The sequence below is a fragment of the Hyperolius riggenbachi genome, chromosome 2 (genome assembly GCF_040937935.1).
Source record: "Hyperolius riggenbachi isolate aHypRig1 chromosome 2, aHypRig1.pri, whole genome shotgun sequence".
Taxonomy (NCBI): domain Eukaryota; kingdom Metazoa; phylum Chordata; class Amphibia; order Anura; family Hyperoliidae; genus Hyperolius; species Hyperolius riggenbachi.
In genome coordinates, this window is record NC_090647.1 from 448,974,495 (window position 1) to 449,118,673 (window position 144,179).

Below are 144,179 nucleotides of genomic sequence, written 5' to 3' on the forward strand. Positions count from 1 at the left end.
CCACACTGGGTCATAAAACAGTACCAACAAATGAAGACAAATGAGTACATTGGGGTATATTTACTAAACAGAGGTAAAATTGCAGCGCCTATGAAGCACACAGCAATGTCACCATTACTTAAAGGGAACCAGAGAGGAACGGTAATTAAAAAAAAGAGCAAGCTTTTATACATACCTGGGGCTTCTTCCAGCCCCATAAGCCTGGATCGCTCCCACGCCACCATCCTCCGCTTCCTGGATCGCCGGTTCCGGGTCCCGTCACTTCCGGCGGACGCGTCCAATTGTCCGCATCGCAGGGGTTCCCTCCATATACGTACGCATGAGGCTGCGCAGTAAGCAGCCTCATGCGTACATATATGGAGGGAGCCCCGTGTGATGCGGACAATTGGCCGCGTCTGCCGGCCGACTCGCGGCAACGACGAGATCCGGTGCCGGCGATCCAGGCAGCAGAGGACGGCGGCGTGGGAGCGATCCGTGCGTATGGGGCTGGAGGAAGCCCCAGGTATGTATACCAGCTTCCCCCCAACGTCTCTGGTTCCCTTTAACCCATTTGCAGAGTGCATGTTACACTAGCAGCATGCACATTACTTAGATATCCCGGGCTGTGCTATTATGCAACTGGCAGAAGTAAAGCAGCCTGCACATGGCAATATTACTGCTATTTAGTGAATAGGCCCCATTGTGATGGCCCCTCTGGGAAGAACCCTCTGGCGGCTGCAGCACAATGACACAGAGGCATGTCATTGTGCACAGGACATGTCTCTGTGTCCTATTAAGATGAAAATGCCTCCTCGGGTTCTCTTTAAGGGAAAAAACCCAGGAATGCAAAGTGGTTAAAATAAAAAGCATATGAAAAAGTATTGTCAAAAGTATTCTTTTGCTTACCGGTTCTTTTAATAATATGGTTTGAAAATCTCTCACCTAGGAGAAAAACTTAACTGAGTAGGGGCTATAGTATCCATTACAGTGCCCATACATTATAACGTATACATTATACAACACGCACAGTGTTCCCTCAGCCTTAGAGGTACTACATAGGTTAAAAATAGAGAATGATTGTCCCAACTAAAGTTCAAAACATGTAATTTGCTTTATTATACATCATTAAATAAAATTCAGCCAGCAAATGATCTAAAAATATGACAATGCAACATAATTGCACAATTGGTCTTCAGAATTAACACGGACAATGTGATGCTTCAATGTATCACAAGCTGCTACAGATGTGTTTGCTTATACATGCTTATACACCAACACAGGGCAAAGTATCACATGCAGTGGCGTAGCAATATGGGTTGCAGAGGCCTCGACTGCATCGGGGCCCTTGGGCCAGAGGGTGCAGGGCAGGGGCTTAACAAGGTCCCACCGGGCCCCACTGCAGAAATACTGAGTGCCCCCCCCCCCCCTGGGGCCCGCTTGGGGCCGTTTTGGGGGGCTGGAGGGGTCACAGCATGATGGGAAAGCCATGCTGCACTTCGGGCGGGGTGTCTTCCATGCGCTCCAGCGTGGATGTTCCTCTCTCTAGCCTCTGACGCGACTTCCTGTGTATACAGGAAGTAGTGTCAGACACTAGAGGGAGAAACGTCCACGCTGGAGCGCACAGAAGGTATGTATCTGCCGCTGCCCGCCGCCTGCATACACAAACTATTCAACGCTGGAGGGCAGAGCCCAAGGTGAGGGGGGGGGGGCGTCCCCCCTCCACGCCAAAGTGCAGCATGGCTTTCCCCTCATGCTGCGACCCCTCCAGCCCCCCAGGGGGCAGGGGCTGAAGGCCCTATTGTTACGCCAGTGGTGTAGGGCCCTCCCTCAATTGCAGTATTTTCTCTTTATTGGTCCCGTGCTGGTAATGATCACTTCTATTTATGCTTTGAATAGTAGTAATCATTACCCAACTGTTTCCGATCCCCTTCTTGCACCTCTGACACTGTAGTTGCCATTGGCAGGTTTTGGTGCCCTATATCAATTGTTATGTATAGAATGCTTGGGGGGCCCAATGCAAAACTTGCATTGGGGCCCATGGCTCCTTAGCTATGCCACTGACCACATGCTAAGATTGGTTTTAAGCAACCCATATTTTGGTCATACATGGAACAATCTAAATAAATGATTGATCTGAACCATCTATTAATACATTAACCACTTCCCCACCGAGGGGATTTACCCCTGAAACACCAGAGCAATTTTAACCTTTCAGCACTCCTTCCATTCATTTGTCTATAACTTTATTTTTACTTATCACAATGAAATGAACTATATCTTGTTTTTTTCACCACCAATTAGGCTTTCTTTAGGTGGGACATTATGCCAAGAATTATTGTATTCAATGTGTGCTTTAATGGGAAAGTAGGAAAAAAATGTGGGAAAAAAATCATTATTTTTCAGTTTTCGGCCATTATAGTTTTTAAATAATGCATGCTACTGCAATTAAAACCCATGAAATGTATTTGCCCATTTGTCCCGGTTATAAAACCGTTTAGATGATGTCCCTATCACAATGTTTGGTGCCAAATTTTATTTGGAAATAAAGGAGCAATTTTTTCAGTTTTGCATTCATCCCTAATTTGAAGCCCATAGTTTATAAAGTAACAGTGTTATACCCTCTTGACATAAATATTTAAAAAGTTCAGTCCCTAAGGTAACTATTTATGTTGTTTTTTTATTGTATTTTTTTTTTCATTATTACAAAAAAAAATAATTTGGGGAGTGTGGGAGATAATGAGTTGATTTTATTGTGTAAAACTAATGTATTTGTATATGTAAAATGCTTTAGGGTGTAGTTTTACTATTTGGCCACAAGATGGCCACAGTGAGTCTTTGTTCATGCGACCTGTAAGCGTCCGGAAGGACGCTTACAGGAAGCACTATGAGGCTGGGAAAATCACAATGATCGCGCTGTTTCTCATAGAAGCAGCAGATCATTGCGGGGGCTTAGATTAATGAACGGGAATGGATTTTCCCGTTCATTGATCTCCGGGCGAGCGGGCAGCTGCGTGCATGAGCGGCGGGAGCACGCGCACTAGCGGCGGGAGCGTGGACAGCGGCGGTAGCACGGGAGGTACGGATTTCTCCATCCCTTGGTTTTATAAGGATGGAAAAAGGGACGGAGAAATCCGTACCGTGGGGGGGGGGGGGGGTAAAGTGGTTAAATCTTCACAAATGAATACATTATCACATTTGTATGAAACAAAATTACAGTTTTAACTTAAAATAATTCATTTCAAGCTTTCAGGCTAGTTCACAGTGCTCAGTTGTGGAGCAGAATAATTCCTCATGTCAACTCACTGCCCACACAGTTCTATGGGCCTGTTCACAGTACTGCGATGTAACAGATCGCATTATTCTAACTCGCTGCATGTAGGATTTGTATTAAAGTCTATGTCCAGTCTTCATAGCAGCACTCATTATAATATGTGCGATATGCAACTGACCACTGTGAACCTAGCCTCAAGTGATCTTTTCATTGGGCTATGGACTATGATTAAGGACCAAGTGTCCGAAACATGTTAGTCAAGTGCTTTTCTTTTTGTATCTGGATATGTCCTGAATAAATTTATAAATTTATCGATTTATCGATTGTGGAGACATTGGTGCGGACCCTCCTTCCTGTCTTGATCTTTTCATCGATTGGCCATCCTAGAAGAATTAGATTGAATCTGTGATGACTGATAGGTTGGCATGGTGCTACTTATTCACTTTGTGCTGATTCCATCTGTTTAAAGGCAAGCCAAACTTTTCTTGAAAAATTGATATAAAGCAGCTTAGATGAGGCCTCTTTTACATGGACAACTGAACTGCTCATTTGCTAGCCACAAGCGTCAATCTGCTGCAATTTCATAAGCTGAATAACAACTTTCGGTAACACTTAATGCGTTACTTTTGACATGCAGTGGAAAAGCCATCTCATGTTGCATCTGAGTATTGCAACCGCCATGCTCAGATACAACTATGGGGGGCGGAGGGGCTGTCGATTACAGATAGCCATGAACAATGCGTGTTCGCGTATGTTCGCGAGAATATGGCGTGTTTGACCCGTCCCCCTATACATTATAATGGAGCCAAGAATTGACCCCTCACCCAATCAGCTATTCCTCCCACCTGGACCACCCATCCCAACCTATCAGAAAGCCATTTTACACTCTGCCTGTGGCTGCTGTGAAGGAGACTAGGGAAAGAGCTGTACTGCTATTAGGGAAAGCGTTAGTTAGGCCTGTGTTCTGTGTCCCCAGTGGAATTTTTTGCTGCTACAGTACCAAATCACCATCTACGTAATCCCAAGCGCCTTTCTAAAGGCTGTGTTTTGAAATTGTGATATTGCTGTTTAGTGTGTCCACACAGTGCACTTTAGCTGTTGCAGACAGGTACAGGCATGGTTTAGTGCTACAGTAGTTCACCCTTCTAAGGGCTGTTTTTCTTGTTCTTGCTATTGTTATATTGCAGTTGTGTGTTAAGTGCACCCATTAGCTGTTGCAGACAGGTCTGCTGGTTCTAGTAGTGCACCAACCATAACCCAATAATCCTTCACCACCACTACTGGAATCTAGTATCCACTACTGCCCCCTGTATAAGTCATCAGTGCAGAATAAGTGTTTTTTTTTAGTCACTTAGAAACTCCAGGAAAAATAATGCAATAAAAAAGTGCTTCATTTTTACAATAATTATGTATAATTATGTATAAATGATTTAGTCAGTGTTTGCATATTGTAAAATCTTTTAAATCCCTGATTAACATTTTGACAATTATCACATGGTGACATTTTTACTGCTGGCAGGTGATGTAGCTGCTGCATGCTTTTTTGGCAGTTGGAAACAGCTGTAAACAGCTATTTCCCACAATGCAACAATGTTCACAGACAGGAAACTGCCAGGAGTACCACGGTCATCAGAGTTTCTTGTGGGAGGGGTTTCACCATAATATCAGTCATACAGTGCCCCCTGATGGTCTGTTTGTGAAAAGGAATAGATTTCTCATGTAAACGGGGGCATCAGCTACTGATTGGGATAAAGTTCAATTCTTGGTCGGAGTTTCTCTTTAACTGTCATTTAACTACCTTAGCCTGACCATAGGGAAACTGTGATCGCCTGCACTCTTGCAAATGTGCGCACAAGCTCGGTGGCCACTGCACACCACTACACAGATTGCCTCTGAGAGGACTAACATTTATGTCCTAGAGGTGTCAACTAGTAAAAACAATGATTTGTTCACTTGACCTTATTACTAAAGCTCTTTGTGGTTGTTTGCGGTGAGTTAAACACGTTTTGTCTGTCAGTGTGAACCGGGCTAACCCTTACACTACCTTATCACCATGTACACACGCTGGATGTTTTAAAGCACTAAATTCCACAAATTTAGGAATGTACCGTGATTTCTGCCCTTTAGAGATTAAAACACAACTCTTCGTAAACTACGTAATTTTTGGTGGGACGGTGCAATGTTACCGTCCCTTTCGGCATCAACCCCAATGCACAAACTAATCTGTGAGAATTTAAACACAAAGGTATTTTTTTTCTGACAGGTTCCCTGTAAACAGCATTTAGTTTCTTACCCAAGCATCAGTAGTCAGGATTGTGCTCAGCGTGGTTGCCTTAGGCAGCAACTGAAATCTCCCCTTTTAGCTGATGTACAGGTAAAGGCATGCATTTACACCTATGTAGTTTGCTCAGTAAAAAGGCAGGTGTTTTTACTTTCATCATAGTTCAGTCTCTCTACTAGGGAGTCAGAAATTAGCATTCTGAATGAATTGACAATGTTTTCCCTGCCTGGTTGCTCAAGTGAGTGCTTCAGGGAAAACTGGCACATTTGACTTCTTCACAGGAATTCCCAGCAGAAAAACGCAACTTATATTTCCTTTCTGCTTGCTTACCAGAGTCTTTGAAGTGAAGGAGCAGCAGTGTAGTTAGCACAGATCCTTGCTATCAGTGCGAAGGAACGTGCTCCACTTTGGGTGGAAACTGAATCCACCTTGGTTCAACCCTATAATCTAAGAGTTGAATGAGATGCAAATAATGCAAATCATTCCAAGTTCATGGAGGATTATGATGATGATGCAAATGTATGCAGCTTTAAGGCCCCTTTCACACATGGTGCTTTGTGTCATGGTACGCTCCCCCGTCATGCCCCTGTCACAGTGACCATTAGTTTCTATGAGACTGGGCACACTGCTTGCGGTGCAATGCGATGGCCTTTAAGTGGACCTTTCCAAAGTGAAAAGGATCCAGACTGCCACTTACTATGACTGTTTGCCCTCTTTTTTTTACCCAACACAGCAATGGTTGACTACTTCATTAACCACTTGAGGACTGCAGTGGTAAACCCCCCTAAAGACCAGGGCAATTTTAACTAAATGGGCCACTGCAGCTTTAAGGCATAGGCACACAAGTGATTCCCCCCCCCCTTTTCTCCCCACCAACAGAGCTCTCTGTTGGTGGGGTCTGATCACCCCCCCCCCCCCCTTGTTTGTTTGTTTTTTAATATAAATATTTGTGTTTGTTTTTTAATAAAATATGCTTTTTTTTCTGTGCTGTCCCCTCACTCCCTCCCTCCCCCCGCCAGCCAATCAGTGTGATCAGCTGTCATAGGCTTCAGCCTATGACAGCCGATCACTGTGCAGCCTCAGGAGGGGACACGGCTGTCCCCAGTACAGTGCTGCTGCCGATCACAGAGCTGTACAAGTAAATAGACGGCGATCACGCTGTCTAACAGTCTCACGAGCGGCTATTCCCGCTCGGAGACTGCAGAGGGGGCGGAGACCGCCCTCCAAGCATGAGATGCGTGCGCAGCGTGCGCGCGATCTCATGCAAATTAGAGCCCCAGGACTTGACGCCAATTGGCATTAGGCAGTCTTGGGGCTGCCGCCGCGATCACTCCCATTGGCGTGGGGCGGTCTTTAGGTAGTTAAGCTGCAGGAAGCACTGTGGCAGCTCTGGAATGCAACATACTGTGGCTGGCACTGCACTGCTCCTCTCTGGGATAGGCTGGCTCAGTGGCACAGGTAAAAGCAGAGTATCCCTCAGGCCACACAATGGCTCCTCCCTCCCACAGATTACACAATCTCTTAGCAGTCTTTGCAATAACTGAAAACTGCCATGGCAGTTTTGCAGGAATCGGACATCGGTGAACATCAAAACCTGGATCTTATAACTCAAGTGGTAAATTTTTAGACATTTTTTCCTTCTTCTCTGTTATAACTTTTGCTGTCTGGGCTGATAAGATGGGGTTTATTTTTACAGGTCCACTTTATTTAGTCTCCAAATTTTACTTTAGTTTTCAAAAATTTCTATTTCAAATCCTAAATACCTCGATTCCTAAAGACCCACCCATAATTCTCTTATGAAAAAAAGCTAGATCAGGTACAAAGGTATTTTGTTCTATTGGTGGTTCCCTGTTGAATTGGAACACAATATTTGAATACTTATGCTGTGAGTTTTATTAAGTTTTCTTGAGTACAGATTTCATTTACCAGCAAAACATACACATTTGGCTTATTGTCATGTTTTCCTACACTATCCCTAGCAGCATCCACCCGTGTGATTCAACAAGCAGTTATAACTTGCCCAATCCCATGAAGCACTTTTCCAGATGTGAGCATTACTTGCCGTTTGGGTCTCCCCTAGAATATGAAAATGGGAATGCATGCATGCATGTCATAATGCAAATTACTATAATTAAAGACTGGTGTGACAGTAGACTCAACCAAGGGAGGGTCAGGAGGCTGTGGGGGCCAACTCCTCCTCCCCAAGTGCAGCAGAGCAGTGTATATTTACCTGCTCCAGCGCTGAAATGGGTCTCCTCTTAAAGGGAACCAAAAAAATTAAGAGTACCTGGGGCTTCTACCAGCCCCCTACAGCCATGCTCATCCTCGATCATGCTCCAGCCTCCGGGAACAAAATCTGGTACTGCACATTCACAGGATGATCCCAGCAGTGGGAGCGTGATCCTGGACGCGCCGCCAGGGCCATGCAGGCGCAGTGGCCATCAACTGGCCCAGTCGCCAAGATCGAAACTGAGGGGCTGCGGGGGGAAGGTTTTGTGATGGTGCGGGCACAGGGCGGCTGCAGGGAGTTGGTAGAAGCCCCAGGTAAGTTAAACTCTTTTTTTTTTACCTTTGGTTTAGGTTCCCTTTAAACATGAACCAGAATAATAACATTGATTGATTGAGTAGATTCTGATTCTGATTCTGATAATAACATCCAATATTAACTAACCATAAACGTTATTCCTGGTGCTTGGTCAGATAGATTCCAGCAACCACAATAAGTTACCATCATAAAATCCACCATGATGCTTCTGTACTCCCACCTTAGTTGAAGACTCTACCCCTAAATTTGTACATGCTTGTCATGACAAAGCATCATGAAAGAAAAATGCAGAAGTGTGTGGATTTTTTTTGGTGTGTGTGGGGGGTGGGGTTGAGCTGACCAGAATCATGTGGGAGAATAATAAATTAGCTTTAAAGAGACTGAAGCCATTACATTTATTTATTTCCCAGTCCTGTTCAGCATTAAGATCAAAGATAATTTGCTGCATCCCTGCAGCAGAACGAGCTATCTATCCCCCAGAAATCCATGGGGCAAAATTCTATGACTTTCCAAGTCGCAGATTTTGTTGCCCAGGGGAGGCAGAGCTTTACACAGTAGCTCTGCCTCCAGTTCAGTCAATCTCTGCCGATCTCCGCTTCTCCCTGCCCCTCTCAGTGAAAGAAGATAGAGAGGGGTGGGGAGAGGCAGAGACCGTCGGAGATTGACTTGACTGGAGGCAGAGCTACTGCGCTCAGCTCTGCCTTTTCCAGAAAGTAACGCAGAATTTTGCCCCGGGGATTTCGGGGGGGATAAATAAATTGTTCTGTCGCTGGGATGCGGCAAATCCTCTTTGATCTTAATGCTGAGGAAGACTGGGAAATATAAAGAGTTAACATTAATGGCTTCAGACTCTTTTTAAACAAATCCTGTTTGGTGGAGCAGTTTTGCAGGGAAAATTAATCACAGGTAGCCACCACTTCTCAGCTTCCACAGTAGCTCTCCATGTAGTATCTCCCAGCAGCAGCCCTCTTTGGTCTCCTGGTAGGCGAGGGCAACATTCCACCTGAAATACAAAGACATAGAGCAAGAAAACAGCCCAAGCATTCCCCACATGTAATGCCCCCCCATAGAACAGATGCCAAGCAGTGTGTCTGGACACTGACCATTCCCACAAGATTTTTATATAGGTGAAATTCTCTGAAAATGTGTGCACAACTTTACAACTTTATAGCTCTCAGAAAAATTTGAGAAGGAGATGGAAGTATATTTTGGCCAGAAGTCTAAAGATGGATAGAGGTTTCAGTGCTCGGATCAGTTGGTTGCACACTGCACAGCCCATCAGCTATTACAGATGCTCACCACAGACCATAATGTAAAGTTTCGGCCGTATGCGCACAGGAGCTTGAGTTAGGTGTTGGCACTTGGCTATTGGGATTGACTATTGGAATTGACTATTATATAGCTGATCAGTTATTACAATACAATTGTATGGCCTATCAGCTGCGCCCCGGTATTAATTGCTATTGTAAAGCCGATCAGATGTTACTATTAACCACTTCACCACTGAGGGGTTTTACCCCTTGAGCACCAGAGCAATTTTCACCTTTTAGCACTCCTTCCATTCATTCGTCTATAACTTTATCATTACTTATCACAATAAATAGAACTATATCTTGTTTTTTCCGCCACCAATTAGGCTTTCTTTAGGTGGGACATTATGCCAAGAATTATTTTAATCTAAATATGTTTTAATGGGAAAATAGGAAAAATGTGGGAAAAAAATCATTATTTTTCAGTTTTCGGCCATTATAGTTTTTAAATAATGCATGCTACTGTAATTAAAACCCATGAAATGTATTTGCCCATTTGTCCCAGTTATAAAACCGTTTAAATTATGTCCCTATCACAATGTTTAGCGCCAATATTTTATTTGGAAATAAAGGTGCATTTTTTTCAGTTTTGCGTCCATCCCTAATTACAAGCCCATAGTTTATAAAGTAACAGTGTTGTACTCTCCTGACATAAAAATTTAAAAAGTTCAGTCCCTAAGGTAACTATTTATGTATTTTTTTTAATTGTAAATTTTTTAATTTTTCCTTAATTACAAAAAAAAAAAAAAAATGGGGCGTGTGGGAGGTAATGAGTTAATTTTTTGTGTATAAGTAATGAATTTGTATGTGAAAAATGCTTTAGGGTGTAAGTAAGATGGCAACAGTAACTTTTTGTTTAATGCGACCTCCAAGCGTCCTTCCGGACGCTTTGAGGAAGTACTAGGAAGCTGGGAAAGTTTTTTTTCTCACAATGATCGCGCTGCTTATCGGAGAAGCAGCGGATCATTGCGGGGCTTAGATCAACGAACAGGAATGGATTTTCCCATTCATTGATCTCCGGGCGAGCGGTGGGCGGCGTTTACGAGCGGGAGTGCGCGCTAGAGCGAGCGGGAGCGCGGGCAGTGGCGGGTCCGTGGAAAGTACGGATTTCTCCGTTCCTGGGGGTGAAAGGATGGAAAAAGGGACAGAGAAATTCATACGGGTGGGGGTAAAGTGGTTAAAGGGACCCTGAGCAGTGCCCTTAAAAGAAATTTGGAATTACCTGGAGCTTCCTACAGCCCCCCATAGGCCGCTAGGTCCCCGGGCATCCTCTTCTTCCTTTCCACGGTCCCGCTGGCGGCTCCGGTAATCCGGTGACTTTGGCTGAAGTCGCGCGAGCTCGCCCCCGCTGCGCATCCATTGCATCATCATGCCGGTCACCTTAAGCGTCCTGCTCAGTCTTTAGAGAGTAAGTGAGGTGGGTGGGTGAGGAAGTTGGTGTTCATCGTTGTGGTGAGGAAGTTAGTGTTCGGTGTCAGGGTGAGAAATTTAGTGTTAAGAGTCAAGTTATGAAAGTTAGTGTTAGGAATCAGGGTGAGGAAGTTAGTGTTAGGCGTTAGGGTGAGAAAGTGAGTGTTAGGAGTCAGGGTGAGCAAGTGAGTGTAAAGCTATGACCACACGCATAATTAAAGTCATCTGAGATAGCCGATAACTACCGCCTCAGCCGATAATCAGGCATGTGTACAGTAGTCCCCTACCGCCACCATGCAAATCGGTGTTAGGGGTCAGGGTGAGGAAGTACTGCAAAGGTTTGGCATTACGGAGAGGAAGTTAGTGGTAGGCATGAAGGTGGGAAAGTTAATGTTAGGTGTTAGGGTAACAATATGCTTCGGGAGGTGGTTAGTGTTGGGCATTAAGAAAGGTGTATGCTTTGGGTGATGGGTTAGTGTTAATCTGATAGTATTAGGTGCTAGGATAGCTGCATGGGCGTAGCTCCCAATCACGTGACCCTCATGGGGTTCAGGGACCAAGGGGGCCATATAATATCATTTTTGCGGGGGGGGGGGGGGGGGGGCTATTACGTCTAGTTACGCCCCTGGATAGCTGATAGTAGGATACTAGTAATATTATATTACAGACATTCTAACTCTCTTCTCTCACCCAGTGCCCAACTCAACAACCGCCGAGATAATAAGTACTCCTCAGGGCCCCTTGTTCTCAGTCAAATATCTATAGTCAGCATGTGTATTTCTCAGCTGCAGTCCTCACATATTCTTACCAGGCCATGTTTTCCTAATTAACCTCAACCTGCATATGTTATTTTGCTAACCCAGTAATAACAATACAATATTTCAATTCAAGAAAACTTTGAAAACATGATCATGGAGTATTTGAGGGCTGGAGTTGGAAAACACTAAATGGAAGGCCTGTGCCCATGAGAAAGTGTATGATAGAAGCACATGTACACTCACATAGCACTTTGCTAACGGCTGAAATAGGGCCCTTCCCTTCATCATCGTTTGCCCTGCATAATGGGAAGTAAATGGCTGGGGAAGGCAATCAGTGCATTTGGAAATGATCATCTCTGTTAACAGTATGAGAATTACTTTTATTACTCGTCTGTAACAAGGACTGCATGTTCTTACAAGGTGCAACCACACCCTCTTTGTGGTGTGAATCCATTCTGTTCTGCTTGGAGCACTCCTATTTTGCCTCTCCTTTTACACATTCACGTGCATACATGGAACATCAACAGAGAGCTACAGAGAATGGAAACACAACACGTCTGCTTCTGAAATGATCACTATGGTGTTTCTAAGTTTTTGTTTGTTTGTTTTTGTGTGTGGATACTTCAGCTCAGGTATAAGGAAAACCTGAAGACTTTTCTTGAATCCCATAGTTTTATTTCATGTTTTAAGATTGAAATTTGGGTTTAAAGATTTTATTATCTTGTGAATTATGTGTTATGGTGAATGACAGCTTTTTTTTAATTGTTATTGAGCTTCAATAAAGACAAATCTGAACTACTGAACTTTTTATCTGTTTACTGCACTCAGACCTGCCACACAGAGTTTTACAACCTGTATTCCAATCTTTAATTAGTTATCAATGAGAATTATGCTACTGTCCAGTGGCGTACCTAAGGAGCTTGGGGCCCCTGTGTGAAATTTACATGGGTCCCCAAGCACTCTATTGATAAGGAGCCCCACAATAAGTTGCAGTATCGAAGAGGTGCATTAAGGCTGCTTACACACCAAGACGTTACAGGCGCACGTTAGTGCGCCTGTAACGCTCCCCCAACGCACAGCAATGTAACACAAGTGGGCTGTTCACACAGCCCACGTTGCGTTACATGTAACGCTGCACGTTCTGTGCAAAGTGCAGCATGCTACGGCGTTGGAGCGGCTATAGCCGCGTTAACTGTTTGCACATGCGCAGTGGGGGGCGGAGAGGAGGCGGGGAGAGCCAGCTACAGTAGCCGCGCACATGGCTACTTAATATTCACTGCACTGGCGGGCGCTGATTGGCCGGCGGGACCACGTGATGCGGAGTGTCTCGCTCCGCATCACGTGGTCCCGCTGGCCAATCAGCGCCACTCTGGGAGACATTATAGGACTCGAGCTGCCTAACGCGGCTCACTCTACCGTCGGCTCTTGCAGCACCATACGTTGTGTTAGGTGCACGTCATGCGACCTTAACGTGCCACCTAATGCAACGTCTTGGTGTGCAAGAAGCCTTAGAGTAAGTGAACAGTTTTTTTTAAGGGGTACCACTATGCAATGCACATATAAAGGTGTTCAGCACCTGCATAGCACCAATGATAAGCTAATAAGATGGATGAAATAGTGAGCCCCTCAAGTCCAGGGGTCCCGCTGCGGTCGCAACATCTGCACCATCTATTGCTATGCCACTGCTACCGTCCTACTGCAGTTTGACTGTACAGAAACTGTAATTTACTGGCCTGGTCTTTTCTAAGCCCCTACAGTGAGGGCCGAAGGAAAAAGAAAAAAGGAACACAGCCTAGTTCTACGTTTATCGCACCATGCAACAATCTAAAGTCCTGTGTATTTGTTACATGACTGGTCCACACATGACAGGTGGGGGGCTGCATCAAGAGAGTTAGGGAATTAATGAGGTGGGGTAGGCCTTCTCGAAGAGGCGAGTTTCAAGCACCTGTTTAAAGGTGCTGAAAGAGGGGGCAAGCCTAACGAGCAGTGGAAGAGAGTTCCACAGCATGGAGGCGGCTCCAGTATTGTCCTGCAGTCGTGCATGGGAGTGCGAGAGGAGATCCCGGGACACTGCAGTAGAGGCGAGGGACAGATAAGTTCCCGGGGGCTGAAGGAAGCCCCAGGTAAGTAGTAGTTGTTTTATTTTCTTCTCACACCTGTCCTTTTAGGATGGAGATATTGAAGCAGCCTTTAGCATGTAGGAAAAACTGTAAGTGGCATTCTACCTGATCCATTCCATCCAGTAGGTTTGGTTAATAGGGGTGGATCGGTATTAATCTCTCTACATCAATTCAGGTGCCCTTTAAATGGTAGCGGCCCTGTGTTTATTGTTGTCCTCCTTACCCCTCTTGCCACAAGCCGTTCTATTATTTGCTGAACCATCACCCCTCCTTCCATCCTCATAGAGTCCATACCTGTAACTGTGCTATAGCAGAGTGAGGTTTCTGTACATTGCTCAGCCCCTGAACTGTCAACCAAGGGATCAAGTCCCAATCCTTGTGGGAGACAACCATTGTGAAAGTGTAAGTTTACCCCTAAATCAACCACTGATAGGGAAGATGATGAATAGTTGACCTCACTCAGGCATAGCGTCTCTATAGGGGAAGTACTGTAGATCACTCTGCAAAAAAACAAAACAAAATGAAAACACAAATTATGTGACTAATAATAATGCATGGGGCTAATTTTTATGTTTTTAAATCTCTTATTAATCATTATATGGAGATTTCTTATTTATTATTAAATGACACCTCCTGTGTGTATCTACTTTCTGGGCTTCTAATGGGTCTGTCTGCCACTGCTACTCCTCAAACTTCTGACCATAATAGATGCCCCTGGTTGTGTCATTATATCCTTGATGCTATAATTAGAGCTATTGTTGTTACTATTTTGGGATTTCTGCTTACAGGCTTTTAATCCTGAAAGAGGTTACATAGCACTCCTCTCCCCTGCCAGTGGGGGTCCCACCCTGAAACCAACCCACACTCTATTGTGATAGGCAGCTATACCTAGATATAAGTTACTTTTGTCACTTTTCTGTGAATTTGGCTTCCTGTTAATTTCACCTGGAAATCTTGTGGAAAAAAATCTATATAAGAATTTCATTTGTTGATTTATGAATTATTTAGGAAGTTAAAGTTAATTAAAAGCACTTTATATTTCTGTCAACAGTGTTGTTGTGGTCTTTTTGAGCCTATGGTTACCTGAAGTATTATAAAGTATAATTAAAATATTGCGTATAGTAAAGAGGAACTATTATGAAAATAACATAATGCATAAAATAGCTTATTGTTTGCATGATTCATTGATAGGTTATTTTGTCAGTGTTGCCCATTGTAAAATCTTTCCTCTCTTTGATTTACATTCTGAAATGTATCACTGCAGGTGACATCTTTAGTTTAAAGAGAACTCGAGGTGTTTTTTGGGGGGACAGATGGGACACAGGGGCATGTTATCTGCCTCATGACATGCCTCTGTGTCCCAACACCTCCGATCTCTGCGCCCCCCCCCCCCCCACACACACACACACATACTCACACACTGCCACGCTATAGGCCCGAGATTAGCAACAATATTTGTAAACAAGTGGGAGAGGAGTTCCCTGTTTAAAATGCCCTCCAGGGGGCGATGCTGCAGGGTTTCCAGAGCTGCCATCGGGCAGCTTATCTCCCTAGCCATGCCCCCTGATGCTCCACCGCCTCCTTGCACGCTGTGAATGAGAGAATAAAAGTGAAAGTGGGCACTCGCAGCCCACAGGAGCGGTGGTTTTGGAGACTACCTGATCAGCTCAACCGCAATGCCATGAGCCCACCTCGGGATCTCTTTAAGTGTAGATCTACTGTACATTTTTAAAAAATGTTTGTTTTGTGGTCATATCTCGCAACGGCCATTTACATTTCATGTAATGACAATGTCAGAAAAAAAAACACCACGGTGCATGTGCACTGGCAATCAGTAGACCAAGGAGAATGGATAAGTTGCACCATTTTACATTCATTGTCTGTGGTGTGTTTTTAGATGTCAATTCACTTGCACATTTATGCTGGCCAGAAAAGTGATGGAAAAGATGTTTCAAGGGGTCTAACACCTGGAGGGGGGCATGGCGGAGTGGGATACACACCAAAACTCCCGGGGAAAAATCAGGATTTGACGCACAGCAGTGTTTTAAGGGCAGAAATCACATTGCATGCTAAATTGGAGACCTAAAGTGCTTTAAAACATCTTGAATGTGTATACATCAATCAGGTAGTGTAATTAGTGTACTGCTTCACACTGACAGACCAAACTCGCTGTGTAACGCACCGCAAACAGCTGTTTGTGTAGTGACGGCCGTGCTGGACTGGTGCGCACCAGGCCGTGGCGGTTTTCAAGCCCAGATGGTCGCCGGGCTGAGATAGCTCAATGACAGAACAACAGTGACTGTCCAGCTAATCGAATTTGGTCTGTCCACAATGAAGCAACACCCTTATTATCTTGGGTGTGCCCCCCACCCCCGCCACACTCATATAGCCGACGCTGGCGTAACAATAGGCCCTGCAGCCCCTGCCCTTGCGGGGGGCCCGGCCCCCGGGGCCTGCTTGGGACCGTTTTGGGGGGCTGGAGGGGTCGCAGCATGAGGGGAAAGCCATGCTGCACTTCGACGGGGAGGGGGGACGGCCCCCCCTCCCTCACCTCGGGCTCTCCCCTCTGTGCTCCCCTCTAGCATCACTACCATTGTGTGAGCATAGGCGGGCAGCGGCAGCTACATACATTCCGTGCGCTCCAGCGAGGACGTTTCTCTCTCTAGTGTCTGACGCGATTTCCTGTTTATACAGGAAGTCGCGTCAGAGGCTAGAGAGAGAGGAACGTCCTCGCTGGAGCGCACGGAAGGTATGTAGCTGCCGCTGCCCGCCGCTGCTCACACAATGGATTGATGCTGGAGGGGAGCGCAGAGGGGAGAGTTCGAGGTGAGGGAGGGGGGGACCGTCCCCCCTCCCCGCCGAAGGGCAGCATGGCTTTCCCCTCATGCTGCGACCACTCCAGCCCCCCAAAACGGCCCGGAGCGTGGGGCCCGCTCAGAATTTCTGCAGGGGGGCCTGGGGGGACCTAGTTACACCCCTGGCCAACGGTCATTGCTTCATTGTGATACGCAAGCCCCTTCACCGCGGCAAGGTCATGATCACGAAGGGGAATTGACACAAGTACATGCCTTTTATTTTGTTGCTGCAGCTGCAGTGTAGCCAGAAAAATTAGGCAGGCATTTACACACACCAGAAAAAATTGTTATCGGTTTTGTTTAAAAATTCAGGAATCCGCCTGGAGTTCTGGACCCTGTTGGTGGTGGCAGAGGAGGCAGTAAAGTGGCCTGCAGGCAGAGATGCTGTGTGGGGGCCAACTTAGTCTTGGGGCAGGCAGTCACATGGCGTGCAGGCAGAGATGCTGTGTGTGGGGACTGACAGTCTTCAGGCGGGCAGTAGCCCTCCGGGATCCATGCCTCGTTTATTTTGAAAAAAGGCGAGGTACTTGTAACAATCGGTGTAACACAGAGAGAGTCTGATTACCGGTGAACTGCAGTATCACCGAGAATACAGAATATACCCGATTATTGGTGATCTGCAGTATCACCGATAATCAGATATATCTACTAACCTCTGGACACCTGATAGAACGAGTGAGTGTTTAAATGCAACAATATACTTTGAGTACTTCTCCAGAAGTATGTTCCTTCCTCTGGCCTAGACTCTCCAGGGGGGAGGAGCTAGGCTGAGGGGAGGAAGGACAGAGCGAGAGTGACACCCGTGGTAGAGGGTGTCACTAACAGGTCTGTGAACTGCCTCTAACAGTAAGGCCAGTTCTCGGGGTCGGCAAGCCAGGTCGTTAACACACAGATAGATAAGGTACAGATTCAGGAGGCAGATACGGAATCCAATAAACAGACAGGGTTTGGCAACGGAGTATCAGAATAACACAGTACAGAATCAGGAGGCCAAGACAGAGTCCAGGACCGAGCAGAGATTGGCAACAGGGTAACAGAAATAGCGAGGTACAGAATCAGAGTTCAGAAGAATGGTCAGACAGGCAGAAGGTCATAACAAATTATACAGTTCAATATTCCTAATGCTAAGGTGTGAGTTCCGTGATCGTCAACACCTTTGGAAACTATGCTAGAACACAGATACAGACAAGGTCTGAGTGCTACCACGTAGTGATCGCAACGGCAGACAACCAGAGAATGACCAGCACCCAGTATATATAGCAAAGCGCTCTCCAGCGCCTCCCCTAAGTGCTGGACCAATGGCAGGTGGTGAAAATGTCAGCTGACCCGCCTGGTCAGCTGACCTTTTTCTGGCTGTCATATAAGCTCTGCCTCTCAGCGCGCGCGCGCGTCCTTCTGAACCTGTGTGGACTAGCAGTCCCAGCCACACCAGACATGTCTTGCAATTTGACCACTGATTCAGGCGCGGGGACCGCCGCCCCGCTCTCTAAGCGAGCGGCGGTTTCCCCGCGTCCAGCCGCAATGCCATCTGCTTTGCCATGCGTACAATCCGCCGCATCCAACGCGGACTCCACCGCTCTGCCCATGCGGCCTGCGGCGGTTTCTTCGCGTTGTGCCGCCATGTTAGACGCGGAAACAGCCGCCTCACTCTGAGCCCTTGCGGCGGCTTTTCCGCATTTCCTCACAGTACTGAACACTTTTTTGACCTAGGCGACTTCTCTTCTCAGTGACAATGCCTCTAGCTGCGCTGAAGGTCCTTTCTGACAGGACGCTTGAGGCAGGGCAAGATAGCAGTTGGATGGCAAATTGTGACAGCTCTGGCCACAGGTCAAGCCTGCGCACCCAGTAGTCCAGGGGTTCATCACTGTTGTCTACATCCGCAGTTAAGGCCAGGTAGTCGGCTACCTGCCGGTCGAGGAGTTGGTGGAGGGTGGATCCGGAAGGGCTAAGGCGAGGCATTGGACTAAAGAATGTCTGCATGTCCGACATCACCATGAGATCGCTGGAGCATCCTGTCCTTGCCTGCGTGGACATGGGAGAAGGATTACTGGCAGTGGCACCTTTATTCCATTGTGCTGTGACATCACCCTTAAATGCACTGTAAAGCATACTTGCCAGCTTGTTGTGCATCCTTTCTACCTTCTGGTCAGTTGGTAGCATCTCCGCCACTTTGTGCTTATACCGAGGGTCTAGTAGCGTTGCCACCCAGTACAGGTCATTCCCCTTCAGTTTTTGTATATGGGGGTCCCTCAACAGGCTGGACAGCATGAAAGCCCCCATCTGCACAAATTTGGATGCAGACGTACTATCCATCTCCTCTTGCTCTTCCTCAGTGATGTCAGGTAAGTTCTCCTCCTCCCCCCAGCCACGAACAATGCCATGGGAAAGTTGAGCAGCACAAGCCCCCTGCGACGCCTGCTGCGGTTGTTCTTCCACCTCCTCCTCAAAAAAACCACCTTCCTCATCTGACTCCTCTTCCCCACAGGACTCTTCCTCATCCTCCTCCTCCCCCCTCCTCTGTGCTGCTGCCTCACTCTGAGCCCTTGCGGTGGCTTTTCCACGTTTCCTCATAGTACCCCCCCCCCTGAGGAGTGGACTCCGGACAGCTCCTACCAGGCTTCTCAGGATGCAACGCGTGGAACTCCCTTCTTAATTTGTCAGCATGCATACAACATTCAGGTACCCAAGATCTCTCCTCAACACCATACCCTTTCCAATGAACCAGATATTGTACTGAGTTCTGAACTATGCGAGAGTCTAAAATCTTCTCTACTTCGTACTCAGGTTGGTCATCTATCATCACAGGAGGAGGAGGAGTGGGACCTACATGAACTGCTAGCTTAAGCAGGGACACGTGAAAGGATTTTACGCCGCGCATACTGGCAGGGAGGTCAATGGCATAAGTGACATTGTTGATCTTTCTGGTTACTGGGAATGGACCCACATACCTGGGCCCCAACTTAGCCGAGGGCTGTTTCAAGGTCAAGTGACGTGTGGACACCCAGACTAAATCTCCTGGCAAAAACCTCCACTCTAAGGAACGTCTCTTGTCAGCTTGACCTTTTTGACTTTGAAACACCTTCTCCAAATTATTTTTCACAATCCACCATATATCTTTAAATGACCTTTGCCAGGCCTCCAGAGCTGGAAACGGAGTGGAGGCCACTGGCAATGGGGAGAATTTAGGCAACTTCCCGGTCACTACCTGGAATGGACAAAATCCAGAAGAGGAACTTTTCAAATTATTGTGCGCGAATTCTGCGAAGGGTAAAAACTTGACCCAATCATTTTGCGCTTCTGCAACGTAACACCTCAAAAACTGTTCCAATGATTGGTTGACTCTTTCCGTCTGGCCATTGGTCTGTGGGTGGTAGCCCGACGAAAATGACAGTTCCATGTCCATTTGGTGACAGAATGCTCTCCAAAATCTGGAAACAAATTGGACTCCCCTATCTGACACGATGTTTTCCGGAATGCCATGCAATCGGTAAACGTGGATGATGAATAAATCGGCTAATTCCTGGGCCGAGGAGAGTCCTCTCAAGGGCACAAAATTGGCCATTTTACTAAAGCGGTCGACTACCACCCAAATGACCGACATGCCCTCAGACCTGGGGAGCTCACCCACAAAATACATGGATAAATGGGTCCATGGTTCACTCGGGGTGGGCAAGGACTGCAATCTTCCCACAGGTGCCAGTCGGGAGGGCTTACTCCTCGCACACACCGCACACTCCCTAACAAACTCTTTACAATCGGCTGCCAGAGACGGCCACCAAGCGCATCTGGCTACAAGGTCCTGTGTTCCGGAGGCCCCAGGGTGTCCCGCATTCCTGTGTAAATGGAACATCTGCAAAATCTGAAGGCGAAATGGCAGTGGAATAAACATAACCCCTTTGGGCTTCCCCTCCGGGATGTCCTGCTGAAAAGGACCTAAAGTCTCTGTCCAATCTTCCCAAGTCTCAGTTGTAGCTAATACCAGTCTCTGTGGGACAATGGTCTCTGGGAGGGAGGGCTGTGCTGTCTCCTGCTCAAAGCATCTAGACAGGGCATCTGCCTTAATGTTCTTGCTCCCTGGGGTGTACGTAATTATAAATCTGAATTTCGAGAAAAATAATGACCATCGAGCCTGCCGGGGGCTTAATCTCTTGGCTCCCTTGATATATTCTAAATTTTTGTGGTCAGTGTAAACTGTAATCGTATGTTCTGCTCCTTCCAAACAATGACGCCATTCTTCAAAGACCAATTTGATGGCCAGGAGCTCTCTGTTGCCTATATCGTAGTTTCTCTCTGCCGGAGAGAACCTACGAGAAAAATAGGCACATGGGTGCAATCTACCCTGCAACCCTGACCGCTGGGACAGCACAGCCCCTACCCCGACCTCTGAGGCGTCCACCTCAACAATAAAGGGATAGGAGGTGCCAATGTGTTTAGGATGGGTGCAGAGCAAAACAAATCTTTCAGAGTGGAGAATGCATGCAGAGCCTCTGGAGAGCAGTGGGTAGTATCTGCCCCTTTCTTAGTGAGACTGGTGAGGGGTGCAATGACAGTGGAGTACCCCTTTATGAACCTTCTATAGTAATTGGCAAAGCCTAAAAATCTCTGAAGAGATTTTAACCCCACTGGATGAGGCCATTCCAACACAGCAGAGACCTTGGCAGGATCCATAGACAGGCCCGAGGTGGAAATTATGTACCCTAAAAAGGTGACAGATGTCACCTCGAAGATGCATTTCTCCAATTTAGCGTAAAGCATGTTTTGTCTTAGTTTATCCAATACAAACTTGACATGTGTCCTGTGCTCAGAGAGGTTGTTGGAAAAAATAAGTATATCATCTAGGTAAACCAGCACGAACCTGCCCAATACCTCCCTGAATACCTCATTGATCAGTTCCTGAAAGACGGCCGGGGCGTTACACAGCCCGAAGGGCATCACCAAGTACTGGCGTGTTAAAGGCCGTCTTCCATTCATCGACCTTTCTGATCCGCACCAGGTTGTATGCACCCCGTAAATCCAATTTTGAAAAGATCTTAGCGTCGGTTATCTGTGTAAACAAGTCATCTATCAAGGGCAACGGGTAGCGATTCTTTACTGTGATTTTATTCAGACCCCGGTAATCAATGCAAGGCCGCAGGCCTCCGTCTTTTTTCTTAACAAAAAAGAAACCTGCGCCAGCAGGTGACCGGGAAGGGCGAATGAACCCCTTGGCTAAATTTTCACGAATGTATTCCTGCATGGCTACTTTCTCTGGACCAGACAAATTGTAAAGATGGCCCCTAGGGGGCATACAACCTGATCGGAGATCAATGGGACAATCAAAGGGGCGATGTGGAGGTAACTTGTCTGCAGCCTTGGGACAGAACACATCAGAATACTCGGAATATTGTACTGGTACCCCCTCCAACTGGATCCTGGTCTCGCACAGTGTCACTCTCCTTAAACACTGCTGAAAACAGTGGGTTGACCAGCTAATTAGCTGACCGGTAGCCCAATTAATCTGAGGAGAGTGTAAGTGTAGCCATGGCATGCCAAGGATGACTGTGGAGATGGTCATGTGTAACACAAAAAACTGTAGTCTCTCTTTATGTAACACCCCTATAGTGACTTCCACCTCTGGTGTCTGGGACAGCGGATGATTACTTTGCAGAGGGGAATCATCTACTGCCATAACCTGAATGGGTGGTTTTACTGGGGTGAACGGAATACCCAATTTCTTTGCGAATTCAAAATCCATAAAATTAGCTGCAGAGCCTGAATCAACAAAAGCCTCAGTAACCTCGGTTTTATCTTCCCATGTGACTGTACAGGGAAGAAGTAACCGTTTATCTTCTAGGGGTAAAAGCTGCGTGCCTAGGGTGCTACCCCCTACAACTCCTAGGCGATAGCGTTTCCCGGCTTGTTAGGACAATTACCTACTCTATGACCCCCCTCTGCGCAGTAAAGACAAAGCCGCTCAGACATCCTGCGTCTTCGCTCTACTTGGGATAGCTTCGACCGACCAATTTGCATTGGTTCGGGTGGAGGCGAGACAGGAGGAGGTGGAGTTACTGGAGGTGCAGCGTAGGACACCATTCTTACATGACTACTACCCTGGGTCTGTTTTTGATAGCGCAGTCTGCGATCGACTCGAATGGCTGATGAAATGGCCTCATCAAGTGTCTTAGGTTCAGGCAGACTTAACATGAGATCTGAAACCTCATCCAAAAACCCTGATAAGAAGCAATCTAATAGGGCATAGGTGTCCCACCTGGCTGAAACTGACCATCTCCTAAATTCGGCTGCGTAATCTTCGACCGGACCCTTGCCTTGACGCAAGAGCTTGAGCTTCCGCTCAGAAGTCGCGGCAAGGTCTGGGTCGTCGTAATTTACTGCCATGGCTTTAAAAAATTCATCCACTGAAGAGAGGGCCAAATCCCCGGTGGGCAAACTGTACGCCCACGTCTGAGAATCGCCTGATAACAAAGTCTTAATGAATGTGACCCTTTGGGCCATAGTTCCTGAAGATCGGGGTTTCAACTGAAAGTAAGATAACACTCTACTTCTAAAATTTCGGAAGTCTGATCTGTGACCAGAAAATTTCTCAGGTACAGGCAATCGCATGTCAGAGCTAGGAGGGGATCGCACCTCATCCACTGCTGTCTGGAGGGTATGTAAAGAATCAGACAAGGCTTCAATCATAGTCTTGTGACTACCCAGCACTTGATTGATGTTGTCCACTGAAGTGGCAAGTGCGCCCAGACGATCAGTGTGTGCGTCCATTGGTATTTTTGGTCTGCCATTCTGTAACGATCGGTGTAACACAGAGAGAGTCTGATTACTGGTGAACTTCAGTATCACCGAGAATACAGAATATACCCGATTATTGGTGATCTGCAGTATCACCGATAATCAGATATATCTACTAACCTCTGGACACCTGATAGAACGAGTGAGTGTTTAAATGCAACAGTATACTTTGAGTACTTCTACAGAAGTATGTTCCTTCCTCTGGCCTAGACTCTCCAGGGGGGAGGAGCTAGGCTGAGGGGAGGAAGGACAGAGCGAGAGTGACACCCGTGGGAGAGGGTGTCACTAACAGGTCTGTGAACTGCCTCTAACAGTAAGGCCAGTTCTCGGGGTCGGCAAGCCAGGTCGTTAACACACAGATAGATAAGGTACAGATTCAGGAGGCAGATACGGAATCCAATAAACAGACAGGGTTTGGCAACGGAGTATCAGAATAGCACAGTACAGAATCAGGAGGCCAAGACAGAGTCCAGGACCGAGCAGAGATTGGCAACAGGGTAAAAGAAATAGCGAGGTACAGAATCAGAGTTCAGAGGAATGGTCAGACAGGCAGAAGGTCATAACAAATAATACGGTTCAATATTCCTAATGCTAAGGTGTAAGTTCAGTGATCGTCAACACCTTTGGAAACTATGCTAGAACACAGATACAGACAAGGTCTGAGTGCTACCACGTAGTGATCACAACGGCAGACAACCAGAGAATGACCAGCACCCAGTATATATAGCAAAGCGCTCTCCAGCGCCTCCCCTAAGTGCTGGACCAATGGCAGGTGGTGAAAATGTCAGCTGACCCGCCTGGTCAGCTGACCTTTTTCTGGCTGTCATATAAGCTCTGCCTCTCAGCGCGCGCGCGCGCGTCCTTCTGAATCTGTGTGGACTAGCAGTCCCAGCCACACCAGACATGTCTTGTAATGTGACCACTGATTCAGGTGCGGGGACCGCCGCCCCGCTCTCTAAGCGAGCGGCGGTTTCCCCGCGTCCAGCCGCAATGCCATCTGCTTTGCCATGCGTACAATCCGCCACATCCAACACGGACTCCACCGCTCTGCCCATGCGGCCTGCGGCGGTTTCTTCGCGTTGTGCCGCCATGTTAGACGCGGAAACAGCCGCCTCACTCTGAGCCCTTGCGGCGGCTTTTCCGCGTTTCCTCACAGTACTGAACACTTTTTTGACCTAGGCGACTTTTCTTCTCAGTGACAATGCCTCTAGCTGCGCTGAAGGTCCTTTCTGACAGGACGCTTGAGGCAGGGCAAGATAGCAGTTGGGTGGCAAATTGTGACAGCTCTGGCAACAGGTCAAGCCTGCGCACCCAGTAGTCCAGGGGTTCATCGCTGTTGTCTACATCCGCAGTTTAGGCCAGGTAGTCGGCTACCTGCCGGTCGAGGAGTTGGTGGAGGGTGGATCCGGAAGGGCTAAGGCAAGGCATTTGACTGAAGAATGTCTGCATGTCCGACATCACCATGAGATCGCTGGAGCGTCCTGTCCTTGCCTGCGTGGACATGGGAGAAAGATTACTGGCAGTGGCACCTTTATTCCATTATGCTGTGACATCACCCTTAAATGCACTGTAAAGCATACTTGCCAGCTTGTTGTGCATCCTTTCTACCTTCTGGTCAGTTGGTAGCATCTCCGCCACTTTCTGCTTATACCGAGGGTCTAGTAGCGTTGCCACCCAGTACAGGTCATTCCCCTTCAGTTTTTGTATATAGGGGTCCCTCAACAGGCTGGACAGCATGAAAGCCCCCATCTGCACAAATTTGGATGCAGACGTACTATCCATCTCCTCTTGCTCTTCCTCAGTGATGTCAGGTAAGTTCTCCTCCTCCCCCCAGCCACGAACAATGCCATGGGAAAGTTGAGCAGCACAAGCCCCCTGCGACGCCTGCTGCAGTTGTTCTTCCACCTCCTCCTCAAAAAAACCACCTTCCTCATCTGACTCCTCTTCCCCACAGGACTCTTCCTCATCCTCCTCCTGCCCCCTCCTCTGTGCTGCCGCAGGTGTTAAGGAAATATCTGGTTCTACTGGTGATTGATTCCACAACTCTTCCTCCTGTTCTTGTTCCTGTTCACGTTCCTCCACAGCTTGATCCACCCCTCTATGCACCGAACGCTCCAGGAAGAAAGCATATGGGATCAAGTCGCTGATGGCGCCTTCACTGCAACTCACCATGTTTATCACCTCCTCAAACGGCATTTTGCATGAGTGTCCAGTACTTTGGCCAGAACAACCCCATCTCCCCAGAGCATGTCCTTTTACTGTAGTTGTAGAGATACTGGTTGACGGCTTTCTCCTGTTGTAGCAGGCGGTTAAACATCAGGAGTACTGAATTCCAGCGAATTGGGCTATCGCAAATCAAGCGCCTCACTGGCAAGTTGTTTCTCCGCTGAATATCGGCCAAGCGTGCCATGGCCATGTAAGACCGCCTGAAATGCCCACATACCTTCCTGGACTGCTTCAGGACGTCCTGTAAGCCTGGGTACTTACACACAAATCTCTAAATTATTAGATTGAGCACATGTGCCATGCAAGGTACATGTGTCAACTTTCCCAAATTCAAAGCCAAAACTAGATTCCTGCCTTTGTCAAACACCCCGTTGTCGATCTCCAGTTGGTGCGGGGTCAGCCATTGATCCACCTGTTTGTTAAAAGCAGCCAGGAGAGCTGCTCCAGTGTGACTCTCCGCTTTGAGGCAAGACATGTCTAAGATGGTGTGACACCGTCGTACCTGGCATGCAGCATAGGCCCTGGGGAGCTGAGGCTGTGTAGCTGGAGAGGAGATCGCAGCACCAGTAGAGTAGCACTGCTACTCAGCCGAGGAGGACGACAGAGAAGAGGATGTAGCAGGAGGAGTCGGAAGAGAAAGAGAGGAGGTGGCAGGAGGCCTGCCTGCAAGCCGTGGAGGTGTCACAACTAGGTCCGCTGCATAGCCACGTACTCCCTGCTTGCCAGCGGTCACCAGGTTGACCCAATGGGCTGTGTAAGTAAAGTACCTGCCCTGACCATGCTTTGCAGACCAGGCATCCGTGGTCAGATGGACCCTTGACCCAACGCTGTGTGCCAGAGATAACACCACTTTCCTTTCCCTTTCAACTTCATGGTACAGTTTGGGTATCGCCTTTTTTGAGAAATAATTGCGGCCTGGTATCTTCCACTGCGGTGTCCCAATGGCCACAAATTTTCGGAAGGCCTCAGAGTCCACCAGCTGGTATGGTAACAGCTGGCGAGCTAACAGTTCCGCCAACCCAGCTGTCAGACGCCGGGCAAGGGGGTGACTGGCAGACATTGGCTTCTTCCGCTTAAAAATATCCCTCATGGACACCTGGCTGCTGCTGTGGACAGAGGAGAAGGAACCGCTCAAGGTGAGAGGAGGAGTGGAGGAGGGTGGCTGTGAAGGTGCAAGGGAGAAATCGGCTGAAGATAATGCACCTGAAGGAGGAAGAGGAGAAGGTTTTGCTTTTGTGTGCTGCTTTTCCTCAGGTGGTCTTCCCATTGCAGTTTGTGCTTTTTCTCCATGTGTGTTCGTAAGGCAGTTGTGCCTACGCGGGTGTTGGCCTTTCCACGGCTCAATTTTTGGTGGCAGAGAGTACAGATGGCATTGCTCTCATCTGAGGCAGACACACAAAAAAATGTCCGCACCGCTGAGCCCTGGGGTGATGACACTATGGTGGCGTCAGCAGCTGACGTTGAAGGGCATGTTGGCTGGCTGTCCATAGGTGGCGATACATGGCGCCGGACACTGCCACAAGCTGTTTCTCTCAACGAGCTCTTCCTGCTTCTTTCAGCAACTCGTCTCCTCCTACTCCTCTCTGACTCCTTCTCTGAACTGTCCCCCTGTTCATCTCCTCTATTGGGAACCCACGTGACATCCATATCATCATAATCATCCTCATCATAATCTTCCTCTACAGCTTCGCTTGTATCTGACACCTCCAAAACTGCACCAACAGGAGGTACTTCATCATCCTCCTCCTCACAGCTTACGTCCATAGTGCCGCCTAACTCAGACATATGAGGTGGTGTAACTTGCTTAGCGCCTTCATCTTGTTGTAACAATAATGGCTGTGAATCAGTTAATTCCCCACCAAATAACTCCTGCGAAGTGTCAAATGTAGCAGATGTGGTGCTAGTAGTAGCGCTGGTGGCGGCGGAAGATGAGGTGTTCTGTGTTAAATAGTCAACTATGTCCTGACAATCTTGGGAGTTGATGGAACATGCCTTCTTCTGAGCACTGCACTTTGGTACAGGGCCGCACGAAATCACGTCAGCACGGCCTCGAACAGACCTGCCGGGTGGCCTGCCTCTGAGTCTGCCTCTGCCTCTTTTGTCCATATCAGGGGGGGGGGAGGATGAAGTGAAAGGTATGCACTGACTTGACTAATACAATGTGCAGTCACACAGGTGCAGTGAAAGGTATGCAGTGACTGTTATTACAATACAATGCGCAGTTGTCACACAGGTGCAATTAACAGGTATGCACGGACTGGTATATAAAACAGCATGTGGTTACACAGGTGCAGTTAACAGGTATGCATGGACTGGTATATAAAACAGCGCGCGGTCACACAGGTGCAGTGAACAGGTATGCAGTAACTGGTATTACAAATGTGCAGCTGTCACACACACAGGTACCATGAACAGGTATGCAGTAACTGGTATCAATACAATGTGCAGCTGTCACACACACGGGTACTGTGAACAGGTATACATTGAATGGTATATGATATAACACTGCGTGCAGTCACACAGGTGCAGTGAACAGGTATGCAGTGACTGGTATCAATACAATGTGCAGCTGTCACACACACAGGTGCAGTGAACAGGTATGCAGTGACTGGTATTACAAATGTGCAGCTGTCACACACGCAGGTACCGTGAACAGGTATGCAGTGACTGGTATATAATATAATACTGCATGTAGTCACACAGGTGCAGTAAACAAGTATGCAGTGACTGGTATTACAAATGTGCAGCTGTCACACACACCGGTACCGTGAACAGGTATGCAGTGACTGGTATATGATATAACACTGCGTGCAGTCACACAGGTGCAGTAAACAGGTATGCAGCGACTGGTATCAATACAATGTGCAGCTGTCACACACACAGGTGCAGTGAACAGGTATGCAGTGACTGGAATTACAAATGTGCAGCTGTCACACACGCAGGTACCGTGAACAGGTATGCAGTGACTGGTATATAATATAATACTGCGTGCGGTCACACAGGTGCAATGAACAGGTTGCAGTGACTGGTATTACAAATGTGCAGCTGTCACACACACAGGTACTGTGAACAGGTATGCAGTAACTGGTATATAACATAACACTGCGTGCGGTAACACAGGTGCAGTGAATAGGTATGCAGTGACTGGTATTACAAATGTGCAGCTGTCACACACACAGGTACTGTGAACAGGTATGCAGTGACTGGTATATAATCTAACACTGTGTGCTGTTACGCAGGTGCACTGAACAGGTATGCAGTGACTGGTATTACAAATGTGCAGCTGTCACACTCGTGCAGTGAAAAGGTAGGCACTGAATGTGCTGGGCCTGGCAGTGGCACAGTAGGAATTAGCAAAGGCCAGCTGCGACTGACTGACAGGGCTGTATATGCAAGTGTCAGTGAGCCACACACACAAAAAAAAAACAGATCACAAGAACAACATTAGCTCTCAAAAGAGCTGTAGTGGGGTGCTTTTTAGCAATAAGTATCAGCAAGGAGCAAGCTAACAAGCCTAACAAGAGCCTAACTAAGCTTTCCCTAATCTGTGCAGCAACCTCTCTCCCTTAATTACTGCAGCCACACCGAGTGAGATAATGGCCGATGCAGCTGCCTTATATGGGGGGGGGGACTCCAGGGGGGAGTGTAGCCTGATTGGCTGCCCTGTGTCTGCTGACTGTGTTGTAGAGGGTAAAAGTTTAGCCTAATGATGTAGTATAGGAGCGGGTCGAACTCGCATATAGTTCGCAGTTCACCGCGAACGCGAAGCAGCGATGTTCGAGCGAATCGGTTCGCCGACAAACCGTGCGGGCCATCTCTAGTCTACATTGCAGTTCACACACAAGAGCCCTAAATGTTGTTTAATCAGGATCCTTGGTACGCATATCCACGCCCCTTTAAACTTCACGTGCGGATCAGGGGCGTAGATATGCGTACTGCTGCCTTACCATAGCATTCACGATCCCTGCGCTGTTTTCCGCCGATTCACCGTCGCAGCCCCTTCCATCTGTGATCAGGATGTGAGAATCTTTTGATTCTCAATCCCGATCACCGTTCCTATGTCTTCGCAGAGCTTTTTAACGTCGCATAAGCTCTGAGACCCCACACGGCTGTGTTCTATTAATAGAAACACGGTCTCAATAGCACCATCTTGTGGCCAAAAAGTAAAATACACCTATTTATGCCACTATATTGTTTTCCATAGCAAGTTTATTATTATTATTTTTTATTTTATTACTTTTAACCCCTTCCATCCCTGCCCCACAGTTACAGAAATAAAACACTTGTTAAAAAAAAAAAAAAAATTACATCATTTAATTCTTTTTACATAAATAGTTACCTTAGGGACTTTTGTAATACGGTTGTCATGAGTATATTTTTTCAAAAAAAGTTCTTGTAATAAGTGAAAAAGTATTAAAAATCCCTAAATGGAAAAATGCTCCTTCATTTCCAGTTAAAATATTATCACCATACATTGTACTAGGGACACAATTTAAACGTTGTAATAAACCGGACAAATGTGCAAATAAGATCTGTGGGTTTTATGTACCAAAGCACATTTTATTTTAAAACTATAATGGCTGAAAACTGAGAAATAATCATTTTTTTTCTTTTTTCCTTATTATTTCCTTTACAATGCATATAAAATAAAATTATTCAGAACAAAAACTACCACCCAAAGAAAGCATAATTTGTGGGGAAAAAAACAATATATAGATCATTTCAGTGTGATAAGTAACAATAAAGTTATCGCTGAATGAATGGGAGGAGCGCTGAAATGTGAAAGTTGTTTTAGTTTTTAAGGGGGAAAACCTGTGATCCTGAAGTGGTTAAAAATGTTGAAAATATTTGGATTTTTTTTATTTCTGTCAGTGTTGTGATTGATATATTTTTTCTTTCCTTCTATCAAGGTTTTTTTTTTCTTTTAGAGGTAATCTTTAGGATGGGGATATATACAGAACTAAAAAATAATGTTTTTTCTAACCCTTTTCCACTATGTACAAAATAAAAAAAAAAGTTTGGGAATGTTATAGTTATTAGTCATTCAACTCTATTACAAGTTCCTCTGAATAGGAAATATTTTTCTGAATGTCAAATACTGCATGGATCAACAAGAAGGTCAAACTATACAGTCAATGAAATAGAAACAACCTTTATTTAAACTTTTGTTTTCTGGTCAATGTTATAAAACAATTGAATTGACTAGAATTTTTTTTTAAAAAGGTTGGGGGAAAGGCTGCGCGTCCCTTGCATATGATTTGCATCTGAATTGAATGCAAAGTGTGCAGAAAATCTATTTAGGTGCTTCACACTAAGCTGGTGGTCATTTCAGATGCAGCCTTAGTGGTATGCGCTGGCGTTCTCCTCGCTAGAAATTTTTATAAGTTTTGGATAATTCGCTGAAATTTGTACCAGGTTGCGACTCCTGTCTGTGTCCCCAGTGGGAAAATTCCATTCACTTCATTTTTTTAGTGACACCTAATGGTCTAATATGACTAATGTAAACCTAGGGTGTCACCAGGGAAAGAAGTGAGGTACAACAATAAAATACTTGATGGGAAAGAGAAAACAGTTTTGAATCCATGACAGTTACGGTATCCTTTCTCACTTTATCTGGAGTGGTATTAAAGGAACACTGTATGATTGTTTTCAGTGATAATGGCATACAGATATTTTTTATTATTATTATTATTATTATTATTATTATTATTATAACGCATTTATATAGCACTGAAATTTTCTGTAGTGCTTCACAGAGTACATCTGAGAATTCAGACACTGACAAAGCAGTGCTTCTAATGTTTTTTCACTTGTTACCTGAGAACAACACGCAGAACTGGTTTGAAGGTTACACAGTGGCATTTCCTGCATACCTGTGACTTACATGACAGGAAGAGGTCGGGGTTTAAAAACTAATTGATAACCATCAATGGCACCTCTGTGCTTTCCTGGCTGACATTAATGCAAAAGTTATCAACTCTGTCACTGTGAGGAAATATTTTTCAGATACTGTGACTGCCTGGCTTTGGAAAGCTGTATCGCTTGCAAGGCTAAAGTCCTCATAGGTCACAAACTCGAAATGGGAAATTTTTGCCGGGGAAGTTTGGGCGCTCCATATGTTAATATTGGTTATTATAAATGGAAATGAAATAGCGGGCACCGGGGCTGCCTGTTATACAAACTGCAGCTACAAATAATGAGTGCCCAAATTTATGTTTGTAGTTGATATTAACATGGACACCTGTGGGGTGCCTAAACTACCCGGCATCCAATATTTGCTGTATATAGCGGCGAAGATGCGGAGGATATCGTCCAGTTTGCGGTGGGAGGAGGACGGTTAGGGTTAGGCATCAGTGGGGGGGTGTTGGTTAGAATTAGGCATTGGTGGGGGGATCGGTTAGGGTTAGGCATCTGTGGGGCGGCCGGTTATGGTTATGTATCGGTGGAGGGGTCCGGTTAGGGTTAGGCATCGGTGGGGGAGTGAGTCGGGGGGTGGATTAGGTATTGGTGGTGGGGTGTTGGTTAGGTTTAGGCATTGGTGGAGGGGGAATGTTTAAGGTTAGGCATCAGTAGAAGGAGGGCTTGTGTTAGGGTTAGGTTTAGCAAAAGTAAAATATTGGTACAATTTTACTGGCTATATGAATATTTTACTATTGGAACTTCCACTGCCCAATAGTAGAATATCTGTAATTTTACCAATATTCTTCTAGTGGATTTTGCATGTACTATATACAGGGTGGGTTTTTGTATCCATATACACCTTTTATTAAGGTGTATATGGATACACCTTAATAAAATGGGAATGGTTGGTGATATTAACTTCCTGCTTGTGGCACATTAGTATATGTGAAGGGGGAAACTTTTCAAGATGGGTGGTGACTATGGCGGCCATTTTGAGTTGGCCATTTTGAATTAAACTTTTGTTTTTTTCAATAGGAAGGGGTCATGTGACACATCAAACTTATTGGGAATTTCACAAGAAAAACAATGGTGTGCTTAGTTTTAATTTAACTTTATTCTTTCATGAGTTATTTACAAGTTTTGACCACTTATAAAATGTGTTCAATGTGCTGCCCATTGTGTTGGATTGTCAATGCAACCCTCTTCTCCCACACTGATAGCAACACCGCAGGAGAAATTGCTTGCACAGGCTTCCAGTATCCGTAGTGTCAGGTGCTGCACATCTTGTATCTTCACAGCATAGACAATTGCCTTCAGATGACCGCAAAGATACAAGTCTAAGGGGGTCCGATCCGGAGACCTTGGGGGCCATTCAACTGGCCCACGAAGACCAATCCACTTTGCAGGAAACTGTTCATCTAGGAATGCTTGGACCTGACACCCATAATGCGGTGGTGCACCATCTTGTTGGAAAAACTTAGGGAATGTGCCAGCTTCAGTGCATAAAAAGGGAAACACATCATCATGTAGCAATTTTGCATATCCAGTGGCCTTGAGTTTTCCATTGATGGCCCCACTATCTTTGTACCCCATATACCACACCATACCATCAATTTTTTCATTCTAACAGTCTTGGAGGGATCTATCCAATGTGGGTTAGTGTCAGGCCAATAGCGGTGGTTTTGTTTGTTAAAGAGTAACTGTCAGGCTGCAAAAGCTAATTTAAACCTCTATTCTCCTGTGTTAGGGCTGGTTCAGATGGACGTTTGTGCAGCGTTTACCGCCAGCGTTCGGGGCTTGGCGTTAAACACTCCCATTCAAGTGAATGGGAGCGTTTGTACCAAGCTTTTACGCGCGTTTACGCGAATGCAGCGTTCGGGTCTCGATTTTCACTGGCGTTCAAGGAGCCCCTGGAAGCTACATGTTGCTTCCAGGGGCGGTTAACTGCGACGGGTGATGTTCCCCTAGGGGAAGAAAAAACGCGACCGCATCCGAACGCAATGCGAACGCTGCTGAAAGCCTGAACGCATTGCCGCCGCGACGCCAACAAACGCGACGCCTCCAGACGTCCGTCTGAACCAGCCCTTAAACAGTTTAGAAGGAAGCCAAAAAGGCAACACTGAAGATAAAAATCTCTTTCATTTGATGTGTGCTTATCAGCAAAGCTGTTAGACCCAAGCTCTTAAGAAGCCGAAAGCCGCATACCATACTGCAAAGCATTCTGGGGCCCTCCCCTCGGCTGCTAATGAGAAGTTACAGGGTCAAGTTACAATAGCATGTAACTCAGTCCAGCGCACAGCACTGATAAATCTCTGGGCAGAGTACACTGCAGGAGTCCGCTATTGTTCCTAGCCACATGGCTAATTAATATTCACTGCACAGTACTGTTATTCAGTACAAGCTTTTCTGTGAGTGGAATCATCAGGAAGCAGGCAGGACATGACCACACATTTGACTTCATAGGAGACAGACAAACATGGAACCTGCAATGAGCTGTCAGGAGCATCAATCTCTGCATATACTATATAAAAATTCTGGGAAATCCAAACGTGGACAGTGAAATGCATATGTAATATAAGTACAGCCAATATTTAGCTACTGATATATGTGTTTATTTTTTCTGAGACCTTATACCTAACAGCTCCTCTTTAACTTCACCATTCACATAAATGTTTGCCTCATCACTGAACAAAATTTTCTGCGTAAACTGAGGGTCCTGTTCCAATTTTTGTTTTGCCCATTCTGCAAATTCAGTGTGTCGATCTGGGTTGGGTCATCCTCGTTGAGATGCTGCAGTCGCTGAAGTTTGTAAGGGTGCCATTTGTGAGTAGCTAATATCCGCCGAAGGGATGTTAGACTAATGTCACTCTCCAGTGACATACAGTGAGTGGTACGCTGTGGGCTCTTGCTGAATGAAGCTAGGACAGCCACTGATGTTTCTTCATTAGTGACAGATTTCATGCATCCACATTTTGGCAAATCCAACACTGAACTAGTGTCACGAAACTTAGCATGCAGTTTGCTAACTGTATCATGGGAGATGGGTGGTCCCATAGGGTGTCTTGCATTGAAATTTCTATCCGTTCCTCACGTGTTCATCTCGGCGACATGCCAATGGCTGTAAACAAAGAGAAACTTGTAAATAACTCATGAAAGAATAAAGTTACGTTATGACCAAGCACACCATTGTTTTTCTTGTGAAATTCCCAATACGTTTGGTGTGTCACATGACCCTCTTCCTATTGAAAAAACAAAAGCTGGATTCAAAATGGCCGACTTCAAAATGGCCACCATGGTCACCACCCATCTTGAAAAGTTTCCCCCCTCACATACACTAATGTGCCACAAACAGGAAGTTGATATCACCAACCATTCTCATTTTATTCAGGTGTATCCATATAAATAGCCCACCCTGTATATATATATACAGTATATATATATATATATATATATATATATATATATATATATATATATATATATAAACAGTATATATATATATATATATATATATATATATATATATATATATATATATATATATATATATATACACATATACAGTGGTTTGCAAAAGTATTCGGCCCCCTGAAGTTTTCCACATTTTGTCATATTATTGCCACAAACATGAATCAATGTTATTGGAATTCCACGTGAAAGACCAATACAAAGTGGTGTACACGTGAGAAGTGGAACGGAAATCATACATGATTCCAAACATTTAAAAAAAAACAAAAAACTGCAAAGTGGGGTGTGCGTAATTATTCAGCCCTCTGAGTCAATACTTTGTAGAACCACCTTTTGCTGTAATTACAGCTGCCAGTCGTTTAGGGTATGTCTCTACCAGCCTTGCACATCTTGAGACTGAAATCCTTGCCCATTCTTCTTTGCAAAACAGCTCCAGCTCAGTCAGATTAGATGGACAGCGTTTGTGAACAGCAGTTTTCAGATCTTGCCACAGATTCTCGATTGGATTTAGATCTGTACTTTGACTGGGCCATTCTAACACATGGATATGTTTTGTTTTAAACCATGCCATTGTTGCCCTGGCTTTATGTTTAGGGTCATTGTCCTGCTGGAAGGTTAACCTCCGCCCCAGTCTCAAGTCTTTTGCAGACTCCAAGAGGGTTTCTTCCAAGATTGTCCTGTATTTGGCTCCATCCATCTTCCCATCAACTCTTACCAGCTACCCTGTCCCTGCTGAAGAGAAGCACCCCCAGAGCATGATGCTGCCACCACCATACTCGACAGTGGGGATGGTGTGTTCTGAGTGATGTGCAGTGTTAGTTTTCCGCCACAGGTAGCGTTTTGCATTTTGGCCAAAAAGTCCCATTTTGGTCTCATTTGACCAGAGCACCTTCTTCCACATGTTTGCTGTGTCCCCACATGGCTTGTGGCAAACTGCAAATGGGACTTCTTATGCTTTCCTGTTAACAATAGTTTTCTTCTTGCCACTCTTCCATAAAGGCCAATTTTGTGCAGTGCATGACTAATAGTTGTCCTATGGATAGATTCCCCCACCTGAGCTGTAGATCTCTGCAGCTCATCCAGAGTCACCATGGGCCTATTGACTGCATTTCTGATCAGCGATCTCCTTGTTCGGCCTGTGAGTTTAGGTGGACGGCCTTGTCTTGGTAGGTTTACAGTTGTGCCATACTCCTTCCATTTCTGAATGATCACTTGAACAGTGCTCCGTGGGATTTTCAAGGCTTTGGAAATCTTTTTGTTGCCTAAGCCTGCTTTAAATTTTTCAATAACTTTATCCCTGACCTGTCTGGTGTGTTCTTTGGATTTCATGGTGTTGTTGCTCCCAATATTCTCTTAGACAACCTCTGAGGCAGTCACAGAGCAGCTGTATTTGTACTGACATTAGATTACACACAAGTGCACTCTATTTAGTCATTAGCACTCATCAGGCAATGTATATGGGCAAGTGACTGCCCTCAGACCAAAGGGGGCTGAATAATTACGCACGCCCCCCTTTGCAGTTATTTATTTGTAAAAAATGTTTGGAATCATGTATGAATTTTGTTCCACTTCTCACATGTACACCACTTTGTATTGGTTTTTCATGTGGCATTCCAATAAAATGTCACATTACTGCCACAAAAATGAATCAATTTTATTGGAATTCCACATGAAAAACTAATACAAAGTGGTGTACATGTAAGAAGTGGAACAAAATTCATACATGATTCCAAACATTTTTTACAAATAAATAACTGCAAAGGGGGGCGTGCGTAATTATTCAGCCCCCTTTGGTCTGAGGGCAGTCACTTGCCCATAGACATTGCCTGATGAGTGCTAATGACTAAATAGAGTGCACTTGTGTGTAATCTAATGTCAGTACACATACAGATGCTCTGTGACGGCCTCAAAGGTTGTCTAAGAGAATATTGGGAGAAACAACACCATGAAATCCAAAGAACACACCAGACAGGTCAGGGATAAAGTTATTGAGGAATTTAAAGCAGGCTTAGGCTACAAAAAGATTTCCAAAGCCTTGAACATCCCATGGAGCACTGTTCATGCGATCATTCAGAAATGAAAGGAGTGTGGCATAACTGTAAACCTCCCAAGACAAGGACGTCCACCTAAACTTACAGGCCGAACAAGGAGAGCGCTGATCAGAAATTCAGTCAAGAGGCCCATGGTGACTCTGGACGAGCTGCAGAGATCTACAGCTCAGGTGGGAGACTCTGTTCATAGGACAACTATTAGTCGTGCACTGCACAAAGTTGGCCTTTATGGAAATGTGGCAAGAAGAAAGCCATTGTTAACAGAAAAGCATAAGAAGTCCTGTTTGCAGTTCGCCACAAGCCATGTGGGGGACACAGCAAACATGTGGAAGAAGGTGTTCTGGTCAGATGAGACCAAAATGGGACTTTTTGGCCAAAATGCAATACATTATGTGTGGCGGAAAACTAACACTGCACATCACTCTGAACACACCATCCCCACTGTCAAATATGGTGCTGGCAGCATCATGCTCTGGGGATGCTTTTCTTCAGCAGGGACAGGGAAGCTGGTCAGAGTTGATGGGAAGATGGATGGAGCCAAATACAGGGCAATCTTGGAAGAAAACCTCTTGGAGTCTGCAAAGGACTTGAGACTGGGGCAGAGGTTCATCTTTCAGCAGGACAATGACCCTAAACATAAAGCCAGGGCAACAATGGAATGGTTTAAAACAAAACATATCCATGTGTTAGAATGGCCCAGTCAAAGTACAGATCTAAATCCAATCGAGAATCTGTGGCAAGATCTGAAAACTACTGTCACAAACGCTGTCCATCTAATCTGACTGAGCTGGAGCTGTTTTGCAAAAAAGAATGGGCAAGGATTTCAGTCTCTAGATGTGCAAAGCTGGTAGAGACATACCCTAAAAGACTGGCAGTTGTAATTGCAGCAGAAGGTGGTTCTACAAACTATTGACTCAGGGGGCTGAATAATTACGCACACCCCACTTTGCAGTTATTTATTTGTAAAAAATGTTTGAAATCATGTATGATTTTCGTTCCACTTCTCACATGTACACCACTTTGTATTGGTCTTTCACGTGGAATTCCAATAAAATTGATTCATGTTTGTGGTAGTAATGTGACAAAATGTGGAAAACTTTAAGGGGGCCGAATACTTTTGCAAGCCTATATATATATATATATATATATATATATATATATATATATATATATATATATATATATATAAATCAAAATAAACATACTGGATCACATACTGAGTAGGTATTTACTTTGCTCAGCACAGCCTGGAAGCACGCAGTTCAGCATCAGAATCAGAATCAACTTTATTTACCAAGTGGGACAGTTATCGTACCCAGAATTGCTTTTGGTACATGGTAGCTGTCATAGGACATAGTGCAAAGAACAGGACACAGTGCAGTAAAACAGGACAAAGTGCAAACATAGTCGATGGGTAACGAACATTGAAGATACACATACAGAAATGATGGCAGAGGTACAGTAATGCAGGGGTTCAGGACAGTAGAGGAAGACTGGGGGGGATCTGCTGAGGAAGGGGCTTGAGTTTAAGACAGAGGAGGGCTACTTAGGGGATAAAGGTGTTCCTGTGCCTGAAAGTTCTAGTGAGGATGGTCCTGTAGCGGTGGCCTTAGGGGAGCAGGTTGAACCATCTACTGCCAGGGTGGGAGGGGTCATGCTTTATCCTATTTGCCCTGGACCTTCTGGAGGAGGTCTAGCGGTGGCAGGGGCGATCTGCCTTCTATGCACCTAACAGCACAAGGATAAAGAGGACTTCATCACAATGCTGCTTTGTTGGGTTTCTATTTTGCATCATTTGTTTGAGGTTATTTTCAGTAATAATCAGACGATCCTTCTTTATTAATAAGTAATGTAAATCAGCAAAGAAGAAGGGGAAACCAACAAAATACACACAACAAAACTAAAAAACAAAGCCATAAAACAACAAGAAACAAATAAGACAGAGAAAAGAAAAACAAAACCAACCAACCTGCGCTGGCATACCGCTTTACCTAATCCTTTACACAGAACACCCAACCAGTTACCATATACTGTATACAATCATCCTAACTCATTCATCCAGCTCCTCAAGTCACATACAGGCAAGCCACATCCATCACCTAAATGCTCCAGCCAATATATGGTTTGCTTTATTTCCCTTATTAATTCTAATTCTTCCTTCCTACCTATTACATCTTCACCAATAGTCTTCGATTTTTACCAGCAGGTCTTCTCTCCATCCTTTTCCCCTTGGCCTACTTCTTGCTGCTTCTGGAGGGTATCCTACAAAGCTTTCTAGTTTTAGATTTTATGAGAATAGGGATTTTCCATCTCCTTTACATCTAGCTCCATAAAATGGCCACACATCCTCATAAACCATTCCTGCATACTCAGTTGATTTGCTTCTTTCCAATGTTTAGCAATGATCTGCCTTGCTAGTTAGGGAACAGTTTCCTCAAACAGATGCCTTGGCTGTGATGAGCGGCTGGATAGTGTACTGGTTAAGGGCTCTGCCTCTGACACAGGAGACCAGGGTCTCGAATCTTGGCTCTTCCTAATCAGTAAGCCTGCACCTATATGGTGAGGAGACCTTGGGCAAGACTCCTGAACACTGCTACTTCCTATAGAGCACGCCCTAGTGGCTGCAGTCTGGCTATTTGAGTCTGACAGGTTTTTTTTCCAAAGCTTTCTCCCCGGAATGTTTTTCACTATTAGGCAACTTCACCACATGTGGATATCTGCCCCATCTACCTGACTACATCTCCAACATTTTTTGTTATGATGCACTATGAGTGGTTTAACAGAGGAGCAAAAATAAATTCTCTTTATCAGCAAAAATAAAAAATTATGTTTATTCATAACTCCAAATTTGGAGTTTTGAACAAAGAGACATTTTTTTGATACTTTGGCCTCAATTCACTAAGCTTATCTCCTGTCTTTAATAACTCTTCTAGAGTTGTTACCATGGTGATAAGGCATGTAGTATTCAGGAAACATTTTACCTCAGGCAAGCCTAAAGTTAACTCTTCTGTCTTTAAGTTAACTCTTCAATCCTTAAAATAACTCCAGAGTTAAAGACAGGCTGTTAATTAACTGCGTGTGAAAATAACTACAGAGGAGGTAAATTAACTACAGAGGAGGTAAATTAACTACAGGAGAGGTAACTTAAGGAATGAAGAGATAAGATAACTCTCTCACGTGTGGAGGTAAGTTTTCTCTTGCTTTATTATCTCCAGCATGATCTTAGTGAATTGAGGCCATTGACTTGTGTGAGTCTGCTTGTAAACATTTTACTCTACTTTGGAGCTTCTGTTAAACCACTCGTAGTGCATACCAAGTCCACCCTCGGTGGAGGGGGCGTTACCCCATCTTCTTTCCTGTCTACAGAGAGCGACTTTTACCCTGAGTGGGGTCGGGTCTAGTAATCTCCCCACCAGCTGTTACAGTGGTTACCTTAGGGGTAACCTACCTTTGTCATTCACATTGCCAATTGACAGTAACATATTATACTATCAGCAGGGCCAGTTCTAGACTTTTTGCTGCCTGAGACAAACTTGTGAGGATTTTCCTCTCTCTCTCCTCTTGCTTCTCCTCCTACTCTGACTGCATGCTGTAAGTGTAAACACAGTACAAACATGGCACCCCTGTAATCTCTGCACCTGATGCAAGTGTTTCACCTTGCTTCATAAGAGAACCGGTCCTGACTATCAGAGGCTCTCAATTTTTCCCTTTTCCACACATTGTGCAATATCTGAGACCATCTACTGCCCAGATACTGCCTGTCATTTCTATACAAAGGGAGGGTTTTTTTACATACATTCCAGTATGAGAAGGTTTTGCACAGAAGTCATCTGAAGCACTGTAATTGTGATGTGGCTCATGGTCTTTGGTTAGGTTCTCACTACAGTCAAAAATGATCAGATTCTGATTTGGCAATAGACAAATGTACCACTTATCCTGGACTCATAAACTGGCACCATCCATCTGTGCCAGATTCTGAGTCTGGGTCATCAGAATGCATCAGCATTTAAAATCAAATGCCTGTCTTTAATATGCTTTTCTATAGAGATCTTATAAACATCTTAGTGATGTGTAATATTGTTTTCAGACTGCCCAGCCACAGTCAAATCAGTCAGCACCTATTTAGTGGAAGCACGGAATTTCCTGTGAACATGCTACCTAATTGACCAATGCTACCATCCAATTAAAACATACCTTGGAGATGTGCGGGCTCTACTCTAATTAGCCAGTCAGCCTGCCCAATTCATCACTAGTATACAGGTATCTCTTGTTTTAAATAGGTAGTGACTGGCACATACTGGTGAGTGTGCCAGGAAAGGATGAGGAACTCCCAAGCTACCAGGCAATTAAACCACAGCAAAGCCTAGAGCCATGCCACCACTGCTTTAACCAGCTTAGCGGTATGGACAAGCTCAGCTTGTCCATGACCGCTGCACTAGATTGCTCTTTAAAACATGAAACTAGCACTTTGCTAGCTGCGTGTTGGGGACAAGTGCCGCCGATGTGCCGCTACCCGCCGCGTAACAGGCCCCCCCCGAGACCCCATCAATCAGTGCCAGGCAGCGCTGAGGGGTGGATTGGGACTCCCTCTGACGTCACGACGTCGATGACGTCATCACGATCGTCGCCATGGCGACGGGGGAAGCCAAACAGGAAATCCCGTTCTGAACGGGATTTCCTGTTTGCGCTAATCGCCGGAGGCGATCGGAAGGGGCGGGGGGATGCCGCTGCTCAGCGGCTATCATGTAGCTAGCGCTAGGCTAGCTACATGATTTAACAAAAATGTAAAAATAGTGCTGCGCAGCCACCCTGGCGCAATCAATAGAATGCCAGGGGGGTTAATTAGCCAGATGCCCTGCCCAATCAGATTACGTTTACATTCATCTCTTGCTTCTTCTTTTAAATAGGTTGTGACCGGCAGATTCCTTATGAATACCAATAAAGACTGATGGACTCCAGTCAGATCACATTCCAGGCTATGCTGTGATTGGCCAGTAGCTTTGGCCAATCAAATTTCCTTTTTTAGGACATTTCTTGCTTGTGCATTTAAATAGGTGATGATTAGTGGTGAACATTACTGAGTTTGCTGGGGCACATGGTTACTTGTGAATCGCCAACTCCTGCCAATTTCTGAAGATCATTCAGTGCACAGTGGGAATACTCGGTCCTGTTATATGCTTCTGTATGCGACCCCAAAGACATTCATTCCAGACTCCCTGGTGGATGATTGGCATGGTTCAAGAGCTGGCATAAAAAAGAAGCCTGTTACCTTTGCGTGAGATGCAAGTGAAACGCATGCAGGAGTTACCGGCCATGTGAGCAGGAAGTGCTGTCTATGTGCGCATGAGCGGATTGCTGTGGATTGTCAAGTTTACCTGTGTACCGGCCTTTAGAGAACACTGGATGCAGCCAACCTGGACTGGACTTTATCAAAGTGTATGTTATTAAATTGCAAAACTTTGCAACCCTCATCAGTTATATCAGAGCACAGTGTGGTTGTTGAAAGATTAGTAAATTCGCTGATTGCAGTACCACAAATGCTTTTTCACCAGTATCTCTGCAGTCTTTCATAGTTCCACCCACAATGACAACTGCATATTCTGTCACCTAATAGCAGACTCATAAAAAATAGGTTTGCTATCTTCTACAGTCTCTCTCCATCCAACCAAAGTATTCCTGTGTGTTCAAATAACCCTGCCTTGTTTCTTCAGTTATGTACACACTTAACTGCCACTCCCTGCCTCCGAGTATACAGTGATCTCTCCAGTGTAATTACCTGAGAAATGCTCACATTGTTCTTGGCAGGGATGAAAACAAGAAACTTTTTTTTAAATAAATATCTTACAATCAGTGGTCAGTCAGATTACTGTTCCAGTCCACCAATCTATGGCCTAGATTTCATCTAGCTTCCTGCTGGTCTGTCTCTGAGATACAGTATAGGATATTTCCCAGCATTCTGAGACGAGAAAGAGGGACAATTTTTATTGGAAAAATATTTGGACAAATGACATGCTAATAGTCTGTCATGCTAGTGCATCAACCAAAAGATATTGTGGGCCATATGCAATTAATTTTTTCTCCTGAGTCTTCTCCTAGGAGATAATTTTCTTATTCTCTTTAAAATAACTTTTAAGCATTTTACAATCTAAAAAGTACATAAAAGTTGGTGAAAAGTACTATCAAAATTATTTTGAGTATTTTCTTGCCTGCTGGTGGTATCAAAGGCATTTTATTGACAAGTTTGAAAAAATCACTTAGGAGAAAACCTAGGAGAAAAAGTGAATTTCATATGAGCCTATGGGCCTGATTCACAAAGCGGTGATAACTCAGTTATCACGCCTAAAAGACTTTAGGCGTGATAACCTTTGAACTAGCAAAGTTATCACCGCTTTGTGCTCTAACTCGCGCGAAGCTCCCGCGCGCAAAGTTTTGCGCGCATACATGCGCACGCAAAGTCCCATAGGGCTTAATGGGCACTTCGCGCGAAGCATGATGCGCTGCGCGCGTAGCGCACCACTTTGCGCGCGGGAGTTCGCGCGAATTCCTTCAGATCACGCCTAAACTAAGTTTAGGCGTGATAAAGGGCTTTTCACAGGCGTGCAAAGTGTTTGCACCGCTTTGTGAATCAGGCCCTATGTATCTATCCACTGTTCTCAGGCTGTCCCCTTGTCTCTTGTATGAATATCTATAAGCTCCAAAGTCCTCAGAGCATATGTAAAGACAAAGGATGAAAATAGGGACTCCCTCAGTGCTTGAATAAAAGTAATATTGGCTTTCATCAAGATTGCAGGTAAAAGTACAGCAAAGTGCATGCACTTCTGTGGGTTCTAAACCATTTATCAACCATCGGCTGATATCGCTTCCCACCCTTGCGGTACTAGAACACAGGTCATTTAAAAGTTCTCAACTGGTAATGCACACTTTCAGCCCCATCGGTTTTGGCGTCCTGCCATTATCAGGGGTGCTGAGAGTGAGCAGGCATGCTGCTGCCACCAGCCACATTTCCAGATGCCCTGGGTTTTCGTTCTCATGCATTCTTGTTTGAACAGTTCTGTGAAATTCTGGGCATTTGTTTCAAGACAAACGATTGTCATTGCATTGAATTTCCATCCAGTGTGAACTGAAGAATTTGTAAACAAATGACATATTTTTATTTTTGGTTCCCTCGGGTCCTTCCTTCCATTGTTATTTCTCTTTCACATTCGTATTTGGAGAAAAGCATGGCACCTACTGTATTTAGTATATTGACATAAAATTTAGCATAATGTAAACACTCTTTTAGTAGGTAAATACATTTATTCATACAGATCTGCACATCATCCCAAAAAAAGGGACATCAGAAAAGGAAGGAGGAACAGGAGGATTTACTTCCAAATGAGGGACCATCATGAGCTATGGTACAGGCAGCTACTTTGTAAATATGACTGATGACCACAAAGAAACGTATACAGTGAATAATTCGAGTGACTGTCAAAGAAAGCATCTCTGGCATTTATTAAGCCTGCAAATGCTTTTTTTAAACAATTTTCATCTTAACGCTGAGCATGAGTCTATACATATAAAGCAGACTTTTTTCCCAAACCGTGTGGCATGCAAACAAATATGGAAAAGGTGGCACATTGTGGATTGAGAGGCCAGTACATTATTGATATATTACAAGACTCATTCTTTGCCAATGCCGACACTGGCATTGGAGAACTGCATCCACCAGCATTCAGCAGTTTGATCAGTGTGGGGTGTGTGTGTGTGGGGGGGGGGGGGGAGGTGTTAATGGATTGAGTTTCCTAAAGGGATAGTCTAACAACCATTGCACATTCAAACAATGCTGTACTTCCTGTCTGTGGCCTTTTCAATCCAATTAGACATGTACAAAAGACTCCCATAAGTGTTTGTGGTCAACTACCAACAGACCAACCAGAATCCACCAATCAGAAGCCTGCATGCAATGTCTGGGACACTGTCTCTTCAAGCCATTCAATATAGCAATGGTGACAGAACAAGTATGTACTGTAAAGCCCCATACACACGCTCAACAGCGGTCTTTTATGCAGCACAATTATCGAACAACTTTTGTTGTGAAACAAGTTGAAACAACCAAAGAAATGTTGTTTGCTATTGTTCAAACAAGTGATAAGACGTCAATCCAACAGTTGGATTGACGTCTTAAGGTTAGTGTTGGGTTTAGGATTGAGGTCAGTGCAAATGTGGCCACGAATGATACAAAATAATTTTTTTTATATAAAACTGATTAGTTGCAAAAAAAAAAAATTGAATATCTTTTTTTTTTAATTGAGTAATGTCATCGATTTTTCTGGGCTTTTTTCCAATTTTTTTTAATTGGCCATGGTGAAAAATTCTGATCTATTTTCAAGAACACTGAACGGTGTAGGATTAATTTCTTAAAGGGGAACTTCAGCCCAGTGGTGGCTCCAGGAAATTTTTTTAGGGGGTGCTATGCAGGTGCTGGACCAATTTCCGGGGGAGCTGACGACCTGCGGCGCGCGAAGCGCGCCGCGCCAAAAATGGGTGTGGCCACAACCTGCGGCGCGCGAAGCGCGCCGCGGCGAAAAAATGGGCGTGGTCATGACCGGATGAGGGCGGGGCTAACTGTAATTTAAAGTGAACCCAGGGTGAGAGTGATATGGTGGCTGCCATATTTATTTCCTTTTAAACAATACTAGTTGCCTGGCAGCCCTGCTGATCTATTTGGCTGTAGTAGTGAACTGAATTACACCAGAAACAAGCCATGCAGCTAATCTTGTCAGTTCTGACAATATTGTCAGAAACCCCTGACCTGCTGCATGCTTGTTCAGGGTCTATGGTTGAAAGAATAAGAGGCAGAGGACCAGCACGGCAGCCAGGCAACTGGTATTGCTTAAAGGGAGATAAATATGGCAGCCTCAATATTATTCTCACCTCGGGTTCCCTTTAAAAGTGCAACGCAAAGACAGAGGGCCCAAGTTTTGGTGACCCTTTTCCCTGAAAATTCACATAATTGTGCAGGTTTTCTCAAGAAAATACACGTAATGTGAGCAGATTTTAACAAAAAACACGTCCAATGACCCCAATATGCACAATCGTTATCAGATATGGCCCCAATATGCACAATCGTTATCAGATATGGCCCCAATATGCACAATCGTTATCAGATATGGCCCCAATATGCACAATCGTTATCAGATATAGCCCCAATATGCACAATCGGTAGCAGATATGACCCCAATATGCACAATCGTTAGCAGATATGACCCCAATATGCACAATCGTTATCAGATATGGCCCCAATATGCACAATCGTTATCAGATATGGCCCCAATATGCACAATCGGTAGCAGATATGGTCCCAATATGCACAATCGGTAGCAGATATGGTCCCAATATGCACAATCGGTAGCAGATATGGTCCCAATATGCACAATCGGTGGCAGATATGGTCCCAATATGCACAATCGGTGGCAGATATGGTCCCAATATGCACAATCGGTGGCAGATATGGTCCCAATATGCACAATCGGTGGCAGATATGGTCCCAATATGCACAATCGGTGGCAGATATGGTCCCAATATGCACAATCGGTGGCAGATATGGTCCCAATATGCACAATCGGTGGCAGATATGGTCCCAATATGCACAATCGGTGGCAGATATGGTCCCAATATGCACAATCGGTGGCAGATATGGTCCCAATATGCACAATCGGTGGCAGATATGGTCCCAATATGCACAATCGGTGGCAGATATGGTCCCAATATGCACAATCGGTAGCAGATATGGCCCCAATATGCACAATCGGTAGCAGATATGACCCCAATATGCACAATCGGTAGCAGATATGACCCCAATATGCACAATCGGTAGCAGATATGACCCCAATATGCACAATCGGTAGCAGATATGACCCCAATATGCACAATCGGTAGCAGATATGACCCCAATATGCACAATCGGTAGCAGATATGACCCCAATATGCACAATCGGTAGCAGATATGACCCCAATATGCACAATCGGTAGCAGATATGACCCCAATATGCACAATCGGTAGCAGAAATGACCCCAATATGCACAATCGGTAGCAGAAATGACCCCAATATGCACAATCGGTAGCAGAAATGACCCCAATATGCACAATCGGTAGCAGAAATGACCCCAACATGCACAATCGGTAGCAGATATCGCCCCAATATGCACAATCCGTAGCAGATATGACCCCAATATGCACAATCCGTAGCAGATATGACCCCAATATGCACAATCCGTGGCAGATATGACCCCAATATGCACAATCCGTGGCAGATATGACCCCAATATGCACAATCCGTGGCAGATATGACCCCAATATGCACAATCCGTGGCAGATATGACCCCAATATGCACAATCCGTAGCAGATATGACCCCAATATGCACAATCCGCATCACCTGAAAAAGAAAAGAAAAACCCATTTACTCACCTACAGCCAGAAGACCTTCTTTCCCGACCTCCCGTCCCGAGTCCCGACCTCATTGTGGCGCGCAGCGCCCGCGCGCCCACGATCCTCTTCCTTCCCGACGTCACGACGAGACTTCCTGCCTGCATGCAGAGAGCAGGGCTACGGGAAAATGGCCGCCCGAAGTCTGCAGAACAGGGCTCCGGGCGGCCATCTTACCGTAGCCCTGCCTGCTGCTCCGTGCTGCCGGTGTGTGAACTGACTTGGCGTCTTTTAGACGCCTGAAGTCAGTTCACTCCAGGGGGTGCTTTGGGGGTGCTTGGACAATTCTAGGGGGTGCTCGAGCACCCCCAAGCACCCCCCTGGCGCCGCCACTGCTTCAGCCTAAACAAACATACTGTCATCAAGTTACATTAGTTATGTTAATTAGAATAGATAGGTAATACAATCTTCTACCCACCCTGTTTTAAAAGAACAGGCAAATGTTTGTGATTAATGGGGGCTTTCATCTTTGTCATGGGGGCAGCCATCTTTTTGGGTGAAAAGGAGGTGACAAGGAGCAGGAGACACAGTTCCAACTGTCCTGTGTCCTGATAACCCCACCCAGCTGCACACACTAGGCTTCAAATGTCAAATTCAAAATGTCAAAAAAAAAAAAAATTGCACCAAAACAGCAAAACGAGAACAACAAAATCAGAAATCCCATCATGCTTTGCACAGCATCAGGGGAAAAAAGCCCTGGCAGTTTTCTTCTGTGCAGCTAAAATGAGATTTTTAGACCGGAGGTTCACTTTAATTTATAGACCCAAGCTATTTTTTTTTAGTTTTCAAGCATTTTTTTTTCATAATTGGAGTAAAATCGAACAAAGGTTTGTGATAAATGTGTACATTTTTGAATTTAAAAAATAAATAAAAATTATATCGCGTTTTCACCTTTAGATACATTTTTCATTTGTGTCATACAGCCCTTAATATTTAGCACTCAAACGCTCGTATTCAATTAGCTTTTTCTCTTAGGTGATATTTTCGAACTTTATCAATAAAATGCCTTTAAAGCAACCAGGAAGAAAGAAAATACTCAAAATAATTTTGACAGTACTTTTTCACTAACTATTTGATACTTTTTTCAAACAGAAGATTAAACATTATCTCCTAGGAGCAAACGTAAGCTGCGTACACACATGCGATAACCGTCGTCTGAAACGGCCAATAACGACCATTTCAGCCGACGATCGTTTTGAGTGTACAGCGTCCAATGATCGATATTGCTTGGGCATCGGGGGTGTCACAGGAGCCCTAGTGGCTGACCGCACTTAGCCTTCTAAACGGTGCCAGCGCACGGATCGTGCGAACTCTGGTCGCAGTCAATGTGCAGGAACCGTTAAGAATTAGCCGCAGACAACTCAGAAGGGAGCCTGTGAGACACGGGTAATTACAACGTCACCCACTGGTTCAGAGTAAACTGCCACCACCGCGGTTACCATGGGACCGTGGAGCCCACTAACTGACTGACTAGTCCTGCGAATAAAACGGTTAAACACACGGTATTCTGTCTAGCCAACAACGAACAAACAGTAGCGTATCTTCAGAGACCTGGGATCAGTTCTGTGTGTGCTGATAAGCAGGGTAGCGGACAGTGAATGACTTGGAGAAAGTCGTTTATTCACGCAATATAAATAATTAATATATACAGACAATTATTAAAATCAACAATTATTAAAACAGTAATAGCCAGTATAAAAAAAATAAAAGAAGGGAGAAAAATACTTAGTTCCTGGAAAGATGTCCTTTTTGTGGGAAAAACAGAGTTCTGGGTTTCAATCAAAGTTCAGAGTTCAGACCAGGTGGATGCCAGCATATCCTCAAGCTGGCACCGATGAGTTCAAGATGTTTTCAGGGTGGAGGACACTGAGTTTGGCTCCTCTGCCATTCTTATGCCCCTGATTCAGTAGGAGGGAGTGAGGGCGGGGCCACACACCCCCTTAGAACATGAGATGAGTCCTCCCCTTGTCCTGGAGACCAGAAATCATGCCTTAACCATATATGGGCTCTATCTCACAGAACCGTACAGGTCAGGGCAGATTTACTAATATTTTCAGGTCGGTCTCGATTTACCCAGCGCCCTGATACCAGACATGAGGGGTGGGACCCCTGTGGTATCATCAGGGCACTTTCAAACTGCCTAACTGGCAGTCCTTACCTCAGAATGTTCTGAAACTTCCTCAGAACCAGCATCGGGACTCATGCTACACTTCCCCCACGTTTGGCGAAGCTGCCATCTCAGGAACCCCAGAAATATGACAGATCTGGGAAGTTATGGATTATGCTATGAGACTCAGGTTTATTCAGGATGTGTTCTAGCTGCTAACAGCTGACTTCCCTTTGATCTTTACCAGTGAGCAAGGTGTCAAGACCTCCCGGAGATTCGTAGCCTGCCTGGCTGCACCTAGGCATCCTGATCACCCTTTGGTTAATTAACATCTACATGAGATCAGCTAGGTGTCACCTGGTTCCCAGACCAGAAAGGGGAATTGTGCCTTCCACAGGGAATATGTCCAAGCTAATTAACACCTCCCCCAGGCTCTTACTCAGCTAAGACAGATCCCCCAGCTGTTCCTAGGCAGAGGGATACTACACATCAAATCTTGGTCCTATTGATCTGAAGCGCAATCGATGCAGAGAATCGAGTGCGATCGCTTTTTCTTCACGGGCGGTTCCAGGACGCGTCTGCGGCCCCGCAACCGTCCGTGACAGCCCTCCCTCTTGTCTGCGGCTCAGACACATATCCGCAAGATGTGTGGCGGCGCCGCTAACCTGGCTGATGGGTCTCGAGCTGCCGGCACGGCGGGAAAACCCCTTGGCGCCTGCGGCTTGGTTCCACTGGACAGGTCGCGGTCTGCTACCTTCAGGTTTGGCCCGACATGGACCGTTCTGGACAGGGCGTTGGCGCCACTGCGGTCGGATGTGGTGTCTGCCGGGACTGCTGACAACGGGCAGTGGTTTGGGTAGGTCAACAGCCCGCCCACGCAGGGGTTCCCTGCGAAGTGGCTGTGGACCTAAGGGAACCCCGCGGGAATCCCTGGACCTTCCCGGCTCCTGACAGACTGCACATGCTTTGCAGTGGTTTGCTACATCCCTGTTCATCCTGGGCCAATAAAACTGCCTCCGAATACCTGCAAGTGTCTTGCGGACACCAGAGTGTCCTGTCAGGGAATTATCATGTGCGGATTTCAGCACATGTCCCCTGAACGCACTCGGGACCACAAGCCATTTGGTATTCGCATGTGATCTACCGGTAGGGGGCTGTACAGACTCACTGTACAGTCTCCCACCTTCCCAGTACACCTTGAAAGCGGCCCGTCTGCGAGGGGCTCAGCGGCTTGCTGCCTGAGCACCTCCAGGCTTGGGTCACTTTGTAGTGCGGCTGAGAATACAGCGTTGTCAGTTTCAGCCAACTGGCTCATGTCACACGAGGCCAGCGGCTGAAAGGTCTCATCCCTGCGGTCAGAGGAGGGGGAGGAGGCCGGAACCCCCTCCACCTGTTCTGAGCTCGGGTTCTGAGCAGTGCAGCTGCGCGGTACTGCTAGCACAGGTACACTGTCAGAATGGCACAGACGGACATTACTCAAATCATCATTGCATGCAGTAATGACATTGACAGGTATAGACATTTTTTCATTACAGACAGGTTGTACAGGAAACTCAGGTACAGTTACGGCATCATCACAACAGACAGTCTGTACCTCAAACTCAGGTGCCTTTGAAGCAGACACTATTGAACCTGGTACCCTTGAACTGGGCACATTCAACCCACCTCCCCCTGGTGCTCCCCCAAGTGTATAAAGTACCTGGTGGTGGGTGGAGAGTCCGTCTCCTTCCGTGAGCGACAAGGCGGTCGTGGCAGGTTCATAGTAGGACACAAGCTTGCCCAAATCAGTCCCAAGCAACACAGGGACTGGGAGATCCTTCATAACCCCAACAACCCTTTCTTGGATTCCTAATCCCCAATCCAGCTTCACTGTCGCGTGGGCTATGTGAAAAAGGGTGCCCTCTACTCCAGTAAGGGCAAGGGATCGGCTGGAGCTGATGCTCTCCTTTGGCACAAGGTGTGAGTGAACTAACGTGATGTCAGCTCCGGTGTCTCGAAATCCGGTGACAACTTTGCCGTTCACTCTAACAAGTTGCTGCTGGTCGGTTCGGTCGCGGATTTCCTTTCCGCGGGCAAACAGGGCAAAATCTGATGATCCAGGCTGTGGTTCACTGGCGGGTTGCCTCTGCTGTGGGTGAGGTACAGGTGATGCAGATGATCCAGGTGCTGGTGGTGTCTGTCTCCGCTCCGGACAGTCGAATTTCATGTGTCCGGGCTGGCGGCAGTAGTGACAGGTGACCTCTCCAGGGGCTGCAGCCCTGGGTGCAGAAGCTGTGCTGGATGGCCTCTGTGGCTGACGGCTCACAGGGGCAGGAGGGTCTGCCGAGGTATTGGGCTGACCTCCTCTCCAGCTGGATGGGACAGTTCTGCGGGTATCAGCCACCGGGGTAGTTGCAAAAGTCTCAGCAAGGTCTGCAGCGACAGTGGCTGACGCAGGCTTGCGCTCCAACACAAATTGTCGTACATCAGCAGGGCAAATGTTCAGAAATTGTTCGAGGACTATCAAGTCCTCCAGGACGCCATAAGACCCTTTGGTGAGGCCTAGAGTCCACTGGCGGAGTGTGGTGAGTAAGCTGCTGACCACATCTCGGTACGAATCAGAAGACTTTTTCTGCCAGGCCCTGAACTTTTTCCGATAGGCTTCTGGCGTCAGCTGGTACTTAGTAATGATAGCGTCTTTTATAGCAGCATAATCATTATCCTTCTCCGCAGGCAATTCTGCGAAGGCATCAAGCGCTTTGTAGCGCAGCAAAGGTGTCAGATGTCTGGCCCACTGGTCTTGGGACAGACGATACTGACGGCACGCTTTTTCAAAAGACCGCAAAAACAAGTCAATGTCTGTGTCTTTTTCAATATTATCAAATTTAAATTTTGCACTTACGGGTGCTGCAGCTCCTTCAGCAGGGAGGCTGGGCGGTGAACTCCGGCTGGCCTGTTGAACCTTTGCCATGTTGAGCTCATGCTGTCGTCTCTCCCGCGCCTCTGCGGCATCCCTCTCCGCGTGGCGTTCAGCAGCAGCAGCAGCTTTGCGTTCTGCAGATTGGCGCTCCCGTTCCTCTCGTGCCTCTCGCTTTTGCTCCGCCATGTACTGCAGGTACTTGTCCAGGTCAGTCTCCATCAGCTTTTGTAATGCCTGCTGCATTACCGGGTCAGCACCCATGGACAGTCCAGTACTGGCCGGTTCCAGGCGAGTACTTTCAGAAACTCTGGGATTGGGGTCCATACTGACAGTCTCTGGCGTAACTGTTGCAACAGGGCCCGCAGGATGCTCAACCTCTGTACGCCTAGGATCTTTAGCCTCTGGTTCCCCTCGATTGTCAGATGGGCTGGTATCCACCTCAGCGGACACTCCCGGCTCCCGCAGTTGCTGGGTATCCCATCTGGACAAGTCTGCTATCAGGTCCTGTTGTTTCCTGCGGCCGACGTCAATGCCTCTCGCTTGGTAAAGATTTTGCAGGTCCGACAGGCACATGTTCTGGTAATTCCCGGACATTTCCATGCCAAATAAAATAAAACTTTTGGGGAGGGGTACTGGCTACACAGTCTCTCTGTATATATAAAAAATATATTGCCTTCCAGCTACACCAACGAATTAGTTCGTTTCTTGATAGCGCTAGCGCTACCTTAGATACTTTCAGCACAACACAGATCCCACCACTGCCACCACTGTCACAGGAGCCCTAGTGGCTGACCACACTTAGCCTTCTAAACGGTGCCAGCGCACGGATCGTGCGAACTCTGGTCGCAGTCAATGCGCAGGAACCGTTAAGAATTAGCCGCAGACAACTCAGAAGGGAGCCTGTGAGACACGGGTAATTACAACGTCACCCACTGGTTCAGAGTAAACTGCCACCACCGCGGTTACCATGGGACCGTGGAGCCCACTAACTGACTGACTAGTCCTGCGAATAAAACGGTTAAACACACGGTATTCTGTCTAGCCAACAACGAACAAACAGTAGCGTATCTTCAGAGACCTGGGATCAGTTCTGTGTGTGCTGATAAGCAGGGTAGCGGACAGTGAATGACTTGGAGAAAGTCGTTTATTCACGCAATATAAATAATTAATATATACAGACAATTATTAAAATCAACAATTATTAAAACAGTAATAGCCAGTATAAAAAAAATAAAAGAAGGGAGAAAAATACTTAGTTCCTGGAAAGATGTCCTTTTTGTGGGAAAAACAGAGTTCTGGGTTTCAATCAAAGTTTAGAGTTCCGACCAGGTGGATGCCAGCATATCCTCAAGCTGGCACCGATGAGTTCAAGATGTTTTCAGGGTGGAGGACACTGAGTTTGGCTCCTCTGCCATTCTTATGCCCCTGATTCAGTAGGAGGGAGTGAGGGCGGGGCCACACACCCCCTTAGAACATGAGATGAGTCCTCCCCTTGTCCTGGAGACCAGAAATCATGCCTTAACCATATATGGGCTCTATCTCACAGAACCGTACAGGTCAGGGCAGATTTACTAATATTTTCAGGTCGGTCTCGATTTACCCAGCGCCCTGATACCAGACATGAGGGGTGGGACCCCTGTGGTATCATCAGGGCACTTTCAAACTGCCTAACTGGCAGTCCTTACCTCAGAATGTTCTGAAACTTCCTCAGAACCAGCATCGGGACTCATGCTACACTTCCCCCACGTTTGGCGAAGCTGCCATCTCAGGAACCCCAGAAATATGACAGATCTGGGAAGTTATGGATTATGCTATGAGACTCAGGTTTATTCAGGATGTGTTCTAGCTGCTAACAGCTGACTTCCCTTTGATCTTTACCAGTGAGCAAGGTGTCAAGACCTCCCGGAGATTCGTAGCCTGCCTGGCTGCACCTAGGCATCCTGATCACCCTTTGGTTAATTAACATCTACATGAGATCAGCTAGGTGTCACCTGGTTCCCAGACCAGAAAGGGGAATTGTGCCTTCCACAGGGAATATGTCCAAGCTAATTAACACCTCCCCCAGGCTCTTACTCAGCTAAGACAGATCCCCCAGCTGTTCCTAGGCAGAGGGATACTACACATCAAATCTTGGTCCTATTGATCTGAAGCGCAATCGATGCAGAGAATCGAGTGCGATCGCTTTTTCTTCACGGGCGGTTCCAGGACGCGTCTGCGGCCCCGCAACCGTCCGTGACAGCCCTCCCTCTTGTCTGCGGCTCAGACACATATCCGCAAGATGTGTGGCGGCGCCGCTAACCTGGCTGATGGGTCTCGAGCTGCCGGCACGGCGGGAAAACCCCTTGGCGCCTGCGGCTTGGTTCCACTGGACAGGTCGCGGTCTGCTACCTTCAGGTTTGGCCCGACATGGACCGTTCTGGACAGGGCGTTGGCGCCACTGCGGTCGGATGTGGTGTCTGCCGGGACTGCTGACAACGGGCAGTGGTTTGGGTAGGTCAACAGCCCGCCCACGCAGGGGTTCCCTGCGAAGTGGCTGTGGACCTAAGGGAACCCCGCGGGAATCCCTGGACCTTCCCGGCTCCTGACAGACTGCACATGCTTTGCAGTGGTTTGCTACATCCCTGTTCATCCTGGGCCAATAAAACTGCCTCCGAATACCTGCAAGTGTCTTGCGGACACCAGAGTGTCCTGTCAGGGAATTATCATGTGCGGATTTCAGCACATGTCCCCTGAACGCACTCGGGACCACAAGCCATTTGGTATTCGCATGTGATCTACCGGTAGGGGGCTGTACAGACTCACTGTACAGTCTCCCACCTTCCCAGTACACCTTGAAAGCGGCCCGTCTGCGAGGGGCTCAGCTGCTTGCTGCCTGAGCACCTCCAGGCTTGGGTCACTTTGTAGTGCGGCTGAGAATACAGCGTTGTCAGTTTCAGCCAACTGGCTCATGTCACACGAGGCCAGCGGCTGAAAGGTCTCATCCCTGCGGTCAGAGGAGGGGGAGGAGGCCGGAACCCCCTCCACCTGTTCTGAGCTCGGGTTCTGAGCAGTGCAGCTGCGCGGTACTGCTAGCACAGGTACACTGTCAGAATGGCACAGACGGACATTACTCAAATCATCATTGCATGCAGTAATGACATTGACAGGTATAGACATTTTTTCATTACAGACAGGTTGTACAGGAAACTCAGGTACAGTTACGGCATCATCACAACAGACAGTCTGTACCTCAAACTCAGGTGCCTTTGAAGCAGACACTATTGAACCTGGTACCCTTGAACTGGGCACATTCAACCCACCTCCCCCTGGTGCTCCCCCAAGTGTATAAAGTACCTGGTGGTGGGTGGAGAGTCCGTCTCCTTCCGTGAGCGACAAGGCGGTCGTGGCAGGTTCATAGTAGGACACAAGCTTGCCCAAATCAGTCCCAAGCAACACAGGGACTGGGAGATCCTTCATAACCCCAACAACCCTTTCTTGGATTCCTAATCCCCAATCCAGCTTCACTGTCGCGTGGGCTATGTGAAAAAGGGTGCCCTCTACTCCAGTAAGGGCAAGGGATCGGCTGGAGCTGATGCTCTCCTTTGGCACAAGGTGTGAGTGAACTAACGTGATGTCAGCTCCGGTGTCTCGAAATCCGGTGACAACTTTGCCGTTCACTCTAACAAGTTGCTGCTGGTCGGTTCGGTCGCGGATTTCCTTTCCGCGGGCAAACAGGGCAAAATCTGATGATCCAGGCTGTGGTTCACTGGCGGGTTGCCTCTGCTGTGGGTGAGGTACAGGTGATGCAGATGATCCAGGTGCTGGTGGTGTCTGTCTCCGCTCCGGACAGTCGAATTTCATGTGTCCGGGCTGGCGGCAGTAGTGACAGGTGACCTCTCCAGGGGCTGCAGCCCTGGGTGCAGAAGCTGTGCTGGATGGCCTCTGTGGCTGACGGCTCACAGGGGCAGGAGGGTCTGCCGAGGTATTGGGCTGACCTCCTCTCCAGCTGGATGGGACAGTTCTGCGGGTATCAGCCACCGGGGTAGTTGCAAAAGTCTCAGCAAGGTCTGCAGCGACAGTGGCTGACGCAGGCTTGCGCTCCAACACAAATTGTCGTACATCAGCAGGGCAAATGTTCAGAAATTGTTCGAGGACTATCAAGTCCTCCAGGACGCCATAAGACCCTTTGGTGAGGCCTAGAGTCCACTGGCGGAGTGTGGTGAGTAAGCTGCTGACCACATCTCGGTACGAATCAGAAGACTTTTTCTGCCAGGCCCTGAACTTTTTCCGATAGGCTTCTGGCGTCAGCTGGTACTTAGTAATGATAGCGTCTTTTATAGCAGCATAATCATTATCCTTCTCCGCAGGCAATTCTGCGAAGGCATCAAGCGCTTTGTAGTGCAGCAAAGGTGTCAGATGTCTGGCCCACTGGTCTTGGGACAGACGATACTGACGGCACGCTTTTTCAAAAGACCGCAAAAACAAGTCAATGTCTGTGTCTTTTTCAATATTATCAAATTTAAATTTTGCACTTACGGGTGCTGCAGCTCCTTCAGCAGGGAGGCTGGGCGGTGAACTCCGGCTGGCCTGTTGAACCTTTGCCATGTTGAGCTCATGCTGTCGTCTCTCCCGCGCCTCTGCGGCATCCCTCTCCGCGTGGCGTTCAGCAGCAGCAGCAGCTTTGCGTTCTGCAGATTGGCGCTCCCGTTCCTCTCGTGCCTCTCGCTTTTGCTCCGCCATGTACTGCAGGTACTTGTCCAGGTCAGTCTCCATCAGCTTTTGTAATGCCTGCTGCATTACCGGGTCAGCACCCATGGACAGTCCAGTACTGGCCGGTTCCAGGCGAGTACTTTCAGAAACTCTGGGATTGGGGTCCATACTGACAGTCTCTGGCGTAACTGTTGCAACAGGGCCCGCAGGATGCTCAACCTCTGTACGCCTAGGATCTTTAGCCTCTGGTTCCCCTCGATTGTCAGATGGGCTGGTATCCACCTCAGCGGACACTCCCGGCTCCCGCAGTTGCTGGGTATCCCATCTGGACAAGTCTGCTATCAGGTCCTGTTGTTTCCTGCGGCCGACGTCAATGCCTCTCGCTTGGCAAAGATTTTGCAGGTCCGACAGGCACATGTTCTGGTAATTCCCGGACATTTCCATGCCAAATAAAATAAAACTTTTGGGGAGGGGTACTGGCTACACAGTCTCTCTGTATATATAAAAAATATATTGCCTTCCAGCTACACCAACGAATTAGTTCGTTTCTTGATAGCGCTAGCGCTACCTTAGATACTTTCAGCACAACACAGATCCCACCACTGCCACCACTGTCACAGGAGCCCTAGTGGCTGACCACACTTAGCCTTCTAAACGGTGCCAGCGCACGGATCGTGCGAACTCTGGTCGCAGTCAATGCGCAGGAACCGTTAAGAATTAGCCGCAGACAACTCAGAAGGGAGCCTGTGAGACACGGGTAATTACAACGTCACCCACTGGTTCAGAGTAAACTGCCACCACCGCGGTTACCATGGGACCGTGGAGCCCACTAACTGACTGACTAGTCCTGCGAATAAAACGGTTAAACACACGGTATTCTGTCTAGCCAACAACGAACAAACAGTAGCGTATCTTCAGAGACCTGGGATCAGTTCTGTGTGTGCTGATAAGCAGGGTAGCGGACAGTGAATGACTTGGAGAAAGTCGTTTATTCACGCAATATAAATAATTAATATATACAGACAATTATTAAAATCAACAATTATTAAAACAGTAATAGCCAGTATAAAAAAAATAAAAGAAGGGAGAAAAATACTTAGTTCCTGGAAAGATGTCCTTTTTGTGGGAAAAACAGAGTTCTGGGTTTCAATCAAAGTTTAGAGTTCCGACCAGGTGGATGCCAGCATATCCTCAAGCTGGCACCGATGAGTTCAAGATGTTTTCAGGGTGGAGGACACTGAGTTTGGCTCCTCTGCCATTCTTATGCCCCTGATTCAGTAGGAGGGAGTGAGGGCGGGGCCACACACCCCCTTAGAACATGAGATGAGTCCTCCCCTTGTCCTGGAGACCAGAAATCATGCCTTAACCATATATGGGCTCTATCTCACAGAACCGTACAGGTCAGGGCAGATTTACTAATATTTTCAGGTCGGTCTCGATTTACCCAGCGCCCTGATACCAGACATGAGGGGTGGGACCCCTGTGGTATCATCAGGGCACTTTCAAACTGCCTAACTGGCAGTCCTTACCTCAGAATGTTCTGAAACTTCCTCAGAACCAGCATCGGGACTCATGCTACACTTCCCCCACGTTTGGCGAAGCTGCCATCTCAGGAACCCCAGAAATATGACAGATCTGGGAAGTTATGGATTATGCTATGAGACTCAGGTTTATTCAGGATGTGTTCTAGCTGCTAACAGCTGACTTCCCTTTGATCTTTACCAGTGAGCAAGGTGTCAAGACCTCCCGGAGATTCGTAGCCTGCCTGGCTGCACCTAGGCATCCTGATCACCCTTTGGTTAATTAACATCTACATGAGATCAGCTAGGTGTCACCTGGTTCCCAGACCAGAAAGGGGAATTGTGCCTTCCACAGGGAATATGTCCAAGCTAATTAACACCTCCCCCAGGCTCTTACTCAGCTAAGACAGATCCCCCAGCTGTTCCTAGGCAGAGGGATACTACACATCAAATCTTGGTCCTATTGATCTGAAGCGCAATCGATGCAGAGAATCGAGTGCGATCGCTTTTTCTTCACGGGCGGTTCCAGGACGCGTCTGCGGCCCCGCAACCGTCCGTGACAGCCCTCCCTCTTGTCTGCGGCTCAGACACATATCCGCAAGATGTGTGGCGGCGCCGCTAACCTGGCTGATGGGTCTCGAGCTGCCGGCACGGCGGGAAAACCCCTTGGCGCCTGCGGCTTGGTTCCACTGGACAGGTCGCGGTCTGCTACCTTCAGGTTTGGCCCGACATGGACCGTTCTGGACAGGGGTTGGCGCCACTGCGGTCGGATGTGGTGTCTGCCGGGACTGCTGACAACGGGCAGTGGTTTGGGTAGGTCAACAGCCCGCCCACGCAGGGGTTCCCTGCGAAGTGGCTGTGGACCTAAGGGAACCCCGCGGGAATCCCTGGACCTTCCCGGCTCCTGACAGACTGCACATGCTTTGCAGTGGTTTGCTACATCCCTGTTCATCCTGGGCCAATAAAACTGCCTCCGAATACCTGCAAGTGTCTTGCGGACACCAGAGTGTCCTGTCAGGGAATTATCATGTGCGGATTTCAGCACATGTCCCCTGAACGCACTCGGGACCACAAGCCATTTGGTATTCGCATGTGATCTACCGGTAGGGGGCTGTACAGACTCACTGTACAGTCTCCCACCTTCCCAGTACACCTTGAAAGCGGCCCGTCTGCGAGGGGCTCAGCTGCTTGCTGCCTGAGCACCTCCAGGCTTGGGTCGCTTTGTAGTGCGGCTGAGAATACAGCGTTGTCAGTTTCAGCCAACTGGCTCATGTCACACGAGGCCAGCGGCTGAAAGGTCTCATCCCTGCGGTCAGAGGAGGGGGAGGAGGCCGGAACCCCCTCCACCTGTTCTGAGCTCGGGTTCTGAGCAGTGCAGCTGCGCGGTACTGCTAGCACAGGTACACTGTCAGAATGGCACAGACGGACATTACTCAAATCATCATTGCATGCAGTAATGACATTGACAGGTATAGACATTTTTTCATTACAGACAGGTTGTACAGGAAACTCAGGTACAGTTACGGCATCATCACAACAGACAGTCTGTACCTCAAACTCAGGTGCCTTTGAAGCAGACACTATTGAACCTGGTACCCTTGAACTGGGCACATTCAACCCACCTCCCCCTGGTGCTCCCCCAAGTGTATAAAGTACCTGGTGGTGGGTGGAGAGTCCGTCTCCTTCCGTGAGCGACAAGGCGGTCGTGGCAGGTTCATAGTAGGACACAAGCTTGCCCAAATCAGTCCCAAGCAACACAGGGACTGGGAGATCCTTCATAACCCCAACAACCCTTTCTTGGATTCCTAATCCCCAATCCAGCTTCACTGTCGCGTGGGCTATGTGAAAAAGGGTGCCCTCTACTCCAGTAAGGGCAAGGGATCGGCTGGAGCTGATGCTCTCCTTTGGCACAAGGTGTGAGTGAACTAACGTGATGTCAGCTCCGGTGTCTCGAAATCCGGTGACAACTTTGCCGTTCACTCTAACAAGTTGCTGCTGGTCGGTTCGGTCGCGGATTTCCTTTCCGCGGGCAAACAGGGCAAAATCTGATGATCCAGGCTGTGGTTCACTGGCGGGTTGCCTCTGCTGTGGGTGAGGTACAGGTGATGCAGATGATCCAGGTGCTGGTGGTGTCTGTCTCCGCTCCGGACAGTCGAATTTCATGTGTCCGGGCTGGCGGCAGTAGTGACAGGTGACCTCTCCAGGGGCTGCAGCCCTGGGTGCAGAAGCTGTGCTGGATGGCCTCTGTGGCTGACGGCTCACAGGGGCAGGAGGGTCTGCCGAGGTATTGGGCTGACCTCCTCTCCAGCTGGATGGGACAGTTCTGCGGGTATCAGCCACCGGGGTAGTTGCAAAAGTCTCAGCAAGGTCTGCAGCGACAGTGGCTGACGCAGGCTTGCGCTCCAACACAAATTGTCGTACATCAGCAGGGCAAATGTTCAGAAATTGTTCGAGGACTATCAAGTCCTCCAGGACGCCATAAGACCCTTTGGTGAGGCCTAGAGTCCACTGGCGGAGTGTGGTGAGTAAGCTGCTGACCACATCTCGGTACGAATCAGAAGACTTTTTCTGCCAGGCCCTGAACTTTTTCCGATAGGCTTCTGGCGTCAGCTGGTACTTAGTAATGATAGCGTCTTTTATAGCAGCATAATCATTATCCTTCTCCGCAGGCAATTCTGCGAAGGCATCAAGCGCTTTGTAGTGCAGCAAAGGTGTCAGATGTCTGGCCCACTGGTCTTGGGACAGACGATACTGACGGCACGCTTTTTCAAAAGACCGCAAAAACAAGTCAATGTCTGTGTCTTTTTCAATATTATCAAATTTAAATTTTGCACTTACGGGTGCTGCAGCTCCTTCAGCAGGGAGGCTGGGCGGTGAACTCCGGCTGGCCTGTTGAACCTTTGCCATGTTGAGCTCATGCTGTCGTCTCTCCCGCGCCTCTGCGGCATCCCTCTCCGCGTGGCGTTCAGCAGCAGCAGCAGCTTTGCGTTCTGCAGATTGGCGCTCCCGTTCCTCTCGTGCCTCTCGCTTTTGCTCCGCCATGTACTGCAGGTACTTGTCCAGGTCAGTCTCCATCAGCTTTTGTAATGCCTGCTGCATTACCGGGTCAGCACCCATGGACAGTCCAGTACTGGCCGGTTCCAGGCGAGTACTTTCAGAAACTCTGGGATTGGGGTCCATACTGACAGTCTCTGGCGTAACTGTTGCAACAGGGCCCGCAGGATGCTCAACCTCTGTACGCCTAGGATCTTTAGCCTCTGGTTCCCCTCGATTGTCAGATGGGCTGGTATCCACCTCAGCGGACACTCCCGGCTCCCGCAGTTGCTGGGTATCCCATCTGGACAAGTCTGCTATCAGGTCCTGTTGTTTCCTGCGGCCGACGTCAATGCCTCTCGCTTGGCAAAGATTTTGCAGGTCCGACAGGCACATGTTCTGGTAATTCCCGGACATTTCCATGCCAAATAAAATAAAACTTTTGGGGAGGGGTACTGGCTACACAGTCTCTCTGTATATATAAAAAATATATTGCCTTCCAGCTACACCAACGAATTAGTTCGTTTCTTGATAGCGCTAGCGCTACCTTAGATACTTTCAGCACAACACAGATCCCACCACTGCCACCACTGTCACAGGAGCCCTAGTGGCTGACCACACTTAGCCTTCTAAACGGTGCCAGCGCACGGATCGTGCGAACTCTGGTCGCAGTCAATGCGCAGGAACCGTTAAGAATTAGCCGCAGACAACTCAGAAGGGAGCCTGTGAGACACGGGTAATTACAACGTCACCCACTGGTTCAGAGTAAACTGCCACCACCGCGGTTACCATGGGACCGTGGAGCCCACTAACTGACTGACTAGTCCTGCGAATAAAACGGTTAAACACACGGTATTCTGTCTAGCCAACAACGAACAAACAGTAGCGTATCTTCAGAGACCTGGGATCAGTTCTGTGTGTGCTGATAAGCAGGGTAGCGGACAGTGAATGACTTGGAGAAAGTCGTTTATTCACGCAATATAAATAATTAATATATACAGACAATTATTAAAATCAACAATTATTAAAACAGTAATAGCCAGTATAAAAAAAATAAAAGAAGGGAGAAAAATACTTAGTTCCTGGAAAGATGTCCTTTTTGTGGGAAAAACAGAGTTCTGGGTTTCAATCAAAGTTTAGAGTTCAGACCAGGTGGATGCCAGCATATCCTCAAGCTGGCACCGATGAGTTCAAGATGTTTTCAGGGTGGAGGACACTGAGTTTGGCTCCTCTGCCATTCTTATGCCCCTGATTCAGTAGGAGGGAGTGAGGGCGGGGCCACACACCCCCTTAGAACATGAGATGAGTCCTCCCCTTGTCCTGGAGACCAGAAATCATGCCTTAACCATATATGGGCTCTATCTCACAGAACCGTACAGGTCAGGGCAGATTTACTAATATTTTCAGGTCGGTCTCGATTTACCCAGCGCCCTGATACCAGACATGAGGGGTGGGACCCCTGTGGTATCATCAGGGCACTTTCAAACTGCCTAACTGGCAGTCCTTACCTCAGAATGTTCTGAAACTTCCTCAGAACCAGCATCGGGACTCATGCTACACTTCCCCCACGTTTGGCGAAGCTGCCATCTCAGGAACCCCAGAAATATGACAGATCTGGGAAGTTATGGATTATGCTATGAGACTCAGGTTTATTCAGGATGTGTTCTAGCTGCTAACAGCTGACTTCCCTTTGATCTTTACCAGTGAGCAAGGTGTCAAGACCTCCCGGAGATTCGTAGCCTGCCTGGCTGCACCTAGGCATCCTGATCACCCTTTGGTTAATTAACATCTACATGAGATCAGCTAGGTGTCACCTGGTTCCCAGACCAGAAAGGGGAATTGTGCCTTCCACAGGGAATATGTCCAAGCTAATTAACACCTCCCCCAGGCTCTTACTCAGCTAAGACAGATCCCCCAGCTGTTCCTAGGCAGAGGGATACTACACATCAAATCTTGGTCCTATTGATCTGAAGCGCAATCGATGCAGAGAATCGAGTGCGATCGCTTTTTCTTCACGGGCGGTTCCAGGACGCGTCTGCGGCCCCGCAACCGTCCGTGACAGCCCTCCCTCTTGTCTGCGGCTCAGACACATATCCGCAAGATGTGTGGCGGCGCCGCTAACCTGGCTGATGGGTCTCGAGCTGCCGGCACGGCGGGAAAACCCCTTGGCGCCTGCGGCTTGGTTCCACTGGACAGGTCGCGGTCTGCTACCTTCAGGTTTGGCCCGACATGGACCGTTCTGGACAGGGCGTTGGCGCCACTGCGGTCGGATGTGGTGTCTGCCGGGACTGCTGACAACGGGCAGTGGTTTGGGTAGGTCAACAGCCCGCCCACGCAGGGGTTCCCTGCGAAGTGGCTGTGGACCTAAGGGAACCCCGCGGGAATCCCTGGACCTTCCCGGCTCCTGACAGACTGCACATGCTTTGCAGTGGTTTGCTACATCCCTGTTCATCCTGGGCCAATAAAACTGCCTCCGAATACCTGCAAGTGTCTTGCGGACACCAGAGTGTCCTGTCAGGGAATTATCATGTGCGGATTTCAGCACATGTCCCCTGAACGCACTCGGGACCACAAGCCATTTGGTATTCGCATGTGATCTACCGGTAGGGGGCTGTACAGACTCACTGTACAGTCTCCCACCTTCCCAGTACACCTTGAAAGCGGCCCGTCTGCGAGGGGCTCAGCTGCTTGCTGCCTGAGCACCTCCAGGCTTGGGTCGCTTTGTAGTGCGGCTGAGAATACAGCGTTGTCAGTTTCAGCCAACTGGCTCATGTCACACGAGGCCAGCGGCTGAAAGGTCTCATCCCTGCGGTCAGAGGAGGGGGAGGAGGCCGGAACCCCCTCCACCTGTTCTGAGCTCGGGTTCTGAGCAGTGCAGCTGCGCGGTACTGCTAGCACAGGTACACTGTCAGAATGGCACAGACGGACATTACTCAAATCATCATTGCATGCAGTAATGACATTGACAGGTATAGACATTTTTTCATTACAGACAGGTTGTACAGGAAACTCAGGTACAGTTACGGCATCATCACAACAGACAGTCTGTACCTCAAACTCAGGTGCCTTTGAAGCAGACACTATTGAACCTGGTACCCTTGAACTGGGCACATTCAACCCACCTCCCCCTGGTGCTCCCCCAAGTGTATAAAGTACCTGGTGGTGGGTGGAGAGTCCGTCTCCTTCCGTGAGCGACAAGGCGGTCGTGGCAGGTTCATAGTAGGACACAAGCTTGCCCAAATCAGTCCCAAGCAACACAGGGACTGGGAGATCCTTCATAACCCCAACAACCCTTTCTTGGATTCCTAATCCCCAATCCAGCTTCACTGTCGCGTGGGCTATGTGAAAAAGGGTGCCCTCTACTCCAGTAAGGGCAAGGGATCGGCTGGAGCTGATGCTCTCCTTTGGCACAAGGTGTGAGTGAACTAACGTGATGTCAGCTCCGGTGTCTCGAAATCCGGTGACAACTTTGCCGTTCACTCTAACAAGTTGCTGCTGGTCGGTTCGGTCGCGGATTTCCTTTCCGCGGGCAAACAGGGCAAAATCTGATGATCCAGGCTGTGGTTCACTGGCGGGTTGCCTCTGCTGTGGGTGAGGTACAGGTGATGCAGATGATCCAGGTGCTGGTGGTGTCTGTCTCCGCTCCGGACAGTCGAATTTCATGTGTCCGGGCTGGCGGCAGTAGTGACAGGTGACCTCTCCAGGGGCTGCAGCCCTGGGTGCAGAAGCTGTGCTGGATGGCCTCTGTGGCTGACGGCTCACAGGGGCAGGAGGGTCTGCCGAAGTATTGGGCTGACCTCCTCTCCAGCTGGATGGGACAGTTCTGCGGGTATCAGCCACCGGGGTAGTTGCAAAAGTCTCAGCAAGGTCTGCAGCGACAGTGGCTGACGCAGGCTTGCGCTCCAACACAAATTGTCGTACATCAGCAGGGCAAATGTTCAGAAATTGTTCGAGGACTATCAAGTCCTCCAGGACGCCATAAGACCCTTTGGTGAGGCCTAGAGTCCACTGGCGGAGTGTGGTGAGTAAGCTGCTGACCACATCTCGGTACGAATCAGAAGACTTTTTCTGCCAGGCCCTGAACTTTTTCCGATAGGCTTCTGGCGTCAGCTGGTACTTAGTAATGATAGCGTCTTTTATAGCAGCATAATCATTATCCTTCTCCGCAGGCAATTCTGCGAAGGCATCAAGCGCTTTGTAGTGCAGCAAAGGTGTCAGATGTCTGGCCCACTGGTCTTGGGACAGACGATACTGACGGCACGCTTTTTCAAAAGACCGCAAAAACAAGTCAATGTCTGTGTCTTTTTCAATATTATCAAATTTAAATTTTGCACTTACGGGTGCTGCAGCTCCTTCAGCAGGGAGGCTGGGCGGTGAACTCCGGCTGGCCTGTTGAACCTTTGCCATGTTGAGCTCATGCTGTCGTCTCTCCCGCGCCTCTGCGGCATCCCTCTCCGCGTGGCGTTCAGCAGCAGCAGCAGCTTTGCGTTCTGCAGATTGGCGCTCCCGTTCCTCTCGTGCCTCTCGCTTTTGCTCCGCCATGTACTGCAGGTACTTGTCCAGGTCAGTCTCCATCAGCTTTTGTAATGCCTGCTGCATTACCGGGTCAGCACCCATGGACAGTCCAGTACTGGCCGGTTCCAGGCGAGTACTTTCAGAAACTCTGGGATTGGGGTCCATACTGACAGTCTCTGGCGTAACTGTTGCAACAGGGCCCGCAGGATGCTCAACCTCTGTACGCCTAGGATCTTTAGCCTCTGGTTCCCCTCGATTGTCAGATGGGCTGGTATCCACCTCAGCGGACACTCCCGGCTCCCGCAGTTGCTGGGTATCCCATCTGGACAAGTCTGCTATCAGGTCCTGTTGTTTCCTGCGGCCGACGTCAATGCCTCTCGCTTGGCAAAGATTTTGCAGGTCCGACAGGCACATGTTCTGGTAATTCCCGGACATTTCCATGCCAAATAAAATAAAACTTTTGGGGAGGGGTACTGGCTACACAGTCTCTCTGTATATATAAAAAATATATTGCCTTCCAGCTACACCAACGAATTAGTTCGTTTCTTGATAGCGCTAGCGCTACCTTAGATACTTTCAGCACAACACAGATCCCACCACTGCCACCACTGTCACAGGAGCCCTAGTGGCTGACCACACTTAGCCTTCTAAACGGTGCCAGCGCACGGATCGTGCGAACTCTGGTCGCAGTCAATGCGCAGGAACCGTTAAGAATTAGCCGCAGACAACTCAGAAGGGAGCCTGTGAGACACGGGTAATTACAACGTCACCCACTGGTTCAGAGTAAACTGCCACCACCGCGGTTACCATGGGACCGTGGAGCCCACTAACTGACTGACTAGTCCTGCGAATAAAACGGTTAAACACACGGTATTCTGTCTAGCCAACAACGAACAAACAGTAGCGTATCTTCAGAGACCTGGGATCAGTTCTGTGTGTGCTGATAAGCAGGGTAGCGGACAGTGAATGACTTGGAGAAAGTCGTTTATTCACGCAATATAAATAATTAATATATACAGACAATTATTAAAATCAACAATTATTAAAACAGTAATAGCCAGTATAAAAAAAATAAAAGAAGGGAGAAAAATACTTAGTTCCTGGAAAGATGTCCTTTTTGTGGGAAAAACAGAGTTCTGGGTTTCAATCAAAGTTTAGAGTTCAGACCAGGTGGATGCCAGCATATCCTCAAGCTGGCACCGATGAGTTCAAGATGTTTTCAGGGTGGAGGACACTGAGTTTGGCTCCTCTGCCATTCTTATGCCCCTGATTCAGTAGGAGGGAGTGAGGGCGGGGCCACACACCCCCTTAGAACATGAGATGAGTCCTCCCCTTGTCCTGGAGACCAGAAATCATGCCTTAACCATATATGGGCTCTATCTCACAGAACCGTACAGGTCAGGGCAGATTTACTAATATTTTCAGGTCGGTCTCGATTTACCCAGCGCCCTGATACCAGACATGAGGGGTGGGACCCCTGTGGTATCATCAGGGCACTTTCAAACTGCCTAACTGGCAGTCCTTACCTCAGAATGTTCTGAAACTTCCTCAGAACCAGCATCGGGACTCATGCTACACTTCCCCCACGTTTGGCGAAGCTGCCATCTCAGGAACCCCAGAAATATGACAGATCTGGGAAGTTATGGATTATGCTATGAGACTCAGGTTTATTCAGGATGTGTTCTAGCTGCTAACAGCTGACTTCCCTTTGATCTTTACCAGTGAGCAAGGTGTCAAGACCTCCCGGAGATTCGTAGCCTGCCTGGCTGCACCTAGGCATCCTGATCACCCTTTGGTTAATTAACATCTACATGAGATCAGCTAGGTGTCACCTGGTTCCCAGACCAGAAAGGGGAATTGTGCCTTCCACAGGGAATATGTCCAAGCTAATTAACACCTCCCCCAGGCTCTTACTCAGCTAAGACAGATCCCCCAGCTGTTCCTAGGCAGAGGGATACTACACATCAAATCTTGGTCCTATTGATCTGAAGCGCAATCGATGCAGAGAATCGAGTGCGATCGCTTTTTCTTCACGGGCGGTTCCAGGACGCGTCTGCGGCCCCGCAACCGTCCGTGACAGGGGGCTGTTAAGGATCAGTACTGTTGGATCTGTTATGACCCCCGATGACCGATCATTACTAATCGCAATGCTATTTTCACCCCCTGGGGACCAATCGATGCAGATCCATTGGCCACTAATCGTCATCCCTCTGACCCCCTCCCTAGCAACAGAACACATCATTAGCGTCAAGGCTAGGATTGTGTCTGTACGACATTGTTTCCCGAACTGTTGCCGAGGGATCGTTTCCCGATCCTGGATGGGTGATAATTCTCGCATGTGTGTATAGCAGAAGAGAAGGGAGGAATCAACCACACAGACACACACACACACACAAACATACAGCCACACACACAGTAGGTACGTACCACACACACACACAGCACACACACACACACACACACACACAGCACACACACACACAGCAGGTACATCACACACGCACACACATACAGCAGGTTTGTGTAATTTGTCAGCATGAGTCAGACGTAATCTCCCTAATTCCCTTTCTTGAACTCTGATAATTCCCACTCTGAGCTGAATCCCTATTTATGACACATAATTACACGATGATGTTTTTAATTTTATAGCATTTGGATTGCAGTGTGTATGCTTTATTCTAAAAGTGCCTGCTATTGTGCTTTATGTAATAGGGGCGGGCAGAAGCAGCATTCCTGGTTAGTGTATTGCTGAGGTGACGTGCACCTGCTGTGCCTCACAGAACAAGAAGGACCACATTACCCGGCGCTCTCAACGTCTCACCTCTTTGTTCTTTCCAGTGGTCAGAATGAGAATACCTCAGCAAAATATTTCCTTTCAAAATGAGCCAAATGCAGGGGCTGAGGCTGTTTGAAAACCGACCTATCAGGACAGGACAGCTTTCTCTGACAGACCCTTTGAATTTTGTCACCTATCCAATTATAACGGCACAAAGTTCAAATGATTCCACAGTGAGCGGTATTTCCTGTGAAAGGGCACATTCAGCTATTCTGCCTGCACTGAGTTCTCATTAGGTTTGCATGCTATAATACTTCATTGTGTGCAGAACAGCTTTCAGGCTGTTTTCACCTGTTCAGAGCAGAAGTAATATCAAATGAAGGAGCCCAGCAGATATCATGTCGCGCGCTTCTCGCAAGTTTCTGAAATGGGAAAGAGGAACATCTGTTAGCGTAAAGAATGATATAAAAGCAACACCTTCAATAAAAGGATAATAATTGACAAGTAAAAGTAAGTTTTCAATATCTCCATGAATGCCTGCATTGTCATAAAAGAAATGCTAGAAAAGCACAATGCACTTAAAAATATGCAATGCCGTTTAAAGGGAACCTACAACTAGTAAAATTATTTAAAGATAATCTGTACTCTAAAATTCTTACAATAAAAAGCATACCATTCTATTCATTGTGTTCTCCTGGGCTCCTCTGTGCTGTTTCTGCCACTCCCTGCTGCAATCCTGGCTTGTAATTGCCATTTTTACACAGTGTTTACAGACAAAAGACATGGCCTCTAACCAGCATGTGATAGGCTGTAAGTAGCTCAGTCTGTGACTCACACAGAGCCTGCAGGGGGCGTGGAGAGGGTGTGTATAGCTTCTATCCTATCACAAGCAGAGCTGCACATTCCTGCCTGAGTGCCTGAGCCCGACAATGCTGTCAGAGGAAAGAAGATTAGATCATATAACAGAGATAATAAAGCCAATGTGCAACTAGGAAAGGCTGCAAAAATCCAGACCACATTAGATCAGGCATAGGAACTTATAAGATAGAAGAAATAAGGCTGAAAATTTTGTTGCAGAGTCTCTTTAAAATAAACACACATACCTGCAAATGAATACTACATACCGTACTTATGTTGCCATCAGTTCTCACCACTCTCACCATCTCATCTCCCACAAGCTCACCATTTTCCTCTTACAATCATTCCTTCCTGTCCTCACAAAATTTTGGCTGTACCACCAAAAACCGCCTTTGGGGATTACCGTGTTAGTATGCGGTAATCCCCGTCTGGCAGCCGGCCAAGCAGTAAGTGCCGCTCACTTTCTGTGGCCGAAGTGATCACGTGCACGGAAGCGTATTGCTAAAATATGCTTCTGTGCATGCCCGACGTGTAAAACTTGCAGCAGTCATTTTAAAACACGTGCGTCGGGATAAACTTACATGACTTCTAGTCTGCTGCAGGAGCCGGACGGTAACGTAGGTATGTGCTCGCATTGGATAGGGTAGTACTTTCGGCGCACCGCGCCACACCACAGTCAATGTGAACTCCCCCATAGACTTTCATTGCCCTAGTGGTAGGCTGCAGTAAAATGACACATTGCACTGTGCAAGTGTGAAACGGCCCTGAAGGTTACATGTAAGTATGAACTTTGGAGTACTTTCACACTATGTTGCATTGTGTTGTAATGGACACTGTTTTGCGCAGTGTAGCGCTGTGCGACTCAAATTCTATGTACAACTCACACCTCATCATTATTGACAATTTTTCCAATTCCTACTTAATTAGCGTCAAACATATCATACATAGAGGTGTTTGGGAAATTGCCTGTTGCAGTACTCTACTGTGGAATGTCTTTGAATTGAAGACCTAAGTCGCTGTAGTTGTCTACCTTCCCACCAAGGTACCAGAGACCTCCAAGCACCTTCAGTCCGGGTACCATAAATAACCCAGAAATCTTTGACTGGTTTAATTAAGCACTACCTGTTATTAAGTGTTCAGGAGTCATATCAGATCATAGACAGTGATGCTGCCCGATATGTGATTTACAGGTTGTGTAACTATAGAACCACATGAGCTTATGAAAAAGAAGGTTCTCATTGCAGGTGACAGTGATCAGCTGGTGCCAGGATTCTTAAGTATACATAATTATAGCAAAGTACACATGGAAAGCTTGCAGGGGACCTGGCACACAATATGAAGCTGAGGATATCTGTAATAGGTTATCTAGCTAACATGTATGCAAAAGAATAACACCTTATATTATTATTATATATTATTATTATTATATTCGTATTGAAATGTATGCATTTCTGATCAGAATCCGTCATTTCCTTTCGGCAAATGGAGATTGGATTTCTGTAGAAATACAGCATTTTCGCAACACAGTCATTTTAGCCCAATCACAAGACTTGGGTACTGGCAAGTATTCCTGAGGCTTGTGAGTGGCCTAAAATTTACATGGTATTCCAATTACTGCAGTAAAATTCTGAGTCAACCAGAGAATTATTATTATTATTATTTAGTACCAGTATTTATATAGCACCAATATATTTCTCAGCGCTGCACAGAGTATATTGTCTTGCCACTTACAGTAACTGTCCCTCGGAGGGGCTCACAATCTAATCCCTCCCATAGTCATATATCTATGTATGCATCATAGTCTAGGGCCAATTTAGGGGTAAGCTAATTAACTTATCTGTATGTTTTTGATATGGGAGGAAACAGGAGTACCCGGAGGAAACCCACACAGACACAGGGAGAAAGTACAAATTTAGTGCTGATGGATCCCTGGCTGGGATTCGAACTGGGGACCCAGCGCTGTAATGCGAGTGTGCTAACCACTACGCGATTGCAAAAAATGACAACAACAAAAATATTCCAAAAGTGGATAGCGGATATTGAAAATCCACGGAATCGGTAACCGACATTGGTAGAAATCGGAATTTCAGCAGAATCGGAAATAGGCATTTCTGACCATCCCTAAAAGACGTGGTGTGTTTTAAAATATATTCATCAAGCAGCAGAATTTGGTTACAGGCAGAAGGGGAATGGCCTAGACTAGATTATATGATCAATCGAATGTCACTGGAGAGAGCCTTCATTTTGAACAACTTTTCCTTAGATCCTGTTTTTTTTTAATCTAATGTCTAATCCATGGACATTATCTAACGATGTATGATGGCCTCTTAGTGAATCACGTAATAGAATGTCTCTCTTGGGTGAGGCCGGGACATCTGGCAAACAGCCAGAACTACCGGCTGTATAGTGACCTTGCATAGAAGCAGACAGTACTGTACAGGTGAGATGCTTTTCCCAGGGTAGGGAGGGGAATGTACTCTGTGCAGTTTTCTTATTTGCTTTGTGAAGTTTGTTTGAGATGATCCCATGGCATGATTTGCATTAGGGAAAGATGTCTGCTTAGTTCACATAAGCCAAGTATGTTCTGAGTGTTAGATGTGAGTTAGAAGAGGCCAATCACATTTCTGCTGAACATTTAAAGCAAAACTACAGTGAAATATATGATTTAATGAACTGTATGTGTGGTACGTATAATGAATAGAACATTGGTAGCAAAGAAAAGTGTCATGTTTTTATTTTCAGTTATATAACTTTTTTTTTATAACATTGCACCATTCTGTCACAGTTGCAGGTTTAAAACCACACTCTGTCTTTTAAGCTATAAAACAAACTAGAAATATGACCCTTTGAACCTTCCTGTAGTAAAACCTTATTTGCAGCCTCTTAAAGGTAAACTCCAGCATGTCTTCATTAAAAATGTCCAACTAATAGTGATGATCATGTCTAGGGGAACTCATGGAGGATCATGTGATCAGTTATGTCAGCTGATAGATTTGCAAAGGTTCAGCTGATAGATTTGCTGAAAGATTTGCTGTGATCACATCTTGCTATAACACATGTTCATGACAAGCAAATCAGAGAGCTACATATCTATCACCTGACCAAACTGATCACATGATTCTTCATAAGTTCTCTTAGACATGACCATCACTACACCAATTCCCTTCAGCACTTAAGCCTCATACACACACACACACATTATTATTATTATTATTTTAGTATTTATATAGCGCCGACATATTACGCAGCGCTGTACAGTGTATATATATATATATCTTGTCACTAACTGTCCCTCAAGGAGCTCACAATCTAATCCCTACCATTGCCATATGTCTATATTATGTAGTGTAAGTACTGTAGTCTAGGGCCAATTTTTAGGGGGAGCCAATTAACTTATCTGTATGTTTTTTTTTTTTTTGGAATGTGGGAGGAAACCGGAGTGCCCGGAGGAAACCCACACAGACACGGAGAGAACATACAAACTCTTTGCAGATAGTGCCCTGGCTGGGATTCGAACCAGGGACCCAGCGCTGCAAGGCGAGAGAGCTAACCACTACGCCACCGTGCTGCCCACACATGATCAAAGTTGGCTGAGGCGGCCATTAATGACCGCCTCAGCTGATAATCAGGCGTGTGAACAGTAGCCCCCCTGATCCTCAATTGACGCCCCACAAGCAATCCTTCTGGCGGATCAACTTGCCATCTTCATTGTGTATGTTGCATCCTGCCCACGGCGTAACATCACCTGTGTGCTGCTCCGTCGTGCACACAGGTGTTCTGCTCCACCCAGCCCCCCCCCCCCCCCAACACTGCATAGCAACAGAGGGCGTCATCAACTATACAGCTGACTTTGCGGCTGTACAACCCAGCCCAGCAATGTCGCCCAGGGGATCACGTCCCGGTCCCAATAGGCGACATCCATCACAGGCGTGTATGCAACTAGACTACTGAAAACACTGATGAGCAGCTTCTCATGCATTCTATTGTGCTTAAAGAATCACAAGTGCTCTTAAAGCTGTAATGCAAACAGTGTTTTCCAATTATAGTAGAAGGAAAGGTATAGGGACTGGCACTCAAAGTTGCTTTAACTTTTTTGTGCCTATGAAGAAGCAGGGAGACCTGCGAAACGGCTGTTAGGACGACCTCTTTCACTTCCAATGTTTAACATGTACTCGCTGGATTAAAATAATTCTGGATTACTGCAACTAGTGCCGGATCTGCTTTTCTTCTGATTGAAGCGAAACAGTTTTTTCCTACTGTAATCACCAGATGAACTTAAATAGGTAAGTCTGCTAGCTGGCTACATGTAATAACCTTTGAAGAACAACACATTTTAAATGTTGTAAATTGCAACTGTTACTCCTACTCAATTTCCAGTCCTGTGACACTTCACGAGTTTCTGTTGTAAATCTGTGGGCAGATGTACCATAGAAGCAAATTTATTGGTATTCTGCTATGGCAGTGTGAGCAAGTAGCACAGAATGAGTCTTATATTGTTTCCAGTGCAGGAAGAGTTAAGAAACTTCAGTTTTTATCTACGCAAAAGAGCGTCTCTGAGCTGTCTGATCAAGCTTTGTCAGGTACAGTGCTGTTATCTGAAGCACTTATTTCAAACTGTCTCTCAATGTTTTGTGTTCATTTAAGGTTCATTTAAGAAAAGTTCAAAGGTTCATTAGCTCTGCTCTGTTTCATAGTGTAAAATACAGAGTGTGGTTTGTAAACTGCAAATATGACAGAATGATGCAATGTTATAAAAAAAGCTTTATATCTGAAAATTAAAATACAAGTCTGTTTTATTTGCTACTAATGTTCTATTAATTATTCGTACTACACATACAATCCATTATACCAGTTTATATCGGGGGGGGTTTCGCTTCAGTGTCACTTTAAGTGCAGGCTTTCCATTGACTCTAGCATTGTGTCCCGTCCTACAGCAGCTTCTAGCCTCAACAGTCAGATTAGTCACCACTTAGGTTCTATTTCTTAGCTGTACTACACATACAAATCATTATATCATAAGTTTATTTTCACTTCAGATTCCCTTAAATCCAGGAGGACCATTAATAGAGGCACTGGAACACTGGGAATCACTGCTGGGTGTAGGCCAGACTTGCTGCAGATCTCACACCCACATTTACCCATATTTAAGTCATGTACTGTAAATGAAAAACTAGTCATAGACAAGTGAGAGTGGCAGAAAGCATGGCAACAGCTTTACATGCAGGCATACCCACAGAGGCGTATCTAGAGAAAAGAGGGCCTATGGCAAACGTAATTTACCCCCGGGAGGGGCTCCAAATTTTTTAACATGTAGTCTCGGGTGAATTAGTTGTGTCCAAGTTGAAGTGGAGCATGGCCTATAAAAGTACCGCAATAGGTCAGCCTATACATATCTCCCAAATAGCATTTAGACAGCTTGTCCCCCCCAAAAGATGTACTCAGGTAGCAGAATGTCCCCCAGATAAAAACTAGAAACTGTATGGAGAACACCAAGGACGCTACGAAGCAGCACCCCTAGAAAGAGGCGCCCATGGCACATGTCATACCTGCACCCCTGTAGATACGCCTCTGCATACCCAACTATGCTGAGCAGCTCCTGTTGGCACTTTCCAAGAACCAAGCAGACTCCGGTGGACACTATCAGGGCAAACAAGGGGGATTGGCCACAGTATAACACGTTTGACCGCACTTCTCCAGTATCTACACAGTAGTGCTGTCTGCTGAAGAATGGACATGAGATCACATCACATCTGTGGGCCTCTAACAAGAGTCAGTCTACCAGTTCCACGAGCTCCAACTCCACAGAAGCGTCTATATTAGGAATCCACTTGTAGTTTTGGGAATAAAATCCTTTAAAGCCGCCTGAAATGGCCAAAAAATTGGATTTGACTTATCTGTGGCTTCTTTTAGCCCCCCGCCCCCCACAGTCTGTCAGGTTCCCACTCTGAAAGATTGGCGACTAGAGCTCTAGTCGCAACCATTGCGCATGTGCGGTCCATGTGTGGGAGTGTTCTGCGCTTGCGTGGTTGTAAAAAGAATTGTATTGAGCATGTACAGAACGCTTCCAGTTGTGGGAGTACAATCAAGGAGGTGCGCGGAGTTGACCTTACTGTAATTAGTGCTCTGTTCCAGGGCCGGCCTTAGGTTTCACAGCGCCCTGAGCGAAACCTGATTTTTGTGCCCCCCCTTCATCCTCTTCCCCTGAGCGCGAACACACACGCGCACTCACACACACGCGCACTCACACACACACATGCACACACACACATGCACACACACACATGCACACACACACACACACACACACACACACACACACACACACACACACACACACACACACACACACACACACACACACACACACACACACACACACACACACACACACACACACACACACACACACACACAGAGGCCCATATGCAATTCATCTTTTCTCCTGAGAAATCTCCTAGGACAGTGGTTCCCAACCTTTTTGACGTTGTGACTCACGCCAAATGCTCAGATCTCCATAACACGTCAAATATGTATAAGGGATCGGTTGAAAAGGGCGCCCGAGCTGCCTGTATGAAAAGGGCGCCGCCATAGACATCAATGTTATTTCTGGAAATATGGGCTACAAGGTGTAGAAAATGGCGCCCGAGTTTTGATATAGGCTACAAGCGGGCTCCCCTTTGTAGCCCATATTTTTTCGGCTACAAGGTTTTCGGCTACAAGCGGGCTCCCTTTTGTAGCCCGTATTTTTTCCGGCTACATGGTTTTCGGCTACAGTAAGGTGCCCCTTTGTAGCCCATATTATTGCCTTTTTTTTCTAGCCTAAGTTTTTATATGGGCTACAAGTGCTGGAAGCCGAATTATTTCATTCCCCCACTATCCATGGCGGCCTGGAGGGGGAATAGTAATTAACACATCCCGGAGTATTTTTGTAGCCGAAGTTTTTATATGGGCTACAAGCACTGTAAGCCGAATTATTTCATTCCCCCACTATCCATGGCGACCTGGAGGGGGAATAGTAATCAACACATCCCTGAGTTTTTTCGTAGCCAAAGTTTTTATATGGGCTACACCAGGCGCCTTTTTTGTAGCCGAAGTTTTTATATGGGCTACACCAGGCGTCTTTTTTGTAGCCGAAGTTTTTATATGGGCTCCACCAGGCGCCTTTTTTGTAGCCGAAGTTTATATGGGCTACACCAGGCGCCTTTTTTGTAGCCGAAGTTGGTATATATAGGCTCCACCAGGCGCCCTTTTTTACCGGCGCCCTTTTCATGTAGACCCATGTATAATAGAAAAATACTATTAATAACTACGACATGGATGAATATACTTAAAAATGAAGGCTAGAACCTTTCAGGAATATTAATAAAAACAATCAGTGGGACAGTTAGCCGCCCCCCCCCGCCCCACCCCCCCACCCATTTAGAGCACAGCACCGACAGTTTGCACCACTTGTTATAGCCGCAGTGCGCCCACCCCCCAAACAAACGCCCTCAGACTCAGTATAGGTAGGTAGCCAGGTATAGGTGCCCCCAGTATAGGATCTCATGTGTAGATGCGTTCAATATAGGTTGTCAATCATAGGTGCCCCCAGTATAGGAAGTCAGTTGAAGGTCTCTATCGCCCCCATAGGTAGCCAAGCATAGGTGCCCCCAGTATAGGTAGCCAGGTGTTGGTGCCCTCAGTATAGGTAACCAGCTATAGGCTCCCCCCTTGGAAGCCAGTGCCCTGAGCGACCGCTCCGGTCGCTCAGGTCAAAGGCCGGCTATGCTCTGTTCGCTGGTTTTTCAGAGTGGGCAGTGGCACAACCCAGGGGACCCAGAGGAGACCAAGGGACCTGACAGAGTATGGAGGCTGGAAGAAGCCCAAGGTGATTAAAAACTCAATTTTGAGGGCCTATCCAGGTGTGCTGTAATACAGGAAGGTGAATGGATGAAGTTATGCCCTGGGTAATCTCATGGTGGAAAAGTAGGCCGCTATTTATATCATTTTGAAGACTTTGTCCTTCGTTTTACACTTCTTACATCATATGTATATGAGGTGCTATTTATAACGTAATTTCAGTATACTAAATGCTTTGTGAATACTGAAGGTATCTGCCAACATTTAAAATGATATGACACAGGCACAGTAAAACTGCTAATGTTTAGTGTTCCTCCTGTACCCTGCATGCTTGTTGTTAGATGTGAGACAAAATATGTCGTTTTTCCACTCCTAAAACAGTAAATTAAACACATCATGAAACTGGGCAAAGCATTTGTTATGTAATCATTTGCCCAGAGTGTATATCTGCACTTTATTGGTAACCCTGTGTTTATGTGAATCATCACTGAATCCTTGGTATGCATGTCCCAGTTCTCATTACACTAGATTAAGAGTCTTTGGGAGGCAAGAATAGAGAGTGGCACGTAGTTTGATCTACATTCTGATGTCTATAAGTGATTAATACGTTCAGTAGCAGATTGATAACCATGTAACTGCTAACAAATTGGGACTGCTGTATTAGGTAGATTTATCTGATAAATAATCTTGTAGTGAATGACTAGACTGGCCATGTACTCACTTCCAATGGACGTTGCGTGTCGGGGAACAGGAGCTGATCCCCTTGGGCAACATTGCTGGGCTGGGCTACACACTCCCCTGTCAGCTGTGTAGCTGACGATGCGCTGTATTTCTGTGTGAGGGGCAACAGGGGGGGGGGGGGGGGTGAGTGTCATGCGCATGTCATCACACAGCTGGATGGGGCGGGGCAATGAGATCGGCAGGGGGGGATCGGCGTTGCTAGGGGTGAGTAGGTCTGTCCAGCGGATTGCTCATGGGTTGGGGTCTGGGTTTGCCAGCTGCTCTACGTATTTTTTTGGGTGGGGAGGTTTGTGTCTTTCTTAGCCGGTTACTCAAGCAACCAGGAAGCACATGTATCCGGCATCAGGCATTCTCCGCCGGTGCCAGATATTGGGGACTCAGCAAATTCAAATGGGGGACAGTGCTGAAATGTGGCCAGCGAGGAAGTACGGAAGGCTCAGTGACATCGGGGGCTTGTTTCACTAAGCCCATCACGTTGTAACAGCACGAGGTTTTCCAGGCGTTTTTGTTACAGAAGCTGTTCAGTAACAGCTTTTACTGTAACAATATTTGTAATCTGCTACACAAAAATGCTCCAAAAAACGCTAGGCATGGTTAGAAAATGTCTCTAAACATAAACATGCCTAGAATCGCTCTGAAACCTGCTTCAAAAACCTCTAGCGTTTTGCAGATCTGCTAGAGGTTTTTGGTGTGCACTGGGCCTTACAGCGCGATGGGCTTAATGAATCAAGCCCCTGATGTCATAGAGCCTTCCCTCTCTCTGACTATTTCTTTATTTTATTACACATTTACTATGCAAATACACACTAATAATAAAAATAATAACCATTCTGGACACAAATGCAATGACATGGGGCGGTGAAATCTGTGCCATTATATCTGAATAAAAGCAGGATGTCTGTGGGCAGCATTCATTAGTTTCTGTGTTCCCTTTCACCTCTGTTTATAGCATTTATGATGTTGATATAAGAAGCGCTCGCTATGAGGCGCTGTTAGCACTGTTTTAGGTACAAGGTGACTCACGAAGCCTCTCCTACATCATGAAATGATAACACGCAGCCGGAATGAGGACAAGCAGTTCCTGATACAGCACATTATGAGATACTGTATTTGGCTGCCTCTTCTCCTGGCGCTTCAGTTTCTCTGAAAGAGAAAGGAGGTGGTACGTTGCAATGACGTGTGTGATGGAGGAAAGCGAAGACAGTTTCCACAAATAAATAAACACATTGTCATTGTTTGTGGCAGGATTATATTACAGAAGATCGTTTTAGTGTTGCAGCTGCACTGTCTGCACCAGATGGAGGCAACCCTCCTGACCCCACAACAAGATGGGGCCAACAGTGGCGCCAATATGTAAATATTATTGCTCCGCCAGGTGTGGCCAAGTACACAAAGGAGGGCTGGTGTACTTTGTATATTAACAAACAGGTTCTCCTTGAGCTAATGGCAGAGACTGCAAAACTAAGGCTTGTCTACTCACGAAAGCAGAACTAGAGTCACTAAAACTGAGAGTTTAACTGTCTCGGGACTGCGGATGGAAGATTCTGCGCCACACTTGCAGCCCCCTACCTCTAATAGATAGAACATGTAGCCCTGGACCACCCATGACGCCAGGTGACGCCTCTTCCTCAGGTGGCATTCTGCGTCAGGGCGACATCCCACCGCCCTTCCTCCCTGGCCACCGCTTATTTCCCTTCTGCGGAGATGGGGTTTCTGGGAGAAGTGGGGACATCATTCCTCCCTTCCTTTCCATGGGCCCCCCTCCTGCCCTCCTGCAGAGCTGGCACAGCGGTGCGAGTTGTAATTAACTCACCTGCACGCTCGCGCCATGTGATGTGTCCCTGCCAGCAGCCGTCTCTTTTCTGTTACCTGCATGACGCATGATTACGGGCGTCATACAGAGATCAGGCGGCCAGAAAGGAGACAGCTGCTGGAGGGGACACATCCCATGAAGCAGATGAGTTACAACCTGTACAGCTGTGCCAGCTCTGCACGGGGGGCTGGAGGTTGGCCTATAAAGAGGGGAAGGAATGATGTCGGCCACACTTTCTGCAGCGGCACCTATACCTGCTACCTAAACTGAGGGCACCCATACCTATTAACTATACTGGGGGCGCGTATACCTGCTAACTGTACTGGGGGAACCTATAACTGCCACCTATACTGAGCCACCTTTACCTGCTACCTATACTGGGGGCACCAATAACTGCTACCTATACTGGGGGCACCTATAACTGATACCTATACTGGGGGCACAATAACTGCTTCCTATACTGGGGGCACCTATAACTGCTACCTATACTGGGGGCACCTATACCTGGCTAGCTATACTGGGGGCACCTATAACTGGCTAACCTATACTGGGGACACCTATACCAGGCTACCTATACTGAGGGCACCCATACCTGTTAACTATACTGGGGGCGCGTATACCTGCTAACTGTACTGGGGGAACCTATAACTGCCACCTATACTGAGCCACCTTTACCTGCTACCTATACTGGGGGCACCAATAACTGCTACCTATACTGGGGGCACCTATAACTGCTACCTATACTGGGGGCACAATAACTGCTTCCTATACTGGGGGCACCTATACCTGCTACCTATACTGGGGGCACCTATACCTGGCTAGCTATACTGGGGGCACCTATAACTGGCTAACCTATACTGGGGACACCTATACCAGGCTACCTATACTGAGGGCACCTATACTTGGCTATCTATACTGGGGGCACCTATACCTAGATTCTTATACTGGTGGCACCTATACCTGGCTAGCTATACTGGGGGCACCTGTACCTGGCTTCCTATACATGAGGCACCAATACCTGGCTACCTACCTACCTATACTGAGGGTATTTATTTTTCTTATTGCACCGCAGCTATATGCAGCTATAACATGCGGTGGAAATTGTCGAGAGTTGTGCATCTTCACAAGTTTTCCTCAGGCAGCAAAAAGTCTAGAACTGGCCCTGATCATATATATTATATTTGCTCCAATTCCACACACACACACAGCAGGAAGACCAGAGGGCAGAACAGCACATGGAGAGGAGGCTAGCGAAGAGCAGTGCATATTTAATTAAGGGGCATGCCAACACACACAGACTCACATCAGCCAAGCTCTGTGCTCTATGAGGCAGGCAGAAACCGCAGAGCAGAGAAAACAGCAGAGCAGAGAGAGAGAGACTGAAAAAAGATAAGCAGAGTGTAGAGCTGATGCTGCCCCCTACAGTCTGCTGCCCTAAATAGCATGATTCAGTTGGCTTCAAAACATTACTCACTGTGGACATTGCTTTGGCTGTCATGGGACAGCCGGATGTCTTCCTGTCCGTAAAGAGCCAGTTTCATTGGCTCCTTACCAAGTGATTACTGAGAGCCAATCACAGTGAACACAAATGCAGGATTGAATAAAAGGCTCTAGTCCTTGAGGGAACAGGAGCATAACAATAGGGGCTGTAAGGGATGCAGCTGCGGGGGGCCCGCTCAGGGGCATTTTGTGGGGCAGGAACCAGAGGGGAACACAGTGCATGCGGGGGGAGCGATGCCCACACACAGCGGTAGGGAGGGGGGCCACCCCCTTGGGCAGCCCCATCAGCGGTTCCTCCTCCGGCATTGATTAGCAGCAGCGGTGGCATGAAAATGGGAACGCGGACTTCAGCGTTCCCGCGGAAGGTTCTTCTCTGTATCAGCACCCCGACGACGCTACTTCCTGTTTAACAGAAAGTAGCGTCAGGCGCTGATTCAGAGAAGATCGGGCCTCCGGCGTGGAATGCAGGAGTAAGTCTGCGTTCCCTTTACCTCTGCCTCTAATACTTTTAGCCATAAACCCCGAACAAGCATGCAGATCATGTGTTTCTGACATTATTGTCAGATCTGACAAGATTAGCTGTATGCTTGTTTCTGTTTCAAGGGTGTTTATTGATAAAGATCAAGCATAAAATTAACAATTTTGTCAAAAACTCAGTGAACCCCACTCAGGTGAAAAGCAAATTTTACATAGTTTAATAGATAATAACAATAAACAGCATATGATCTTCATCTTAACAATATATAGCATATTTTACCCAACATTTTTATTTATAATAAGGGGTGGGAAATAGGAAAGAGTAACGGAAGTATAAGGGAGAGGGGAGTGGTTTACCCATGAGTGGGTATCCCACGACATGCCAATGGGTACGCCCAGTGGGGCATAAAGGAAAGGAGGAAGAGAGGGGGGAAAAGAGGAAGGGGAAAAGGTACATCTATCAATGATAAATTCAGATGTGTATGGATCTGTTCAGCATCTCAATGATAATAAAAGGAAAATAGTAAGGCAATCTGTCCTGGGACTAATCATAGTCCACATCATTTTAGAGACCAAATAATCATCTATCAGGAATTCCAGAGACCAATATAATCAGAAGGTGTGTAGGATATAAGAGAGCCCTTCATTGTTTTGCCAATCTATCCAAGGCAACCATATTTTAAAGAAGTTCTCTGTGGTATCTCTTATCTTTGACAAGATATGTTCAGAGAGCATTGTGTCATTTAGTTGTTTAAAAACCATCTCTGAGGAAAGAATCTGAGTTTTCCAATGTGAGGCTATATGGCGTTTGGCTTGTGCCATTATATATTGAATCAGCTTATGTGTTGCCATATTAACTGACGGTGGCCTATTTCCCAATAGTGCTACTGTGGGATCTAGGGGAAAAGAGATACCCAACATCAAACAATTTTCTCTCCATATTTGTTCCCATAATCTTTGTACCTTATGGCAAGCCCACCATGTATGCCATGTAGAACCTCTCATTTGGCAGTTGCGGAAGCAAAGATCTGATTGTTGAGGAAAGAAAAGGTGCAGACCAGATGGGGTGTAATAGACTCTATGTAAAATTTTAAGGGATGTTTCAATGGAGGAGAAAAATAAACTATTTCTAGTTAATGTAGAGCAGCAATGTGCCCATTTGCCATCTGACATGGATACTCCACATTCTTCTTCCCATTTAGTCTGGATATTCAATTTTTCAACTGATAAATCGTGGTTAGGTTAATAATAGCATATAGTTCTGATATCAAGACTATTTCTAATGCCAGCCATACACGGCTCTTTTTTTTTTTTATCAATCGAGCCGCTGATGGCTCGATTGATAATTTCCGACAGGTCCGATTACCGCGCGGATTGATTCCCCGCTCGATACCCGCGGGCGGACAATGGAAGAAAATGAACAGGAGATAAGAAGTGTCCGCGGGGACGAGCGGAAATCGATCCGGGCGGCCGCGGGGACGATCGGGGACGCCCCGGCATCCGACGCATAATCTAGCCGTGTATGCCCGGCATAAAGGATAATTTTTGCATCTGGCTTCAAATGGGAGGTAAGCAAGGACATTACGGTTCTCATCCAAAGATTCGAGAAATTGAAATATTATATTTAGTCTATCAGATTCTTTCTTAGGAGGATTATATTCAGCATGGAATTGATGTTGGGATATAAGTTTGAAAGATGAAAGGAATTTACCCAGTGTTAGCAATCGTTTTTCAACCCACCATCCATAATCAGCTGTGTCAAGGCCCGAAGGGAAGTCTGGATTCCTCAAAAGTTGTGTCATAAATGAGGTGGGGGACTGTAATCTGTGTTGGTATCTACATTTAGACCAGGGGTCTCAAACTCAATTTACCTGGGGGCCGCAGGAGGCAAAGTCAGGATGAGGCTGGGCCGCATAAGGAATTTCACAATCGTGGCGCATCGCCACCTCTGCCCGCCCCTCTCACTCTTCCTTCACAGAGAGGGGCGGGGAGAGGCGGCGATCCGTGCGGTGATTGACGTCAGGAGGGGCAGAGCTGAAAGCTCTGCCCCTTCCAGTAAATGCCGGCGGATTGTCCCCCGGGCGATTTGGGGGCTCTGCAGTCCTCGTCTAGCGGCGGGGATGCAGATTACTTGGGAGCACTGAAGCGAACTACAAGGAAGCTTTTGCCTGCGAGGGCCACAAAATATTGTATCGAGGGCCGCAAATGGCCCGCGGGCCGCGAGTTTGAGACCCCTGATTTAGACCAAAGGCCAAGGGAATTCGCTGATATAGGAGAGAGTCTCCTGATTGTATTAATTGGTATCTTTTTAGCCCACATAATCCCATGCATAGAGAGAGGTTTAAGTAGTTTATTTTCAATGCTAACCCATAGAGGAGCATGAGTATTTGCATTAACAGCTGCTAATTGTGTTAGCTGGGCAGCTTTAAAATAATTCCATAATATGGGTGCATTAAGACCTCCCATATCCTTTGTTCTTGCTAGAGTGTCATATTTGATTCTGGGTTTTCGTTTTCTCCATATGAATTGCTGAATTTGATGTTGTAATTTGTGAAGGGCACCTTTTTTAATTGAGGTAGGTAGAACTCTAAAGAGGTATAACAGTCTAGGAAGGAGGGTCATTTTAACAGCTATAACTCTTCCAAGCATAGAAAGAGGAAAATCATTCCAGGTTTCCAAATCTGACACCAATTTTCTGTACATAGCTGGATAATTAGCGTCATATAAATTATTAGGGTTTTGGGGAGGTTTATTCCAAGATATTTAATGTATTTATGTTGGTACTGTAGTTCTGGTGTTCAGACCCCGCTACAGGTAAATACATCAACAGGGCTGCCAGGCAACTGGTATTGTTTAAAAAGAAATAAATATGGCAGCCTCCATATATCTCTCACTACAGTTGTCCTTTCAGCGTTCATTTCAGTAAAAAATGATCAAGATAGATTTTAAAGGAGAGAGCAAATTGCAGGGAGGATTAGGGAGGAAAGAGAGAAAGAAAGAAAAGGATGAACATTTCTCTGGTTGAAATTTTTTTAGGTTGTTTTCCAACCAAAGAATTTTTTTATTTTTTCTTTATACATTTTTCCTGCTTGATTGAATTTTTTTATCTGATTTATCCAATACATCCAATCAGATTTTTTTTTTAAGGAAAAATCGATTTTTTTCTCAATCAAAAAAATCTTTTTAGTTTTGTATACAATCAATAATTTTTATTGGAAAAATGAAAATTGATTGTTGTGATTATATTGTATATGGCCACCTTTATAGAGATTTCTTAAAGGACAACTGAAGTGAGAAGAATATGGAAGCTGCCATTTTTTTTTCTTTTAAACAATACCAGTTGCCAGGCAGCCCTGCTGATCTATTAGGCAGCAGTAATGTCTGATTCACACCAGAAACAAGCATGCAGCTATATTATTAACAATAATGACAATAACGTCAGAAACACCTGATCTGCTGCATGCTTGTTCTGGGTCTATGGCTAAAGGTATTAGAGGCAGACGATCAGCAGGGCTGCCAGGCAACTGGTATATCTTAAAAGAAAATAAATATAACAGCCTCCGTATTCCTCTCACTTCAGGTTCCCTTTAATTTCTTAAAGGTGTTCAGGTTTATCTTTTACCTTTATACAGATGACTGTTCAGGCAAATTAAAAGGGAAACATTTTACATGTGACCATATGAAGAAATGACATAACAAGCAGGAAAAGAAAGTACTTCTGTTGTCTCTGTATATTCTGTACAAAGGCCATACACATATCAATGTATCCAGCTGATACAATGACGTAACACAGACAGCATATGGCATGTGATAATGATATAGGTATATCTCAGCTATGCATGGTTCACTGCTATGAGATAGCCATCAATAACAGTGAAACTGAAAATTGGTTTCTCTCCTTGAAGTCTCATCCTTGTTTCCCATCAACATTAGCCTGTTTTCACCTAAGCGTGGCAGATGACACACCGCTCAGTGTGACACACCCTGTTCTCAGGTATCACATGACACTGCATTCTTTCCTCTCTCATCAGTCACATGGTGCTGATGTCACACTTTCCCAACCTCGCCCCATGGGGAAATTTCTGTGATTCCAATTGGTTTCTGTTATTACGCTGAGACCATACTTGGTCAGAAGGCCGTCTCTGAGCACTGTTTGTAGTGCAGTATATGTGCTACGCAACACAGTGACAGGTGACAACAAGGATAAAAATAACTTGGCTTACATCCGGAAAATAGTGCATATACAGTAACAGAAAATTGGTGACTTTGAATATTTAGATGTTAGAATGAGTGGCCAATTATTCTAATTTCTTCACAAGCTTTGTTTCTAGTTTACAATGTACTTTTTAGATTTTTGTAACATTATTTCTGCTGTGCAGTAAACATGAGCCAACCAAGATTTTACCAATGCACATTATAACGTTTTTTTAAAATGTTTGGACGCATACGTCAAAGTATTTGCCCAATTTTCAGTTACTGTAACTGTTACTAGGACCCCTAATGTCACATACATGTGACTGAGGCGCCGAATCGCCGATACACTTGGCATTTTATCACGGAGGGGAGGGTTCTTCTGATGCCTGTTTATTGGGCTCCTCTAGCACTTTTCATCCTTGTCCAACTCACCTAGCTAGCCTAAAGTTGGCCACACACCATGCAATAAATTGATCCAATTTTATTTTGGAGGGGGCTGGAGGAAGCCCCAGGTATGCATAATTTTTCTATCCAGCCCATTTCAGGTATACTTTAAAGCTTTCAGAAAAAATAGAAGAGTTTTGGGCTATATTTATGTGAAAATACAGAAAATTCAGAAGGGTTTGCAGGCGCAGTACTATTCTCCGCAGGAGAGACATGGAGCGCACTGCATATGCTCAGACTGGCTGCGACTGGTCGCAGTTACAAGACCCGGTACCAGCGATAGAGAATGTTGAGGACAGCGGCGTGGGAGTGATCCGTGCGGTTGGGCTGGAGGAAGCCCCAGGGATGTATAAATCTTTTATGTTTGTCTCTGGTACACTTTAATATGTGGCACCCCGTGGAAGCTTTCATTGTGCTGAAATAATTGATATCATTCCCTTCACTTGTTTCAACCATTTCCAGTCCTTTTTCCTGATCCCCCACAGCCCCCAAGCACTTAAAGCGGACCTGAACTTACAACTTCCTCTCTGCTCTAAAAGATAAGGAACAGCATAATGATCTTTAAAGAAAAACATTTCTTTGTTACATCTGATACAAATCCTGCAATAAATCTGAACGGTTTCTACTACCCGCTTTTATCGAAGCAGACATATTGTTAACGTCCTGTGCTTTCAAATAAACTTATCTGCCTTATCTGCCATGGCAGTCAGGTGACACAGAGGAGATTACAACCTGTGATTAGACATAAATGAGGGGAATTAGACAGGCTAAACTCTCTCTCCTTCTGTCCTGTGCAAGAGTTTAGGTCCACTTTAATTTTTTTTCCAGTGTTGGGGGAAGGGGAGGGGGGGGGTGATCAGGATTTGTAGCAGCAGAGATCTGGAGGGTCTGTACCTCCTCGCACCAGAGGCGGCGTTAGTGTTGGAGGCCGGGCCAGAACCAGCTCGTGTACTGTAGCTCCACCCCCTTGCACGGATGCCAGTGTAACTTCATTATTATGCGGTGCTGCAGTAGAGCTTCAAAGTGTCATAGTTTGTCCAACACTTTGATCCCCATAGGATGACGTTGTGCCAAACTAGATCCAGCAATGGTGCCCATAGTGATCAGGCCAAATATACCCATGTAATATTTATATTATTTGGTACTGCAGTGGGGGGGGCACAGCAATCAGAGTGTTGGACAACTGCTGTACCGGATTTTCAGTGGCAACAGTGCCATCCAGCAACAGGCAGTTTTCCTATGATGGCTCTTGTCCAACATTGGTTCTATGGAGGAAAACAGTCCCACATATGATTGTAAAGGGTTAATGCTGTGTATACTATCATATACTATCTATTATCATATATCAGAGATTTTCACGCAGTCAGTGGTGCAGTCAGTAGTACCATGTAAGGGTAGTAACAGGCAGTTTTCCTATGTCAGGCCGTGACCAACATTGGTCAAATGGAGGAAAACAGTCCAACATAGGATTGGAAACAGTTAATGTTGTGGTTGCTCGGTGTACACTATCACATATCAGAGGTTTTGCACGCAGTCAGTGGTGGACTTCCTGTTAAACTTTCAGTAGTACCATGTAAGGGCAGCTATGTACACATTACTAGCATTTTGGTTAGACAACAAAGTGAAGAATGCAAGCACATGTTACGTTGCTATGCAAGCAGAACAAAAAAAGCATTGTGGTTTTCAAACTACAAAGTGAGCTGTTGCTTAATTTATGTGTATTTATTTGCATTCATTTGTATTACCGATGAATTGTAGGAAGCCAAATAGGTAGGGGGTCTTGTCTGTTTGGCTTCCTGTGATTGAGCATGTAAAAATTATATGAAAGCCCTTTGATGAAAACAGCCTAGTCTGTAACATTTCTAATCTCTGTTTATCAAAGTTATTCTGAGAACTTCCAGGGGTCTCCCAGCTGCCAACAACATGGTTGTTCAGCCTTATACCCTTCTCAAACACAGAAAAGTTACCGAGACAGGACAGACAATCAACTAATGGGCAAGCAGCTACATTCTGAGGGCCCCATCTTCTGAAGAGTACACAATCCACTGTTCCACTGTTTATGGTATCCGTTAAACAGGTGATTAGAAGAATATTGGGGTCTTGTTTAAACTTACAGAATGTTACCTTGCAGTGGATTTGGGCACTCTTTTTATTTTACATGAAACACTGATACTGACGATGGGGTATATATGGCTGCCCATGAGACAGAACAAGTGTGCTAACAGAAACAGCAGTCAGGCCCAGTGGTGTAACAAAGGACTGCAGCTGTCCTTGGTAGGTTTTGGGCCTCCATATCAATACAGTAGTTGGGGCTGCATGTAAAACCCATACTGGGGCCCCAAGCCTCAACCACTGTATTGATATGGAGGCCCAAAACCTACCAAGGACAGCTGCAGTGTCAGAGAGGTGTAATCAGACTAAATAAACAGTGTGTTGAGCATTACTACTATTCAATGCACATATAGAGGTGTCCATTACCTGCATAGCACCAATGAAAAGCTAATAAGAAGGATGAAGGAGGGCCCCTATTAGGTATTTTTATTCCAGGGCCCGGTATGATCGCAGCCTCTGCATGCCCTATTGCTACGCCACTGGTCATGCCTCTGTCACACGGGAGGATGAGCTGTACACTTGTCAGGCAGTTCAGGCTCTCATCTGCCAGCCACCAAGTACATTTTGGGTGCAAATTAATGCAGCTGTATGGCAGCATTTGTAGCCACCATGGCCGACGCTACCATAAGGGCAACTTGGGCAATTGCCCCAGGGCCCCAGAGCTGGCTGCCAGGCATCCCCAGGTGTCACTCCAACTTAACTGTGCTCCCCAGGGCCCCTGCAGTCTTCGGCAGAGCAGCAACTTTTCTGTCATGGCGAGCAGGATCTTCTGTCAGTCCATGGAACTGTGCTCCCCATCTTCATCTATCGCTGGCAGTGTCTTAACTGAAAAAAAATTGTGAATAACAAGGAAATAATGTGAAATTACAGTAAAAGGAATATTAATAATTGTTTATGAACAACTGTCTTTGTTAGTTCCTTAGTTACAGATTGCCCAGCAAGTTCATGGTGAGCCAGAACTCCTAGGAGTGTGTAAGGGGCTGAAAAAGATCAAAAGGCCTCCTTACTAAAACACTATGCAAAACAGAAATTTGCCTTTTTAAAACAGAAGGTATTTGCAATTATTCAGGTTGGAGTGAGCTCTGAGGTGTCCCACAATGCATCACAGCTGAACATATAATCTCTTTGTTGTCCCTGATAGCTAACCACACCTCCAGATCCGCTGGAATGCAATGATGTGTTAACTGTTCATATTACAGAGCCAAACTAATCCAACATGCATACAGACTGTTTCGAATTGGTTGATCCTCATCAGTGCATGGCATGGATTAATATGGCTCTGTAAAAGGTCCCATCATGAAAGTATACATAGGCTGAAGGTGTCAGCACTAGATCAAAACTGTACATAATAATAGTAATAATTGGAGGTTTTCTTGGGTATAAACTAAAAGTGAACTGGTTACTCAACACTGGATCTTACTGGTCCATGCAAAATTGAAACCCTGACACATACTCTTACTAACTGACACTGTCTCGGACTGATCTCAAGGCATACACACTGACCCAATTTATAGTGATATACCCAGACTGACCCCCCTGCCCCATCACATGGACTGTAGCATAGGGCTCACCATACAGATGAGATTAGGATTAGATAAGGCCCACCACTACACCCAACACTATATTAGGCAACGTTGGTTGTTGCCACCAATTAGAGCGAGAGAGGTAGGATTAGTGTAGGGCACAAATACTGCAACAGGCATCCCAACCCCTAGAGCAGGGATATTAATGTGGCCACACACCATACAATTTTTAAAATATCTGTTCAATTTAAGAATTGCATTCAATTTTTCTGACTGATTGTAACATTTCAAAAATATGACCAATGTACCACACACTTAAATTTTCCCCCAATTATGATAAAAATGATTGGAAACTCTGACAAAATTGCTAGGTTGTGTATATTAATAAATTCACAATCTAACACACAACATTAAATCTTTACAAAGATTGAAGAAAAATATCTGGCATTCCAGAACGATAAAAATTGAAGGAAACAGGAAATCTGATCTTTTTTTCAGTCAAATGAAAAAAAAGCGTTTGATTCTTTCGGGAGATCCGATCGTGTTAATCAAATTACTGTAAAATGGGATCATTTTATTGTATCGTGTGTGGCCACCTTTAGCTTGACCAGCACCAGGTTAGAGTAGGCCAGCGTAGTGTATTGTAGACAAAAAATGTATGTTTGGGCACAGTGTAATGATATACAGTACATTTCTTTAGAAATCCACACACCAAGGGATGGCCTATCACCCACGAGGATCTTTGGCCTCCAGGCCTATTAACATAATTGCATGACTTGGTTGAGTGTTCATAATCCTTCAATGGCAAGGAGGAGGAAGCCACTCCCAGGTCTATTCAATTACTATTCCCCTCCACCCCCAAACAAAGGTATTGGGATAATCACAGAAATTGCTGGATCAGTGGACTGTCATCTTATCTGTAGGTGCTTCTGAGGAGCTTAGATAACAATTCAGCTAAAGTTGCCAAACTGACTGATTTATATTCCAAACATACAAAGAATACAAATAAATAAAAGAAAAAAATTAAATAATATTCAAAGCAAAATAAGTACATTTTATCTGGACTTTTCTATATATATATATATATATATATATATATATATATATATATATATATATATATATATATATATATATATATATATAGCAGCCTTAGTTCAGTTGTGAAAAGTAAATGAGTGGACATGTTGCAAACATTGCATGTTTTGGGACATTGGTGTCTACGGTAAGTGCTTTTCCAAGGCACACGTAATCCTGCAAAAACAGCAGTTATATAGTGTTTTGTTATAACATTGCATCATTCACTAATATTTGCAGTTTACACACTACTCAGCATTCTAAATGATTGCACAGAGCAGGCTAGTAAACTTTTGAACTGTCCTCTGCATAAAAGAAACAATACACTGACTGACACGTGAGATAACAAGCTTTAGAAGACAGAGCTCTCTGCGACTTTGTAAGTCATGGAGCTCGATGGCTCATTTGCATAGATAACAACTGGAGTTTCTTAACTCTTCCTGTAGTGGAAACAATATTAGACTTATGTCTCTGCTCCTAATGTTTTATTTCTTAGCTGTACTACACATACCAATCATTGTATCATATATTTTTTTCCGCTTCAGTGTCTCTTTAATAAAACCAATGTGCCCTTAGATGGTGAAACCACCCTCATCTGGATCATAGCAGATCATAGCACTTGTTCCAGTGGCATAGGGATCACCATAGCAGCCATTACGGCTGCTACAGGGCCCAAAGCCAAGGGAGGCCCATGTGTATGGCCAGGGGACTCATGGAGACCTGCAGCAGACCCCTTGAACTGCAATATACAGTAGGTAGGTAGATGTGAACCCCCTTTCCCCCATGCAGAGACGCGCCAGCCACCAGCGGAATGTAAGAGAGAAGTGACTCGCATCTCCAGGTTCCACCAGTGATATACCGTCTCCATGACTACAATGCTCTCTTTCATCATGTGATAATTTGTTGGGGTGGAGGGGGGAGGAACACAAAAATTTCTGCGTGGCCCTCTGACTACTAGCTACGCCCCTGACTTGTTCCAACGGTGTGTCGCCTGCAGGGCCAAGCTTGAGCCTGATGGCTGACAAATATTGAAATTGTGTACACACCTTTAGGGTTGTTTGGAACAGGCAAACATTTTCACTATTTTACAAATACAATCATATCTAGAAAAGAGATTCCCTTTGACCTTACTTAATCTTGAACAAATATGTGAAACTGGGAAAAAATATGAATTGCAATGTAAACTGTCTGCATCAAATACCACATAGAAACTCTGACTAATTTTCACGTATTCCTATTGTGTCATATCTCTGTTTACTTAACATTGCTATGAAAGCGACATTCTCTACATAAAACAGAATGAAGTGTATGTGCGTTGCTCCATGCACAGTACAAGAAGGCCACACTTCCGGCCTCATTATGTGTTTGCATACCTAGCATGAGGTAAAAAAAGATATCATTCATGACACTCCACATTCTCCACAGCCCTCAGAGCCATGGAAAAATGTGGAGGGCCAGTGAAGGATGGCCAGATGTGAAACTACAAGCCACTATATTGCAGTGCGACATCTGCATAGCGCTGTTTTATAGATAACTAGGCATTAAGCCCGCCCATTTAAAAGGGGCATTAGGGCTCAGCCACAACCCCCCTCACGTAGATTCTGTGTAATCTTTGATATATGGGCCCATATGCAATTCAATTTTTCTCCTAAGTTTTCTCCTAGGTGATAATTTTTCATCTTCTCTTTAAAATAACTTTTCAGCATTTTGCAAATGAAAAAGTATCAAAAAGTAGTAGATAAAGTACTGTTAAAATTATTTTGTGTAATTTTTTGCTTGCTGGGGGCTTAAAAGGCATTTTATAACAAGTTGTGAAAATATCACCTAGGAGAAAACTCAGGAGAAAAGGTGAATTTCATATGGCCCAGGGTCTCTTGTTTCAAGTATGTAAACAAACGTGGGGCACAGCATGCATAACAGACAAACAAGAGTATATAAAGCGGACCTGAACTCAGAACTTCCTCTCTGCTCTAAAAGATAAGCAACCATATAATAACCTTTAAAGAAAAATATTTCTTTGTTACAGGGTTATATAGGGGAACAACTGACTCTTGGGTGCATGCCAGAATATTTTAATATAGAAAAAATTGGTATACAAAACCACATATACACACAATTAGAACATAGAAAACACACACTACATAGACAAAGTTAAAACCGGGGTACAAAAACCCTGAAAAAAGCCAAATCTCCCACAACCATATTTGAATCTTTTGGAGGCTGCAGTCCTCCGAAAAGATATAAAACCGGACACATCCAGAGCCACTAATGAACGGAATGTAGTTCTAGATAGAAGCTGTATAATCCAGTTGACTCAATCGCAGTCATATAGAACCATCTATCACCATCATTAAGATAAATTGATTGGACTCAATCGCAGTCCTCGAAGTCACATGGACATCTTCAGTGATTATTGTATGCTGTACGTCAACCTGTAGCTTAGGATATGAAGCATGGAACATGTATATTCAAAGAATCAGCTGTAGCAAAGCAGAGATGTAAAGCCATGCAAGCGTGGTGTAGAAGGCAGCCGCAGCTATACTCAGAATGGCAGTCCAGCAAGCCTTCAAAGTTGTTGTATGCAAAGCTATTGCGTATTAAACCGTCAACAGCCACAAGCAATGAATAGGGTGCAGCCAGCAACAAAGACACTGAGTAATGAGTTCATGAGTTCATAGTTACCACACCGCTTGATGTGCGGGTAAGATGTAAATGAAGATGAATTGCTGAGATGGAGGTAGAATTGCGGGTTCCGGGCTCCTGGTGGTCCTGATAGGTGGTTAGAGGTTGTGGCAGATGGCGTCAGACGCTATACATCTGACATGTTTCGCTGTCTAACTGACAGCCTCTTCGGAGATTAGCGTCTGAGTATTGCGAGCGCCATAACGCGAGTGTTCAAGGAGTCCAGCCGGGGAACGCCCACCTCCCTCTCAACCGCCGCAGCCAATGGAAGAGGCCCAGCGTGAGCGCCGAGTTCCGCCCACCGCACGCCGCGCATAGCGGCGGAGGTGTGCGCGTCATGCGCTCCATAGTGGGACGCAAACAGGAGGCGTCCCACTGACTGTAGGGAGAGGGGCGCTGCCGCAGGAGACCCAGAGCCTCGAGGTGGCACATATATCACAATATTGTTATACTATACAAGACATCATTAGACTCCTATTCAAGCCGAAGCACAAAATCTTATATAGCTTTCCTCTATATGTATCCAAAATCTATTACCTCAGAAAATATATATATAGCAGAGCGAGCCCTACCCACATTGTACAAAAAAGAAAAATAAGAAAAATATGAAAAATATATGATTGTATGAAATATCTTCATGTTTCATGCAAGAGCATGAACATAAACTTAGGGAAAAGCCCCAACGATACAATAATACTCTATGAAAAATCATAATGGATAGTTCCATACTGGGATCCAAACAAACTACTAAAAAGGAAGGGTGAGCCGTGAAAACAGGTGAGAAAAGGAGAAAAAGGTGATAGAAATGAAAAGAAGGAAGAGGAATAGGAAGGAATGGGGGGGGGGGGGGGAGGGAGGAATGGGGAAGGAAGGAGGGGGCGGGAAAAAGGGGAAAAGGGGGGGGGGAGGGAGAGGGGAAAAGGGGGGGACAGGGAAGAAAGGTGGAAGGAAAACAGGGGGGGGGGGAAAGGGGGGGAGGGAAGATAAGGAAGGGAGTAGGGGAAGAGAAGAGTGGGGGAAAGAAAAAGGAAAAGAGGGAAGGGAGAGAAAAGCAAAGAACAGAAGAGATATGCAAGCAGGTGAAAAAGAGAGGAGAAGACCGGAGAGGGAGATGAGGGGGAATGTACGGAATCAAGCCCAAAAAGAGGCTTACTATACGGGAAGAAAGGCTCCATAATGGACTGCATCATTCAGGCCCTTGCCTCTGGTGGCGTCCAGAGTAAAAATCCACCTCAATTCCATCTGCAAAAGGATTTTGTCGACATTGCCCCCCCTTTCATGTGGATGCACTCTATCCAAACCCACGAAGTGGACAAAGCTGGAGTCCCCACCATGTGTCAGATTAATGTGTCTCGAAATGGGGGATTTAAAGTTGCACCCCCCAATATCACCAATGTGTTCCTTAATGCGTTCTTTGAACGCCCTATACGTTTTACCTATATAGAAGCATCCACATCTGCATGTCAGCAGGAAAATAACGCAGATGGTGTTGCAGTTCACAAAATGCCTTAGTTTCCAGGTGCGTCCGTTGGGGAGTGCAACCTCACCCCCCACTTGTAGATATCTACAGTACACACACCCCCCACAGCTATAAGTCCCCAACACCGTACAGTGCTTGGAGGCTGCTCTGGAGCGGAAGTGGCTAGTAGTCAAAGAGTCCCTCAGGGTTCTAGAGCGTTTGTAGGTCACTAGGGGTCTGGGAGGTACAAATTCCTGGACCGACGGATCAGTGCAAAGTATATGCCAATGACGACTTAAAATCTTATGAATTTGATTTTCCTGGTCGCAGTATCTAGTGACCAGGCGTACTTTCTTGTCATCCTCGTTTTTCATCTGCTTCCTATCTGATTGACCCAACAGCGTTAATCTGTCTGTTGCTTTGGCGCGTTTATATGCTTTCTTTAGCCATTTGTCTTTATATCCCCTTTCAAGGAAGCGTGCACGTAAGGCTTTAGCCTCCTTTTCAAAGTCTGAATCTTTAGAGCAGTTTCTGCGGATTCTTAGATACTGCCCAATCGGGATCCCGCGTATAGTATGTTTGGGGTGTTGGCTTTCTGCTCTTAAGAAAGAGTTGGTTGCTGTTTCTTTACGAAATAATTGTGTAAAGATATACCCGTCCATGTTTACACTGACCCTTAGGTCCAGGAAAGGCACCGAGGTCGAGTCACAGTTCATAGTGAATCTCAGATTCAATTCGTTCCCATTAAGCCTCAGTACAAATTCATCGAGGAGTTCTCTGCCCCCCGTCCAGAACATCAAAATGTCGTCTATGTACCTGTGCCACGAGACTATGTGGCACAGGTGCATGACCAAACTGTCGCTGCCAAACAGGCAACGCTCCCAGTCCCCCAGGTACAGGTTGGCGAACGACGGAGCACACGTTGTGCCCATCGCCGCCCCCTGCACCTGGAGGTAATGGGAGCCATCAAATAGGAACACATTATTGTTCAGGATAAATGACAAAAGTTCCAGAATAAAACGATTATGTTCATACTCAATATATCAGAAGATTGAATCAAAAAAAGTATTTCCTCAACAAAGGGGGACCAACAACTAAAATTAATTCTACCCCCCAGAATTATGTGCATACTGGCCTAAAGAACAGGTCACTATTTAATCCACAGGACTGCTCCAAAGAGGGTACCATTGAGACCTTCAAAAAAGCAGTCTTGCAAGATCTGGATAGATTGGATGTTAAAGCACAAAAAAACAGCAAATTCATCAACAAGCAAATAGCAGAATTGGTCGAGAATAAAGACCTAATTTTAAAACCTGCTGACAAGGGGGGTGGGCTAGTAGTGCTTAATAGGCAACAATATACGGCTGAGATGAATAGACTTCTGAGGGATAAAGATACGTATAAAACACTAACTAAGAATCCTACGGTGCAATACAAGAAAGAATTAAAAGATATATTAGTACAAGGTGAAAAAGATACTATCATCTCAACCAGTGAATTATATTACCTACTGCCCACAAACCCCCGGATACCGGTCATATATTATAATCCGAAGATTCATAAGAATATGGAAAACCCCCCTGGTAGACCCATTGTCAGTGGGGTGGGGTCCCTTACACAAAGGACAGGGGAGTATATAGACATCTTCCTACAGAAAGCCGTAAGTTCCTTACCCTATCTCCTTAAAGACACAAAACATCTTTTACAAAAAATACAGCAGTTGGAGATAAAGAGTACTGATATTTTAGTAACAGGGGATGTTACATCCCTCTATACAGTAATCCCGCACGTTGAGGGAATGGAGGCGGTCAAAGAGGCCCTTGAACGAAAAACAGAACTAAAAAGAGAGCAAATTCAATTTATCATGCAGTTGTTAGACTATGCATTACGTCACAACTATTTCTGGTATGAGAGCAAGTATTACTTACAGGTAACGGGATGTGCGATGGGGGCCAAGTTTGCCCCATCGGTCGCTAATATTTATATGGGCAAGTGGGAAAATGAAATATTGGAGATACCCGGGGCAGAAAATATAATCAGTTGGAACAGATTTATCGATGATTTGTTCTTTATTTGGAGGGGGCCAGCTGATCAGCTGAACACCTTTTGTGCAGAAGCCAACAGTCATTGGGGACCTATAAACATTACGTTTAAGCAGGATCAAACACAAGTGGAATTTCTGGATTTGGAAATTACAAAGGAAGGGAGAAGTTTAAATACAAAAACCTTCTTTAAACCTACAGATAGGAATGGTTATATTCCAAAAAACAGCTGCCATCATAAAAAATGGCTGGATAACATTCCTAAAGGCCAGTTTATGCGGATCAGGCGTAACTGTTCTGAAGTGGAAACATACAAAGAGCAAAGCCAGATATTGATAAAGAGGTTTAAAGATAGGGGCTATGATGAACTGGGATTGCAAGATCAGGTTCAAGACATAGCCTCCATGGATAGAAATAGCCTCCTACTGAACCGCACCAAAGGAAATGAGAAAAATAGAGAATTTGACATGTTGTTTGACTACAACGGTCAACATAAGGAAGTCGAACGGATAATCAAAAAGCATTGGAATATTTTGAAGTTGGATGGAACATTAACCAGAGCAGTACCAGAAAAACCAAGTTTTATATATAGAAAAGCCCCCAATTTGAGGTCACAGCTGGTGTCCAGCTACATAAACCCCCCCCCCAGAGTAGGTCTACTGACCTTTTGGGGCAAAAAGGTTTTTTCCCCTGCCGGGGATGTAGGGGATGTCGGGAGGCCAAACCCCAAAGGGGGTCCACAATTCAATCCAGGAACACCGGCAAGCAACAAGACATTAAGCAATGTATTACGTGCAATAGCATGGGGGTCATATATGTATTATGGTGTCCCTGTAATCTGGAATATGTGGGAAGGACCACAAGAAAACTCCATAAAAGGATTGGAGAACATATAGCCAACATTCATAAGGGCTTAAAGACACACAATGTGTCAAATCATTTCAGATTGGTCCATAATTGTGACCCCAGTGGATTGAGATTCATGGGAGTGGAGGCACATAATAAAAAATGGAGAGGATCAAGTCTGGTTAGAGATATATCACAGGCTGAGGGCAAATGGATTTATCAGTTACAGTCCTTAGTCCCGAGGGGTCTAAATGTAGAATTTGACCTCAACTGTTTTATTACCAATGACATCTGAAATAATAGGCACTGGAGGTAGTTATATAGAAAATGAAGTATGGGAATAACCCCAGTTTAACTTGTTAATTATGTAATTGGAGTGTTGAGAATTCTGTTTGCCTGAGTAGACACAAGATTAATATGGGGCACAACATTAATATAGGTACATATTCCACAGAGGGGTAGTGGAGGGGCACATACTCAAGTATTGAATTAAGTGATGGGCCAACACTATTCTCCCTCTGTAGACCTGCTCCTGAACACAGGGGCTGGGTATGTGAACAGAGGCCAAGTTTTGGGACACACATATGTTTTAGATGTAAAAAATTGATTTGCTATGCACTTTGAGTGGTATGATGGAATTTTACTTGACGACCAGAGGTGACATCTTGGTTCATGCTGCTCACATCAGCCTCAATACGAGGGTGGATTAGCATGACAGGGATTGGAGAAAATAAGGTTGATGGTAATATAGTGTTACACACTCCTCCCCCCTTTTTGTTTAAAATAATGTTCCATTGGGTACTTGTATATCTTGGGAAGATTTTATCTGACCAGTAGCCAGGATCAAGGTGAATATTGATGCATGATAAATTGAGTATTTTATAGTTCATAGCTTTTAATTTGCAATTTATGTTGATATTGATATTTATAGGTATAGGTGCAATATAAAAAAAAGCCCACTAGATGGTGGTAGAAAGGTAGCTCAGCCAACCAGGCCAAAGAAAGTTAGGGGGAAAGTTGCTAGATGGCGCTGTGTCCATTGAGGCTGATGGGACGCATTAACATGCGACGTGCGTTCCAAACGGCACAACTATTGATGACGGTCGAGAGGGGAGGGGTTGGAGCTACAAAGGACGTCGGCCGCACCTGTGACGTCAGCCCCTGATGAGTCCGCACGGACGAAACGCGTAGGGCGGAGCCAGGTGCGTCTGACGTCACGGGATGCGGAAGTGCTAGCCAGCCGCATTGAACATACGAAAATCGTGAGCGGGCACGCCGAGGGGGAATTACGGGACGCCGTTTTCACCCGGAGAGGAGTGTCATCACTGGGCCGTTGAGCCTGATACGCCTATAAATCATCTTGCTACGTAAGTGCGCTCTAAAGGCGCAGGCTGAAGTGTATTGTTTTTATATGGTACGCTATGAAGCTTAATCTGGATTAAAGATTCCGAATTTTATTGGAGAGGTGTTTGCCTGGTTTATATACCGAAGTGCTAGATCCACCTGTTGTCTGAGGTGGCAACCATCTGGTGAGCAGTTTGGCATCATTCACTGGGTTTGGCACGGAGGCACCATTTGTCACCCTGGGTGTTTTTGTGCAAGGGTCACGAAGTCTGGGATTTAATGACTGGCAGTAATGCACTATGTGCAGTGTATTTGTTTGTGTTTTATAGATTAAAGAGTCTGAAGAAGAGGAGCGCTGACATACATCATTTCATATTGTCTATTGCTGGACTCCCATTGCTAGCGCAAACTCGAGTGCTGGGTTATTAATGATTTTAATATTGCATGATTACACAGTATATTGTTCACTATTTTATGTCACTAAGGTTCATCCCTTTTCTAGATAGCTATAACGGGTAGGCGCAGTTTACATATATAAAATATGTTCATACTCAGAAACGTCCAGCTCGGACAAAAATTTGCCCACTGCAGTGACTCCCTTATCCTGTGGTATGCTCGAATACAGAGCCTCCACGTCCAAGGTGACTAAAAGAGAACCAGGGTCAACTGCAATCCTTCTAAAATGGTAAGAAGGTGTGAGGTGTCCTTAACATAGGACGGGAGACCTAAAACATGTGGCTGCAGATGTTGGTCTACATAGACACTGGCTCTCTCAGTCAGTGCTCCACATCCTGACACTATTGGGCGTCCGGGGGGCTTTGTTATGATGTCTTGTATAGTATAACAATATTGTGATATATGTGCCACCTCGAGGCTCTGGGTCTCCTGCGGCAGCGCCCCTCTCCCTACAGTCAGTGGGACGCCTCCTGTTTGCGTCCCACTATGGAGCGCATGACGCGCACACCTCCGCTGCTATGCGCGGCGTGCGGTGGGCGGAACTCGGCGCTCACGCTGGGCCTCTTCCATTGGCTGCGGCGGTTGAGAGGGAGGTGGGCGTTCCCCGGCTGGACGCCTTGAACACTCGCGTTATGGCGCTCGCAATACTCAGACGCTAATCTCCGAAGAGGCTGTCAGTTAGACAGCGAAACATGTCAGATGTATAGCGTCTGACGCCATCTGCCACAACCTCTAACCACCTATCAGGACCACCAGGAGCCCGGAACCCGCAATTCTACCTCCATCTCAGCAATTCATCTTCATTTACATCTTACCCGCACATCAAGCGGTGTGGTAACTATGAACTCATGAACTCATTACTCAGTGTCTTTGTTGCTGGCTGCACCCTATTCATTGCTTGTGGCTGTTGACGGTTTAATACGCAATAGCTTTGCATACAACAACTTTGAAGGCTTGCTGGACTGCCATTCTGAGTATAGCTGCGGCTGCCTTCTACACCACGCTTGCATGGCTTTACATCTCTGCTTTGCTACAGCTGATTCTTTGAATATACATGTTCCATGCTTCATATCCTAAGCTACAGGTTGACGTACAGCATACAATAATCACTGAAGATGTCCATGTGACTTCGAGGACTGCGATTGAGTCCAATCAATTTATCTTAATGATGGTGATAGATGGTTCTATATGACTGTGATTGAGTCAACTGGATTATACAGCTTCTATCTAGAACTACATTCCGTTCATTAGTGGCTCTGGATGTGTCCGGTTTTATATCTTTTCGGAGGACTGCAGCCTCCAAAAGATTCAAATATGGTTGTGGGAGATTTGGCTTTTTTCAGGGTTTTTGTACCCCGGTTTTAACTTTGTCTATGTAGTGTGTGTTTTCTATGTTCTAATTATGTGTATATGTGGTTTTGTATACCAATTTTTTCTATATTAAAATATTCTGGCATGCACCCAAGAGTCAGTTGTTCCCCTATATAACCTTGATATTTACCTTGCTGACAAGGTGCATGTTAGTGAATATACTGAGATTTATTTTTATTATTTTTTCTACTTTTTTGAATATACAATTGGTGGCCTAGGTTGGGTCACCAATATACATGATTGGTTATCTGCCACTTTGATGTCCTTTTCCGGTCCTTTTACACATTTCTTTGTTACAGCTGGTACAAATCCTGCAATAAATATGCAGTGTGTCTACTTCTTGCTTTTATGGAAGCAGACATATTGTTAACATCCTCTGTTTACAAATTGGCTTCTCTGCCGAGGCAGCCAGCTACACATCTGAGAGATCAAATTACAACTTGTAATTAGCCACCTGTGAGGGGGCATTAGACAGGCTAAACTATCTAAATACATTCAGGGTGCATTTCTCTATGTTTTCCCTCTGTCATGTACAAGAGTTCAGGTCCACCTTAAGGAATATGCCATCCATTTTGTTTACAGTTTGAATTTAGTAAGAAAGAGGTAAACAATGTTTCGATTATTCTACTGGTGTGTTTTCCACATGGGAAGTTTTTCATCACTTCATGTTGGTAGTGTCATCAGCAAGAGAAAGTGAAGGAAGGAACCTCTCCATTGGTTCCCGGCGAATTTCGGTGGTTCGCGTTCGCAGAGAACCGGGAACTTTTCCGGAAGTTCGATTCCCCCCATAGTGCATCATTAGGGTCAACTTTGACCCTCTACATCACAGTCAGCAGGCACATTGTAGCCAATCAGGCTACACTCCCTCCTGGAGCCCCACCCCCCCTTATAAAAGGCAGGCAGCGTCAGGCATTGGACTCACTCGTGTGCCTGCAGTAATTAGAGAAAGGAGAGCTGCTGTGCAGAGACCTATAGGGAAAGCTTAGTTAGGCTCTTGTAGGCTTGTTAGCTTGCTCCTTGCTGATACTTATTGCTAAAAAGCACCCCTCAACAGCTCTTTTGAAAGCTAATCTTGTTCTTGTGATGATACGAGAGCGCACGCAGTGTCACTGTGCCTGTCCGGTACCTGTCTGTGTGTGACAGGTGCACATTATAATACCCATCACTGAATATACCTACCTGTTGTTCACACTCCACCCACCAAACTATGTGAGCGCACGCAGTGTCACTGTGCCTGTCCGGTACCTGTCTGTGTGTGACAGGTGCACATTGTGATACCCATCACTGCATATATCTAACTGTTGTTCACTTCAGTGCACCCACCTACCTATGTGAGCGCACACAGTGTCACTGTGCCTGTCCGGTACCTGTCTGTGTGTGACAGGTGCACACTGTAATACCCATCACTGCATATACCTACCTGTTGTTCACAGTGCACCCACCTACCTACGTGAGCGCACGCAGTGTCACTGTGCCTGTCCAGTACCTGTCTGTGTGTGACACGTGCACATTGTAATACCCATCACTGCATATACCTACCTGTTGTTCACAGTGCACCCACCTACCTACGTGAGCGCACGCAGTGTCACTGTGCCTGTCCGGTACCTGTCTGTGTGTGACAGGTGCACATTGTCATACCCATCACTGCATATACCTACCTGTTGTTCACTTCAGTGCACCCACCTACCTACGTGAGCACACGCAGTGTGATATTCAATACCACCAGTCACTGTACCTGTTCACGGTACATGTGTGTGACAGGTGCACATTATAATATCCATCACTGCATATACCTACCTGTTGTTCACTTCAGTGCACCCACCTACCTTTGTGAGCACACGCAGTGTGATATTCAATACCACCAGTCACTGTACCTGTTCACGGTACATGTGTGTGACAGGTGCACATTTGTAATACCCATCACTGCATAAACCTACCTGTTGTTCACTGCACCCACCTACCTATGTGAGTGCACGCAGTGTGATATTTAATACCACCAGTCACTCTACCTGTTCACGGTATGTGTGTGTGACAGGTGCACATTTGTAATACCTATCACTGCATATACCTACCTGTTGTGTTCAGTGCACCCACCTACCTACGTGAGTGCACGCAGTGTGATATACCACTCCGTGCATACCTTTTAACTGCACCTGTGTGACTGCACATTGTATTAGTCAAGTCAGTGCATACCTTTCACTTCACCCCCCCCCCCCCCAATATGGACAACACAAAAGGCAGAGGCAGGCCACCTGGCAGGTCTGTTCGAGGTCGCGCTGTCGTGATTTCGTGTGGCCCTCGACCAAAGTACAGTGTTCAGAAGAAGGCACGTGCCATCAACCCCCAATATTGTCAGGACGTAGTTGACTATTTAACACAGAACACCTCATCTTTCTCAGCTTCCGCGCGGAAGCGTGACATATCTTCCTCCTCCTGCTCTGATTCTGGCACCCCACTTAACACTCAGTCGGCCGCCACCACCAAAGTGCCATCACCCCAGGGCTTAGCGGTGTGGACATTTTTGTGTGTGTCTGCCTCAGATGAGAGCAATGCCATCTGCACTCTCTGCCTTCGAAAATTGAGCCGTGTAAAGACCAAGACCCGCGTAGGGACAACTTCCTTACGAAGTCACATGATTACAAAGCACAAACTGCAAAGGGATGACCACCTGAGGAAAAGCAGCACACAAAAAGCCACACATCGCAGTGGAAGATACCAGGCCACAATTTTTTCTCAAAAAAGGCGATACCTAAACTGTATCGTGATGTTGAAAGGCAAGTGGTGACATCTCTGGCACACAGCATTGGGTCAAGAGTCCATCTGACCACGGCTGCCAGGTCTGCAAAGCACGGTCAGGCCTGCCCGAAGGCTAGTCAGTCCCCACACACAGCATCTCTGCCTGCACGCGGTGTGACTGCCTGCTCCAAGACTAAGTCGCTCCCCACACAGCATCTCTGCCCGCAGTGCGGTTGACTGCCTTCTCCGCCACCACCAACAGGGTCCAGGACTCCAGGTGGACTCCTGAAGTTTTAAGGCCGCTGCTAGCAGCGGCCGCTATAATAGTTTTTCTGGTGCGTGTACATGCCTGCCTAATTTTTCTGGCTGCACTGCAGCTGCAACAACAAAACAAAAGGCATGTACATGTGCCAATTCCCCTTTGTGATCATTACCTTGCCAGGGTGAAGGGGCTTGCGCATCACAATGAAGCAATGACCGTCAGCTATATGAGTGTGTCAGGGGGGTTGGGGCACACCCACGATAATTAGGTAATTGCTTCATTGTGGACAGACCAAATTTGATCAGCTGGACAGTCACTGTTCTGTCATTCAGCTACCTCAGCCCGGCGACCATATGGGCTGGAAAGCCGCCATCACCTGCACTCTCGTCATGGTGCGCACCAGTCCAGCACGGCTGTCACTACACAAACAGCTGTTTGCGGTGCGTTACACAGTGAGTTTGGTGTGTCAGTGTGAAGCAGTACTCTAATTACACGCCCTAATTGATGTATACTCATGCAAGATGTTTTAAAGCACTTTAGACCTGCAATTTAGCATTCAATGTGATTTCTGCCCTTAAAACGCTGTTTTGCATCAAATTCAGATTTTTCCCCGGGACTTTTGGCGTCTATCCCACTCATCCATGCAAAAATTAAGATTTTAGACCTCTTGAAACATCTTTTCCATCACTTTTCTGGCCAGCATAAGTGTTTCTAGTTTTCAAAGTTCGCCTCCCCATTGAAGTCTATTGTGGTTCGCGGAAGTTTGCGCGAACCGAACTTTTGCAGAAGTTCGCAAACCTAAAATCGGATGTTCGGGCCATCTCTAGTTCAGAGTACAAGTGCATCTGTACTGTGCATGCAAGAGTCTGAATTTGCCATAGGCAGAATGGATGCACTTATCCTGGGAATTCCTCGGATACGCGGTTAGCTCTGAAGATTGCCCTGGAATTCCAAGCAGCTATTTGGTGGAATAGCTACTAACAGGGATGGCACTGCAGTGACGCGCCATAGTATCCAAATCCTCGCCTCTAATTCAAGTTTGCAAATGAAAGTTGTAGAACCACAACCATTTTCCCTCTGGAGCAGGGGTGCGTGTGGTGCCCCCTCATGAAAATAATAGTAATGCAGCAATGTTTCACCAGAAAATAATCATAATGCGTCAATCTTCACCAGAAAATAATTGTAACGCAGCAATGATTCACCATAAAATTATTATAATGCGGCAATGTTTCACAAGAAAATAATCATAATGTGGCAATCTTTCACAAGAAAATAATCGTAATGTGGCTAGCATTTCACCATAAAATAATCGTAATGTGGCCAGTGCTTCACCATAAAATAATTGTAGTGCAGCAATGTTTCACCAGAAAATAATCGTAATGTGGCCAGCGTTTCACCATCAAATAATCGTAGTGCAGCAATGTTTCACCGGAAAATAAGCGTAATGTGGCCAGCGTTTCACCATCAAATAATTGTAATGCACTGCGTTTCACCATCAAATAATTGTAATGCACTGCGTTTTACCATCAAATAATTGTAATGTGGCCAGCGTTTCACCATCAAATAATTGTAATGTGGCCAGCGTTTCACCATTAAATAATCGTAATGTGGCCAGCGTTTCACCATCAAATAAACGTAATGTGGCCAGCGTTTTACCATCAAATAATCATAATGTGGCCAGCATTTCAGCATCAAATAATCATAATGTGGCCCGCGTTTCACCATCAAACAATCATAATGTTGCCAGCGTTTCACCATCAAATAATCATAATGTGGCCAGCGTTTCACCATAATAATGCATCAATGTTTCCCTAGAAAATTATCCTAATATGGGCAGCGTTTCACCAAAATTGAATGTTTACCTGTAAAAAGAAAAGCATCTACTCATCTGCAGAAGAGTCCTCTCCCTGAGCGCAGCTTTCCCCTACGATCCCGCGCTGACAGGTAGAGGGCAGGGCTACGGGAACATGGCGCCCCGAAGCCCTGTACTGGAGACACAAATAGTCTCCAGTGCAGGGCTTTGGGCACCATCTTCCCGTAGCCCTGCTCTGCCTCCCGGGAGACTGCAGGCTGGAGCGGTGAGCTGCGGGAATGAACTTGCGCAGCGTCTATTAGATGCCGTGCCCAGCTCACCACGGGGGTCCCACAGTCTGGCAGGGGAAGATGAGCACGTCCCCCACCCCGCCGCAGCCCCCTCCCTTAACTGACGCTCCAGGCGGTCGCTTGTCCTTTCCTGGTGGCTGAAACGCCACTGCTCTAGAGACAATGCAACACTTCCTGTGATACGACCAGACACAGAAAATGAAGGTAATGTCTTCAGATAGAGGCAGGCATAAAAAGGTGACAGAAGTTGTAAACATTCTCCACCATAAAGCTAGTAACAAAGTTTTGGCTTTAAAGAGAAACTCCAACCTAGAATTGAACTTTATCCCAATCAGTAGCTGATACCCCCTTTTACATGAGAAATATAATGATTTTCACAAACAGACCATCAGGGGGCGCTGTATGACTGATTTTGTGCTGAAACCCCTCCCACAAGAAGCTCTGGGACCGCGGTACTCTGGGCAAACTGCCACAATATAACAATGTTCACAGACAGGAAATAGCTGTTTACAGCTGTCTGTAACAGCCAAAACAGCTAGGAGCAGCTACATAACCTGCCCACAGTAAAAATGTCACCATGTAATAAATGTCAGAATGTAAATCGGGGAGAGGAAAGATTTTACAATGAGCAAACACTGACTAAATCATTTATACATAATTATGGTAAAAAATGAAGCACTTTTTGTACTACATTATTTTCACTGGAGTTTGTGAGGAAACGCGGAAAGACAGCCACCTCTGTACAGCGTGAGGCGGCTGTCTCCGAGAGGGGCATGGCGGAACGCGGAGAAACCGCCGCGTCCGACGCGGCGGTTAGTGCGCATGACACTGCCGCCGATACTTTGTTCCAGCGCGGGGAGGCCGCCGCCAGTGCCGCTGGCGGGGCGACCAACCCCGCGCATGGGGCAGCAGGTGCAGGGCAAGACAGTGTTGGTGTGGCTGGGACCCATAGTCCCTCTAGGTTTAGAATGACGCGCGTGCGCGCGGAGAGACAGAACTTATATGGCAGCCAGAAGTAGGTCAGCTGACCAGGCTGGTCAGCTGACAATTCAGAGTCCTCTCATTGGTCCAGCACTTGGGAAGGTGCTGGAGAGTAGCTGTGTATATACAGTGGAGGAAATAATTATTTGACCCCTCACTGATTTTGTAAGTTTGTCCAATGACAAAGAAATGAAAAGTCTCAGAACAGTATCATTTCAATGGTAGGTTTATTTTAACAGTGGCAGATAGCACATCAAAAGGAAAATCCAAAAAAAGAACCTTAAATAAAAGATAGCAACTGATTTGCATTTCATTGAGTGAAATAAGTTTTTGAACCCTCTAACAATAAAAGACTTAATACTTAGTGGAAAAACCTTTGTTTGCAAGCACAGAGGTCAAACGTTTCTTGTAATTGATGACCAAGTTTGCACACATTTTAGGAGGAATGTTGGTCCACTCCTCTTTGCAGATCATCTCTAAATCCCTAAGGTTTCGAGGCTGTCTCTGTGCAACTCTGAGCTTGAGCTCCCTCCATAGGTTTTCTATTGGATTAAGGTCCGGAGACTGACTAGGCCACTCCATGACCTTAATGTGCTTCTTCTTGAGCCACTCCTTTGTTGCCTTTGCTGTATGTTTTCGGTCATTGTCGTGCTGGAACACCCATCCACGACCCATTTTCAGTTTCCTGGCAGAGGGAAGGAGGTTGTCGTTCAGGATTTCACGATACATAGCTCCGTCCATTGTCTGCCTTTTCCTGCTGTCAGCCTGTGATTAATTACCATTCACTTGTGTGGGAATCTGCAGGTCTGCTCCCATTGGATGACCTCAGTATAAAGAACTGCTTCCTGCAATGCTCCATGGGCTACCATAGTCTCAGATTCTGTCTGTTACTCTGCTCGTGCCCCATCTCGTTCCTAGTCCATGTGGATTGCGCTGACTCCTGCGAAGGGGTCAGCGAGTCCTCCTAGTTCTGCTCTTGTTCTAGAAGTTGTTACTCTGCTTGTCTTGTGTCATATATTGGTTCATCGCCAATATATACGCATACTTGCACATTTTGTTATTTTCCTTGTATTCATGTTACGTTGATACATCAGTGTCGCTGATATATATGTACACGAACTGTTTATATCCTGTGTTCAGTTAGTCAGCCTTCCAGCACGTTTTGGTAGTTTGCGCGTATCGTGATCACCCGTGCTGAGTTAGTATCCTGCTCCTGGTTCTGTTTGTGGATTGCGTTCATCTCTGTGAAGAGATAGCGAATCCTTCTGAGTCCTGTTCCCTGTATTGCTCCAGTCCTAGTCAGTGTTCCTGCTTATGTTATATATCGGTTCATTGCCGATATATACATATGTTAGTCAGACGTTACAAATAGTTTCATTGATAGCTGTAATTGTAATACGCTAGGAAAACATACTTATTGTATATTTGTCTGTGTTACGTTCATCTATCTTGATCCTCCTATTTCCTGACTATCCTGTCCTGTCTTTGTGAGGCACGCCATCGCTGCAACGCATTGGCTGCCTCATTCCAGTCTGTCTTGTTGTGGACGCTTGCTGTCACTGAGTAGTGGCTAGTTAAGCAAGCGTTCATTCTGTCTACCTGTCCTGATCTCCTCAGTCCTGGTTTATGTGCTCAGCGCTACTTTGCGCTGAGACGTTATCACGAAAGTATTGTTTGTGGCTGTTCGGATCTGCACCGGCTATGTGCACCACAATCTCCTATTGGAGTCAGTCCTCTCCTCCACTAAACTGGGGATATCCTGATTCCTTGTGCTGGTGTGTGTACCTCCTTCACGTCAGCTTATGTGTTGCCTGCTGACTGAGGAGAATAAGCCCACCAAGCCTAACATTATGGTAGCCCCCTTACCAATCCCCATTGTGGGGGGGGGGGGGTTTACAGCAAAAATGACACTGTTTGTTATGGTTCCTGTTCCTTTAAGAAATTTGAGAAACTTAATTCTGAAACAGAAAATGAGTTTTTTTCTGAATGTACCAGGTTCCTGGCCAATCCCGAGCTCCAGGCTACTCCTGTTTCAACGTGGGCCCCCCAGCTAGTTTATGTTTTGTTTAAGTGAAGATTGTTTCAGTGGGCCTACGATGTCCTGGATCATACCAATTTAAAAGAGAGACCGCTGGAATTTCTAGCGTTTGTGATCCATAACTGGCTGTGCAAAACCGATTTGCCTAGCCCTTTTGATGAGCTCCTGGCAGCTTGTCAATCAGCTGCTCCTTCTACTGCTTGCAAAAATAATCAGCAAGCAGATAATTGTTCTGATAACTTTTCTTCTGCTTTGAATAAATCACCTAAGGCAGCAGGGTCTAAAGCCAAACGTAAATGCTCCAAAAGAAAAGCGTTACAATCAGTGGAGTCGTTGCCCTTAGCGACTGCGCATCAGATCTGTAATGAGACTCCGCCATTAGCAGATAATGAAATTCAGTCACCATTCAGGGGAGTCAAATGGACCTATGAAACTACTAATGAACTTTCATTGCTAGCCAGGGAAAATAAAAGTTCTTGTTTAAATGAATTATCTGAATATGATTATGAAGATATATTACAGAGTATTGAACAGATCAATTTATTTGTGCAGCAAGGGAAATTTGCATACACTACAGTTCAACACTTGCTACAGGTATTGGAGATCCTTAGGAATAAGAAATCGGCCAATCGCCTGCTAAATAACCCGATATATGTTTCTGCCACAAACACATTTGCAAACTGTGATCAGCCTGAATGCTCAGCTGTTAAATATGCATGGGATCCTCCATTTGAGAAAGGAGAGATGGAGGCCCTGGTCTATGAATGGAAGAAAGATTCAAGTTCATTTTGTCAATTTTACAGTGCAAAAAGTGAATTAGTATTGAATGCATGCATTAAGTCGGCTTATAACCTAATAAAGACTGGTGTGTGTGGGTATGACTTTGTGGCTCCATTGATCGATGTGTGGAGAATGATTTTGGACGATTTTTTATGCGATTCAAACAGTTGAAACCAGGGAAGACACACTGTCAATTGGAGATTGTTCCACTTCCTCAGTTCCTGAGGACTCGCCTGCTTCAGCACCTTTGGCTGATTCAGCGAGTGATTCAGAGCTCCTTTTGTGTGAAATTGAAGTTCCTGTAATTCCACCCTGTACCATGGATAACTCAGTGTTACTTCCCAGTAAGACAGAAATTACTAATACTTCCTTAACCTTGCCCTGCACAAATTTCTCAGCAGAGGACCCAGAGGTCCTGCTGACTTCTGAGTCCAGCCTAGCCAGTACTCATGAGTCTTTGTTCAGTGAAACAGACATTAGAAAATCTTTGCCTGCCTCTGCAAACACTTCTGTAGAATTTTCCTGTGTTAATAAAGTTCAACTCCTGTCTGATCCAGCAGATGCCAATAGATGCACTACATTAGTTTCTGAGTCCCAGCAATCCTGTCTAGAAACCTCAGAACCCCAGCATCTGAATTTCCCAATTTTACAATTGAATAGTGATTCAGATGCACAAACATTGTGTCTTGATCTTCCTGTCTCTACACCTCGCTCTAGTTTCATGAATAGCTCAGAGCATCTGCTATGTGAACCTGAAATCATAGAATTATTACCCTGTTCAGAAAATGTTCCAGTAAATTTGCCCTGTACCATGAATTGTGCAGTAGATCTTTCCAATGAAGCTCAGGTCACAGAATCATTACGCTGTCCAGCAGGTGCTTCCATGGTTTTGCCCTGCGATATGGCCTGTTCAGTGACCCTGTCCAGTGAAGCTGTGGTCGCAGAGTCTTATGCTTCACCCAGTACTTTGGATACTTCAGATCCTCTAGTAGAGGAGTCTGAGGCACTGCTTACTTCAGTGGGTGTTGCAGTAGTATTCACTTGTTTAGCAGCTGTTTTGGAACTACAGTCTGCTCTAGTAAAACTTGATGAATCTCTGCCCAGTGAAGCAGAAGCTATTGAAACATTGTCTTTGTCAGCAAGCGTTTTTGATACCTTGCCCTGTACACAGTCTGATTTAGCTAAAGATGTTGAGTCCTTTTCTGATATCACAGTAGTCAGGGAACTTCAGCCCTGTCCTCTGAATGTTTCAGAAGTATTGCCCTGTAACATGGATAATTCTGACTCGCTGGAAAAAATAATAGAAATCTCAGAATTTCAGTCCGGGTTAATGAGTGTTTCTGAAACCCAGCCCTGTATCCTGGAAAATTCTGGTTTTCTGGCTGGTGTGGCAGAAGTTCCAGAGTCCCCTTCCTGTCCAGTGAGTTCCTCAGTTTTGCTTAGTTCAGTGGGGATTGCTGCAATACTGACTTGTTTTGCAGCCCTTCATGAGCTCCAATCCAGTGTATTTGATGAGTCTCTGTCTAGTCCAGAAGAAGCTATGGGAACCCTGTCTAGTTCGGTGCATACATCAGATTTGTCCTGTCTTGTAAATTCCCCTGAACCTGATTTGTTAATAACCTTGCTGGAATCAGCGACATCTAAGTCTGATCCTGCAGTTTTTAGTGAGAATCCAGTAACTGTGAAGTCTAGTCATGATGATTTTTTTTTGCCCAGTCCTAGTTTCGGTCCTGTCTTGACTGACTTTGAGGTTCGCAGTTCCTTGACATGCCCAGAGGTTTCTCTTGTGCCGGTGTGCCCAGATGTGCTTCGTATGCCAGAGTGCCCAAGTGTGTCTGTGTTAGCGTGCTCACATGCTTCCCTAGTGGAGACATGTTCTGATGTTGCCGGTTGGCCTGCATGCCCGGAGATGGTTCTGGTCCCTAAAAGCCCTGATCTTGATGTTTGTCCTTGTGACCCTGACTCTAGAGTTGCCCTGGGTTCCATAGGGGTTCTTGATAGTTCTCCATGTGAGCCTAAGGGGCGTTCTAACCTGTGGGGATCTCTTTGGAGCTTCCAAGTGTTCTGGGAGATCTCTGAGGAAACTTGTCCTGGTACCTTGGACTGGTTCAACAGTGGGTTTTGTGTTGGTAAGGACAGTTCCAGTGGGCATTGCAAAGGCTTTGGCGTTTTTGGACAGTCCCTGGAAGGCGGTGGGTATCGCTCAGAGAGTTTCTGGGGGCTTTTTTCTGGAAGTCGTGGTTCTGATGGGTATCACACTGAGGCTTGTAGTGCTGACAGGCATGGTTCGGTAGGTTCTGGTTCCAATTGGTCTAGTTTTGGTGAGACTGATTCAGGAATTTGGTTTTGTCGGGCTGTTCCGACCTTCATGAATTATCAGTCAGATCAGTTTGCTGGATTTTCCACTTCTGATTTTTTGGTTTGGGTGGTTCAGGAGAAATATGTCAGTTTTTATAGGCGTCCAGAGGCCGCGTTTAAGGGGGGGGGGGGGTACTGTTACGATCGCTTCTGCAGCGTTTACTGCTGGCTGCAGTGGTATTGCAACCCAAGCAGTTCTGATGTCATTACATGCATTTGCTTGCATAGTTTGGTTTGCACTTAAACTAGTTGCTGATTCCATCTGCAGTCGCTCTGAAGTTAATGACAGTTTAATATGCTTTTGTGTAAACAAACATTGTCTGCTGCAATGGAGTGGCAATCCCTTTCCTGCAGGCTGCATATCATTGTCTGCCTTTTCCTGCTGTCAGCCTGTGATTAATTACCATTCACTTGTGTGGGAATCTGCAGGTCTGCTCCCATTGGATGACCTCAGTATAAAGAACTGCTTCCTGCAATGCTCCATGGGCTACCATAGTCTCAGATTCTGTCTGTTACTCTGCTCGTGCCCCATCTCGTTCCTAGTCCGTGTGGATTGCGCTGACTCCTGCGAAGGGGTCAGCGAGTCCTCCTAGTTCTGCTCTTGTTCTAGAAGTTGTTACTCTGCTTGTCTTGTGTCATATATTGGTTCATCGCCAATATATATGCATACTTGCACATTTTGTTATTTTCCTTGTATTCGTGTTACGTTGATACATCAGTGTCGCTGATATATACGTACACGAACTGTTTATATCCTGTGTTCAGTTAGTCAGCCTTCCAGCACGTTTTGGTAGTTTGCGCGTATCGTGATCACCCGTGCTGAGTTAGTATCCTGCTCCTGGTTCTGTTTGTGGATTGCGTTCATCTCTACGAAGAGATAGCGAATCCTTCTGAGTCCTGTTCCCTGTATTGCTCCAGTCCTAGTCAGTGTTCCTGCTTATGTTATATATCGGTTCATTGCCGATATATACATATGTTAGTCAGACGTTACAAATAGTTTCATTGATAGCTGTAATTGTAATACACTAGGAAAACATACTTATTGTATATTTGTCTGTGTTACGTTCATCTATCTTGATCCTCCTATTTCCTGACTATCCTGTCCTGTCTTTGTGAGGCACGCCATCGCTGCAACGCATTGGCTGCCTCATTCCAGTCTGTCTTGTTGTGGACGCTTGCTGTCACTGAGTAGTGGCTAGTTAAGCAAGCGTTCATTCTGTCTACCTGTCCTGATCTCCTCAGTCCTGGTTTATGCGCTCAGCGCTACTTTGCGCTGAGACGTTATCACGAAAGTATTGTTTGTGGCTGTTTGGATCTGCACCGGCTTTGTGCACCACAATCTCCTATTGGAGTCAGTCCTCTCCTCCACTAAACTGGGGATATCCTGATTCCTTGTGCTGGTGTGTGTACCTCCTTCACGTCAGCTTATGTGTTGCCTGCTGACTGTGGAGAATAAGCCCACCAAGCCTACCACGGGCTATGGTGCCCGATTACTGATTGCTCTCCCCCGCTGAAAAAGCGACAGCTTCTCTCGGAAGCTGTGCTTTTTCTGGCTGTTCCCTCCCCGATGCGTCACTCTAAGCGTGTGTTACGCTTAGAGTGACGTCATGTAAAGAAACTCATGGCCGCCATCTTGTGGCCAAAAAGTAATACTACAACTGAAAGTAAAAAAGAATAAAAATTAACACACATTTACATTATAAATCTATTGTTTACCTCCCACCCACCCAAAACTACCCAAATAAAATGTTTACTATAAAAAAAAAAAAACCCATTACAATAAAAAAAAAAAACATGTAAATATTTACCTAAGGGTCTAAACTTTTTAAATATCAATGTAAAGATGAAATATTTCTATATTTTTTTTATTTTAAACTTGTAAATAGTGATAGATGCAAAATGGAAAAAATGCACCTTTATTTCCAAATAAAATATTGTCGCCATACATTGTGATAGGGACATAATTTTAATGGTGTAATAACCGGGACATATGGGTAAATACAATACGTGAGTTTTAATTATGGAGGCATGTATTATTTTAAAACTATAATGGCTGAAAACTGAGAAATAATGAATTTTTCCATTTTTTTCTTATTCTTCCTGTTAAAGTGCATTTACAGTAAAGTGGCTCTTAGCAAAATGTACCCCCCAAAGAAAGCCTAATTGGTGGCGGAAAAAACAAGATATAGATCAGTTCATTGTGATAAGTAGTGATAAAGTTATAGGCTAATGAATGGGAGGTGAACATTTCTCACGTGAAAACGACGGAACGCGAATGGGTTAAGTCCAGGGGAATTTCAGGAGTTGTGAGAGCACAGCTCTCTATGCTACCTACATGTTAGGTATTGAATAACACAACTGGATTTAAAGTGAACCCGTGGTGGGTATTTTATATCTTAAAAGAACGCAGACGCATGTTCAGTGCATAATTACATGCCTCTGTGTCTCTGCCGTATTGCTGCCTATATTCCCCCCCCCCCCCCCCCCCGGGGCCTGCTGTGCAACTCCCTTCCCCCCCCCCTCCCGTTAAAAGTGCCAGGCTAGCGACAATCTCCTTGTCGCTAGCCTACTATTTACCTGCAGCCTGTCAATAATTGGGTGCTCCTCTGCCTCTGTCTCCACTGCTGCCTGCCTCCGTGAGCTTCCTGCAATCGGAAGTTAAGCTGCAAACCCAGGAAGTGCCTCCCAGGTCGCGGCTTAGCTTTAGAATGGAGGAAACTCAAAGAGGTGGGCAGCGGCGGGGACAGAGGCGGGGGAGTGCGCAATTATTGACAGGCTGCAGGTAAATAGAAGGCTAGCGACTAGGAGATTGTCGCTAGCCTGGCACTTTTAACAGGGGGGCACAGCAGACCCCGGGGGGAACAAGAAGTGGCAATACAGAGACACAGAGGTATGTAATTATGCACTGAACATGCCTCTGTGTTCTCTTAAGATATAAAATACCCGCCTCTGGTACTCTTTAAATGTCTAATTCCCATAATGCCTTTAATGTAGTCTCTCCCATAAGTTCCTGTCTTATGCTAGGTACAAACCATACATTTTCTGGCAGATTTACCTGCCAGATCGATTATTTCCAACATGTCCGATCTGAGTTTCAATAGATTTTTCGATTTTCCTATCGACTCTTTTTTTTATTGTTTTTTGAGTGATTTCTATGAAAATCGATTAAAAAAAATGTACAAAAAAAAATCGGAAAATCAAAAAATATATCGAAATTCAGATCAGACATGTTGGAAATAATCGATCTGGCAGGTAAATCTTCCAGAAAATTGTATGGTTTGTACCTAGCATTAGGCAGATCTTTCCTAGTTTAACATGAATGTGTATGAAGAAGCTGCCTTGTACATACCATTGGCATGCTGGGCAGAATTGTGGAAGCCTAAACAGTGGTGCTTTCCTTGGTTCTGAAGATACAGCTTGGCAAGGTTTTTGTTTTTTTTGTTTTTTGTTTTAATATTATGGACTTTTGGAAAGAGATCAAAAGTTTATTCATAGCATGCTTCACCAGATGCCACTGACTTCATCAGGTAAAAATGTATTTTTGAACCATAACAGACCTGTGACTATGTCTGTCTAAGACTAAGACAGTTCGGGTTAAAACCTTCAAGCAATAAGTGCTACTGTGGACAGAAAAGCCTCGTGAATTAAAGAGGCAACAGGCAACTGACACAAATCATCAGCAGCAATAACATAACAGATTGTCACTCAGTAATGCAGGAGTACAACGGGCTTTGTCCCAGATTGTTTTTAATGACAAAAGACTATCAAGGTTGCATTTGCCTTTTAGTAATTCTAAGTATAAACAAAGTAGATAGAGCCTTTTCTCCTTTCTTATTTGCATCACTGCACCACCTCCCCTCTCCTGGTCTGTTAAAGCAGTAGGATCAGCCATACTATGCCAGGGAAAAAAAGACATATATAAGTAGATAAATACTTGATCTACTTACATAACACATGTATTATACTGTCCACGTTTTGATTTCAGTGAATGTTATATAGTAAATGACGAGAATCCTGGTGGGGGCCATGTCTTTTGCCCACAGTTAAGGCTAACTCGTGATGTCATTTCTGCCCTTTACTTTTTTTCTTGTCTCCTCCAATCGCTGAGTCGCCTCAGCCTTGCTTGTAAACACAAGTGAGTAGGGGATTAGGTTTCAGATAAGAAGCTGGCAGGGAAATAAAAGGAAGAGGAGGAATAGATTATAGATAAAAAGAACCCCCAGCATGCAATTCTTTGGCACGACTACTAAAGGACCAGTGTTCCTTAAGTATGTGATAACTCCAAATCATAACAGCAGAAAAAGTTTTGAAAGTTTTGAATGCAGGATTAGCATCTTTATCACTTAATACACTCAGGCCAGTTGCTGTTGAAATTTAAATTTTTATGGTGACGATACCGCTTTAAGTGACAAAAATATCTGCCAGTACTGATAGGCATCATTCTGCCTATACTTACAGAATAGATAAGCAGGAAACAAGGAGGAAAAGCTAACTGTGACTCTGTTGCTGCTTCGAAAAAGCCACGCTATAGGTGGCGAATCGCGATAGCGGCGGTGGGAACCTGTGGAGACATTACACTGGTAGGATCTTATCCATCACTTGTTGACTTTAGTACTTGTTTCTGCCTCTTTCACTATCCTTATCTACAGACTTTATTCCTTATGCACCATTTTCTATGTGGTCACTATGAGATGGCTTTTTGGCTGTTTCCTCTGAATTGATTTTTCACTTTTTAGGGGTTGTACCCCTCTTTGATGCTATATATTCTCCTTCTCTTTTTCTAATTTGGTTTATGTATCGATTGTGGATATTCATTGCACATGTATATATTTCTACGTTTCTATGCTATTGTATGTGTCATAACAGCATCATGCACGCTTAGTGCCATGTATATGATTTTTGAAGATGAGCATGTTTGTCACTAGCACTTTATATTCCGCCAGTTCTCCGATACTGTGGGTTTATACATTCCCCCATCATGTTTTAACAGTTTTTAATGTTTTGTAATTTCAAATAAAGGATATATATTGTAATTTTATAACTACTGTTCTGGTGCGGTTATTTTGAAGTCATTGCTTTTGTTTTTTGGTATACATCTCTTGCTGCCAGATTGATAAGACCAGCACATGTATACATTTCATTATAAATCTAAATACTGTGTGGTAAAAAGATTTTTTGCCTAGAAACACCTTTAATTAATTAAGCTTTGCAACTGGTTCCATTTACATACAAATGGATATCATAAACACCTCTTTATGACTTAGCAGATAAATCAGTAATATATTTCTGTAGAAAAGAAGCAGTGCAGGAACATCTACCTGGGAACCTTGCCCGAAGATCTGCCTTACAGCAGCAACATGAGCCAGTGAAGTCCAACTGGTCCATGCTAAGTATTTGTGGAACACAAATTTGAAATGATATGGAATGAAAAGGCATGTGGTCCTGTGGTTATTGCTCATTAGAGTTGGGCCGAACGGTTCGCCGGCGAACCTGGTTCGCGCGAACCTAGGTGGTTCGCGTGCGGGTACCGCACGCGAACTTTATTGCGGAAAAGTTCGCCCCATTGCGGTTCGCCCCATAATGCACTGAGGGTCAACTTTGACCCTCTACATCACAGTCAGCAGGCCCAGTGTAGCCAATTAGGCTACACTAGCCCCTGGAGCCCCACCCCCCCTTATATAGGCAGGCAGCGGCGGCCGTGGCCACTCGTGTGCCTGCATTAGTTAGAGTAGGGCGAGCTACTGCAGTCTCTCATAGGGAAAGATTAGTTAGCCTTAGCTTGTCCCTGGCTGCATACCTGTTCATTGATCCTGCCACTGCATACCTGTTCATTGATCCTGCCACTGCATACCTGTTCATTGATCCTGCCACTGCATACCTGTTCAGTGATCCTGCCACTGCATACCTGTTCATTGATCCTGCCACTGCATACCTGTTCATTGATCCTGCCACTGCATACCTGTTCATTGATCCTGCCACTGCATACCTGTTCATTGATCCTGCCACTGCATACCTGTTCATTGATCCTGCCACTGCATACCTGTTCATTGATCCTGCCACTGCATACCTGTTCAGTGATCCTGCCACTGCATACCTGTTCATTGATCCTGCCACTGCATACCTGTTCATTGATCCTGCCACTGCATACCTGTTCATTGATCCTGCCACTGCATACCTGTTCAGTGATCCTGCCACTGCATACCTGTTCATTGATCCTGCCACTGCATACCTGTTCATTGATCCTGCCACTGCATACCTGTTCATTGATCCTGCCACTGCATACCTGTTCAGTGATCCTGCCACTGCATACCTGTTCATTGATCCTGCCACTGCATACCTGTTCTGTGAACCCACCACTGCATACCTGTTCTGTTCAGTGGACCCGCCACTGTATACCTGTTTAGTGAACCCGCCACTGCATACCTGTTCTGTTCAGTGGACCCGCCACTGTATACCTGTTCAGTGGACCCGCCACTGCATACCTGTTCTGTTCAGTGAACCCGCCACTGCATACCTGTTCTGTTCAGTGGACCCGCCACTGTATACCTGTTTAGTGAACCCGCCACTGCATACCTGTTCTGTTCAGTGGACCCGCCACTGTATACCTGTTCAGTGGACCCGCCACTGCATACCTGTTCTGTTCAGTGAACCCGCCACTGCATACCTGTTCTGTTCAGTGGAGTTTGGTGTGTCAGTGTGAAGCAGTACCTTAATTACACTCCCTGATTGATGTATACACATGCAAGATGTTTTAAAGCACTTTAGGCCTGTCATTTAGCATTCAATGTGATTTCTGCCCTTAAAACGCTGCTTTGCGTCAAATCCAGATTTTTCCCGGTGACTTTTGGCGTGTATCCCACTCCGCCATGCCCCCCTCCAGGTGTTAGACCCCTTGAAACATCTTTTCCATCACTTTTGTGGCCAGCATAATTTTTTTTTTTTTCAAAGTTCGCATCCCCATTGAAGTCTATTGCGGTTCGCGAACTTTAACGCGAACCGAACCTTCCGCGAAAGTTCGCGAACCCGGTTCGCGAACCTAAAATCGGAGGTTCGGCCCAACTCTATTGCTCATGCAAAAGGCTTTTCCTCTGTTGAAATACTGATTCCTGCCAACTTCTCCAGTGGGATTTTATCTTCAGGCAGACTAAACAAAGTCTCTGCAGTTTTGTTTTGTCTCTTCTTTTTCTCTAACAACTGCATCACTTAGGCGATGCAGTTACAGCAATCAGTAACTGCCAGGGCCGGATTTACCATAAGGCACTGTAGGCATGGCCTACAGGCGCCTGATGATAGAAAGGTGGCTCACTCCCTTCCTCGAGCACCTCCCTCCCTCCTTTATTCAGGGTCACCACTAGCCACTTAATCCTGAGGGCACTTCTGGATACATAATACTAAGGGGCACCTGTAGCTACCTATGACGGGCAAGGAATGTAAAGGAGAAGTCACAGCTGGGCCAGTCAGCACACTTGTGGTGCGGTTCGGTGGGGGGTTGTAGGTTCATGGAGGGTGAAGTCTAAGGTGCCAGAACATCTGTGCCTATAGGCCCCTGTGAGGTAAATCCGGGCCTGGTCATTGCATATAGTCACTAGCTCTAGCAAGTGCTAGTTCTACTACTTGCTATCCCTGACAACTCCTTTAAGTCAAGATGTCTCCCCTGCTCCACTAGAATTCTCCTTTGAAAAAAGGACACAAAAAGTTAAAACTGTATTCTCGTTTTCAATGCTGCCTGATCAGTACGTGGTACAGTTAATAAAATCGCCGGCTCATCCTTCAACCATCAAAACCACCATGGCTTTTTTTAAGTGTTCCAAAGCTTTGTGGCCACCCCCACCTGCATTTCTGCGGCCCACCATCTAATTGGTGGCTGCCAAGCTGGGGACAGGCCTCTGCAAGGCAGGTGGGGGTGGCCACAGAGCTTCAGACTAGCCAATGGGGGTAGATTTTATGACATCTAACAATTTACAGACGAGCAGGTGAGTTGTTTACCCTACCACTCGCCAAACCTGGCAGCATTAACAAAGAGCCTTACACTATAGGCTCTGACAAATGCATATGTTTTCATTGTTGGTCCTTTAAGTTTTGATATGATAAAACAATAAACCCTTTATAAATTAATCTGAATAAGTATTTAAAGTTAAGCATCAAGGAATGTTTGATAATAATTTATACGCAATTATAAAATACTTGTAGGCAATATGTAAATGTCAAGGGGTACTTGAGACGATGTTACTCACAATGGGATATTTGGCCAACACAGTCATTAATAAAGGAGTACATGCTGTAATAATGTTGAGAAACAGTACTCAAGATCCTAGTTTCTCAACCAGTGGTACGCATAGACCAGGGGGAACTTCTGATTGGTCCATGGGATGGGGTAGTTAGGCTTGATGTGGTTAATTAAGTATAACAAAGTTAGGGCCCGATCCAATTCACTTTCTCTCCTAAAGGTGGCCGTACATCTAGCAATTTTGGCGGCTGATTAACCAAGAGACAGATCTCTCTCTGAGCAAATCTGATTGGAGAAAGATCTGTTGGCTGCCATAAACCGCAGCTGGCGAATCCTGCTCTCCCCCTAATGTTTTATGTGTCATCACCCTCCCCCCCAGTAATCGGGGGTTTCTGACGCGATCGTGATTATTGCATGTTGTACTGCGCCGGCACGAGTGGCGCTGTCAATCACCGCCATGTGGACCGGAGCGGACTGCGCAGACGCAGTAGTTCTGCGCCTGCGCAGTCCGCTCCTGGAGGTCGGCCTGACGTCATCGCCGGGGACCGGGAGGGAGCTGCGGCGAACAGCTGCATGCAGAGCTGCGGCGAGGTATATGCTGGGAGCTTGGGGCTGGAGAAAGCCCCGGGCAAGTAGCGCATACTTTCTTAATTTAGGCTGCTAACTCCTTTAAACATTTGCAAAGTAGGTTGCATGTTTTACTGTTTTTAATCAGTGGTAGTTTATTAAGTGTCCCTCTGTGAAAATACACAAACTATCGGCCTTATTCTATCTCTCCCATGTCCTCACAAGTTGTATTCTGCCAGGAAAACATCTATGGCTGTAATTTGCTTATCAATGATGTTTACTATAAAAAGTTGTCACTTCCATGCCTGAAAATTAACTCTTTCAGACAGCAAAATAAAAGATTAAAACAGCCTGGTTATTAATATGTTTTGCAATGTATATTCACATGTTTATCTCATCATGTCACATGTCACCTTGGGTACACTTGAAGTTTTCTCCTAGGTGATATTTTCACACCTAATCAATAAAATACTACTTAAAGAGAAACTCCAACCTAGAATTGAACTTTATTCCAATCAGTAGCTGATACCCCCTTTTACATGAGAAATATAATGCTTTTCACAAACAAGACAAGACAAATAACATTTATATTGTGCTTTTCTCCTTGCGGACTCAAAGCGCCAGAGCAGAGCAGCAGCCACCAGTGGTGCTCAGCAGAGCTCGAATATTCGAGTAGCTCGAATATTCGAGCTCTTTTTCAGCTATTCGAGCTCGGTATTCGAGCTCCGAATAGCTGCAGGTATTCGAATGGGCTATTCGAGTAAACTCGAATAGCTCATTCACTATTCGCGCTATTCGAGCAAACAGCGCTATTCGAGCTCGAATACCGAGCTCGAATAGCGTCATAGCCCAGATTGATGTCCTTAGAGCCAATCAGAGGGCTCCCAGGCCCTCTGACGGCAGCCAATGACTGAGGGGGACCCTGGCCAGCCCCTACCCTATAAATAGCGGCCGCCATGTTCGGTTTTTCCGTCCTTGCCTGACTTTGTACAGAGAGAGATCTGCTCCTTTGTGCTTTGGCTTAGCAAGAGCTTTATTGTGGTCAATCACCTAGCGTTTTTGCTCACATACACCTCCTATATACACCTATATTGTTGTTAGTTAGATAGACGTATTTTAGTTAGTAGCTTTTGTGTTACATAGAGAGAGACAGCTGCTGCAGGCTTACAGCTTTAGGCCTCAGGGCCTGCCTGTGTGGGCAGCTGTTCTCTCCTGTCCTCTGTTTTTTACTCATCTATACCAGTATTTCTGCTGTCCTTTACTACTGATTGATTGTATTTTGTATTGTAGTTATATACTGTAACTGTACTAGGACACTCACTGTCACTGTTCATAGGCTAGCTCCTGCGTGTGCGTGCACTCACTGTCTGTGTACACACACTCTATTTCCTTCTGATTACTACTTATTATTGTAACTGCTAGTTGTACTTCCTGACTGTTACTACTTACTTACTGTACTAGGGACACTCACTCAGTCACTGTTCATAGGCTAGCTCCTGCGCGTGTTTGCGCGTGCGTGCACTCACTGTATGTGTACACACACTCTATTTCCTTCTGATTACTACTTATTATTGTAACTGCTAGTTGTACTTCCTGACTGTTACTACTTACTTACTGTACTAGGGACACTCACTCAGTCACTGTTCATAGGCTAGCTCCTGAGCGTGTTTGCGCGTGCGTGCACTCACTGTCTGTAGTGTACACACACTCTATTTCCTTGTGATTACTACTGATTATTGTAACTGCTAGTTGTACTTCCTGACTGTTACTACTTACTTACTGTACTAGGGACACTCACTCAGTCACTGTTCATAGGCTAGCTCCTGCGCGTGTTTGCGCGTGCGTGCACTCACTGTCTGTAGTGTACACACACTCTATTTCCTTGTGATTACTACTTATTATTGTAACTTCTAGTTGTACTTCCTGACTGTTACTACTTACTTACTGTACTAGGGACACTCACTCAGTCTCTGTGCATAGGCTAGCTCCTGCGCGTGTTTGCGCGTGCGTGCACTCACTGTCTGTAGTGTACACACACTCTATTTCCTTGTGATTACTACTGATTATTGTAACTGCTAGTTGTACTTCCTGACTGTTACTACTTACTTACTGTACTAGGGACACTCACTCAGTCACTGTTCATAGGCTAGCTCCTGCGCGTGTTTGCGCGTGCGTGCACTCACTGTCTGTAGTGTACACACACTCTATTTCCTTGTGATTACTACTTATTATTGTAACTTCTAGTTGTACTTCCTGACTGTTACTACTTACTTACTGTACTAGGGACACTCACTCAGTCTCTGTTCATAGGCTAGCTCCTGCGCGTGTTTGCGCGTGCGTGCACTCACTGTCTGTAGTGTACACACACTCTATTTCCTTGTGATTACTACTGATTATTGTAACTGCTAGTTGTACTTCCTGACTGTTACTACTTACTTACTGTACTAGGGACACTCACTCAGTCACTGTTCATAGGCTAGCTCCTGCGCGTGTTTGCGCGTGCGTGCACTCACTGTCTGTAGTGTACACACACTCTATTTCCTTGTGATTACTACTTATTATTGTAACTTCTAGTTGTACTTCCTGACTGTTACTACTTACTTACTGTACTAGGGACACTCACTCAGTCTCTGTTCATAGGCTAGCTCCTGCGCGTGTTTGCGCGTGCGTGCACTCACTGTCTGTAGTGTACACACACTCTATTTCCTTGTGATTACTACTGATTATTGTAACTGCTAGCTGTACTTCCTGACTGTTACTACTTACTTACTGTACTAGACACTCACTGACCTCGCCCACCAACCCACTCCATTAAAGTACCCCACTTTTCACCCGCCCTTTTAAAAAACTTTTGTGTTTACGCCCAAAACATCGAAGATGTCTGGAAGTGGCAGCCAGCGCAGTTTGGGCAAGGGGAAGGGCAGCAAGGGAATCAGGAGGAGAGGGAGCAGCATTGTGGCAAGCCGCAGGCGCGGCCGCGCCACCATGCACAGTTCCGCAGCAGCAGCGTCAGTGGCTAACATTCCTCCTATAGCCACTGGCCGTGGACGCCTTGGGCACCGCCCTGCAGGAGCATCTGCAACTCACGCTGCAGAGACACAGCAGCAGCAGCGTGTAGCACCTGCTCCGATTTTCTTCCAGCCGGGTCGGAAACGTCCCATTGAGGAAAAGGATGCAGACACTGTGGTGCAACTGATGACGGAGGATGAGCAGCCCGCCATCAGCTCTGCATCCGAGGCCTCCACCCTCACCACCACCACCACCACCACCCCTGTTCGCAGCAGCCGCCCAGCAGGGCCTGGGGAGGAGGCCAGTTCACCGTCAGTCGCCGACCTGTCACTCAGCAGTCTTTTTACCCCAGGCACCATCATGGTATTGTCTGCTGTTGTTGGCGAATTTGAGGAGGAGATGCTGATGGGCACTTTGGGGGAGGAGGGATTGGACAGCAAGACTGTGGCGACAGTCAAGCAGCCCATCCATGCATCAGGAGAGGAGTTTGGGGGGTCATCATCCCAGCAGGACATGTTTCAGGAGGGGGAGGATGATGATGACACGGTCATCATCATCAGACACAGACAGAGACTGGGTGCCACCAGCTCCAGGGGATGTCATCATCAGCAGCTCTGAGGAGGAGGAGGAGGATGCGCTTGTGGGCCTTGCAAGGAGGCGCATCATTGCAAGCATTGGCAGCAGTAGGCAGGTCCCACAGCCTGCTGGTGTCTCAGGCTCAGCAGCAGCAGCAGCAGCATCTGCCAGTACCACCACCAGCCGCACCCAAGCCCCCCCCCCCCCCCCAACCACCACAGGGAGACAGGCAGCAGCGGTTCCATGCCGTAGGGGGTTGTTTTTGTCACCAATCTGGCGATTTTTCACCATGCCCACAGTGTACAGCAAGTACGCCACTTGCAACCACTGTCAGCGGAAGTTGAGCAGAGGTGCAGACCCCTTAAAGTTCAGCACCAGCTCGCTCATCAACCACCTTGCTGCGAAACATTTCCACCAGCATGAGGAGTTCCAGAGGCTGAAGGCATCTGGTGCTGGCAGTGGCACCACACCCATCACTGCACAGCCTTCAGCAGCAGCAGCAGCAGCAACAGCAGCCACCCGCCCTCCTGCTCCTCCAGCAGCACCAGCAGGAGTGCGGAAACGCACTGCTCCTCCCCCCTCTGCAACTCCTGCCGCCGACACTGAGGCCTGTTCTGGCAGCCAGTCCTCAGTGGCCTCCTCTGCTGTGTCCGCTGATTCCCGTGCCAGCAAAAGGCCACGCCAGAGCCTTTTGAGCGAGTCCTTCCAGGGGGTGGTTAGGGCTCTGCCTCCCAGCAGCCGTCGCGTGCGGCAGCTGAACGGCTTGCTGGCACGGGCCATGTGCTCCCAACTCCTGCCGTACATGCTCGTGCAGGAGGGGAGCGACATGCGTGCGCTGCTTGCTTGTGTAGCCCCAGACTGGCAGCTCCCCAGCAGACACTTCTTCGCCCGCAAGGCCATTCCTGCACTGCACCGCTTTGTGATGGCCAATGTGGAGCGAGGGCTGGAGCACGCGGTTGGTGAAAGGGTCCACGTCACCATGGACTCCTGGAGCAGCCGCTTCGGGACAGGCCGCTACCTGTCCTTCACTGTCCACTGGGTCAGCTTGGTGGAAGGGGGTGAGGATGGGAGAGCAGCAGCGGGCACAGCAGCAGCAGCAACACAGTGGGTGGTGCCACCCCGCAGGGTCAGGGGAACTGCAGCAGGTTCCTCCGATCCTCTGCCATCCTCCGGCACACCTGGCCAAACCCCCCGCCTCAGCAGCAGCGTGAAGGCCCGCCACTGCCAAGCGCTGCTGCACTTGGTCAGCCTTGGGAAGACCAAGCTGACGGCAACCCATGTGTTGGCCAAACTCCAGGAGCAGGAGAGGATTTGGCTGACCCCCAGAGGCCTCAGAGTCGGAGAGGTGGTGGCCGACAATGGGGCCAATCTGGTTGCCGCAATAGACAGGGGAAACCTGACCCACATCCCCTGTCTTGCCCACGTGCTGAACCTGGTGGTGCAGAAGTTCTTACGCACCTACCAGGGGATGGGCGAACTGCTGGAAACGGCAAGGAACGTTGTGCGTCACTTCCGGCGCTCGGCTGCAGCCTGTGCGAGCCTGGAAGACGTGCAAAAGGAGCTGGAGCTGCCACGCCATCGGCTGATCCTTGACGTTCCGACTCGCTGGAACTCCACCCTGGCGATGTTGGAGCGTCTGGTTGAACAGAAGCACGCTGTCAACCAGTACCATGCCCTGGCCACTGTTTCCGCCGCTCAGAGAAGGGACAAGACCAGCAACATCCCGTCCATCGTCCCCGATGATGACTGGAGGCACATGCAGCAGGTGTGCTTAGTGCTGGCTCCCTTTCTGCAGGCCACTAACATGGTGAGCAGGGACCATGCTATGGTCTGCGAGTGGGTGCCCCTGGTTTGTCTGCTGAACAGGGCCCTCGATGCTTTGCTGGAACAGGGAGCGGCAGCCTTGGACCAGCAGGAGCGGCAAGCAGCTGCACAGTCCACCTCTGAGGGGGAGGAGGAGGAGGACTTGGTGGAGGTCCCTGACCTTGCTGCTGATGAGGGGGATCAGCACAGCGCAGCTGAGTTGGTGCGGGGGTGGAGAGAGGATGAGGCGGCAGAGGAGGAGGATGAGGACAGCAGCACTGCCATCGATGTGCCAGCACACGTGGCCCGCCTCTTCCCAATGGCAGCGCACATGCTGGCGTGCCTGCGCAGGGACCCCAGAGTGATCCAGATGAAGCAGAGAGAGGAGATCTGGATCAGCATGATGTTGGACCCACGCCTCAAGGGGAAGTTGAGCCAGTTCCTGCCGCCTGCAGGAGGAGACGCAGCGCAACAAATAAGGAGCTTGCAGCAGGCCCTTGTTGAGCGCTTGGAGGAAGCCTTCCCCCAGCCTTCCACCCCCACTGTCCAGCCAGCACAGAGGCAGCAGCAGGTGCCTGCATCCAGCAGCAAGCACCCCACAGACCTGCTGTCTCTCAGCAACGAGCTCTACAGGACTGTAGAGGCTCCGGCAGCAGTGACTAGAGAGGAGGTGCATGCAGCAGCATCCTCCTCCGGTCACAGCCAGCGCCTGACCCGAATGGTGGCTGACTACATGGGGTCGTACAGCGGGCTTGACAGCGATGCCCCTGTTGATCCCATGGAGTATTGGGTCAAGCGCCTGGAGATCTGGAGCGAGCTGGCGCATTACGCCCTGGAAGTGCTGTCCTGTCCCCCTTCCAGCGTGCTGTCCGAGCACTGCTTCAGTGCAGCTGGTGGCGTGGTCACCGAGAAACGCTCACGTCTGTCTCACAAGTCTGTGGACAGACTGACGTTTCTCAAGATGAACCAGGCGTGGGTGGAAGGCGAGTTCCTGGCCCCTGTTGTCGGCGAGAGGGGGACATGAACTGAAGAACCATCGTTAATGTGCCTTACCACCCTTTACCACCTCCTGGCTCCTGCTCACTAAGCCAGCCTGGTTCACTTTGACTATTACGTCGCCTGCAGCCACACATTTTACACCTACAGTGGGCTGCTGTGTACTGCCCTTCTGCTGTCTGTCTGTGTTTCCCACTGTCAGGGTACACAGATTTACCTTCTGCTGCCACTCTGCCACCAGCTATTACGTCAAACAATAGCTATATATCTGTGTAATTTGTTTTACAAACAAAACCAAAAAACCATAAAAAAAAAAAAAGGTTTAATTTTTCTGAGGTGCCCGGGTTGAAAACTGTGTTGTCCCAGTTGTGTATTGGACACAATGTGGGCTGCACGACCGCTGTCTGGGACCTCCTGTTGTGTTTATTTACGCCCTGGTATCACCGCTAGGTACCAGGGCTATTATGTCACGCTGCCTGCCTGCTGCCACACTCACAATACTCCTCCATTCCTCCTGCTGCTGCTGCCGTCTGTCTGTGTTTCCCACTGCCAGGGTACACAGAATTACCTTCTGCTGCCACTCTGCCACCAGCTATTACGTCAAACAATAGCTGCTCACATAATTACTCCTCCATTCCTCCTGCTGCTGCTGCTGTCTGTCTGTGTTTCCCAACGCCAGGGTACACAGATTTACCTTCTGCTGCCACTCTGCCACCAGCTATTACGTCAAACAATAGCTATATATCTGTGTAATTTGTTTTACAAACAAAACCAAAAAACCATAAAAAAAAGGTTTAATTTTTCTGAGGTGCCCGGGTTGAAAACTGTGTTGTCCCAGTTGTGTATTGGACACAATGTGGGCTGCACGACCGCTGTCTGGGACCTCCTGTTGTGTTTATTTACGCCCTGGTATCACCGCTAGGTACCAGGGCTATTATGTCACGCTGCCTGCCTCATTGACTGCCTGCTGCCACACACTCATCCTCCTCCTCCTGCTGCTGAATTTACCTCCTGCTGTCTGTGTGTTTCCACTGCCAGGGAGCACATACAATGGCGCTTCCAACATGCGTGCGCCACCAGCTATTTGTTACGCTCAAAAATAGCTGCATTTCTTTAAAAAAACAAAAAAATTATATATACTTTTTATTAATACTGTGTGATATTATTTTTAGAGGTGTCCGGGTTGAAAACTGTGTTGTCCCAGTTGTGTATTGGACATGATGTGGGCTTCACGACCGCCGCTGTCTGGAACCTCATGCTGTGTATTTACGGCCTGGTACCACCGCTAGGTACCACACAGCCTATTATGTCTCGCTGTCTGCCTCATTGACTGCCTGCTGCCACACAATCATCCGCCTCCTCCTGCTGCTGCTGCTGAATTTACCTCCTGCTGTCTGTGTGTTTCCACTTCCTAACATAATGTAAGACAAATTGGGGTTACCAGCCACCTTAGTATTCCAAGTATCAAAATTTTATTAATCAAAAAAAGGGAACGTAGAAAATCTCCATTGATACACATGTAAAAGGAGCACTCGTGATTCATTAATTAAAATTGCATATGCAAAAGCTATATAGCCATCAACACAGTATTAAATAATACATGTTCCATATTAGTATTGCACATAGAAAATTTCACACATGCATACTCCATGCATCCCGCGCTTGCATACTGGTGCTCTGTGCGTCATGAATAATTTCTGATTTGGGGGCCCCCCTTAGATTTATCCACAATCCGGCAGAACTCCAGGCAATGGCCACAATTGATGGAATCAAATCATCACCCCACTCAATGGTCATATAGTTGGGGCTGACTAGGATAATGGCAGTTCATATATCCACATGAGAAAATAAAGGATGGGTCTCACCAAGCCATAGCTGCTGGCGTCTCTTTGACTTCTCCGATGTGTACCAGTTAGTTATACTTATGGGGCGGCCTGGATGGATGTAAAGCCGTCTTTATCATCTGTTCCCCCCGACAGTTCAATCGCCTCACTCAGGATACAGACCGGTTAGCTGTGTTTCTCCGGGGAGGCAAGCAGCGGGAAGACCAGCTGTGCATAGGACGCCAAGCACTCATCAGCGCGGAAGCGTGGCTGGAAGCTCAAACTGCGTGGCTCCGCCCACCGACGTTTCGCGTCATGTGTGACGCTTCATCAGGGTGTGATTTTTTTTTTCTCTATATAGCTGTGTGTTTCCACTGCCAGGTAGCACATACAATGGCGCTTCCAACATGCGTGCGCCACCAGCTATTTATTACGCTCAAAAATAGCTGCATTTCTTTAAAAAAAAAATATAAAAGAGAAATAAGTGAAGAAGAAGAAGACGATATAGAAAAAGAAGGAGACGAAGAAGAAGAAGAAGAAGAAGAAGGAGAAGAAGATGAAGAAGAAGAAGATGAAGAAGAAGATGAAGAAGAAGAAGATGAAGAAGAAGATGAAGAAGAAGAAGATGAAGAAGATGAAGAAGAAGATGAAGAAGATGAAGAAGAAGATGAAGAAGATGAAGAAGAAGATGAAGAAGATGAAGAAGAAGAAGATGAAGATGAAGAAGAAGAAAAAGAAGATGAAGATGAAGAAGAAGAAGATGAAGAAGAAGAAGATGAAGAAGATGAAGAAGAAGAAGACAATATAGAAGAAGAAGAAGAAGAAGAAGATATAGAAGAAGATATAGAAGAAGAAGATATAGAAGAAGAAGATATAGAAGAAGAAGAAGAAGATATAGAAGATAAAAAAGAAGAAGAAGAAGAAGAAGTATATACAGTACTGAACAAAATTCTGGACACAACTTCTCTTTCCACCTTTTTTTTTTAAAGGAACATCCCCACATAATCACTTGCTGTTGTTACTTGGAAAAAAAAGATGTTTCTTGCATCATTCACCCTCAAAACAAGTGTTGGAAGCTATTTAAGGCCAATTCGAATAGTCAGCTCGAATAATGAGCTCGAATACCGACTCGAATAGTGAGCTCGAAGTCCGAGGTCGAATCGAATAGTAAAAAATATTCGACTCGAATATTCGACTGAATTCGAATAATTTACTATTCGAATTCGACCAAACTCGAATAATAAAAAGGGGTATCCGAGCATCACTAGCAGCCACTAGGGCACGCTCTATTGGCAGTAGCAGTGTAAGGGAGACTCGCCAAAGGTCTCCTACTGAATTAGTGCTGGCTTACTGAACAGGCAGAGCCGAGATTCGAACCCTGGTCGAAGGAAGAGCCCTTAACCATTACACCATCAGCCAACTGCCAAACAGACCATCAGGGGGCGCTGTATGACTGATTTTGTGCTGAAACCCCTCCCACAAGAAGCTCTGAGTACCGCGGTACTCTGGGCAAACTGCCACAATGTAACAATGTTCACAGACAGGAATTAGTTGTTTACAGCTGTCTCTAACAGCCAAAACAGCTAGCAGCAGCTACATAACCTGCCCACAGTAAAAATGTCACCATGTAATAAATGTCAGAATGTAAATCGGGTAGAGGAAAGCTTTTACAATGAGCAAATAGAGATGTCGCGAACCTCCGATTTTCGGTTCGCGAACCCCGTTCGCGAACCTTTGTGGAAGGTTCGGTTCGCCAAAAAGTTTGCGAACCGCAATAGACTTCAATGGGGATGCGAACTTTGAAAAAAAGAAAAAATTATGCTGGCCACAAAAGTGATGGAAAAGATGTTTCAAGGGGTCTAACACCTGGAGGGGGGCATGGCGGAGTGGGATACATGCCCAAAGTCCAGGGGAAAAAATCTGGATTTCATGCAAAGCAGCGTTTTAAGGGCAGAAATCACATTGAATGCTAAATTGCAGGCCTAAAGTGCTTAAAAACATCTTGCATGGGTATACATCAATCAGGGGGTGTAATTAGAGTTCTGCTTCACACTGACGCACCAAACTCACTGTGTAACGCACCGCAAACAGCTGTTTACGTAGTGACGGCCATGCTGGACTGGTGCGCACCATGGTGAGAGTGTAGGCCGTGGCGGTTTTCAAGCCCATATGGTCGCCGGGCTGTGGTAGCTCAATGATAGAACAACAGTGACTGTCCAGCTGATAAAATTTGGTTTGTCCACAATGAAGCAACGACCTTATTATCTTCTTGTATGTAGGTAGGCATAGGTAGGTGTCCCAGTAGTTAGCTAGGCATAGATAGGAGTCCCAGTATAGGTAGGTAGGCATAGGTAGGAGTCCCAGTATAGGTAGGTAGGCATAGGTAGGTGTCCCAGTAGTTAGCTAGGCATAAGTAGGAGACCCAGTATAGGTAGGTAGGCATAGGTAGGTGTCCCAGTAGTTAGCTAGGCATAGGTAGGAGACCCAGTATAGGTAGGTAGGCATAGGTAGGTGTCCCAGTAGTTAGCTAGGCATAGGTAGGAGTCCCAGTATAGGTAGGTAGGCATAGGTAGAAGTCCCAGTATAGGTAGGTAGGCATAGGTAGGTGCCTCAGTAGTTAGCTAGACATAGGTAGGAGACCCAGTAGTTAGCTAGACATAGGTAGGAGACCCAGTATAGGTAGGTAGGCATAGGTAGGTCCCCTAGTATAGGTAGGTAAGTAGGTGTCCCCGTATAGGTAAGTAGGTGCCCCAGTAGTTAGGTAGGCATAGGTAGGTGTCCCAGTATAGATAGTTAGGAAGGGCCTGGCTGGCACAGTAATAACAATTACCAAGGTCCAGCTGCAACAGATAGGGCTGTATAATTCAGTGATCAACACAAAAAAAAAAATCAGGAAAGCATTAGAGCTCTCAAAAGAACTGTTGAGGGGTGCTATTTTAGCAATAACAATCAGCCAGGAGCAAGCCAAGAGCCTAACTAATCTTTCCCTAGGAGAACAAGTCTGCAGCAGCTGTCCCTAGTCTGTCTCTAGCAGGCACACGAGTGGGTGTAATGGCCGGCAAACCTGCCTTATATAAGGGGGGCTCCAGGGCTTAGTGTAGCCTGAATGGCTACAATGTGCCTGCTGACTGTGATGCAGAGGGTCAAAGTTGACCCTCATAGTGCATTATGGGGCGAATCGAACTTCCGCAAAAGTTCGCTTGGTCCAGGCGAACGCGAACCCCCAAAGTTCGCCTGGAACCGTTCGCCGGCGAACCGTTCGCTACATCTCTATGAGCAAACACTGACTAAATCATTTATACATAATTATGGTAAAAATGAAGCACTTTTTACTACATTATTTTCACTGGAGTTCCTCTTTAAGCCACCAGCAAGCAAGAAAATACAGAATAATTTTGACAGTACATTCTTACCTAATTTTTGGTACATTTACAATTGCAGAACGCAAAAAAGTTATTTTAAACAGAAGATGAAAAATTATCTCATTTTCAAAATGTTCTCCTAGGAGAAAACTTAGAAGAAAAAGTGAAATGGATCAGGCCCTTTAGTTTTAGAAAATAATAATGCTATATATACTATAACACCAAATTAGTATTTAAAATGGACCTGAACTCAGAACTTCCCTCTGCTCTAAAAGACACACAACAACATAATAACCTTTAAACAAAAAAACATTTCTTTGTTAAGGCAGCCATACACTGGTTGATTATGCCACCAGATCGACCAGCAGATAGATCCCTCTGTGATCGAATCTGATCAGAGAGGGATCGTATGGCTGCCTACACTGCAAACAGATTTTGAATCGATTTCACTATGAAATCGATTCACAGTCTGTGGAGCTGCCACCGCGCCCCCCGCGTACATTACCTGATCCGGCCGGCGGGAGTCCCCCGGTCTCCGCTGTCTCTTCTCCGCTCTGGGCTCCAGCTTTACTTTACTTCCTGTCGGGGGAAGTTTAAACAGTAGAGGGCGCTCTACTGTTTAAACTTCCCCCGACAGGAAGTAAGTGAAGGCAGCCGGGGCCCAGAGCGGAGAAGGAACTGCGGGGACATGCGCCGGCGGAACAGGTAATGTATTGCCGCTAGCGTCGGTCGTCGAACATTCGAACGCCGCTATCGACCCGCCGCCGATCGAGCAAATTTTCAGGAGGAAATCGGTCAAACGGTCAGCGTTTGCGCATCGATTTCACAGCAGATTCGATACAGTGATCGAATCTGCTGTCTATCGGCAATAAATTGGGTAAGTGTATGGGCACCTTTACAGCTAATACAAATCCTGAAATAAATTTGCACCGTTTCTACTTTCTGATTCATGGAAGCAGACATATTTTTTACAGCCTGTCCTTTCAAATGCGCTTATCTGCTTATCTGTGACACAGGGGAGGATCAAATTACAACTTGTGATTAGACACAAATGAGGGGGACACAGGCTAAACTCTCTAAATACATTCAGGGTGCATTTCTCTATGTTTTCCTTCTGTCCTGTGCAAGAGTTCAGGTCCACTTTAAGCTAATTTAAAGCAATAGTAAAACAAAAGTTTGCTTTCTTAAAACAGAAAGAATTTGCGATAATTCAGGTTGGAGTGAGCTTGAGATGTCTCCCAGGGCATCACTGCTGAATATATGCTAATTAACCATTGTTACCCTTAGAAGCTAAACACACCTCCAGAACCGCTGGAATGCAATGATGTGTCAGCTTGTTAATTTGTACAGAGCCATAATAATCCAACATGCATACAGACTGTTTCGGATTGTTTGATCCTCCTCAGTGTATGGCATGGATAAATTTTGCTCTATGCAGTAGGGCTTGTAATACCGAGAGGTACAGACTAACCAGCAAGCTCATGGTGACCCAGAACTCATTGTGTGAGGGACTACAATGGTCCTAAAAGCCCCCTTAGGGCCGGTTCACATTACAAACGCGGATGGCCACGCATGCGGAACGCAACGCGTACGAACGCACGCCATCCGCGTTTGTATGCGTTGCGTGGCTGATCCCATCACTGAAAAGTGAATGGGACAGCCGCGCGTTTTTGCTAAATCTGCGTGCAGCATGCATTCCCAGACCGCACAGGTCCGGAACGCATGCAGTGTGAACATCAGATAGTGCACTCTTTGCACTGTCTGATGTCGTGCGTGTCGGGCCACCCGCACGCGTTTCCAAAACGCGGCTGGAAACGCGTGCAGTGTGAGCGGGCCCTCACTAAGATGTTTAAAGCAATAGTAAATGCCTGGAAACAGTTTAGAAACAATAACAGAACTACTATTACATCTACCTGTATCAAGGGATACTTGAGATAATCTCTACCATATCAAGGAGTACTTGCTTTCAAAAGGGGTACATACCAAAATAATCTTGAGAAATACTGCGTCTAGTTTGATCTCATATGTGATCTCTCTGTTACATAACAGAGAGCGCACCCTACTGTCTATCTAAGGTATGGAGAGGAGATATTAGACTGGAAAATACTTTTAGGGTCAATTAGCAACTAAGAATAACGAATGAGTCTTCTCACACTTTCCCTAAAAAAATCACTGCAGACACTAAATCTGTAGGTTTATAAATGTGCCCCGTAAAGCCCATTGTCAGGTCCAGAAAGAAACAGAACAATTATATCATTTTTTTCTCGTGGTAGACTCAAGCACCAGAGCTGCATCCACTAGGACACGCTCTATAGGCAGTAGCAGCATTGGGGAGTCTTACCTAAGCAATCCGTACTGAATAGATGCTGGCTTACTGAACAGGAAGAGCCGAGAACACTGGTTTCCTATGTCAGAATCAGAGCCCTTAACCTGTCCACTATCCAGCCACTGCATCTACATATACCATCACTTACTTCAGTAAGCAGAATGTGGTTGTGTGTTCATCATCAGAGCTCAAGTACCTGACAGCTGCTCCCAAACTCAGCCTTATAATGCTATTAACTTTATACAGATAGGCCTTAGAGGATGCTTACAGTTCATAGCACAGTATTGTTTCCAACATTCCTATGAATGGTTAAAAATTAGAAAGAGAGTAAAAATTTATTTTATGGGGGAAAAATATTGGAAGTAACCATTTGATAAATGAATCTAGAATATAAAGTGACATGACATGATAAGATGAACGTGTGTATTTACTGTGCCAAGCCTACATAGAACTAGGCCGTGTTCCTTTTTCTTTTTCTCACCATACTTGTTAAAAATACAAAGATGTTAAAAAAATGGTAAAGTGAAACTTAAGTGAAAACAAAGTGATGAGCTAAACAACTGTATCTATCCTCCTACTTCTAAAGCCTACTTCTGGCTTTTAGATATCCCACAGTTTTATGTTATGTTTACAAACTTGAAAAACAGATTAATTGTTTTGTCTCAGCTCAAGGAAACAGTTCTGTGTCTCAGAGAGCTAAAATATATGATCTATTGACCCCTTTTTTAAACTATCCTATCCTGACAGAGAGCTGGGCTTCTCAGAGCAAAGTATTAAATAGCTTTAATCTCTTATTAGTAAGGGACACTATAGACTGACTGGATCCCGACTGGAGAAAAACTGTCAGTTCCATAACTAAATATTAACTCTTTCAGGTAGAGAAAAAAGAAAAGCTGCTGTCAATCACCTCCATGTGGTCTGGAGCGTACTGCGCAGGCGCAGTAGTTTCTTGTCTGTGCAGTATGCTCCGGACCACGCGGAGGTGATTGACAGCGGCGCTTGCGCAGGCGCTGTAGAGAATGACCTGGAGGCCGTCCTGCACACCGTCTGGAACTTCTGTCCCCTGCCACCAATCCCTCCGTTGCCGGGACCATTGTGGTTGCCGGCTTCTGATTGCACGCACAGCCCCGCACACTGCATGGATATGAGCCTCATGTTCCTGCGGCTACAGCAGCACCTGCCGCGGACGTAAGGCTCACGTCCATGCAGCTGAAATGGTTAAAGAGGGATTGTCAGCCATAAAATCAAATTCCATTTACCCACTACTCTGTATTTATTATGTAGTCTGCAGGCTGACCCTGCATTGCAAGCATTCCAATATAATCATAAATGTGACTGCTGTAATGAATCTTATCTTAGTCAGCCTGGTTCTATTCTGGTATATTGCCAGGGAGAGGGAAGCTTGTTATCTCCTCCCACATTCCTGCTTTTCATTAATTGGCTGAGGGCAGTTCAGTGTGACATGAGGCTGAGAGGGGAAATACACCTCACCCCTCTGCAGAAGCTGCTGAAATATGATCTATGCTGTGCTCACATGTGTTTACAAAGCTAGCTAGATATGACAGTGCAGTTTTCAGTACAGAGCGCAGTGGGGAGGAGTTCTGGCAATGCTTATACCATTTCAGGCAGGAGAAAAAAGAGGAAGGGGGAAATGACATCAGGATTGGCTTCAGTCAGATGCAGTAAAGATGGAAAATGCCTGGAATAGTTTTCTCTTTATTTACTATATAAAATTGACTGAAATCAAAACATGGATAGTACAATACATACAGTATTTTATATAAGTAGAACAAGTATTTATCTACTTATACACATTTGTTTGTTTTCCTGGGGTAGTATGGCTGTCCCTGCTGCTTTAAGAAAGTTGAAAAGCACTGTCCTAAAACATACTGCTTGAGTCACTGACAACTACCGATAAATACGAAACTACAGCCTCATATGCTTGGAAATATAACAAGGATTACAGATACATTTTTCTCTTTTGATAACATGTAAACAAATACCAGCAGAATTCTCTTTCCTGTTAGTCACAGGCCTGAAACTCCTCTTCATCATATGAACTTTCACTGCAACAAGCAAGCATGAGTCAGCCGTACACGTCCATCAGGCATTGTGTGGAGGTCACTGTTCCAGTCTGTACTATGATGAATATGCCAATACATCGAACTAGCAAAACTGGTATTTGCCAGATGATTACAACTATAAAACAAATGTTATCTTAATGTGATAACATGTGACCTGATAATCATAATCACACAATCGCTATCTTACGTAAACAGCCTCCAACACTTGATGAATATATTTCCTTTGTCCTCAAGAGTACATTTTCAAGCTTTCACAATCCCATTTATTAAATGATATCGCCAGTCTTGCTCTGGTAATATGATTACAAGCAGATAAACTGTGACTTGGATGGAAAAAAAAAATTACTGCCCATAAAAAATAAAGATAGGTACACACAATGACGCTCAGAATCATCTTGGCTGAGAATCTAGCATGTGTACAGATGTCCCCCAACGTCACATACAGATGAGGCCGGCCTACCATAAAGGTACATACAGGGCCGAGACAAGGTCCTCCAGCACCCAAGGCTGAGAATTCAAAGTGCGCCTCTCCATCCCTCCCACTCCAACCGACACTGATTGCTATTGGGCTAAGAGGCGACCCAGTACCCCCAACTCCTCCAACACCTTAAAGCGGAATATAACCCTGCATTTCAACTTTGCTCTAAAACATTATTTACAGTATATTATATTATATATTTTTTTTTTTACTAGACCAGCATTGGAAGCAGGGGCGTAGCAATAGGGGGTGCAGCGGTAGCGACCGCATCGGGGCCCTTGGGCCAGAGGGGCCCCGAAGGGCCCTCCCTCAACTACAGTATTAGCTCTCTATTGGTCCTGTGCTCATAATAATCACTTCTTTAGATACTTTGAATAGTGGTAATCATTAACAAACTGCTCCCCATCCCCTGTCAGCACCTCTGACACTGTAGTTGCCATTGGCAGGTTTTGGTGCACCGTATCAATTGCTATGTATAGAATGCTTGGGGGGGCCCCACTGTAAAACTTGCATCGGGGCCCACAGCTCCTTAGCTACGCCACTGATTGGAAGGGTTACACAGGGCTTTAAAGTTCCTGGAGATTTCTGCAGACGCATCCAAACCTGATATAGATACATTTTGTTTACATAAATGTATCTAAGTGTTGAATGTGACTCATCTCTCTCACTGAGAAGGAGTTGGAGGACAGCCAAAGAGTGTGTAACATTTCTCAATAGATACATATAACTAAATAGAATGTAACAATCTGAACTTCTGCATATCTCTCCACTGAACTTTAAACCTCTGTGTTTAACCCTTCCAATGCTGGTCTAGCAAAAAAAAAAAATCTTTTTGCATATAATATGCTGTAAATAATGTTTTAGGCTACTTGCACACCAAGACGTTGCGTTAGGTGCCACGTTAAGGTCGCATCACGTGCACCTAACACAACGTATGGTGCTGCAAGATAGGACGGTAGAGTGAGCCGCGTTAGGCGGCTCTATCCCTATAAGGTCTCCCAGAGTGGCGCTGATTGGCCGGCGGAACCACGTGATGCGGAGCGAGACACTCCAGTGCAGTGAATATTAAGTAGCCATGTGCGCAGCTACTGTAGCTGGCTCTCCCCGCCTCCTCTCTGCCCCCCACTGAGCATGTGCAAACAGTCTAACGCGGCTATAGCCGCTCTAACGCCGTAGCATGCTGCACTTTCGGGAGAACGTGCAGCGTTACATGTAACGCAACGTAGGCTGTGTGAACAGCCCACTTGTGTTACATTGCTGTGCGTTGGGGGAGCGTTACAGGCGCACTAACGTGCGCCTGTAACGTCCCTGTGTGTAAGCAGCCTAAGAGCAAAGTTGAAATGCAGGGTTATATTCCGCTTTAAAGGAATCATCAGGCGATTTGACAAAAATCTGCTTTACTCACCTGGGGCTTTCTCCAGCCCCTTGCAGCCGACTGTCCCACGCTGACAGCTCCGCTCTACGCCACCTTCCCGGGCTCCACGCACGGTGCAGAGGACAAAACACTGGTTGCTGTTGCGAAACCGGCCTTATACTATGCGCAGCAGCAATGCCAGTCACCCGCGTGTACAGAGGAGCATGAGCAGGAAGTGAGGGTTGGAATGATGCTGCCTAGTTTCTTTTCTTCCTCTACTGACATTACAACTAGGACCCATCAGTGAAGGATGTATACTATGCAAACAGCAGCCCTGCAGAGTGTTCAGCTGGACAGGCCGAACTTTTCAACTTTATCATCTTGTCCCCATTAGCATACCTTCATTCCTGACCAATTGTCTTATGGCATGACAAGTCAATAAACTGATCACACACTGACCTGCTTTCAGGATTTGATTAGCGAGATTCTTTGGAATCCATTCCGTAACTTAGCAAGACTTGATGGATATGATTATATCTCATTATCTACCATACTGCAACTTTCAACTGTGAAAAGTTATGCGCTATCTGGTTCTCAATTCTGTGAGTCATAAGCCTGCTTTATCTTCTGGAGATGTCATAGGACTGAAACATCAAGAGAAACTATCGAGGGGGGCGTAATATCTGTTTTGTTTATGTTTTAATCAGTAATTGTTAATTAACTTATTAAAAACAAAAGGCTATTCCATTAATCCCTGGGGTGTTGTACGCTAGTACTCTGTGTATTCATTATATAAAGCTGTAGTTTAACCTTTGGCAGATTGTCTGGAATACATATGTTCCAACTGTTCCACTTTAGCAACAGTTAGAGCTTGGCATGTGCAGGGATGCAGTGATGTCCATTTCCTGACAGCCAATATCTGTGTTTGCGATTACATTTCTACACGGTTATGCAAAGAGATTAGTGGATGTCACACCAGCAGAGCTGGGCTAGCTGGGGGGAAATGGTTTAGTGCAAAGCCAGATCATCCACAAGGCAAACCAAGGCAGTTGCCTGGGGCCTGGAGAGAGTCTAGGGGTCTGGTGGATGCTAGCCCTTACCCAATCTTATTAAAAAGCCAGGTGACCAACACTGGTGGACAAAAACTGCTATCTTACCTAGGGCTCCATTGTATCTTAATCTTTTTCTGGTTTGGTGTAGTTAGATGCCAGCAGGGTATTAAATTGGCTAACTAGTGAGGACTCACACCTTGTACAATCTTACCAAATCTATGAAGTAGAAGGGTAAACTGAGTGAATATACTTTGAATGGATACTTCAGATAGTCCCTCATATTACACAGAAGTCCTAAGATTTTATAGTGAAGATTGTATCATTAGAATACAGTTTATCTCACAGGCATTTGTTCAACAACATTTGGCTGTTTGCCACGACATTACTAGACTATAAGCTATTGTTCAAGGTTCTTATGCTAGGTACACACATTGCGTTTTTGCGTTCGATAGATGCGTTCGATTGATCATTTCCGTCATGTCCCATATTACTTTAAATCGTTTACCACTCGATTGCTCATAGAACTGAATGGAAATTGATAAGAAAAGATAAGAGAATCGAGCGGGAAATCAAGCGGAAAAACTAATTGAAAATGGATTGAATGGGAAATCGACCGAAAAAACGCATCGTGCGTACCCAGCATTATATATCATTGTGGCTGAAATTAGGTGATCATGTGTCAACTGTTTTCGATGCAATGATATGTTAACATGATTAATGTATTTTTCTGTGCTGGACGCGGTTACTACGGTTTATGCTGACATAGATGTATGTACTTTCATGTCGTTTGCTTCAATAAAAAAATGTTATTGGAAAATTGGAAAAAAAAAGATTGTGTATTTAGTGGGCACATTAGACATAACAAGACTAATAACATTTATATTGCCCCTTTCTCCTGTCAGACTCAAAGCACTTGAGCTGCAGCCACTAGACCAGTGGTCCTCAAACTAAGGCCTGCGGGCCGAATGCGGCCCCATGAGGCTTTTTTACCGGCCCCCCCACACACAAAATGTATTACATATATGTGGCCCGCTGCATCTTTAAATATTGTTGACTGCATATAGAATAGTAGAGCTGGCACTACCCTTCCACATGGAAGCCAGAAAGCAGTAATTCGCTGGCTTCCAATCCTAGGTATGCTTCACTGTCTGGCGCACAAAAACTTCTTCGGGAACCACATGAATGTGTGTGCCCATGTGTAGGGGTGGATAATTTGTAGTTCATGCAATTACTGGAGACGGGGTAGTTTATGGGGGAGGGGGGATGACATTAGGGCTCACATATGACTTGCTATGCTAGGGTCACAATATCTGCACTTGCTGTGTTGGTGGTGGTATAATAACTATACTTGCTGAGTTGGGGGGGGGGGGGGGGGCATACTATCTGAACATGCTGGCATTCTGAGACATGAGGCTACACTTGTTAGTAGGCTTTGTCTGCAATACCTAGGTTCAATGTAATGTTTTTCTACATCATTTTATGTATACTCTGGCCCCCCAGCAGTATGAAATATTTAAATCCGGCCCTTGACCAGAAAAGTTTGGGGACCCCTGCACTAGACTATTCTGAGTAGGCAGTAGCATTAGGGAGTCTAGCTCAAGGTCTACTTACTGAATAGGTGCTGGCTTATGCTGTGGATACACCATGAGATTTTTTGGCAGATAGATGGTTCCGTAATTTCCGACATGTCCGATCTGATTTCCGATCATTTTTCTGATCGATTTCTCATAGAAGTGAATGGAAATCGATCAGAAAAAATATCGGAAAATCGATCCGAGAGTAAATCTGCTGAAAAATCTCATTGTGTATTCCCAGCATTACAGAACAGGAAGAGCCGAGATTCAAACCCTGGTCTCCTGTGTCAGAGGCAGACAGCCCATAAAGGACCACTATTGCAAAAAAATTTAAAATCTAAAATATGTGCAAACATATACAAATAAGAAATATGTTTCTTCCAGAGTAAAATGAACTATACATTACTTTTCTCCTATGTTGCTGTCACTTAAAGAGGAAATTCAGCCTAAACAAACATACTGTCATTAAGTTGCATTAGTTATGTTAATTAAAATAGATAGGCAATATAATCTCTTACCCATCCTGTTTTAAAAGAACAGGCAAATGTTTGTGATTTCATGAGGGCAGCCATCTTTTTGGTTGAAAGGAGGTGAAAGGGAGCATGATACACAGTTCCAACTGTCCTGTGTGCTGATCACCCCTCCCAATTGCTAGGCAACGTGAATAACAACATAGGAAATCCCATCATGCTTTGCACAGCATCAGGGAAAAAAAGCCTGGGCAGTTTTCTTGGATGGGTGAAGCTTAGCTAAAAATGCAGCTAAAAATGATGCTTTGGTAAGAAAAACAAAGTTCTGATGCTGTGAAACTGGTATAGAAACACCAAGCCTTTTCAGTTCTGCTGAGTAGATTTTTAGTCCGGAGGTTCACTTTAATGTAGATAGAAGAAATCTGACAGAACCGACAGGTTTTGAACTAGTCCATTTCTTTATGGGGGATTCTCAGCACGGCTTTTATTATTTATAAAGATATTCCCTAAAAAGGATGTGAACAATCATGCTGGCCAATCTCCCTGCTCGCTACACAGTTCTTTGGCAGTTGTACGCAGTAACTGCCATTCACTAAGTGCTCTCTCTCGCTCCTCTTATATCATCCAGTAGGGAATTGCAGATTCAACACAGCTTATATACCATAGCTGGGATTTGAACCCAAGATGCAGTGTGTAGTAGGTATCTGTCTTAACCTCTAGACCATGAACCACACTACATGGTAAAGCTGTCCTAGCATAAACCATACTACCATTATGATCAATTCAATAGAAAAAGTAGCATGATTAAGGATTGGTACTTTTTGAAAAGCATGCTTATATACCATAGCTGGGATTTGAACCCAGGATGCAGTGTGTAGTAGCTAGTAGGTATCTGTCTTAACCTCTAGACCATGAACCACACTACATTGTAAAGCTGTCCTAGCATAAACCATACTACCATTATAATCAATTCAATAGAAAAAGTAGCATGATTAAGGATTGGTACTTTTTGAAAAGCATGCTTATATCCCATAGCTGGGATTTGAACCCAGGATGCAGTGTGTAGTAGTTAGTAGGTATCTGTCTTAACCTCTAGACCATGAACCACACTACATGGTAAAGCTGTCCTAGCATAAACCATACTACCATTATGATCAATGCAATAGAAAAATTGCATGATTAAGGATTGGTACTTTTTGAAAAGCATGCTTATATACCATAGCTTGGATTTGAACCCAGTATGCAGTGTGTAGTAGATAGTAGGTATCTGTCTTAACCTCTAGACCATGAACCACACTACATGGTAAAGCTGTCCTAGCATAAACCATACTACCATTATGATCAATTCAATACAAAAAGTAGCATGATTAAGGATTGGTACTTTTTGAAAAGCATGCTTATATACCATAGCATATCTATTGAATTGATCATAATGGTAGTATGGTACATGCTAGGCCAGCTTTAGCATGTAG